The sequence below is a fragment of the Argiope bruennichi genome, chromosome 4 (genome assembly GCF_947563725.1).
Source record: "Argiope bruennichi chromosome 4, qqArgBrue1.1, whole genome shotgun sequence".
In the NCBI taxonomy this organism is placed as follows: domain Eukaryota; kingdom Metazoa; phylum Arthropoda; class Arachnida; order Araneae; family Araneidae; genus Argiope; species Argiope bruennichi.
This window is the reverse complement of record NC_079154.1, coordinates 229,757-373,935: the sequence shown is the minus strand read 5'-3', so window position 1 is coordinate 373,935 and position 144,179 is coordinate 229,757. Positions and strand designations below refer to the sequence as shown.

Sequence of the window (144,179 nt, the reverse complement as noted above, 5' to 3'; positions counted from 1 at the left end):
TAAATCGAGAAACGGCTTTCTTAAACAGAGCGCTAAAAATAGATTTATTCTTCCTGACGGAAGAATTAGGGGTCGAAACTGACCCCTCAAATAAAGTAACAGAACTGATTAGGAACATTAAAGAGCTCCCAGATATTGATCTAGACTTCGTAAAAGACAGATATGAGGTTATAGTGGAAGCACAGAAAAGAGAAGAACGCGTAGAGGCCGAATAAAAGGCAGAATTACAAGCTGAAAAAAAGCGTGAACAGGAATTTGAGTTGGATCTCTTAAGAATATCTAATTCTTCTGAAATTAATAGCTTAACATTCGAAACGAAATTGGAATTCTAGACCGCGAAGAGATATTAAGCACTTAATGCCTAAGTTTGATAGTAACCAAACGGATGCGACAATTTATCTTACGTTATTGGAGAGACAATTAAAAACCTCCGAGATTGATAAGTCAGCCATCTGACTCTCCGACTCGCCACGAAGGCACACGGATTTAAATCATAAAAACTGAATGACCGGACCGCCGCAAAAGCAACATTGGCGGGAACTGTGGTTGAGTCCTAAGGGCCATCACCGGTCACGGTACAACCTTCCCCGAAGGAAGTACGTCCCGTCATCGATGGAAGGAGTCAGATCCCCCACGTATTAGTGTACCCTCCAGAGTGGCGAGATCCAACCACCATGCCGGAAGCATCTCATCCTCATTTCGAGATGCTCCCCCGGGGGTTCTCCGAAATTGATAAGGCCAAATGGGTCTCTCAATTATTGTCAGTATTGCCTTTAGATTTGGCCCAAATCATAGTGAAAGAACCGGAGGATAAGGCCCAGCATTACGAGCATATTAAACAAGTTTTGCTGAAAAGATTTAAGATAAAAACTGATATAGGCAACGTTTCGTGAGCCATCAGAAAAATCCGACCGCATTATGGAAAGAATTAATTTTTGATTTGGAACATTTATTAATTGGTTGTCTTTCGGGGTCGGGCGTGACGGATTTCATCGGGCTAAAAAAGTTGCTAATCACCGACCAGATAAAAAACGCGTCCCGAGTCAGATAAGAGACCATTTTCTTGACGTATGGTCGTTCTTCGTGGATCCTTTTGTTCTAGCCGAGAGATTGAACCATTACGAATCGGTGTGGATGAAATCCAGCTTTGTAAAATTCCCCGAAAAAAGAACTGTTGAGAGAAACCGACCGTTTTCGCCTAAGAAAGATGAGAAGTATATAGCCGCGGAAAGACAGGTAACCGCTAAATCCACTGAGAATAAATCGTGGAGAAATTCAGGCCCACAAAAGAATTGGAGGGAAAACAATTTTGATCAGCGGAAACAATTACAGTGTTATGAATGTCTGTCCACGACGTATTTAAGACCGAATTGCCCGCCATTAAAAATAAATCAACCGACAGAGCAGATGAATCACGTAGGAAGAGCGCACGAAAATGAATTATTTGCTCCGTATATAAGTGAAGGATCCGTTAACGGATCGGAAATCAAATTTCTCCGGGATTCGGGCGCCAGCGTAGATATCGTTACACGAAATTACGTCAGTAATGCGGATTTTACCGGTGTGGTAATTTGGGTCAAACAATCGTTGGACTTAGATTTGACGTGTTTGCCTCTGGTACATACATGTAAAGCTCACTAGCCCAGAGTTTGGGGAGGTCGTCTCAAAGGCCGCTATTGTCGATTCATCGCTCGATCAAGGAATTTACCTTCTTAGTAATGCAACCGCCGAGTTACTTAAGAAACGCATTAGTGTCGCCACTGGGAATACTGTCACTACTCGTTCGCAAGGAAAAGGGGTTGGAAGCGAGAAGGTCTTAGAGCCTGATATGGAACTGAGGGAAGAATCGTAACCACCCATTGAGATAAGGGAAGGAGTTGAAGATTTATTCACTCCGTTCAAGATAACCCAGGCAGAATTTTCGAATGCACAAAGGGACTGCGAAACCTTGAAAGAGTGTAGAGAACGCGTCAAAAAAGCATATGATGGTTTTATAAAGGAAAAGAGATTATTCATCAGGGTAACGAAAGATCATTTAGGGAATCCGAGGTCTCAATTAATTGTACCGAAAAAATTCAGACCGACAATATTGGAGATGTGCCACGAGTCGACGTCGGCACATTTAGGAGTAACTTAAACGAAAGATAGGGCCCTAAAATATTATTTTTGGCCAAATTGCGTAAGGAAATGATTCGTGTGATCCTTGTCAGCGAGTCGGTAAACGAGGGAAAAGACAAAGTCCCCTCTCAAATTAGTTCCCGTTATATCGGAAATTTTTAGCAAATTAAATATCGATTGCGTAGGACCATTACCCATTAGTGAGAAAAGCAGTCGATATTTGTTAACGGCGATGTGTATGCCTTCGAAATATCCGGATGCAATTCCTATAGAAGACCTTACGTGAATAACAGTGATAAACGCTATGTTAAACGTCTTTAGTAGAATGCGGCTTTCCCGTGAGAGACAGTGTGATTGGGGTACGACGTTCACTAACTATTTAACTACGGAATTTTTTGATAAATTCGGAATAAAAGTCACTCATTTATCCGTGCGGCATCCCCAAAGAAACCCGGTCGAGCGTTTTCACAAAACCATTAAGCAACTCCTAAAGGTACTATGTTTAGAGTCCGGAAAGGATTGGGAGAAAAATCTTCTAGCGACTCTGTTAGCTTTGAGAACTGTCACCCACGAGAGCACATGATTTAGCTCCGCTGAGTTGGTTCACGGGAAAAACCTAAGAACACTGGAAGTGCTGTTGTACGAGCACTGGGTAGCACCGAAATAAAACGAAATGGTGGTAGCCAAATACATGTATGACTTAATAAAACGCATGAGACATTGTCAGGATATAGCAGTAGCCAGGATGTTGGGATGAAATATTAGGGAATTGTGAGGAGTACGCAGTGCCTTACTTAGACGATATTACGATCCATTCCGAAACATGGGAAGAACACTTGAAACATGTTGACGAGCTTCTTAAAAGAATAATAGTGGCAAATCTAACCGTGAAACTATCAAAATGTCAGCTCGCGCAGAGTCGGACGAAATATTTAGGACATATGGTAGGGAATGACTTTCGAACGCCAGCTTAAGCAAAAATCAAAGCGGTTATGGATTTTCCTACCCCCCAAAACAAAAACTCAGATACGAGCTTTCCTTGGGCTAGCGGGTTATTACGCCCACTATGTGAAAAAAATTTCTGTCATCGACGCACTTTTAACCGATGCATTGAAAGGTAGGATGACGATAGAGCATATCATATGGACGCCAGAATGCGAACAAGCATTCCAAGAATTAAAAAGGAGTTTGACAAAAAAAATTTCTTTTTGCATACCCCTGATTATTCAAAAAAAAAAAATTATAGTTCAAACTGACGTGTCGGATGTAGGGATGGGAGTTGTAATGTCTCAATTCGATTCCGAAGGCAAGGAACATCCTATTTAATATCTAAGTAAGAAATTTGCAGACGCGGAAAAGAAATACAACAATACTGAAAAAGAGTGTGCCAATATAGTGTACGCCATGAAGAAGCTTCGATTTTACTTGCATGGCTAGGACTTTACAATTTTTACGGACCACAATCAGTTAGTTTAGTTAAAAACCAATGCGTTTGTTTGCGGTTTTATGGAGCAAGAACCACGTTTGGTTATACTGCACCACGCAAACGGTAAAATCAGAGCAGATTATAAAATATAAAATTTATGATATCAACATAAAACTGGTTAAAATATAGCACTTTAAAAAATCAAATTTCTGGTAATATAATATGAACATGGGTATTAACATATGATAATGAAAACTTAATGAGAAGCAATGAGACCATGCAAAACACTAACAAACGGTAAAAGGTGCTAAATGCAAGTATAAAAACGAATGGCTCGTAAAAAGTTAAAAATATTTCGGTGGAATTTTTCTCCCACCAAGTCCTCTAAAGTTGTTGAAGATGTTGAAAAATGGTAAACATGTTCAGGGTTAAAAACAAGGCATTCAATTAAAATATGTTTGATACTAAAATCAACATGACATGTAGGACACACTGGTACCCTCTCACCAAAAATGAAATGCCTATGGGTGTATCGTGTGTGTCCTATACGGAGACGAGTCAGTTTGACATCCATCTCACGTATAGAAAGAACGGGCCAAAAACCAATTGTAGGTTTTATAGAGTGTAGTTTATTATGCGTCTGCCGATCCCATGCTTCTTGCCAAAAAGAAATTATATGGCGGGAAAATGCCATCTTAATGTCACAATACGGTATTCCAGTCCTTAAGTCAGATGTCGCAGATTTTGCAGCCGAGTCGGCCTTTTCATTACCTGATATTCCTACATGACTCGGAACCCAACAAAAAATGATATTAAAACCATTGTTTTTCAGTAAACGAAAAGTGAATAAAATGCGGGTAGCGATAGGATGTATCCGATTATCATAATTACACAGCAATTCCAAATCACTCATGCTATCAGAATAAACAATGAAATTACGCTGAGGAGCAGGTGGAATTCTCTGGGAAGCAGAGAAAATTGCCATCAACTCAGCAGTAAAAACAGAGCAGCAATTATGAAGTCGGTAGCTCAGTGTATCAGATGGCAGTATGACACCACAACCAACATGTCCAGCTGATTTCGAGCCATCCGTGAAAATTGGCACAAACAAAGAATACTGATAACGATGAAATAAAAAGAGCTGTTGGAAGACTACAGAAGCTGTTGACGACTTATCGAAACCAACGAATGGATTCAGAAATGAAAATTGCGGGATATCCCAAGGTGGGAAGATAAAAGGGTTATGAACTTTGACTGTTACATCGTTAAAGTCCGAATCGTGTAATATCATTTTGGCTCTCTCAGAGAATGGCAGAATGCAAGCAGGACGGGCATCGTAAAGTTTACGTAGACCAACTGGAAGTTTGTTGTGATAAATGGGGTGATGAGGTACGGAATGTGTGCGGAAATAAAACAAAACTGATAATTTGGTACGCCTTAAATGAAGAGGTAACTGGGGACATATGACGTATAAGCTCTCTATTGGAGAAGTGCGAAATGCTCCGGAACATATCCTCAGAGCCGTGTGGTGGATGGTGTCCAATCGCCGCAACACTGTAGGACGTGTTGAGCCATACACCATGCAACCATAATCAATTCGGGAAAGGATGAGTGCCTGGTAAATACGGAGTAAGGAGGTTCGATCAGCACCCATGATGTTTTGGAGAGCACCTTCAATATATTTAATGTTTTTTCACACCTTTTCCGCAGATGTAAAATATGCGGAAGGAAAGTCAACTTGCGATCGAAGATCACTCCCAAAAACCGTATTTCCTTCACTGCAGGGATTGGTACATTTCCAATGTTAATAATTGGATCTGGGTGGATGTTTCTCTTACGGCAGAAGTGTACACATCGACTCTTCTCCGGCGAGATACTGTGACCGTTGTTATTACATCAAGTAACCAATTTGTTCACGGTATTTTGCAATTGCCGCTCGATAAGATTCATATTGCTTCCTTGATATGAAATCTGCAAATCATCAACTTAGAGACTCGCATGTACAGATGAAGGCAAATAAGTTAAAATCTGGCTAAGATGAATAATAAAAAGGGTGACACTGAGGACACTTCCTTGTGGAACCCCCTCAGCTTGAATAAGATGATTTGAGTAAAAGTTCCCAAAACGAACTCTGAGGGTCCGATATAATAAAAAGTTCTGTAAAAATATGGGCAGGTTTCCCCTAAAGCCAAAGTTAAAAAGAGTTGAAAGCATGCCAAAGCTCCAAGCACGGTCATATGCTTTTTCTATATCGAAGAAAATGGAGACAAGGTGTTTCCTTCTGACAAATGCGTTGCGTATCTGGGTTTCCAGCAATGCGAGGTTATCGGAAATAGTTCTACTTCTACGGAAAACAATCTGCAACGGAGAGATGCATCCTTGTTTCTCCAATTCATATACGAGTCGAGAATTGACCATTCGCTCAAAGGTCTTGCAAAGACAACTTCTTAGTGCAATTGGTCGGTAGTTCAGAGGATTAGAAGCTTCCTTGTTAAGTTTTAAGATAGAAATCACTATAGCGTCCCGCCATTGTGAAGGATACTTCTGTTCGATTCATATTCTGTTAAATAATAACAATAGGTTCGTAAGGGAAGTTCTATTTAAATGGCGGAGCATATTGTATGTAATCCCATCAGGCCCGGGACTGGTATCATGGGCATGAGATAATGCTGTTTCTAGCTCAAACATCCTAAACTCGCAATTATATGGAGAAGTATTTCGCTCACTAAAATTTAAATGCAACCGTTCCGCGCGATTCTTAATTGCTAGAAAAGCAGGGCTATACGAATTAATTGCGGAGACGTGTGCAAATGATTCGCCCAGAATGTTGGCTACGTCTAATGGGTCATAATACTTCACATTCCCTCTATTTAAAACAGGAATGGAGGATTCATGATATATCCCATTAGCAGCCTTTATCTTTTTCCATAGAACTTTGCTGGAGGTATTGGATGTGATAGAGGATATGAATTGAATCCAGGATTCCCTCTGGCTACGACGGCGTATACGGCGAGCAAGTGCTTTTGCTTTTTTAAAATCGACGAGGTTCTCCGTAGTAGGATACCTTCGAAAGATATTCCATAACTTTTTCTGATGTTTGTGGCGGTCGTGACAGGCGTCATTCCACCATGGTCTGTCGCGGTGAACTTTTTGGAATAGTGGAAGTTGCGGCACATATTATACTTTCAACGACATTTTTAACTGCTTCCGAGATGCCTGATGTATTGACCAATGTCTCTGTGATAGCTGCCATTTGAGAGAAAGCAGTCCATTCTGCCCGCTGAAATAAGAAACGCGGAGGACAATAAGTCTCACCGCCGCTATCAATATGGGAGACGATAATAGGATAATGATCGCTATTATGTAAATCGGTGCTAACAGCAAACGTTAGCAACGGCAGAAGTTCGGGGGAACATATGGCCAAGTCAAGACTGTGGAAGGTACGTGTGGGTTCATAGAAGTACGTCTTTTTATCATTGTTGAGTAAACATAGACAGTTATTAGAAATGAACTGTTCTATTTGCTGCCCACGAGAATTTGTACAATTTGAACTCCACAACGTACTGTGGCCGTTGAAATCGCCAAGCAGGATAAAAGGCGAAGGAAGCTGGCCCACTAACTGGTCAAGATCTTGTTGACGAATGACATCATGAGGCTGTAAGTAAATACAGCAGACTGTGACCAAAGTTTTTACATGAACTTGTACAGCCACAGCCTGTAGAGAGGTGTGTAGGGTGAGAGGATTGCTCGTATATAAATTGGAAGTAAAGATGCAGACCCCTCCAGAACTATGAGCTCCACTGTCTGCATCTTTCCGAAGACAATTGTAACCGCGTAATTTAATTGGGAAATTTGGCTTCAAGAAGGTCTCTTGAAGACCAAAACAAACAATATAAAATCTGTTAATAATAGACTTGATGTCATGAAGTTTGGGCCGAATGCCGCGACAATTCCAAGAGAGGAAGGTACCCATTAAGAGAGTGATTTGGGAGGAGAAAGAGAGGAGGCATCTGTTGGAGTTGCATGATCATCGCAACTCATACCAAGCTCATATTCATCCTCAGATGGATGCAGTTTAATATCGGGGCTATTAAGTGTGTCTCCAAAGATGGACTTCAAGTCCTTATTGACAACACCTTGCATCGCTAACCCCAATGCGACGGAATTTTTTGATACAGAACTTTTTAGTTCCTTTCGTAGATCTTTTGTCGTAAGGCTACGTTTCGCCAAGTTTAATGTCAGCGAAGTCTGCGATTTGGATTTTCTTCTAATAGTTTTTTGAGTATCAGTTTTAGTTTTCAGAGAATGTTCAGTATCGGAATCGGAAGTGTTTTCATTATTTGTTGTTTTCCTGGCATATTTTAAACAGTTCTCACAGGAGCAATTCTCACAGAAAGTTTTCTTAACTGCCGAAGCATAACTGACACCAGGAGTTGGGGTTTGTGCTTTAACCCTGCGTCTGGCTTCGGAATAAGATAAATCTTCCTTGAATTTTATTGTCATAATCTGCTTTTCTAGTGCCCAGCGCGGACAAGATCGAGAATATGAGGGATGATCGCCACCACAGTTTACGCATTTTTCTTCTGCGGTACACTGTTGGCTATCATGCCCTTTTTGTGCACAGCGGGCACAAGTGAGAGACCTGCGGCAATTCATTTTAGAGTGGCCAAAGCGTTGGCACTGAAAGCATCTCAGTGGATTAGGAATATATGGCCTCACCGGTAACTTTATATAGCCTGCATATACGTACTCGGGTAATTTAGGAGTTTTAAAAGTTAACACGTGATGTTTCGTCTCAAGAAGTTGTCCATCACGTCGTATAGAAACTTGACGTACGTGTGTAAAACCTTGAGATTTCATTTCGGAAACAATTAACTCTACGGGAAGATTTAGTATTTCGACGCAGGTAATGACACGTTTAGAGCTATTAAGTGATTGGTGAGGGGTTACAGAAGCTTTTATTGTTGCCAAGGATTTAAGTTTTTGTATCTGTTGTGCTTGCTTTCGAGAAGAAACCTCCACAAGCAAGTCACCAGATCTCATCTTTCGAATCGATGCAACTTCGCCGACTGTAGCATTTATAGCTTTTTGTACAAGAAAGGGGGAGACTGTTTCGAATGTTTCTTTATTTTCGGAAATTCTTTTTAATACAAAATATGAAATGTTCGTTGTTATTGAAGGAAATTGGTGCTTTATGATGCCCACTAAAGGGACCCTTCTTGGGAGGAGCCATGCAATATTCAGGAAGATTCGGGCCCGACGGCACCGCCCACCACGGAGCCCAACAAGGGAAGGCAGCCACCGGCTCTGGCCATTCTCAGCTTCGGCACTCACCTTGGTGCTAGCCGGAACCTATACACTGGGAGTTACCCCCGGGGACAGTGACCACCCTTAACGCCAAGTCCAAGGAGTAACCTCGGGATTGGGACACCCGTACTCACCTATAGTAGGTGAGCCCCTAAGGAGTCTATTTCAATCGGAATTTTTTTTTTTTTTTGAAGATACAAATCTTAACCTAGACTCAGTTTCATCAAACATTTCAGAAATCATATCCAATGATACTAGAAAAATACCTTTGAATAACAAACAATACCCACCCTGGTGGGATAAAACCTGTCACAAACTTTACAACCTTAAAATCATTTATCGGAAGAAAGCATTAAGATGTATTTCAACTAAATTTTGAATTCTTCACAAAAAATTCGCAAGCAGATTCAAATTTTATAGTAAACAAGCAAAACAAAAATTTTGGGATGACTTATGTAATAGTGCAAGAAATCCTCGTTTATTTTATTCTATCTTAAAAAAACTGAATCAGCAATATGAAGATAACAACTCCTTCAACACCATTTCTGTTAACAATTCTTTTATCAAAAACCCATTCGTGCAAAGTAATCTGTTCGCAGAATTTTATGCCAACAATTCCAGTTCTCACGAACCATTACCAATCCAGTTTAAAGACAATCAGGAAAGCGAATTAAACGGAGCACTACAAATGGGAGAATTACAATTCGCAATTAAAAAATCAAAAACAACAACCCTACGTCCAGACAATATTCCCCCATCCTTTTTCAGAAAACTTAACAAAAATGCAATTCGGTTTATATTGACGGATTGATATATAAATGCTTGGAATTGGGCATCTGCGGGAAGATATGCGCTTGGTTGCATCAATTCCTTAGTCACCGTACGTTCCAAGTGCGATGGAGACACACACTCTCCGACGTAAGAATTACAAACAAAGGATTAGCACAAGGTAGTGTCCTCCCGCCAATCTTATGGGCAATTTTTATATCGGATTTTTTTGAAACTCTTGAAAATGAAGTTGATTGTTTTTTGTTCGCACCAGTCTATTGAATTTATTACTAAGAAATTACAAAAAACAATGGAAACCGTACATCAATGGTGTACGTATTGGAAGCTTTCAGTTAATGCAGAGAAAAGTTACATAGCCGATCTTTCAAACAAAATTAATTTTGCCCACCCAAATATCTCACTAGCAGGAACGAACATCCAATGGAAAAACTCAATTACATTCCTCGGAATTCCTTTTTCAAAAAGAAATCAAAACGGATCGAGCTTCAATAAAATTAAAAATAAAGCTTTAAAAAAATCAACGCATTAAAGGGTTTTGCATATAAACATTAGGGCCCAAGAACAAAAGATTTAATCACAATCACAGACAATAGCATTTGCAGCTTATTCTTTTACGCGAGTCAAATTATCAACAAATTTCCAGAAAGTCACATGAAAGCATGTAATATTATTCAGACCAAAGCACTTCGCATTGCACTTGGTGTTCCACAGTACACAAAAAATAAAGCTCTCCTTTACATCTCCAATCAGGAAATTCTCAGTGAAAAAAATCAAACGTTTATCCTTACAATTTCTAATTAAGCAGATTTCTATCAGTTCCTTCTTCGCCATCTACAAATTAGATTTAGAACATTTCAATCTTGCTCTGATTGAACAGGACAAAATTTTTCTGGATAACATTTTTTCTGATCTAAACATTAATTGGAATCGTATTATTTCTGATCAACATTTTTTGCATCTACTAAGAAAAAATTGCAGTATTATAATTTCAAAATACCCTTTTCAAAACAAATCTCTCCCACACTCAGCTATTAATGGCAGTTTTCAAGAAACGCTACAAAAGGACTTCAAACAATGTTTCATAATCGCAACTGATGCATCGAAATCGCAAAACTTAACTTCAATCGCCGGCATTTCGGATCTGTCTCAATTTGCTTTTCGAAACCACAACATCAATTCAATTTTTACAGCTGAAGCTCTTGCAATTTGCCAGACTCTGGACTATCTTTCCGTTCCTGAGAAACATTTACTTCTTCTTACAGATAGTATTTCAGTTCTTACAGCACTTTAAAAATTTTCATACAAATCCCCATCCATTATTCATAAAATTGTGGAAAAATCTCAGATTAACCAACATATTATTTTTCTATGGATCCCAGGGCATTCGACAATATTATGGAATGAAAAAGCGGACTTGATCGGAAAATCAGTTACAGAGATCAGCCCATGCATTGAATGGATCGCATCGGAAGACATCATCTCACGCATCAAACAAATCTCAAAAAGAAAAACAACCGACAGCTATAGACAGAGCAAATATTATGAAATTCTTGGATAAATTCCAGACATAAAAAATATTGCTAGATGGACAAGAAATAGAAGAGAAGACATAATTTGCACTAGAATTTCTACCGAAACACTCATCACACCTAGCCTTCTACATCGTTTTAACCTGTCGAATCAACCAAATTGCGAAACATGGCAATCTTTGAATAATTTGGATCATATCTCATTTGGATCATCGACGTCCACATTTTTTACTGCCAAAACGGCTCTTTCTGCCAGCCACTGTGAAAGATAATTCAGTTGTGACGTTAAATAGTTATTGCTTATACACGAGATACTCACATTACATTTTGTAACAACTCAACTCTCTGTGTATAGCTGGATCAACACAACTTTTCATTTTTTTTTTTTTTTTTAAGTTTGAAGTTTAAAGTACAAAATGTCGTTTTTAACGCGACTTCGTAAGGAACAGTTACGTTTCGTAGCCGAAGAATTATTCGAAGATTTTACATCTAGTGACTGGAAAATTCCAGATTTGAGAAAGTTAATATTAAATAGTAAAAACAATGATGAAGAAATGGTAAGAGGAATTGTTTATATTTTAATTGAAGAAGCTGAACAGGATCGACAAGCCAAGCGAGAAGAAGCCGAGAGACAAGCCAAGCGGAAAGAAGCCGAGAGACAAGCCAAGCGGAAAGAAGCCGAGAGACAAGCCAAGCGGAAAGAAGCCGAGAGACAGGCCAAACGGAAAAAGCGACAACCCAAACGGGAAGAAGCCGAGCGACAAAAAAAGCGGGAAGAAGCAGAAAGAAAACATGCTTTAGAACTTAAAAAGTTAGAGATTGCTGCTGAAACTTCAGATTTCGTTGGCTCAGAATTATTACCATCGGCGCCAAAAGTTGATTGGCAGTCACAATTGAGAAATTTTGCACTAGTAGTGAAGACATCGGTCTTTATTTAGTTCACTTTGAGAGGGACATGAAACGAGTACAAATGCCAAATACGCTTTGGATGGCATGCTTGGTTAATCAGCTACGAACTGAAATTGTGCAAATGATTATGAGAGAACCGGAAGAACAGTCCGAAAATTATGAGTATGTGAAGTCACTTTTACTTAAGCGTTATAAATTAAGTGCTGAAAAATTTAGGCAATTATTTTATTCACATGAGATTACTTGTGGTAAGACATGAAAAGAATATTATCATGATCTGGAAACATTTTTTAATGGGTGGACCGCAGGGCTTAAAATAAACAGTTTTGCGAGTTTGAAGGATTTAATCATCGCAGATAAAATGAAATCCCGCATACCTCCAGAAATTCATGAACATTATTTGGATCAATGGACACAAATAGTTTCCCCATACGTGCTTGCTGAAAATGTTGATGAATTCATTGAACTAAAGGATAATTTCAAGAAAAGTGGTTATTTTAGTAATAAACTCATAGCATTAAGTTTTCCAAAAGAAGAAAATTTCGCCATTAGTAAACAAACTGATTTAAGCCGATTTAAAAACAATCCAACCATCTGCTATAATTGCTTTGAAAGTGGACATTTTGCTCTTGATTGCGCACAGCCCAAGCGACCAAAATTTTGCACTGCATGTAAGAAGGAGGGTCATGGGACAAAAGAATGTCCAAATAAAATACCTTCACCATCAGTCAACGCAATTTCGGCTGCTACTCGCGTTAATAACACAACAAAGAATATCAGTATTGAAGGAGAAAACACAAGTGCTCTTATGGATACCGCAGCTGATATATCTACTTTGAAATATACAGGGTGTTTATAAAGTCCCGGACCCATTTTGATGTTTAATAACTCATAAAATAATAAAGATAGATTTAAATTAATAACATAAATGGTTAAATAGACTCAAAAAGTTTCATGACCCTTGTCAATGAACTTCCACGTGTGCCCCCTTCGTCGCACGGAGAATATCAAGTCGATAGTCAATTTCACGCCAGGTAGCGACAAGCATGTCGGCATCCACAGAGCCATTTCCGCACTTTATGGCGATTAACAATGCCAGAAACATGAAAGGATGCTTCATTTGAGAACATTATGCTCTTCAGAAAATCAGCAGCATCTTCTATCCTCCTTAGCATATCTGTTGCAAAGGCCATCCTCCTAGGTCTATCGTTCGGTTCCAAAACTTGAACAATTTGAACTTTGTATGCATGCAGTCTTAATTTTTTCTTAATAACTTGTACACCGTCGAAATTGGCATATCCAATTCTGTTGCCGCTGATCTCACAGATATTCTAGGATTGAGTAAAAATGTCTCTCTGACACGCTCAACATCAAAATCACTTGTGCAAGGACGTCTGGAACGTTTCTTATCTTCGATACTTCCAATTTCTAGAAAATTCTTTTTCCACCGCAAGGTGCTGTTTTTGGATGGAGGATCTTTTTGGTAAATTCTTCTGAAATTTCTCTGTGCTTGTACTATCGATTTCATTTCTATGAACCACCATAAACTCTGTGCTTTCTCTTGTGGTGTATGCATTCTCCTTAATATCCGCTCGAATAAAACATCACATACAAAAGTACTACATAGAACAAACACATCAAAAGTAAACATAACATTGCAATAGCTGACAAAAACAAAAGAGAGAAAAATGCAATTGATAAGCAGACAATATTTAGAAAAGTACAGATATTTAGACTGGAAAATGAAATTATCTGAAATGAACCACACGCGCAGACGATATTTACAAAAGTAAAAATATTCAAACCTGAAAAGGAAAATATATGAGTTATTCCATCAATAAATGTCATAAGTGTGTTTATATCTTTATTATTTTATGAGTTATTAAACATCAAAATGGGTCCGGGACTTTATAAACACCCTGTAGTTTTGCTCAACGGTAAAATAAAAACAGAAACAGAAAAGTTACTGTTTCACTTAGAGGTATTGGAGGTGTGAAAGAATCACTCGAAATCATTATTGTTAACGTGATTATAGACAAAGTAAAGCTACGTGAAGTGCTATTTTATGTTGTGAATGATGATACTTTTGAGGGTCCTGACGTCCTCATAGGCCAGCGTTTCTCAACATTTCAGTATTCGTGGCCCAGTTTTCAATCATAATTTTCAAATCGCCCCTCTCCCCCCCGCTTACAATAAAAAGTATACAACAATAATGTATATTGAGTATTTTGCATTCTGTTTTTAAATTATTTTTAACTAACTGCCAGAAAAAGAGTAAAAGCGAGCCAACATTAGCGAGAAACCACATGTGGCATTCTGCAAAGCGGGCATTGAACAGATGAAGCGAATGAAGGCGGGGAAATTTTAAATATTATATTTGAAATGAAAGCAAAACAGGTAGATAACGTTAAAAGAATATGAAAATAGAAAAATTCGTTAATGGGAGTTAATCTAGACGGGGTGAGCTAAATTTAGAAACAGGGAATACTATAATAATAAAATAATAAAAGAAATAAAATAGAAGCATGACTAAAAAAAGGAGAAAAAAAATAAGTAATGTTTGGGGAAGAGAATCCACACGACCGATGCCGTCTCAAGAATGCGCAGATGTTTTCTCATAGGAAGAAGGAAAATGTTTGATAACGCAAGTTTCAATTCCAGCCAGTCTATTCCACCTTCTATCGCTATCGAATATATCGTGAATGTGTATGTTATATATGTTTTCGTATTAATTGCAATTCACCACATTAAATATTTACGGAGCAGATTTATGCAGACTCATGGATAAATTTTTAAGCGGAAGTAAGCGAGCAGTAGAAGACAGTCAAGCATCAACAAGTGCACAGACAAGCGTGGTTCCGAAAATAAAATCAAGAAAATATTCTCAAGAATGCTTAAATTTTAGATTTACCAATACTGAAGTAAATGAAGAAGAAAGCCCCTGTGTATCATTTGCTCAAAAATGTTGGCCGCAGACAGCATGAAACTTAAAAAACTTAAACGACATTTGGAAACACTTCATAGTGAGTACGTCAACAAATCCAGAGAATTCTTCGAATTAAAATTAAAATCATATAAAAAGCAAAAATTATTTTTTAAAGAAATTTTGTCTGTGAATAAAAAAGCTTTACTTGCATCTTACAAATTTTCGTATAAAATATCCAGATGTCAAAAACCTCACACCATTGGTGAAGAGCTTATGTAAAAACTATGTTTGGAGATAATTTTTCAAAACAATTGCAGTCTGTGCCTGTTTCCAATGATACTGTTGCCCGTCGAATTGGTGATATAGCTGAAGATGTACAGCGTCAACTTTTCTCGAAGTTTCGTGACAAATGGTTTTCAATACATTTTGATGAAGCAACAGATAGTAATAAAGAGACTCATTTAATTGCCTATGTTCGATTTTGTGATAATATGTCAGTAGTAGAAGAATTACTTTTCTGCAAACCAATAGAACTCAAAACAACAGCCCTAGCATTATTTGCTATTTTAAATGATTATATGAAGGAGGCAAACATAGAACGGAAAAATTGCGTCGGAATATGCACCGATGGTGCTCGTTCAATGTCCGGAAGATTCCAAGGTATACAAGCACTTGTAAAACAAAAATCGCCTCAGTGCGTCTGGACACATTGCAGCACGGCAGAACTGAGAGTGGCTATTTCTAATATTAAGCCTTCCTTCGAAAAACTTTGCTCTACAAGATAGGCACCAGGAAGTCACTAAAAATTATTAAATTAGTTTTAATTTAGTATGTTTTGATTTAGTAAGTTGTTTTACTTTAATAAGTTATTTAATATATCGAAATGTTACCTGTTTTCTATGTGCATGTGTGCTTTCCTTTCAGTAAGTTAATCAATTTTTTTAAATAATATTTTCTCTTGGATATTATCGCGCCCCCCTAGGGGGTGCGACCCACAGGTTGAGAATCGCTGTCATAGGCAATGACATTATTGATTCTCCCAATGTGTTTATGGTTCGAAATCAAGGGAGATCCAAATTAGTTAATATTGATGAGTTGAGCTTTTTACGTGATTTTCAAGTGGATGAACTGCCTGATAGAGCAGTGTTAAGGACTCTTAGTGATTGAACCACGCACAGTTCAATGGGTCACCGTTTTTAGTGAGGGTAAAAAAGGTGATGGATATGTATCCTACAGTACTGAAGTCAATATGTCTAGTGGTGTTACTTTGGGTGTATATGATGGCAAAACACAAGTACCAGTAAGGAATCCAAGCAATTTACATTTACAACTAAAGAAAAATCGTGCAATTTTTAGAGGAAATTGGGTGCCTGAAAACAAATGCAACTTTAATATCGAAGAAAAAAAGACTTCAAGGCCTACTGTACTTTTAACAAAAGAAATTTTGCGAAATCCTATCGATTTAAAGTCTGTTAAATTTGGTTCTTCCATAAATGAAGAACAGCAAAAAATTTTATGCAAGTTATTAAATGAATTTAGACTGTGTTTTGCTCTAAAATCAGATGAACTAGGATGTATTAACAACGCAACAATGCATATAACTGAGACTCCAGGTAGCAAACCTGTATCTCATTCACCATATCGAGCATCTAACTACGAGAGGCAAGTTTTAAGAGAAACAGTTCAAGAACATTTTGATAATTTTTTGAAGCATTTGGATACTATTGCAAACAGTTTGGAATCAAGCATACATTAAATTCTAGTCAAAGACCGCAAGCTAATAGACAAGTTGAACGCATTAATCGAATACTCATTCCAATGATATCACCCAGTGTTCAAACAGAATCTCACAAAGATTGGGATAAGATATTGCCAGAAGTAAACGATGCATTAAGTGGTCCCCGAGTAAGTCGACTGGGAAACCTCCTTTTGAACTTTTGTATGGATACACACCAGTAAAATTGGGATATTTTCCTCAATACGTAAAGCCGACCGAATTGCAAAGAGATGCCCAGGAAAATATTAGGGTTGCGCAAGAAAAGATAAAAAAGAATTATGACAAACCTCGATGTAGAGCACAAAATTACAGTATAGGTGATGTTGTGGTTGTAAGACGACTGCCTGAACAAACTTTATTACCGAATTCTAAAACTCAAGCTAAGTTCAGAGGTCCTTTAACAATTATCATTACCATCGGATACTTATCAATTTACTGACCTACGCATAGTTGGATAAGGGAGAAAAAGACAACCTAATTATACAACTACCGCTCACGCTTCAAAGTTGAAATTGTTTCATCTTATCACAGAAGATGAAGATCTATCTGATGGCGACAGTGAGGACCTAATTACCAGTTACTGCAATAACGGTTCCGATGAAAATTCATGTATAGAGAACACTCGACCAACAAGGGTTGGACGCATACCACACCACTTGAAAGACCATAAGCTGTATTAGAGGGAAGAGGTCGTCCCATAGTCAGGATGGTTGAATGTAAAAGATAATTCAGTTGTGACGTTAAACAGTTATTGCTTACACACGAGATACTCGCATTACATTTTGTAACAACTCAACTCTCTGTGTATAACTGGATCAACTCAACTTTTAATTTTTGTTTTAAGTTTGAAACTGTTGTTACGTTTTTAAGTTTGAATAAAAACAAGAATTCGAATTGCGTTTAGAAGTTTATTACACCACGCATGATTTATGTATTGTGTGCGTACATCGGGAAATATGCGGTCAACGAGAGCATTTTGCGAATCAACGATAGTGCAGAAATTAGTGGGCAATTTTATGCATTAAATATTTTCATAAATAGCAACTTTTCCATCGCCGATATCTAACAATTGGCCCTCGAATGTGTCAGCAGACGGATATTGTAGAATTTGGACGCGCATATTTATTTTTAGCTGGATTTTTTCAACATTAGGCCACAGTGGTGGTGATTTCAAGCAAGCGTTGATCCCATCAGCGTACGTTGAACGTGGAATGACGGGATATGACACCCTAATTACCTAGTGATATGAAATATACTTTACGACCTATTCTCATACCTACCAAGTACACATAACAAATTTCATAAAAATCGGTCGAGCCGTTTAGGAAGAATACGAACACAAACACCGTGGCACGAGATTTTTATATATTAGATATAATATGTGCATATATATATATATAGTACTAGCTATTATGTTAAATACATCATAATCATAAGACATAGAAATTCGGAAAAGCTGTTGCCAGCGATGAGCTAAAACGGCTCAGCTCGATGACCTATTTCTCTCCCATTCAACAACAAAATTCAATTCATTCGAATTTCTACCTGCATTCAAGGAGGACGCACTTAATCACTCCGCAACAGGAATAAACTCTGTGCTTCCCACTAGCTGTACATTGATTACTGTCCTTTCATTTCGAACAGCTTTGCGATCCTATCTGAACCGTGTCTTTCGCCATCTCACGCACTTGACTTGTAGGATCTCTAAATCTTCCGACAAACAGTTAGACGTCCCTATAACATCGCATCACTACATGAGGGCAGTTAAAAAAGATTAGGCGATCCTATTCTTTGATTGATTTAAAAAGTGGACAAGCAATTTTTTTTTTGTTCTTGTTTCGGCTTCAAAATTTCTGTTTTAAGAAGATATTTGAGATTTGACCTAGCTTGCCATTTAGCGTTGAAAGTGAGAACATAATTTTAAAAATAAAAAATAAATTGCCTTATATTTTATCGATATTTTCTAACATTTATAAAAGCGTCCCCAGAATGAATATTTTCAGAGAATCTTCCGATGCATTTAGTGCATTCATTTGTCGGCTGCATAAAAGTATGTTTAGAAGGTATGAAAGTGGATTCTTAGTAATGCACAATACTTATTAAGATGGAGATCCAATAAGCTGTGCGCTGCAGAAGAAGCGGGGTTTTCAGACACCGGCGCATTTCTTTCCGTATGTCGTGCATTCTTAGAACAATAGATTTGACGGACAACAACACAATAGAATAATGTTCGCAAATATCTGCCAAAAAAAAAGATAAATATAAACATAAGAATGGTAAATGGCCTTCCTTCTCTAGATTTTTCTATTCAAATGTAAGACGCTTTTAAAGAATCGAGGGTATTCACTTTTTTAGCGACACGCGCCGGTCGTAAAATTGAAATAAAGACTCGGACGTTTGCTGGTTTTGTTCACTTTTCTTTATTTGTCGCAACACAAGAATAGCCACCTATTTTATGGTTCAATGAGGAGTTTCAGCTCGGAAATGCCTTTGAAGATCATTCAAATCCTCGAGATAAAGAAGTGCTCTGATAACAACGGAATGAATACCGACTCATCAAAAGCGCTTTGACAGGAGCTAGCTGGCGACCAAACATTAAACCTTAGTCGCATTTTGATTTAATATTTAATGCCCTAAAAATAAAACATTAAATCATGAGACTAAGACTTCTTTTTACTTTCTCGTATGCGTAGTGTAGATAAAATAGGGTGACCGCCGAAAAATTCGAACTCGAGATTTTGACGAATTTCCACGTTTCGGACTTACCTGAGTTCGAAAAACACATTTTTGGAAAATGCCAGTTTGTCTGTCTGTGACAAAGATAACTGAAAAACGCTTTGAGATAGATGGAAGAAATTCGGTCATAACATCCAATTTGCAGATTTCTATCAAATCTTGAGCAAAAATTCGCTCCAAGAAAGTCTGTCCGTCCGGCTTTTCAGGTATAAGGTAACACGACCTCTACAAACCCAAGAGAGTTGGATGGATGAAATTCGGTACCTATATTTAACATCATCTATCAAATTTTGAACCAAACACGAGAAGTTGATCGTTTGTCAATCTGTAGTTTCAGAAACATATGAACTGGATAACTGAAAAACGTAACGACTTAAATATATCAAATTTGGTGTGGGATTTTGTGACTGCAACTGCAGCTTTGTATCTTTTTATTTTTTCAGTCAGCGTGAGAAAATGCCTCTAAATCGCAAATTCAATTTTCAAACATCGCATGCCAGGAATGAATCGGCAAAACCTCGCCAAGAGAACGCATCAGTGAAAACGCTAAATTCACGCCAAAGGTTAATATTTCGTGACTATTGTGCGCCAATTCTATGGCAGGCATTTGCCGGGATATGATTTTATGAGAGAAAGTTTTGGGGAGACCACTCCCGCTGGGTCAGAAACGCAAACAAAATGAATAGCATAGCACTGCATAAATTTTTACTTTCTCGTATGCGAACTGTATGGAAAATATTGTAATCGTCAAAAAATTCGAATTTGATATTTTGACGAATTTTTATGTCTTCCTGAGTTTGAAAAACACATTTTTGGAAAATATCTGTTTGTCTGTGGAAAGACAATTCAAAAACGCTCTCAGCTACACGGACGAAATTTAGTATACGGTCCTTACATCACACTTGTAGGTTTTTCTCAAATTTTGAGCAAATTCCTTACAGAAGAAGTCTGTCTGTTCGAATATAAGTTAGCATGATTACCACAAAATGAAAAGAGCTAGATAGATAAAATTCGGCACACAGATTTAACATCTATTGTGTAGACAATTATCAAGTTACATTCAACAAGGAGTTGTCTGTCTTCTGTACTTTCAGATGAATTGTGTTATTGATTAATTCAATAACACGATGATTTAAATATATCCAATTTGATATGGGATTTCGTAACGGCATGCACAGTTTTATGTCAAATTGTGGTTTCCATCGGTTGGAAAGAAAGTGTCTAAGCTCCAAATTCGATTTTCAGATACTTTTAGCAGAATCCCAGGGTTCAATTGCCAAAAACACTCGCCAAGGATCACATGATAGTGTTAGTAAAAACGCTAAATCCATTCCAAAGTTTAATATTTTGCAACTATTGTATGGCGATGCCACATAAAGCATTCTCTGTGATTAGAGAATATCCGAGAAAGTTTTTGGAGGACCCCTCCCACTGATTTGAAAGTAATAGGATGAATATTTAATGAATCGACCGGCATTGTTAAAATATGAACTCGTGATATCTTTATAACTATTATTTATACAATTTTCTTTCACAATTAAAGTTAAATAATATCAATAAAGAAATGAAGAACCGTTCGATATGTCACATTTTACTGTGCCGTTACTTGGGAAATGCGTCAGCACTTACATTGCTCCATTTACTAATTCATGCTTTTGCTATGCAACCGCTCGCTATGTTTTCAACAAAATTTCTGATGATGTAAAACTGCATGCAGACTTTTCCAGAATCAGCTGAATATTAGCCATACTCAATTCTTTGTTATGTTAAGAAAAATAATTCGTAAATTGTATCTTGAACAAAATTTCTATTCATTTTATCTATTAAAATTCCTCATTTAATTACCATAAGTATGATTTCCTATATAATTGAAATTCTTTCTCTCAGTCTCTGTGTAATTTTCTATAATTTAAAAATGATATCTACTATAATTCTATTTTCGAAAGTTTTTTGAAATTGCCCCTTTATATAATTTTTAAAATCCTTTTCTTTTTGTAGTGCCAATATGAATGAATTAAATATTAAGAAAAATTTTAGCTCTGCAAAAATGATTTTATGGGAGTTATTATGATAAATCTTTCCAATACTTTAATTATTTATTATAAGGTGTATAGTCTGTTATTTGCCTTTTAAAATAACTAAGGTTTTTAACACCTGTCTTTCAAATTTTCTTTCATCGTCTTTCAGTAATAGAAGGAAAGAAATAAAGAAAAATTTTTAATCAATATTTAGTATAACTTATATTTTTAAGAGATATCTAAGTACTGCCGGCGTCCTGGCTTAGAGGTAACGCCTCTTCCCCGTGATCTGGACGTCCCGCGTTCGAGTCCTGATTCGGGCATGTTTGTTCTTCCTCTGTCTTCGATCTGTGAGGTGTGTGAAAGAGCCCTCCTGCAAAAAGGGGTTGTTCAAGCGCAAGTGAATGTGTGTGTGTGTCATCTTCGTTTCAGCTAGAAGTCAGACTTCTGCCCTCGGGTGCACAGGGGTCTTTACCATCAGAAGCTACTGCGTACTCTTTCAGTAATGAGGCGGACACGACATCATCATATAAAGTACTAATTTCAGGAAATAAGCATCATTTGACATAACTGTGCTGAAAAAAGATCGATTTTCGTAATGAAATAGTTAATTATAATAATAATAGTTTTATTAACATATATCAGTGAATTCAAACTGTCATTAAAATGCATTGATAAAAAAATTTTAAGAAAAAAAAAAGTGCTTACCTCCACTAGAACTTTCTTACAATATATTTGGGTTTTGTCACATTTATCATCATTTTGAAATATTTTATATTTGATTTCTGTTAATTGCATTTGCTTTTATTTAAGTTATAATTATAGCTTAGGATGAAATGGTACCAGTGGCCACCGAAATTCCCTGACTCCAACACTGGGTTATGAGTCCATTAACAATTTTCTCAAGGGACAAAAAGTCATTCTCCCTTGAAAGAGAACTCTTGCCGATCAGTCAGACTCTTACAAGAACGAGCCGCAGCCGTTCGCCAAGTCTTCTTACTAAAGATAATTAAGATCCAAAGAACCTACAATGTAGACACGTATGCCATCAGTTGATGACGTGCTCAACTGCATCCGCCACACCACAGAATCTCTCATTTATAGTCATGCATGGCGCCAAAGGAAGCTCAGTTGAGGAAGGAAATTCAAAGATTACATATGCTGAATTTTAAAAGTTTTAAAAACTACATTCAGATTTAAAAGTAGTAGTACTTATAATCTTAAAAAAGATTCTAAACAAAACAAAAAATGTATGTTTTTTAAACAAATAGAATGCATACATGTGTATATTCCGGTAGATATCTTAAATTTCAACTTTAGGTCTTTTTTTGTAAAAAAGCTGAATGTTTCAAAAAATATATGTGATTTCAGAAATACCATAGAGCAAGAGACATTAAAAGTTGCGTTATATTCCTATTGGCATGATCATTAATGGTTATGCCTTAAAAGCGGTTTAAATAATTAACGTGAAAAGAGCCAGGATATCTTGCCAACAATTGTGGAATGTTAGAAAATCGTAATATTTAAGAAAAATGGAAAAATTAGGTAAACGAATTACAAAAATAATTTGGTCAAATTATGGAATGTCATTTTTTTAATGATTTAGCAGCTAAAATAAATGTATGCAAGAAACTTATAAGAGCAAATTATTCACGTATTAAAAAAGGAAAAGAGCGATTTTGGCAATCTGTAATCAAAATAGTATATCTATCATTTTCTTTTTATCTTATATTATATGATATACCCGGCGGTGTCCTAGATTAAAAACCTTTCATGTGGGATTTTTCAAACTTAAACCCCCACCTCAGGGGCTCATCTACTATAGGTGGGTCCGGGTGTTCGAATCCCAAGGTACCCAGATATCTTTCCTTTTCTCCGGGGGTTAACCGTCTTTGGTAAATACGGGTGTCGCCCGTCAGTGGCTAAATGGGATCCTGGGGTTCCTTTGCGTTCTCTTTGGCCCACGCTGCTCCGTCAGTCAGGCGGCAGAAGTGAGCCGCTTCTGTCAATCGGCTGGTGATATCTTTCTATGGGAACAAGGAAGTACTGCACTAGGGTTATGTCTGCAGTCTTTGTAGATTTAGATTCCGGTACCACCCCTAAGGTAAGTATCGAGGCTGGAGAAGCCCAGAGCAGGAAACTGCCTTCCTTTTTTGGGCTCCATGGTGGGTGTGGGCGTCCTGGAATGAACATCGCTTAAAAATTATGGGTTCCCGAAACTTTGGTAACGACGGAGACATGCGTCCGTCAAACTCTCCTTTGGAGCACCATTTGCATTTTGATAAATTTTTTGTTATTAGAAAAAAATTGAAGGCAACTTTAAAACTGTTTCTCCTATTTTGATCCCTAAAACCATTTTATAGTGGAATGATTGGTGAAATTGAATCGATTAAAAAAAAATTGGTGACATCCTAATTGAACTTAAATCCTTGGCACAAACACAATTATTAAAATCATTGAAATCAATCGGAGAACATGCAGTCACTGTTAGTCCTCATAAATTCTTAAATAATTCTCGAGGTGTAATATTCGAATCTGAATTTCAATCAGACTCTCGAAGAGAAATTCTTGAATGCTTGCAAAATCAAAATGTAACACCAGTAAAGAGAATATCTATTAAAAATGATAACCAGATCATTCCAACTAAACATCTAATACTGACTTTCAAAATCCCTACACCTCCCAAATCTGTTCGTATAGCCTACACAAACTGCCCCTTAAAGAAATATGTACCCAATCCATTAAGATGCTTTAAGTCCCAAAAATTTGGCCATTCTATGGGAGCCTGTCGTGGAAAGGAAATTTGCGGCAGGTGCTCAGAAATTGGTCACAATAGTAAAACTTGTACCTCTACCATTAAGTGTAGTAACCGTAAAGCAGAACATCCATCATACTCCCGAAAATGCCTTCGTTGGGTTCAAGAGAAAGAAATTCAAACAATAAAAGTCAAACAAAACATTTCCTTTGCTGATGCGCAAAAAAATAGTAGCAGCCAAAACTCCCACTGTTGGAGTATCGTGTTCCTCAATGTTAAACACCTGCCCGAACTGTAAAAATATAACAGCTATACAAACAGAAGTTTCACGTGACAATAGTAGTCCAATCTTATTACCTACAAAGTCTCCAATAGAATACAATAGCAAAACGAATCCTAAAATAAAAACTTTACTCAATCAAAAAAAAACACGCTAAATGCATTCACGGCGAACAATGAAGAATCAAACGAAGAAAATGTTTCAAGTACTATTAAGAAATTGCTAATTAGCTCAATAAAAACAGCCGAGTTCATAAATCCAAACACTATATCTCGTATTCCTACTGCAAGTAATAAAAAAATGGAAACACCAAATAAACCTCCAAAAGGCAGCAAGGAAACAAAAGCCATGAGCAAGACAAGACTCCAAGCAGCGAAAAATAATTTAGATGGAAAAATAAAAGGGTCTATTAAAAAGCGAACCTTAACAAAACAAGACTCGTTGAAGGAATCCAAGTTTGATGAGAATGTCGAAACCGATAGCATTAAAATGCACCCATCTGATGATGAAGCAATGTCCACGGAAGAGAAAGAAAACCCTAAAACCGGGGATAAAGGGAGTTTTTTTTTCAGTATGGTATTTAGTTTTATTTCCTGGAATTTTCACAGTGTTAAAACTCACATTGATTATATCGAATCAGTTCTTAATAAATACCAGCCCGTCTGTCTTGATCTACAGGAGACACATCTTTCTCCTGAAGATTCTATTAAAATAAAATGTTACAATATGATAAGGAACGATTATGTGCAAGGCGCAAGAGTGTCTTGAGGTGTTGTATTGTTGATTTCAAATGTTTTTCCTTTTATTGAGGTCTCTTTAAATAGCGAAATACAAGCTAGAGCAATCCAAATACAAATCGATATCTTAGTAACTGTATGTTTTATATATATCCCTCCTAATACGAAATATCCCCAACACCAATTAGACAATTTAATTCATCAGTTACCAAAGCCATTTTTTTCTCATGGGTGATTTCAATGACCATAATCCAATTTGGGGTAGCCCAGACATCAATGCAAGAGGGCGACAGATCGAGAGACTAATGGATGATCACTGCATCTGTATATTAAACAACAGCAATCCTACTTATTTCCATCAACCGTCATAGTCTTGATCTAGCTTTGTGTTCCCCCTCTCTGATCATCGAATGGAATCTTAAAGGATCAAATGGATCTCTATAACAGCTACCAATTTCCTATCACAGTATCGTACACAGTCGATGATATTAAATATCCGGAAAAACCAAAGAAATACATATTTCAGAGAGCCGATCGGCCGCTTTTCTCACAACTAGCTACAATATCGTCGAATATGGTAGAAGAGTCTAATATCGATGATGCAGTTGATGAAGTGACTAATGCAGCGATTCTCAACCTGTGGGGCGCGCCCCCCCTATGGGGGCGCGAGCACACTAGAGGGGGTCGCGCGAATATCGAAGATAAAATATTATTTAAAAAATTGATCAACTGACTGAAAGGAAAGCTAACATTCACATCTAAAACAAAATACATTTCGACATATTTAATAACTTATGAAAGTAAAACAACTTACTAAATCAAAATTTACTTAATTAAAACATACTAAATTAAAAACAAATTTAATAATTATTAGTGACTATCTTGAACCTGTCTTTCAGAGCAAAAGTTTTCGAAGGAAGGCTTAATATTAGAAATAGCCAATCTCAGTTCTGTTTCTATACCTAGCCGAGATCTGTATTTTGTCTTTAAAGAAGCCACAGCAGAAAATCCAGTTTCACAAAAGTAGGATGTTGAAAATGGTAATAGAATGCGAAATTCCTTTTTTTTTTTAGTGCAGAAAAATCATCCTCTACTCCTGCCCTAAATTCAAATAGTGATTTATTACTAAATTGTCTTTTAGTTTCGCCACTTGTAGTAAAGTCTATGAATTTTTCTTTCTCATGAATTGAGAGTCCTTCGGGTGTCTTATGAAATGAATCCCTAACCCACTCGTAACTTGCTATCCATTTGTCGTCAACAAGAAAATACCTTTTAAAATTCTTTTCCAGCGTGACTAAATGATTTTCAATGGGTACAAAAACAACTTTTACATGTTATTCTTTAGCCTTGTAAGTTTTAGTACAATCATCCACATTTGCAAACATTGTTAGGTTTTTTTGCTTTAAATTTCTGTTAAACAATTCCAATTTTCTACAAAAAGCATTATTTTTATCACTCGTATACAACATATGTCTATTTGCTCCTTGGAGTTGAAGATTCAAGTTATTTAATTTCTCGAATATGTCGATCCAGTAGTTCAATTTCATCACAAATAAAGCAATGCGAAAATTCTCGGCCTCCTGTCTGTTTTCTTCTTCTAGGAAAATGGCGAATTCTTCTATTAATTCATAAACACGTTGCAAAAATTTCCCACGCGATAACCATCTTACCTCGCAATAAAATAGTAACGCTGCATATACTGAACCCATGTCTTTACAAAGTGTTGAAAAGATTCTCGATTTCAGGGGTATCATTTTTATATAATTTACTACGGTTACAACCGTAGTTAACACAATATTCAGACCAGGACTCATTTCTTTCGAAGCCAAAGCTTCTCTATGGATCATGCAATGTGTGCACTGAGGCGATTTTTGTTTAAAAAGTGCTTGTATATCTTGGAATCTTCCAGACATTGAACGAGCACCATCGGTACATATTCCTACGCAATTTTTCCATTCTATGTTTGCCTCATTCATAAAATCATTTAAAATAGCAAATAATGCGAGCGCTGTTGTTTTGAGTTCTATTGGTTTGGAGAAAAATAGTTCTACTACTGACATATTATCACAAAATCGAACATAGGCAATTAAATGAGCATCTTTATTACTATTTGTTGCTTCATCAAGCTGTACTGAAAACAATTTGTTCACGCAACTTCGAGAAAAGCTGATACTGTACATCTTCAGCTATATCACCAAATCGATGAGCAACAGTAACATTTTAAAGAGGTATGGACTGCAATTGTTTTGAAAAATTATCTCCAAACATAGTTTCTGCAATCTCAATTGCTGCTGGCAAAATAAGCTCTTCACCAATGGTGCGAGGGCTTTTACATGTGGTTATTTTATAAGATGCAATTAAAGCTTTTTTATTCGCAAAGTTTCTTTAAAAAGGAATTTTTGCTTTTTATATGATTTTAATTTTAATTCAAAGAATTATCTAGGTTTGTTCACTATGAAGCGTTTCCAAATGTCGTCGTTTAAGTTCATTAGGTTTCATGCTGTCTACGGCCAACATTTTTGAGCAAATTATTCACATGGGTCTTTCTTATTCATTTACTTCAGTACTGATAAACCCAAAATTTAAGTATTCTTGAGAATATTTTCTTGGTTTTATTTTCCATCCTCGTCTGTGTATTTGTTGGTGCTTGACTATCGTCTAATTCTCGCTTACTTTCGCTTAAAAATTTATCCACGAGTCTGCATAAATCTACTGCCGTGAATATTAAATAATGCATTTAACACGAAAACATATATAACATGCACATTCACGATAGATTCGATAGCGATAGGAGGATCGACTCGAATGAGACTCGCAGGAATTGAAACTTGCGTTATCGAACATTTTCCTTCTTTCTGTGAGAAAACATGTGCACTGCGCCTGCTCGAGACGGCATCGGTGGTGTGGATTCCCTTCCACAAACATAACTTTTTGTTTGTTTGTTTAGTCGAGCTTCTGTTTTATTTCTTTTATTATTCGAAAAAATGTATTCCCAGTTTCTAAATTTAGCTCACCAAGTCTAGGTTAACTTTCATTAACGAATTTTTCTACTTTCGTATTCTTTTAACGTTATCTCCCTGTTTGGCTTTCATTTAAAATATAATATTTAAATTTTCTCCGCTTTCATTCGCTTCATCTGTTCACCGCCCGCTTGTCCAAAATGCCACATGTGGTTTCTCGCCAACGTTGGCTCGCCTTTACTCTTGTTTTGGCAGTTAGTTAAAAATAATTTAAAAACATATTACAAAATACATTATTGTTGTATACATTTTATTGTAAGCGGGCGAGATGAAAATTATGATTGAAAACTGGGCCGCTAATACTGAAAGGTTGAGAAACGCTGGACTAATGCAATAATTTTAGAGCAGATGAAACCATTCCCAAAACCAAAAATTTGGAAAGCCTGGCGGAATGCAGAATGGCGAACAAGCGACTGAAAAGATGTCGGAACACATTTCGTCGATGCCCGACCACAGCGGACCGAATCGCTTTTAAATGGGCGACAGCAAACTTCCGAAGAGATGAACGTGCAAAGAGCATCTACGCAGGCATTCTTCACCTCAATAAATAATCCAGCACCTCCAAAGAAAAGTTGTGATAAGATGAAAAGATTTTCTGGTAAATATAATGAAAGCACATCAGTATCATTCTTAAATAAAAGTAGACAAATAATAACTGACGGCGAGGCTATTGCAGATACATTAGGAGAAGCATTTTCTGCAGTCTCCAGTGCAAATTCATATTCACAGGATTTTATTTTATACAAAAAATGAAGAGAACCATAAATTAAATTTTAACATCAAAACAAATGATGAATATAATTCTAATTTTAGTTTCATTTAATTTAAAAGGGCACTATCTAAATCTCATGCGACGTCGGCGGGTCCTGATAATATTCATCTAAACATACTCACTCACCTTACAGAAATTTCATGACTCAATATTTTAAGATGATTCAACAGAATATAGATGGAGCAGAAATTTCTAATTCTTGGCCTAAAATAGAGACCTAATAGTCCCTATTTTGAAACCTGGTACAGATAGCTGAAATCCCAATAACTATCGACCTATAGCCCTTACTAGTTGCCTATGTAAGCTCCTTGAGAGGATGGTCAATGCTAGATTAGTGCATGTTTTAGAGAAAAAGAAATGGTTATCCCCGTTCCAAAGCGGATTCCGATCTGGTAGATGTACAATAAATAATATTCTACGACTAGAAACGGCCATATGTGAGGCCTTCATTGCCAAGAAACTTCTTGTTTCGATCTTATTTGATATGGAGAAAGCTTACGTCAAGACATGGAGATATGGTATTTTAATGAGTCTATATGAAATTGGTTTTAGAGGCAATCTACCGATTTTTATCCTAAGCTTTTAATGGTTCCCTGTTTGTGATTTTGAGATTCACTGCGCCGGGGTGGACATGAGGTTTGTTGAAAGAAAGTTTCAAGAGGCAATTCTTAAGATTAACAGATGGGTAGGGAAAAATGGATTTCAGTTTTCAACGGAAAAAACAGTTGCTTTGCATTATTGTAGATGACGAGGACTTCATTTGGATCTAAAACTCTTTCTTAATGACTCCCCAATTCCTATAGTTCAGGAGGCGGAATATTTAGGAGTGGTTCTTGATTCGAAGCTAAATTTTAAACCTCATGTTAACTACTTAAAAAGAAAATGCACCCAGTCTCTGAATATTGTTAAATTGCTTTCTGGGATATCATATGGAGCTGAAAGTTCTGCTTTACTCAGAGCTTATAAAGCTCTCGTACATTCCAAGCTAGATTACGGTTGCATTCTTTATGGGTCAGCTTCAAAATCTGTTTTAAAAGTTCTCAAAACAATACATGATCAGGGTCTCCGTCGGTCCATAGGAGCTTTTAGAACATCTCCGATTCAGAATATTTATGCATTAACTAATGAATCTTCTTTATAGTTAAGACGAGAGAGGCTTGATCTCAATATGTTTTTTTAAAATAAAAAGTAATTCATCGCCTCCAGTGCATTATAAAATTTAATATCCCATTTATGGTTGGCTTTTTGCATTACGGCTCTCATTCACCCCGATATTTGGTTTTGGATTCGGAGAAATTTTAAGAAAACTTTATTATTGACGAATATTATTGACGTTCCAACCTTGGATAAAGTTGACGAATTCCCACCTTGGGAAGAAATTAAGCTTTGTTTTATTGAGGAATTTGAATATTTACCGAAATCCACAACATCCTGTTTAATATACAAAACTTTATTTTATGATCATCGACAACGCTTTTCTAGATATGAACCCATTTTCACTGATGGCTCTAAAGACACTTTTCATAGTACTTAAGTGTGCAGAGATAGTTAATTATTTAACAAACAAGGGGCAGGCTTATCGCTTTTTGTTGGATTCCTGGACATGCAGTAATATTGGGCAACGAAAAAGCTAACAGAGCTTCAAAAACTGCTTCACTAGTACTGGAAAATTTTGTCCCTTTAAATGACGCTCTACAGATTGTAAGGAATTTAATGGCGAAAAAATAGCAGAGTGTATGGGATGAACAGCAATTTAATAAATTGCATGCGTTTCATCCTTCTGTCATACACTCGAATAAATATAATTTCTATTGGAGAAAAGAGGTTATATTGAAGCGTCTAAGAATTGGTCATACCAGGATGACACATAAGTATCTCTTTTATTCAGAATCCTCACCTAAATGCTTACGTTGCCAATGTATTATTTTGATAAAACAGGTTTTAATTGAATGTCCAAATTTTGACATTAGTTAACTCAACCATTTTTGTAAGAATGATATTACCTTAAAAGACTTGGTGGGAGAAAATCCCCATCAAAACCTCTTTAATTTTCTTAAAGACACAGTTATTGACACCTTTTTAGCATTTCTTTAGAAGTTCATTTGAAGCATATTTCATACAATTCGTTACTCTTTTTAACTGACAGTTAAAGAATGAAGTATTTCTATTATCTTATGTCTGGCGCAGCATGGTCAGATATGGCTCTTGCGCCAGAAAAGACACTTCAACCAACTATTTTTTCAAGCCTATTATTGGTTTATGGCCTGTCCACCCTATACGGCAGATTGATGTCAAATTGACTCGCCTCCGTATAGGACACACTCGTTTTACTCATCGTCATCTCATCTTGGGTGAAAGGGTGCCAATGTGTCCCACTTGTCATATTGCTTTTAGTGCTAAACATATTTTAATTGAATGTCCTGATTTTAATGTTCATCGTAGTAATTTTTTCAATTCGTCTTTTCTTAAGTTGCAGGACTTGGTGGGTGAAAAACACCGCCCCAAATGTTTTTTTTTTGTATTTTTAAAACCTATTTGTTTCATCAACTGCATTCGACACATTTTTTCATCTATTTTTCTTTTTATGTTCTATGTGTCTTCTTTGAGCAATTGTTTTGCATTTGCTCTAATCATTGCTTTAATTTTAAATACATTTTTGATATTTGTATTTGTTTTGTGGTTTTAACTATATACATTTGCTTTTTAAATCGTTTTATCGTTAAAGGTCTTCTCTTATTTTACCGTATATTTGGCGCAGTATAGCCAGCTATGGCTTTTGCGCCAGTAAACCAAACAACAACAATAAACTTAAACCTATTTTTTCATCAAATAATATAATCCTTTTATAGTTTATAGTTCAGTCATTTTCCAGTATTATATTCGTCTATTTGCAGATCTAACGAAACAAAACCCTTTTATTGTCTGAAATGGCTTTTTAAAAATTTAAGTTAGAAGATTAATTGAAGCAGACGATTTCAAAAATTGATGATGGCTGATTTCTGAGAATGTTTGCTATGCTAGTCCTGAAAATTTTGTCCGCAAATGTTCAAGTATAAAAAAAAAGTTTAAAGATCAATTTGAGAGATAATTAATTAAATAATTAATTTTACAATAATAAAAAAAAACCTGAAACTAAATTAAATGAGCAGTTTTCTTGATAGAAATGGCTATTCTTCTCTAAAACTAAAATTTTCTCCAATGATATTACTGATGGGTTCTGGCAATACCTCTTCGTTCGATACTTGCACTTCTATTTTCTTTTGGTCATCATTAAATCAATATTTCATATCAAACAAGAAAGATTGAAAAAAGATATGTATTAATATAAAAGAAAAATTTTAAAAGGTTGGTGGCAGTGATGCCTAAAGTCTTATCGTTGCTTAACAAAGAAGTATTTATAAATTTCCTTATTTCAGAATCATCTGCTCTAAATTTAAAAAAAGAATTAATATCGATAAAAAAGCTTGCACAGAAATAAAATCAATATCGATGAATAGATAAAATTTTGAATTTTATTTTGGTGTAAAAATATATTTTCCAACATATTTTTCTTCAAAATATTATTACTAAAAACAAGCAAAATTTTAGTTATTTATCATGGCCTGAAACCGCTGTCGTTGTTAAATATCTGCTCGTTTGTCTGCAAAAGTTTAACATTTTCCGTTTAAGTTTGTCCGACTTTTGCTTTTAGGTTGACGTTAAATTAGTATTGTTTAAATGTCATTTTAAAAAATTGTCAAAAGCTTTTATAAAATAAAAGAAAAATGTTAAAAAGTAGTGTAAGTGGTAGGGTTGACGTTGCTCAGCGAAGGCGTATCTACCAATCTCATTTCAAGGACATCTTCTTAAATTTTCAAAAGAATTATTAACGATTCGAAGAAAAATAGATCAAAAAGGAAATTGTATCTTTAAAAAGGTAAAAAGTGTTTTTCAATAATTTCTGCGAAAAAAAAAATGCAAAATATGAGTCATTTTCTCATAGTTGGAAACGGCTGCTGTCGGCGTGCATCTGCTTGATTTTTCTTGCCCTCCGTTTGACACATGCCTGTTTTTAAGAGTTATCGAATCATCGCATTCGAGCAAGTCAAAATCCGCTGAAAAGATATGGAATAAAATAAAACAGAAATTTAAAAAAAAAAATAGTGGTAAATAATTCAAAGTTAATTTTATGCTCTTAATTAAAAAATTAATTATGATTGAAAGAAATATTGTGCAGTAATGTATTTGATGTCATTCAATTAGTAAAATTCAATTAGTTGAATTTTGAAAAGGTATTGAAATATTTCTTGTAAGATTATTTGTTCCGAAGTTACTGCAGAAAAACGGCAAAATCTCTGCTCATTTCTAATTAATTGAATGTTTTAATCATTTTTGCACTTTGCGAAGCATCATTTGTCCTGTTTTGAAAAACAAGTGAGCAACATTTGGTTGATATCGATTCAGTCATTTGGGTGGGGATGTGGAACACGCATATATATATACATATGTGCATATATACCCACAACGAGTTTTATTTGTATTGAAAATGATTTTCAAAAAATGCTGGTGCTCTGAAAATTGCAGTACTCCTAAACTTTGTCGCATTGTTTCATAACCTCGATGCATCCGTTTGCTTCATACAAGGCACTGAATAATGATTCCAATCCCTCTTCAATCGAACAGTTTGTGAAACCATTTCTCTTCTTTTAATGACGTAGCGCTATTTGGAGATGTCCTTTTTAACGTAGTGATGATTTTCCATTCTTCCTTACCTTGTTTCCTCGTTCATTATTTCAGTGACCGTCTTCATTTTCTTATTCGGCAGGTCTTGTTGATTTCTTCTTCTTTTTTTATGAACCTTCTTTATTTACGAGTCGGTGAAATTTCCGATCTTTTCCACACTGAAACGCATAACATTTTCGACATTTATTGTACAGAATGACGACTGCTTGAAATAGTAAACCAAACAATTCACATCGGCTTGTAATCAACGGAGATGAGAGCCATTTGTCGAAGCTGATACAAATACAATCGATTGCATAAATTGCACCGTAAATTTTAGCGCTATCGTCGGGCTTTGAAAACTATTTCTGTTATTACCAACAAATAATATTGAATATAAAGCTCTCCCCCTTTTTTTTAAACACTGAATGCTTACAATTAAAAATCATCTTTTTTTTTTCTTTTTTTTAATTGAGGCAAAACATGATGTTTTATTTTTTAGAATATTCTGTTCTTGAATTACTATTAAAATTTGATAGTTTATTTTAGTTAAATATGCATCATCTTTAGAAATTGTCACTACACCATTTTTCCAGGACACATCATTTCCAGCCTTGAGCAGCCAGCCACGCAACACCTGAGACTGTTTCCCAAATTTCCTACTTCTCCACCCTATTTATATACCCTGAAAACAGAAGGATTTACAGAAGAAATCGATAACTGCAAATCTATGACAGAAAATAATTTAAAATTTATAAAAACCGAATTTTTATATCAAATTTTATACGCTGTGGTGCACAGAAGTAGATTCTCTACAGAAAGTTATGACATTTCAAAATTTTTAAACGGTCCTTTGAAAGGAAAAGGCGAAGGATACATTTTACGAACAAAGCACGATCTATTGTAAGCAAATTCATTGGACACACAGCATTTCTGCGAGATTATTTTCCTTTTAACGCTGCAGGTGTCCAACTTCATCTGTGGACGCCGTTATTAACAGCAGAAATCTTCAGAAAGTCCTGCTCGATGCTTGCGTCATGTTTGACTCTTTCCTGCAGGGAAAGGTAAGAAGTAAACAATTAAATTAGCGCATTTGGAAAATCAAATGGAGTCATGTCCCTGTCCGTTTTTTACAGAGCGTAGGTGTGCGAAGGATGCGCTTAGGACACGAGATGATTTCGTTCCCTCCTTGAAGAGGCTACTCAATCGTCGATCTCTACACGCTCTTCCGTGTTCGCCGATAACACGAAAACATTTGACCTATTCGAGTTCCAGGTCAACCACCGGGCATTAATGAAGGAAGCTTCCTCCAGATTATCCGCAGATAAAATCGAGAAGGTGTCTTCTATTTTCTTCCACGGAGACTTCTGCGGCAAAAGCAGAGGGAGAGCACCGAGACAACTCTTTTTTTCCGGTTCACAGAATTCGAATGTTCTTTCGCATCTTGTAAGAAGCGAGTGCTGCCAAACCTGACCGCGAAAGCGAGTGTTCCGCGAGGCGCTCCAGTTCAGTCGGTCGAATGGATCGGTTATGAGCAGGTGGCGGGTCAACGGGTCTGGTCGAGGTAGGAATGTCGCTGATGTGCGTTTTGTTGCTCGGTGCGTGCACAGCGGTGGTGCAGTGCATGATCGCCGAATATGAAACTTACAAACCGAAACCTATCCTGTACTGCGACGGAAAAACTTTGGCGGAAATTGTGCTGGACGAAAACGGGGAGATGACGCACTGCCGTCTTCATGAACTCGAGTAAGTACTTATTTAGTATTGATGGGTTATATTTTTTGGAATACAGGAGTTTCACAGTTTGTAACATAATACGTAGAAAAAAGGTTTCGAAGCATTTAAGTGCTAGAAAATGATGAGTAAATAAAATGGGAAATGTTTCTTGGAAAGAAAAGATTCGAAGACTGGTTGTGTTTGGCGGCTTGTGAACTTTAATCTGTCATAGGGGGGTCAAATATCTTCGTGCGATGTGCACATTTGGGAGAATGATCCGGCGTCGTCCCTGCCATCTGATCTGAACAGAGATCGGTCCCAAAACAGCACCTGTACAAATCTGGAAACAAAACTTCGTAGTAAAATAGTATCGAAAGCTTATCGAAAAATAGGACAACATTAAAACCATATGCTACTCCTTTGTATCGTAATATGAATTAGGTTTGAAACAATAAAAATCAATAAATGGTTTTTCATACCTGTTCAAAATATTTTGTTGTAACAGCTTTCTACGAAAAGTTACAAGTGCTTTGAATGCTAACATAAGAAATTTGAAGGCACAAGTGAATTCAATTTTTAAGCAACCTTGCTTGCTTAGCATTTAGAGCACCGCTTATCAAAATAACGAAGTCGTGTTTTCAGTCTTTACTGTTAAGAAAAATATCTTTCTCCTTATTTCTAAAAGCACTTTCCGATATTTGAGTTCTTTTCATCTGGGGATTTCTTATAACCTTTGGTCTTTCTAGATTCTCAAATTTTAATTCCATCATTAATGCAGTAGCGATAAATCTTAGGGGGGAAATATATAATTTTGATAAGCAGCATTTACGAATCCTGTTCATAATCCGCTCATTCAATGTGATGCGTGGTCGTAAGATTTGCAGATTTCTACCAAAATTTGAATGAAATCCGTAGATGGGAAATCTTTCCTTCTGCATGCACTGGAATGAAACCCAAAGAGCTGTAGGGATGACTTTTGGTGTACGGATTCATCACCAGCATTGTAGGCGAATTTATAATCCGGTTGTAGATGATGATTCAGAAACATAAGAAAAGAAATAAGTTGGCAGAAAGAAAGGCGTCCAATCAGTCAATGCTACTGAATTTTCTTTGATATACATTATGAAGCAGAGCTGTGTCTCGGAACATCCTACTCCCTCCCGAGAAGCTGGTTATAGAGAGAAACCTGCAGATTTAAACTATGAATAATCCAGAAGAGAGTCGTTTTTTCTTCTTACTATCATTAAATACCAGCCACCTCTGCTGATTTGTTAATTCACCGAGATTTAATTCCTTATGCATAATTTTGTGCTAATGACGCTTTTATCAAAACACTTTAAGCATAAAGTGGCAGTAGATTTTAAAGTCGTGTTATTTTAAGTATTACACCTGATCCGTCTGTTACGCACATCAACCTAGCCCCATGACATCACAGTGGCGTTAAGAAAGGAAATTTTCGGATTATTTGCCATCTTGTTGCCCGCCGCCTTTGCCACTTCACTTTCTGATTCTTCGTGTAAATAGCGGAGATAATAACCGGGGTTTCTCTTTCTTAACTCCTGACGATTAAAGAAAATTCCACAGTTGGATGTCCGACGGAACAAGAATTTCATTGCATCTGTTAAAACCACTGGTGTAGACAGGCATGCATTCTGCTTATCACTTGCAGAGATGCATCGCTGTGGTTAGGTCATTTTTTTATTGTTTCATTTAGCACTGGAGGATGCCACAGAAACAGGAATTTTCAAAAAGTTTTCAATCTTTTTCTAATGATTAAAGACCGAATATCAAGTGAATTTGTCACTATTTTTGGGATGAGTAAGAAAGGAAAGACAAAGAATTTTTATTGACTCTATAAAATTATCCACTTTAGGGCTCAGTATGCTCGCTTGAAATATTGGTTTTCGTAGCTGTTAGACAAGTAATATGGAATGCAGTTTTTTTAAAAAAAATTTCCTCTTATTATTTTATAAGACTGAAAGATAGGAATTTAAGAGAACCACTCTCTGAGGGAAATAATAAGTGCATATACTGTGAAATAAAAGCAGAATTGAAAATCGTAGTTAATGTACAAAGAAGGCAATCTGTTCTCTTAATTTTAATGTTTGTAAAAGCGCACGACTGAATAATTTGGTGAAATGATAATATAAGTGGGAACCTCTTCACAAACAAAATATTACTACAAATTGTGAGCGAAATTAAATTTTAAAATTTAGTAAAATAAAAGAAAAAAATATAAAGAAATGGAATTGGTATTTATAATAAGGTAATTTTTTGAGTTTTAAAATAAAGTAAAAATTATTTTTGTGAGGTAATATTTTCGAATGATTTGACTGTTAAAGAAGAAAAAATGTACTTAATTTTTAGTTTGATTGGTGTGTGAAAGTTGACGACTTTGACTTGACCTTGTACTGAATAGCACGCTGGCCGTATTTCATGAAGATCGAAAGAAAACTATTGATTTGTATAAAAAGCGTTCATGCAGAGAGAGTATAATTTTATTATATATTTATAAACTTTCTTTCTTCTCTCTCTGACAAATGGCTTTAAAACTGCCACTGAAGAAACTAAGAGTTTATTTTTATTTTTTCTAAATTTTTAGTATAGTGAATAACTTTTGTAGTAGCCCAAACAAAATATCATCTCTGACCCCTGAGTTTGGAACAATTATGGCTACTGGATGGTTAAATGAAAGCATCATCTTTATTGAAACCTTATTATCTATCATGCAGACAAAAAAAATACAGATTTGCTTACTACACTCTTTAGGAAATCCATAAGAAAACAAAATATTTGAATGGCATAGTGGAAGAAAAAAATCTAAGGCTCGGAAAATTATAAAAGGAGAAAATTAAATACTAGTAGAACAGAAAAACATGAGAACCTTTTGCGTATAAAGTTTTAATAGAAGAAATCAAGATTTCATTCCCATTTTAACATAATCGATGTCAGATAAATCCTGGAGATAAAGATATTGGTTAAACGCTAGGTAGAGAACGTTAATGTAATTAGTTGCATTATGCATGTCGCAAATATAACAGGTCATGGTTTTTATTTATCATATTCTGAGATAAACATGTCCACGCAAATGCGTCACTTACCATTCATTTACGTTTGTCCTATCTCCTCCTTATGCGAGTTTGTGAAAAGCGCAGGAGAGTTGCAAAACGATCCTGTTAGTTTCTGAAATGCGTGATGAAGAAATGAATCTGTTTTTACATTTGAGCACACGAAAGCGATTCCCTAAATTCCTTTAAAATATTGAAAAAGAATAGAAGTAGCCCGCAACAGACACATTTTCAAACTGGAAGGCGTGTTTTGTTTCAGTTCAGCATTAGTAAGTTGGTAAAATAAGTTGGTACTGGAACTGTTTTTGTCTACTGTGCATCAAACACTTTTCATCCCTAAATGTTTTACTTTGGCACGGAACGTCAGTCGCAGCTTTCTTGTCCGCGAACGAAGGATCACCGCACTGGATAATTGCTAAAAGCGTTATCGAAAATTCAATGCAACATCAGCAGGTCACGTGTAATGAATCGATACGCGGAAAGACCCTTTGCTAAATTTGTTTGAACCAACTGCATCTACGAAACTGAGAAGAATGAAACGAAATCATTACTAAAAAAAAATCAACATAATATATACAATCAAAATTATTTACATTTATATCATAAGCAAAAGCTAGAAATCCTAGCCTTCCTTGCGAAACGCTTTCTCCGAAATCAAGGAGTTTATCAGCGTTCGTTCAACTCGCACACAAGAAATGTCCGAGGTTCGTGGCTTTATCTCGCGTTAAGAAAGGGGAGGAATTCTCTTGATTTCGCACAATATATGCACGCAGAAAATAATATCAACCTCGTTTATATCTGACCAGAAAGAAACTCGGTTAAATATCATGAATGTAAGCTGCCGAAAGATTTCCATTTTAGCAGATTCTTTGCAATCGATTCATATAAACCGGGAAGTAAATAAATTTGTGAAAAATATCGTGCACTCATTTTCTTTTGACGAAATAATAATTGAATTAACATATTGCATGAAAAAAAAATTATCGACAAATTGACAAGAGAATAGCAATCAAAATATTGCGTGGCAAGTTTTATGCTTTTCCATTGCGGCAATGAGAACACAACTACTTTAGTGCATGATTATAAAGATGAAATTCGAAATAATTTGTATTGCTGCTTGAAAATAAAAGGCACCTTTGCATTATATCAAATATTTTGATGAATCTTTTAAAATATTTAAGTAGATTTTTAAAATAGGCGGAGAAGCACTTCAAAGAATAAAACATGGGGTGGACTTGATTTCAAAATCTCGTCAAGTCCACATTTTTTAAAAATGCTATTTACTTGGATTACAAATTCTAAAGAAAAAAGAATCTAGAAGTTCTATTTTAAACCTCTCGTAAATTAGTTATTTGAATTTGTGCTTCTAGTGGATAATTTTAACAATTTCTGTCGCCGGAAAAATTTCAGTTCTTCGCCTCGCATGGTTTTCATACCAGGTCAATGCAAAGGAAAATCAGTACGACTAGCACGTAAACTTGAATGAGCGAATCAGCGCGAATTGCGCTAAGAGCTCTCCAAAATCGGAGAGGTTTCGACTGCCTGATGCAGGCTTAAGGAAGTTCCACATTAAAGAGAGTTCGCCCCAGAAAGGAATGGAGCCGTTGCGGGAACCGGTTTACCTCTTAAACGATCTCTCGTCCTTTTGTTGAAGGAGTCCGCGGTGGGATCAACGGCGCCTATATTTGTTTATTAAAATATGAAATTCGTTGCGTTTCAATACGATCCCGATGAACACACGACAGCAAAGCGGATTGCGCTCTTCTGTGAGCCGCACTATTAAAATCTGCTCAAAGAAGGAAAGCACTCAATTCTGTTTTTAACACCTCTCGTGATGTTTACGTCATCTCCCTCTTCGGCGTTCCGGCTGATTAGGAGGAGAATGCTTCTTTGACGCTTTCCTGGGACGAGTGATGAAAACTCAATCTAAAAATGCAAGCACGAAGTTTTTTTTTTTTTTTCTTCTTCATTCAAAAAAATTTTGATCCCTCATACTAAGGATTTCTTCTTCCAATTTAATAAGCACATTTTTTAGAGTGATTATTTTTATTTTTTAAAAGAGAGAGCGAAATCCTAATAAAGCGGCAATTGAAAATGATAGTTATTATTCTATTCACAAAGTAAAACTGGCGTTAAATTAAATCATAATAAAAATTAATTTTAAGAAAATTGACCTCGGGACAAGGGGAACAAAATCCATTTTTGAAATGATGTCTGTCTGTCTACAAATTCCAAAATGCATTGAGTTAGAGAATATTTCATGTAGTATAAAAATTCCGATTTTCTCAATTTCTATCAAATTTAGGAAGAAATTCATCTGTGTGATGCGAATGCATTAACAACAACAAAAGACCATTATTGATGAAATTTGGGATATTAATTTATCATCAGATATGCATGCGTGCACATTTCACCCTGAATGTTTCGCCGAAGTCGTTCTATATATTTAATTATATATCTAACTGTGACGGTAATCCGGTGATCATGTGTAGTTATTCACCATCACCACTAAACTTATCGGTGCTAATAGATAATCGCCGGTCACATTCACCACAGGGCTATAACACGACGACTTCGATAAACGATACATGGCATGTGGTCACATGACCAAAGTTGTAATTTCTTATCATAATTTGGACCGCAAGGAAGACGCTCTAAATTCACACTCGGTTTTCTTCAAATCATATCGGAACACGAAACGAAGCACATCGTATCGTTGCGCTTGGGAGTCCGGCAGAGAGATGCGCCGATGCTTGCGCATTATTCCACTACTTTCGAGGCTTTGCTGCTTTCTTTCTTATATCTTGCAATATCGAAAATACGGCTTTATAGAAACGGGGTTGAAATATACGGAGTGTATATTTATAGAATACATCTTTTCAAATTTTCGATCCAATAATTATTTTTATTATATTATATTTTTTTATATTACGGTATGACTGCAAAACATCTGTATTGCATACAATTCCTTGAGTGGTTGCAAGATACATTTCTCGTCCCCCACGAGGTTGAATACTCGTTTAATGTCATGAGTTAAATGTGACATGGACCAAAATGCTACTGAGCAGTACTGGGCCTACTTACAACACGGTGTAAAAACGTTCCTTGTTAAAAACACATCTGTTTATGTAGGTGCTGTTATTGATAAAATCCAGCTACCTGATATTCAAGTGAATGCCCGACATTAAAATTTAATTTTACGGGTTCAAATAAAGTTGGATTGTTTCCCGTGAAGAGATTTTTAAAAGCTCCTTCAAAAAAGCATCTCTTTTGCTCTTAGCATGCTTATATAATATGAGATAGCATTTTGCTTCTGTTTCGTTCCGAAGAAGTGCTTGTTGCACCCCCGGCGCGCATTATGGGAAGGCGTCAAAACCATAGAGTTGAAATAGTGATAGAGGAACTGCAACCCTATTTTGGTGGGGACAAGATAAAATCACGTGACTTGGGGAGAGAATTTGTACTCGCTGTAACCGCATTTTCCATTCTCCATTATATTTCAATAGCAGAATATTTCTCGCTTTTAACTGCTAAATTTTAAAGCCTATTTAAGCCATGATTAACCCTTACTGTGCAATTGGATGCAAAGAAAAATCTTCTAAGGATTGTCCTGTATCATTTCACAACTAAGTACAATAAACATATTCTATTTATATCCATTTTAAGTCAGTTTAAAATTTCGTAACTAGGATCACTCAATGATTTTGATGTTACAACTGAATAATATTTCATAGTTTGGTTTAGTTATTGTATTTAATTTAGTTAACTTGTTATTAATTTTCATTCAAACTGACATAACTGCATTATATTTTGCTACTCACTTTATTTTAATCACGAATGTGTTGCACGCGCTTGGCTGCAAGCTTGGCATAATTTTTTTCTTCTCGCCAATACAAGTGTATATATAAACATTATTGACCGATTAATAATTGTGTATTTATTTTATGCAAATAAATTTCCTTATTATTTCCGATATGTTGTTTCTTTTTTACCATAAATATTCGAATCGTGTTATACCGTGAACGATATTAAATTATCATTGTGAAGGAAATAGTGAAACTAAAATTTCATAAATGTGCTAGTAATAATTACATGTTTTTTATAAATTTCAATTAAGATCTAAAAAGAAACTAGTGGATATTCTAAAGATAAGAAACTATTAAAGAAAGAAATGCTATCTTTGCATATAAAAATTTTGTCTGAATGTCAACATTTATTAATATCTTGCGATATGTACCTACCCTAAAATCATCGCTTTCGTAAAAATATCGAATTTTTTTATAATTTTATATTACAGTCAACCAGTGGCCGATTTTGACAACATGATACCACAGGCAATAAATTATTTTGAGGCCCCCTTTTAGTAAATTCTATTTACAAAAAGAAAGTATTATGAATTTAAATTTATTTTAGTTTTTAGTTTTTTAACTTTGCGCCTACTTTTTGCAATTCCTGCATTTTATTTATTTATATATCAAATCGATAAAAAAGTGGCACTTTTATTTATATAAAAAATCATTAACATAAAGATAAAACGACAGTTTTATTCAGTAACTATTAGGAGAAATCATAGGGTGGGCAAAAAGTCCGTAAAAACTTTAAAAAGTCATAAAACCCGAAAAAATAACCAAAATAAAATACGGTTTGCAGGTTTAGCATTGATTGGGCACGGGATTTAAAAATAAATAAATAAAAAACAACCGACAGATAGCGCTGATACGAACGACTTAGTTGGAAATATGCAAATGAGACAGATGATTATAAATACTTACTCTCTTAATTTAGAACCAGTTCTCCTTTGCCTGCCATGTAAGTGAACAAGGATGCTGAGTGAGAAAGGTAAAACTTTATTGGCGAAGCTGTTTTGCATGAACCAGGAATCAGGGACTGTTGCACTGCGTAAATTCCGACTTCAGTCAAATGTGAAGACTGGAAAAGGGAATAGTAGCAGGCCTCATAAAGCTTGTTCAGAGGAAACTGCATCACTGGAGGATCGTGTAAGGCTAGGAAGACCAAGTCTAAGGGAGACACGTTTGGCGCACGTTGCAGCCAAAATGGAAACATTAGCCTCACAATCCGCAACAGGGACTAGCAGAGCAGGGAAGCTGGCAAAAGCCAAGTTTCCATGACCTCCTCGGTCTCCAGATCTGACACTAACAAATTTTTGGTTATGGGGAAATTTAAAATTCAGGGTGTATCGATCCCGTCCATCCAATACGTCGGAATTGAAAGATGCAATTAGCCAAGAGCTGTCTTGTACACAGCCGGACATGCTGCACTCTGCCGCTGCTGGATTTGTGATACGCCTGCAATGCGCTATCACCTGTGGTGGTGGACATGTGGGACACATACTGTTGGAATAAATAATTTGGTAACAATATTTTTGTTATTTGCGTGTCTTTTCTTTCACTTATGTACGAAACGCCACCTATCGGCTGTTTTTTGAATTATTACTATTATTTCTTATCTTTAAAAAAAATCTCGTGACTTACCGATACTGAACTTGCAAACCGCTTTTTATTTTGCTTACTTTTTTGGGTTTTATAAAATTTTATCCGGACTTTTTGCCTACCCTATATTCTTATTTACATTCCTTCAAAACTTTGAATTGGTATAAACAATATTAACATCTTTTGACCGAAGGACTGAGTGGTATTTTCTATTAACAATGCAGATAATAAAACAAAAGAATATATATAAAATTATCTCTTTTAAGATGTTTTTAAATAATACTCAGAGAAATTTTTAAATAGCTCTTAAAATATTATCTAGTTGAAACTCTACAAAACAAATAATTAAAAACATTTTTACCTTTTCTTCTAAAAAGTCTTGTTCTTAAAAAGTTATGATATAAATTATAAAAAAAAAAGGCCTTGTGCTCCAAAATAATATAACGAATCAAAAATATAACACAAAATACACTGATAACCTAAATTCAATTTATTTACATATATTCTGATATAGAAAGTAAAATTAGGTTTATATTTTTGGACGGTGACGATAAAAATTATAATGCTAAATAATAAAAAGAAACTATTTTTTTTCTAGGAAGGACAAAAATGTATATTAAGTAGTATTAAAATGATAAATGGTAATAAAAAAACAGACGCCAAAAATAATGGAAAAGAAATTTCTACAAGAACAGAAACAAGCATTGAAAGCCACAAAAAAATGTAAAATATCACTTTTCTTGCTTTTAATTTGGAGAATTTGTCGATAAGTTTTTCATAATCTACTACCTCATTTTCAATGAAAAATAGTGAAAGCTCATTTAAATGCGACTGACTCATTGTTTTTTCATAAATAGTTCTTGACTCGTCTTAAAACCGAAAATGATCTCTCTCCACCTGCATTGCCAATTGTCATGGCAAGGAAAATTCTTAAAATTGTTTCCACGTTAGGAAATGTGGTTTGTAGGCCATCCACAATCATTTTACACATTCCAGTTGGATTTGAAATTTTTTCTTTTTTTGTATATTTAATAAAATTCTGTACGTCATCTTTCAAATAATGCACAGGGTAATTTTTTTTTTTTTTTTTTTTTTTTATTGACGGTATTTAGAGACCTCTGTAGCTTGAACTATCAACGCAAAGCCACCAAATTTTGTACGGGGACTATTATCGACATGGGAATAAGAAATTCGCGAAAAAAAAGAAATGAGTTCCAAAAGTTGCCGATAGGGGGAAATGTGGCACTTTACACTTTAAGACAGCTAACATTTTGCATCAAACACGGGGAAAAATTGCTAAATGTAAAATCCCGATTATGTAGTCGACAGCAGCGCAGTATTTCGAGTTATAAAAAAGAAGCGGGGCATTGAAAATCATTACAAGTATCAGTTGATTTGTAAAATGCGTCTCACTTTAGCACAGCGTGCGTTATTTGTGAAGCTCTTTTATCTTAATCAATCAAATGCAACAGCCGCTCTTCGTGGATTTACAAGTCGAAAAAACTAACGTAAAGGACTTCTATCAATTAATGCAGTGAAAGCAATGATTAAAAAATTTGAAAAAACGGGTTCTCTGGCAACTCGGCCTGGTAGAGGACGGAAACCGGTATCGTAGGATACGATCACAGATGTTGCGACTGCAATCGTTGAAAGAAATCAGACGAGCACTGCTGGTTGGTAATAGCAGCACACGTGGAGTTGCCCGACAACTGGATGTTAGTGCTTCAAAAGTATGGAAACTTTTAAGAAAATTTCTTCAATTTTATCCATATAAAATCAGCCTTTTGCTTGAATTAAAACCTACAGATTATGATCTTCCGTTTACCTTTGCTTTGACATTTCTTGCCATGATGGAGATCGACGAGGCTTAGCCTTCGACAATTCTCTGGAGTGATGAGACCCATTTTTACTTGAATGGAATTGTTAACACTCAGAATTCTAGAATTTTGGCATTGAATAGTCCTATGCATTTCAAGAAATCCCACTCCATTCTCAAAAAGTAACTGTTTGGTGTGGTTTTACAGCAGATTTTATCATCGGACCACACTTTTTTTGAGACTATTGCCCAAGCAGGACCGTAGACCTATTTCGTAAACGCTCGACGATATCATAATATGCTGATAGTCGCTTTGTTATCCCACAACTTCAGCAAAGGCAATGCTTAGATAAAATTGTCTTTATGCAGGTTAGAGCACCACCACAAATTGGTACATCTGTACAGTAACCGTTGCACCTTCACTTTACAGAAGAAAGAGTCATTAGTCGCTGTTTTCGTGTTACATGGCCATCTCGCTCCCCGAATCTAACCCTTTTTGACTTTTTTCTGAGGAATCGAAGGTTTATCTTGGTGGAGTCTCGAACTTATCAGTTTTAAAGGAAAACATAACAACGCACTGTTATGAATATGCCTCCTGAAATGTTGCATTCAGGTGTACAGAATGCAATGCTTAGTCCAAAAAAAAATGAAAGTCATGTTGAAAATAGCCGATGTCTTCCCCGGGAAATCGATTCTATAGAATAAAAACAAAAGAACAAAGATTAAAAAGGAAGTCGGATAGAATCGCCTCTTTTTGTTTTTAATCATTTACAGAAGCTATTTTTTCAAATAAAGCACATTTGTGGAAAAATTAATTCTTTGTTATTCATTTATCTGTTTACTTTAGTTTTTAAAAATTGTATAGTGCAGTTAAACTTAAAATTTAGACCAAAAGCGCCACATTCCCTCTATCGGCAACTTTACGAACAATTTTTTTTTTTTTCGCGGATTCCTTTTTCCCATGTCGTCAATAGTCCCCGTACAAAATTTGGTGGCTTTGCGGCGATAGTTCAAGCTACAGAGATCTCTCAGTTCCGTCAGTTAAAAAAAAAAAAAAAAAAAAAAACTCTGTATTTTCATATCATCACCATATTTTGTTATTAAGTTCGTTATGCAAATGTCAAAAGTTTTTTTTTCCAAGCTGCCGTAAAGAAAGATTTGAAAATCATTTAAAATACTATTATATCTAATGCTTCTTTGAGAAATTTCTGAAATATCACATATTACATTATGAACATTAATTATGAATTATTGTTTTTCGTCGAAGCAAGCTTCTTCACCTTTCGTTTCTTCAGAGTGGTACTTTCTCTTCCTTTTCCTACATTCTTTACATTTCCTGTCATCAGTAATCTGATAGGCTTTAGTTTCAATATCTTGGAAGTTTTTCCTAACTTCCAGTATGAACTTGGATGAGGATTTAAGGGTAGATGAACACCATATAGCATTATATAGCACAATAATATTAAAAATAAAATAGAATGTTCAAAATAAACTACCATTATAATTACGAGGAAAGCTAATAAAAAGCATTAACGTGTTTTTTTTTTTGTGTGTGTGTGTGTGTATGTGTGTGTGTGTGTCTGTGTGTGTGTGTGTGTGTGTGTGTGTGTGTGTGTGTGTGTGTGTGTGTGTGTGTGTGTGTGTGTGTGTTTTGGCAGTAGCTTTAACACCGAAAAATTTGTAAGTTATAGTTATAAACTTAACAAATGGCAAACACAATTTTAAAACTTCAAATTTAAGATAAACTAATAAAGCTTTCAATTATAGAGTTTAAAATGATATAATTGCAAAACACAATATTTCATACCAATGTAAGTCCATTATTGTTATATTAACAATCTGTTTCTGCTCTGGTTATTAAACTTATAACTAAAATAATCGTTTTAAAAGATTCATGGAATTTAACTTATTAAAAAGAGAAAGAGTTAATATGTATCAAATGTACGATTAATGAATAAATATTTCATCGATTTATACCAAAATCGGTGAAATATTTATCGACAATTGTTTTAATGATCGTGCTGGAAAGAGTAAAGTCTTGTTATTTCCGACAGTTAAAATTGTTATATTAGACAAAAAATTATCACGACATATATATTTATAACTGCTCCGATATCCAATTCAAATAGAATTTATATTCATAATTAAAATGTGTACGATATTTAAGTGCATTAAATGCACTTTTCTATTTTATCATGAACATTTATTATTAATTTATGTTTGCACACCTTTCTTAGGAATAGTTTAAAAAATCATATTTTAATAAGAAAATAATTAATAAAACAAATCTGTGTAAAATAATAAGACTTCTTACCTCTTTCAAAGCAACTTCAGTTTTAACTATTTTTCAACGATTTGCATTGCCTTTATTCTTATCGTTTAAATCTTTATTCTTAATTTTTGTTCCTAAATCTTTGTTCTTTTCCTTTAAATTTTTGTTCTTAATCTTTGTTCTTATCCTTTAAATTTTTGTTCTTATCCTTTGAATTTTTGTTTTTAACCTTTGTTCCTAAATCTTTCTTTTATCCCTGCCTTGAACAATTAGCAACTGTTAGAGATATTGGTCCAATGGAAGTTGAAGGGACAGAATGATATAAAGACACCTCATTTCTCTCGGACATAAATTAGGACTTAAACCCTCTTTTTCACAGTTGTGGATGCATCATCAACTTACATGATTCTTCCAGCTAATGATGCCCCTGTGTAAAAAAGAAGAAATGCCCACGTTGCCTCAGCTTCGCTTACTGCCAATGCTTCTGAACATTATTAAAAAGATTTTATTCGGCGAGTGCGACATTTTACTTAGGAGGACGAACACACAAAGGAGTCAGAACTATATATTTTTACTAGCGTTGTATTAAATTAAAAAATTAGCATTGAATTAAAATTAAAAGTTTTCCTATTTAATGCAGTTATTTTGAAAGATTTGGTACGCTTTCAAAATATTTATTGCCGGCAAAAATAAAAAGCATATTTTCAACGACATAAAAAAAAGATTATAAAAATCCCAAGTTTTTTTTTTTTTTTCCCCGAGGAAGAAATTTGTGCATTAAATCATAAGACGGACAGTTCTTAAATTTTCTGAAACAATCTATGATTTGAATATTGTAAATATTAATGTGTCATACATAACACAAACTTGTTATGCGTTATAATCAAACATGTATTTGATTATAACGCATTTAAAGTGACTAATACTTCAAAATTTCCAGAATGAATATGTAGTTAGCTAGATTTAAATACATGTCAAGTCCCCCCCCCCAATAGTATTTGCGGGAAAAAAAGATGAAGTAAAAAATTTCATATGTAAACTATGTTATTCAGTAAAAAGTGTCTAGTATGAGGGGGGGGGGGAGGACTCTAACGAATTTTTTTTAAAAAATGCACAGCGGAGAAAAGGCTAAATCTGACACTTTAATTGCCAACTCTTTGGCTTTAATAAATGTTAACATTTCTATAAATGAGTTCACTCTAATAAAAGCTCCATCATTTAGCTAAGAGTAATTCTTCTTCAATTGAATAATAAATACCATTCATGTGATTTTTGCACCAAAATAATAAAATTTTTGTAGCTATTTTTTGTAATATAAATTTGATGAAACCTATTGCATGAAGTGTATTTTTAATAGCTTTTTTTTTCTTATGTTGGAAATAAATCCTAAGAAAAATGCTTCATTTTTTTTCTTTTTGTTTTTAAGTATGTTTTCAGAAAATTTCAATTGGACGATTTCCAATAGTTATATATTCCTTATATATTATGTAATTTTTTAAATAAGAAGTCATAATTGTTTTCTTTTATTTAAAAATATTAAATTAATAAAAAAAAATGGCAAGTCACAAAATTAAAATTATCATTTCATTTTTTGTTATCAAAACGTTCAACTTTTTAAAAAATTTACACATATAGAAAACAATAGAATAAATTCTCTTTAAATCATTAAAAATGGCAATAAATAAATATTTATAAAAGCTGGGAAAACTATATTTTTAATTAAAAACACAGGCGTTTGTTGTCTCGATACTTGAAGAATGTGTAAAGGAGTTGGCATCTTCAAAAACTGAGAAAAAGAAAATCTCGCTAGAAAAAAATACTTTAATGGAAATGTAGAAGACAGAAAACGAAAATACACAGAAAATTTCTACGAAGCAATATCATCCCCTTGGAATGAGGTCAAGAGTGGGTCAATGTCACACCCTTGTAGGTGCAGGGAATAGCACTGACATTTCTTGTAAAAGTGGAGCTCTTTATTATTTCCCTTTATCTTATGTTATTTGAGAATTATTGACTTGAGAGCCGGTTAGCAAACGAAAGAAAAAAATGGATCCCACGGATCTGCAAACAAATCTATATACATATAAAACGCTTACGTGAACGCAAAATCAGACCGAATTTGTCAATCGACGTTTGGCAACACTTGACATCGCCAAATGAAAAATGCTTCAATTTCCCTCCACGCTAATGAGGTTAGGCTTAACATGGTTCCGACCTATTATTTTAAATGATTCTTTTTATTTTCTTAGTGTTTGATGCATTTAAAATTAAACATTGTTAAATAATAGGTCTTTCAGATTCATTCTGAAATACTTTTGAATTAAAATAAAACAGAATAAAGGAAATTAAAAATTTCTAATCAGCATTGCATTACTCCAACTGAGGTAGAAATATCACGCATTTGCGTTATCCCAACTGTCTTAGAGAATTCACGCATGCGCAGTGTGTTCTGATTGTTGATAACTGTATTTTCATATATATATATAATACTTACGTGGACGCAAAATCAGGTCAAATTTTTTAATTGCCATTTGGCAACACTTCGACCTCTCCCGAGAACATCAACGCGCGATTTGATAAGATTTCAAGGAAACGTTATTCTTGCATCGGTTTGAAAATTTAAAAAAAAAAAAAAATTAACGGTCAACAAAAGGACAAAATATTTTATGGGTTTAATTCGTGCCGTACCGATTTTAAAATGAAATCGTCAAAAAAGAGATGTCAGGTCGAACGAAAATGCTCAAGAATCGTTCATAAGATGATCCAGTCTTAATGAACGAGAACGGGTTAAACGTTTATGTGTGCGGAGCAAAGTTACCGAACTAGAGGAGCGTAGTTGCAGGACTATGCCAGGACTCTGTTCTTTTTGCCAGGACGTTATTGGGAAAAAGAAGCAAATTCAGGTTGCAAATACACGAACAGTCGAAGGAAGAAACTATCGGAAGCATATAAGAGAATATAATTCTGTGTTAGCTTTTGCTTCCAAGGGAGCTCAAATTAAACCTCCTCCTGGAACAAAGCCATATTGTTATAAGATTCATGGTCAGATATACCACATGGTTTCTCCTTTATGCAGTGGTTAGCAAACCAGGCTATAGTTAGTTATATGTGTTTTTACCAGTGAAGCCACTGAAAAACGTATGGAGAGAAATGAAGGGTGTTTGCTCTCTGTGATGGGAAGATTGGAATCTATGTTGAGAACAATCAATCCGTTCATCCATTGTTACCTGCAGATACATGGTATAATTGAAGAAAAACCTGCTACTAATATCAGGATTTGATTTTCATGGAGACTAGAAATTTTGATCTAAGTGGATATAACCAACATATTACAAAAACTGAAATTGGTGCGATAGTTGTTGGAGATAATGGCGAACCACCTACTAATCGAGACATCTGTATTTATCCTGTAGGTGATAGCTGCAAAAATATTTCTCCATTAAACCAATGTTGTGATCCCATGGTCTATCCCTTGCTGTTTAAAAGAGGAGAATTTGGTTCAATTTTCGAGTGTACTTTTTGCCTTACATTTTTTATTTCTTTCATTGTTTTTTTTTTTTTTTTTTTTTTTTTTGTAAATATCATGTTAATATAAATGTTTTATTCTGTTTCTATGGTGTAGTTCCCAAATTTAAAGAATTGTGAGAAAAGGCACTTTTAAAAAAAATTTATTTTTTTGGTGGATGTATATAGCTATTAAAATGAAAGGTTATTTGTGTTTACAAAGAACTATGATGTAGGTGATCTTTGCGAGTGTACATCTTTTTGTTTTACATCTTTTTTATTTATTTCTTTGTTTTATCACATTTTGGAATAAATTGAATCTGAATATATCTGTTGCTAGACTAAAGTGGTTTAGTAGATGTCAAGCGAGGAAAGGCAGCTTGGATCGCGGAGTGATCCGAGAGAAACTGCCTTAGCAGTTCCTGGAGGTTGGAGAGTATAAACGAGCAGGGGGCGGTTCCCCCTAGTATATAGTATCTCGCTTAAAATAAGGGCAAGGATGCTGTCTAAGATATATTTGTTATCAACGTCATCCAGTGACGGTAGTGAGAGTTAATTAAGTGATGCAGGCTTTGAAGCACGAATATACTAGCACAAAGGGAATGAAGATGGTGTAAAAATACATAATCGTAAGTGCAACTAGGGTGATGAGGGCAATTAGCCTGATAACCCTGCCTAATTCCAAAATAAATGGAAATGGAAACTGGGAGCAGATTCCAAATTTTGGCATCATATATTCTATGTTAACAACAATTATATTCCAGGAAATCCTACCTATTGACTTTATTTCGCGTTCAATAAATTGAATTACAATCCTCTTCTATCGGTAATGAAAGTAGAATGAAAAGTTTACGAAGGAAAATGTAATTTGGAAATCGGTATTTTTTTGGTAAATAAAGCAAAAATCTCCTAGTTAAGAAGTTTATCATGCGATGCTTTCAAAATCTTGCAGATAATTTCAGAAATATATTACCAAACTCTTAAACTAAGAAGTAAACGTATTTCTATCTATTCTTTAAATGCTAAATAACACAGAATGTTTAAATTTTTCGCATTTTAAAGAGTTAAGACAATTGAAAAATCTTTTTCGACGAAATTCATAATAAGTTGTTTGAAATTCAATCTTCGGTAAAGTCCTTTAAATATTATAACTTAAACCGAAAAAAATCCGTTATGTTAAATCGACTCAGAACTGGACACACCAGATTGACTCATGAATATTTACTCAACTCAGAGCCCCAACCTACATGTTCACATTGTCATCGCTCTTTATCCAAAACGAGTATACTCGTGGAATGTCCCAGCTTTAACCAATTTAGATGGATCTATTTTGGTAGCAACAATGTAACTTTAAAAGACTTGTTGGGTGAGAAACCCAACCAAAATATTTTTTTATTCTTGCAAGATATTGGAATCGAAAAGCAAATTTGGTAATATATTTCGTTAGACATCGTTTTTGTGCTTTTTTTTTTGTAATAAAATAAATGTTGGAATAAATCTTGTGTTTGGCGCAGCATGGCCAAAAATGGTTTTTGTGCCAAAAAACCAAACCAAGCCTTTTTTCAACGAATAGACTGCTTATTTTGTCACTGGAATTGAACAAGAACATGCCTAGAATTTAAAAATATCAAATTAAAGCAAAAAAAAAATGCATTAAACTTAAATGTAGGAAAATTTGGGTAAGAAGATCTCACTAGAATTTAAAATTAGAACAAATACCATAAATAAACTACAAATACTATTAATAATTAACAAGATACCATTAATAAACTTAAAGTATACTATAAAAATCAATATAATTTTCCAAAGAATGAAATAAATCTTGAATGGTTTTATAAAGATAATTATTCAGAAATCAAGGATATTGACTTAAGTTAACATATTTAAATCTCCTTTTAGCCCCCCTCTCCCTAAAAACAACTTGTTATTGTGAATTTTAAAAATTCACAATAACAAGTTGTTAAAAAAACACAATCACAAACACAAAAACACAATTTGTGTTGTTAAAAATTCACAATCACAAACTTTCAGAAACAATTTGTATGGCTTAATAAAGCAGTGCAAGGTTAGTAAAAAGTTGGTATAAAGTTAGTAGTTATTTTATACTTTTTAGCCCGTTTTAAAAATGTGGTATGTTAAAACATTTTATTTAAATAATGATTTTTAATTTTAGTCTTGTGTGTGTGAAATTTTGCGATCGATTTTAAACTAAATTCTCAATGAGTGAACGACTTAGTACAATCGGCAGTGAAAAGTTTTAATCGATTACAAAATTCGTACCGAACAGACAAACAACATAGAACAAGAAAGCGTATTAATTTTACACTGGCATCCAGTTTTGAACAATGTTTAAATTTTCAAGTCTCTAACTCATCCAGAAGTTAGCTTAAAATCGATTTCAAAATTTGCACCAAGCAGACAGAGCAGAGAGCAAGTTAAGAAAGATGTATTAAAAGTAAATGTTACCTGGATATAACTGTTTGGGAATAAATGCCTTTTCGTTAGGGAATAAAATTATAATATATCGAGAGAAGAAAGAAAATTTTTCAACAATAAAACAAGTTTTATTTAATGTATTATTTCATTATTGTTTGATTTTTGACAGTAAATATATTATTAGAAAATTACCTGCAATTACTAAAAGTCGGAACACCAAAGAAAGAAATGAAACGTTGAAAGCAAATTTTTTATATTTTCAAAATATCTTTAAAGTAGAAGAATTAGAAATCAGTCATTTGTTCAAGACTTGTCTATACCAACAATTGATTATTAACTGCTAAAAACTGATCATTTTGGTATAATTATTCTTTTAAATATATTTTTAAATCGTAGTTCAATATTGTTCACTTCTTTTCGTCTTCATTTTTTAAATCCTTTAACTGTTCCGCTTCTGTTTCGTGGTTGCTTCGGCGCAGCATATTCTATATTAGGATCTTGCGCCAGAAATCTAAATCCAAATCCAAATCTTTTTCGTGGTCTAATTATAATAATTTTATCTTCCATTTCAATCGGACTTACTGATTCAACTAAAAATCCATAGGATGTTTGTGGGTAATGTTTATAACGAATTCATTTCAACTCAAGATTCTGAGAAATGATCATTCGATGCCAGCGTGATGCACAAGAAGGGCGATGAGCGAGAATAAGAGAATGATTTTCATTTTTGACTTCATAATTTAAAGAAATTTCAGTTCTTGGCATTAAAGTGTCGAATTTCTTACGAAAGGGATGCAATGCAAGCAGAGATTAAAATGGATACATTTGGAGGGGGTCTGCCTTCCCCATTCTTTCAGTTTATTTGGCTAAAAAAATCAGTATGTCCTGCGCGCATCAAAATGATTTATCTTCCCCTTTTTTTCCCATTCGGGCAATGCGGATGAAATTCAGATGAAATGTTGGAGAATCGAATGGATATCTGATATTAAGGAGAGCTTATTTCGTGCTTATGAAACTTGTGCTGACAAAAGAAAGAAAAAATGATAATAATAATTTTTAAAAAAACCCACTGTTGTTGAAGCTGCAGATTTAACAGAGAAATAAATTGTGAGTAGCAATCAAGTTCCGTAACACCACCGACTTTCTCTGATCACCTTCATCAGTGTACATAGTATAGAATTCCAATTGACGAGATGCGCCGCCCTCTCTCAGAAAAAATTTATTTATGAAACATTTAATGCGATTTGTGAAAACTTAACAGAAGACCTTCCTAGGAAAAAAACGCAAGCATCGTGGATATAATTTAGAGATTTGAACCTATTTTTTTATTCTATTATATTTGGCGAAGAAATTAAATCAATATCTATCAGCGACTCACTGTGCATTTAGATCTGATTCTTGTCAAATTTCTCATTCAAGTGCAAAAGTTCTCCCTACACCGAAGTTTAGAGGAGGGATTCGCGCTTCATTTGCATAAGGATTCTGTCCTCTTCGAATAAAACAGAACGTTATATATGCTAACTTTAAGACGTTATAAATCTATGTCTATATCTATATCTATACATGTAATAAAACTCAATGTGTGTGTGTGTGTGTGTGTGTGTGTGTGTGTGTGTGTGTGTGTGTGTGTGTGTGTGTGTGTGTGTGTGTGTGTGTGTGTGTGTGTGTTGGCGCTCTACAGGCCAGACCGTTTGACTTACAGCTACCAAATTTGGTACATGTATACCTTGGAGATCGGGAATGTGCACTTGGGGTCCTTTTTTGAATTTTTAATTAGAATTTTAATTACTAATTAAAAACTAACTTTCCTGCCAAAGAATCTTCATTTCCCCATCGCCAAATAAGTAAGGCTTCAGTTTCTTTCCCACGCTAAAGAGGTTAGGCTTAACATGTTTTCGACCAATTATTTCAAATGATTCTGTTTATTTTCTTAATGTTTGATGCATTTAAAATGAAACATTGTTAATGAATCGATCTTTCGGATTCATTCTGAAGTACTTTTGAATTAAAATAAAACAGAATAAAGGAAATTAAAAATTTCTAATCTGCATAGCGTTACCCCAACTGGAGTTGAAAATTCACGCATTCAGATTGTGTTCTGATTGTTGACAACAATTTTCAATGGATTCGGACTTGATTCAAATTATTTTTAGGCTAGTTGTGTGCTTTTGTAATTAAATTGTATTTATGTTAGTCATATATTTTTTGTATATGCTTATAGTTTTAAGTACATCGGTTTTTTTAAGTAGTTTTTTTAAAAATCTGTTTTCGACCGACTATTTTAAACGATTCTGTTTATTTTCTTAGTGTTTGATAAATTTAAAATTAAACATTGTTAATTAATCGATCTGCTGCTGATGAATTGAGAATATTTTGTTGAAAAATTTTTAAGATGTTACATAAGATATTCTTTAGTGCCCATTAGGTTTAAATTCTCAGTGACTCTGTTTTCAGTAATCATATTATTAAAAAAAATGCTTCGTTTCAGTAAAAAATATTATTATATTAATTGCAGTTTAATCATTTCTCTTTAATTTAAAGCATAAATTGTACGGGAGCTGACAGAAAATTAGAGAGATACATATTACGTTATGGCGGAAGGCCTTTATAATATTATGAGTGAATTATATGAATTTCAAAATTTGAAGCTTTAAAATATTTTGATAAAGAACCTATTAAAATAGGAATTACATAAAATATTTAATTATTAAAATTTTAACGAACATTAAGATTGGCGAACCGGCTGGTCGCCAAAGGCGGCTAGTACTTTAATAAAATCATTAAAAAGAAAATAGAAAAACATTAAAAGAAAAGACAAATTAGTTTGAATAGCTGAACAATATAAAACCGGAAAAGTGCTATCGTCTATTCCTGATGCTGCAAACAGTTCTATTCCTATAGAAAAAAAAGAAGAAAAAAAATCTTGATATTTACAAACAAACAGCTTGATTTTACGATTTCATGATCCTCCTTTGTCAAATCACTTGTGCGAGTGAAGCAATAGTTGATTGGGTCTTTTTAACAGCTCGATACGAAGGGAATGAGAGCGTACTCCCGACTCTGCTTCAGTGGTACTCTCAGCCTTCTGTGCATCCTGAAATCCTGGACGCATCGCAATGGTAGACAGATGTTTCTAAAATTCAGGGCCGTTTTCATCTCATCTCCTGTATGAAGGCACATCTCACCCTGGGAGGAGGGGGGGGGGATTTTTGAAGGAATCCAATGGCATATAAACTCGTCGAAGGGGGTTCATTTTGAAAGATGAATTACCACTTTGGGTAGATTCCTATCGACGATAAGCATGCACATGTAAAAAACGGAACATTAAGGGGATACTTCTTTAGATGAATATTGCTTGCATGAAAATATATATATATATATGTTTGTTTGTTTGTTTCTTTTCAAAGCGGATAAAGTTTTCATCTACCGTTTCAACAAATTTCCTTTCGTTTCAGAAATTCTCTCATAGATGCTTCTCGATCATTTAAGCTTGCGTAATTTGCTTTTTATTTTTTTTCTTGCAGAATGAATTTTGCAAGCAAATTGTATTTCGCTTCTGCTTATTACTTTTTTTAGTCCTCCGCAGGGTCTCGAATCCACCTTAGATAAGAAACCGAAAAGCTGTCGCACAAATAAGTATTTCATAAATGATATAATAAAGGTAAAGGTTGGCCCTCCGCCAGTAATGGGACGCACATCCATGCCGGGGTTCTGCTCATGTAGCGGTGCTTACTGTGAGTGGTTCTGCATCGCCTGGTGAGCGTTGTCTAAAGTATTCTGGTCATTCACCTTCACCAAATGTCAGTGGAACTGGGCAGAGAAGTATTTCGGCAAATGTTTCTCCTATCGGAAATGCGCGAAAGGAGAAGAATAAAATCGTCAAATTATCCGAGATTTTGATTGGTCTTCTCTTTCAGACGTCCCTGAGACAAAAAATACAATTTTGATGCACATTAATACGATAATTCAGAAAATCATAAATTTAGAGAGGCGAAAGCAACACCGTATTTGTTGATTCTTGTCCAATTATCTTTCCAAAATATCATAATTTAAAATTTGATTTTTAAAAATTTCTAATAATTTATAATTAGTTTCTTAATTATAATTAAGAAACTAATTATAAATTATTTAATTTCACTCTTATTTTGAATAAAGAAACGAATCTGTTTAATAATTAAAATGTGAGAAAATGCAATTCATCGAAATATTTTTCTAAAATAATTGATACATCTTTCGGATGGATATGTTTAAAAAATGGCTAATAAGCCCAGCTATTTTTGGGATGAAACTGTTTTCATATTTTGCCGTCTAGAAACAAATTTTTTTGATTATTTAATTGCTATAAAACATTTATTAAAATTATTATTATTATATTTCATGACTAGTAAATGAAATTTGAAGTAATTAAAGCATGACAAATATTTATAGCAAACCTGTTATTAAAAAAGAAACTGCTGTTGTCGACTACGTAGTATAAACATCATATAATAAAGAAGACAAATGTAAGATCGCCGTCTAGATGCTCTAAAAATCCAAAATTGTAATTTTGAGATACTTCAGTTTGAGACATTTCAGCATTGAGTCGTCATGAGAAGTAGTGGAAATCGCGTTAGTACATTTCCAACCCTTGTGGCGAGTTTATGAATGATTGGCTCATGCCATCAAACAGTTATTAGAAGTTGCGATAATCCTGCAGAAAGACTCTTATGGATTTAGTTCTGAAATGAGAACTGTTTCTGTAACTTATTTTCAATCGTTAGTAATAGATTTAATGGAGGCCTTTTGTTCATGTCCTCAGTTTCATTCGTTTTCGAGCGTACAAGTTATGCGTTAACAAACTTAGCACAAAAAATACATATTATTAATATATTTTGTACTTTATGTTGCGTTTTTTTAGGTATTTGATTTTAATGTTGCCTTTGGTAATCACCACCTAATCTGTTTACGAGGCTTGTTTAACGAATAACTGTTGGGAAGGTAGACATTTATTTTAGAGACATCTTTATTTGATTTTCGAATTAAATCAGCTGAATTTACCAAATCATTTCCTTATCCCTGCTACGGATTTAGATTCTTACAGTTTTTTGGACTTGTCAAAAATTTAAACCAAGTAATATCGCAGTATTGCTGCCTTTACTTCATTGAATCAGGTCACTATTCATCTGCTCAGAGGCTAGGAGGAAAGAAGAACAGGCCTTTGAAAGTGTATGAGTTTTTAAAAGTCCTTGCCCATTCGCAGAGAATATTGTCTTGTATTTTCGGATATTTGCAAGGTTGTGGATAAAAAAAAAACCCCTTATTTCAGCCTTTTCAAATGAAATGTAATCAATTTAAAAATTATATCATACTTCCTGAAATTATATCATACTTCCTTTAACTGTAAATTGTACAATTTTTAACTTCACTCAATTTTTAAAAAATCAGTTCACATTGCTGTAATGTTTTAAAAGATTTTTTTTTAACAATTCTCCCAAGTTCAATTTCTGCTACTCAGTTTTCCTCATTAAATACAGAGAGCATTCTTGCTTGCGGGTTTTGGCCATAGAGCTGATATATAAATGGAGGGAGCAAGTCGTATGTTTCTTGTCGAAAACAAGTGTACTCAACATGAGTCACGTGACTTAGGAGAATCTGAGAGAAAGAATACATTTTTGGCGACATATCGCAAATCTTGACATACTCAAAATCTGTCGCTCAATATTTTGCTTCCCGGCATTTGGTCCGGTCGATTTTCATTTTCTTCCTTCTTTTCTTGTTTTGAGAGTATCATTCTATTAAGTAAAAACCAAGCAAACTGGTTTCGAAAATAATTTTTCTTTTTCATAACATCAATAGCTGAGTTTGTTGATTTAAATCATGTTTAGTTTTTTACTTTGTTTATTTGCATTAATTAAAAGTGATTATTTTTCTTCTTTAAGTAAACATTTTATTTCTTTTATTTAACTAAAAACATCTTTTAATTTTACATTACATGTTCAAATACTTCTATCATTACCTAAAACATATAAAAAAGCTTTTATAAAAAAAGATTATAAAAGTTACCTAAGTCTTTTTTTTCCTGAATATTTTTTTTAAAAAATGCATTCATATATTCTTTTTAAAATTAAATTATAATCAAAGAATGAGGAAAATAAATATTTATTTTTGCATTAAAAATAAAAAAAGATATTAATTAAAATGTAAAATTATTTTGAAATAATTTAGAAAGAAAACAAAAAAGTACTCGTGACTGCTACGCCAGAGCCCTAACCACCATGTAATCGAGCGCTCTCCCACGGTGACACAGTATTAGTATATAAGGTACCTTGAAAGTTTCAAGGTTGGTTATTGAGCCTTAATATTTTCATGAGTGAACATTCTAAATGTATGCTACCATTATATAAAATCTCGTCCCGAACTGAATTTTAAACCTCGTGTCTTCCCCTTATTAGTATCAGTTTTAAATATTTCATTTCTGGTTTATAAAATTTTGCCTGTAACTTTGCTTCTAACTACCGCAAAAACAAAAGTCAATCATTTTTGGAATCTAAAATGTGCTGACTTCAGTGGCGGATTTCCGGAAAGGTATTCGAGCCGTTCGCCTCGTAACTTGAGACATGGGGGGGGGGGGCTTCAAAACTATATTGTAATGATGAATCGGCAGCATTTTTTTATTGCAGATTTGCTCAGAATTTTCCCTTTTACTCAGAAAAAAAAATGAAAAGAAAAAAGAAAGTAACTAAATGAAAAGGAAAAGTGTAAACCAAATATAGGGGGAAATAATTATGAATGGAAAAACTAAAAATAAATAATTTCAAAAGTAGTGATATTCAAGAAATTTCTAAGATATAAAAAATTATAAAACCTTGGGGAAAAATACCCGAAATATTAAAAACAATTATTCCAAATATATTGTAATATGGTTCGCAAAATCGTATGATGTGAACATTCTTATTAACTGAGGGAGGTATGGCATACCCGGACGAGAGACGATCTAAATGCTTTCTTTTTTTTTCGGGAACAACTGAGCAACTGTGTTTTATTTATTTGATTCACAAGGATAGTGAACTCGAATGCATTATAATAAAAATGAACTTTCTGTCAAATTTCAGATTTGTTTCTCATGATTTATTTCCAACCAGGGGGCCCAGTCCCCTGATCGCTTATGCTCGCCTACCCACAGGAGTTGCTAATGCAGTTCCCTCCTTGCCATCTACTAAACCACTTTAGTCTAGCAACAGATATATTCAGATTCAATTTATTCCAAAATATGACAAAACAATAAAAGAAATAAAAAATGTGAAGCAAACAGTACACTCACAAAGATCACCTGCATCAAAGTTCTTTGTATACACAATTAATCTTTCATTTAAATAACTATATACATTCACCAAAGAAATAAAGTTTTAAAAAAAGTGCTTTTCTCATAATTCTTCAAATTTGGGAACTATACCATACGAAAAAAAATGTGATTTTCTCTCAATTCTTCAAATTTGGAAGTTACACTACAGAAACAGAATAAGAATTTGATATGTACAAAAAAATAAATTATATATAAATTCAATCCATTCCAAAATAAGATAAAACAATGAAAGAAATAAAAAATGTAAGGCAAAAAGTACACTCGAAAATTGAACCAAATTCTCCTCTTTTAAACAGCAAGGGATAGACCATGGGATCACAACATTGGTTTAATGGAGAAATATTTTTGCAGCTATCACCTACAGGATAAATACAGATGTCTCGATTAGTAGGTGGTTCGCCATTATCTCCAACAACTATCGCACCAATTTCAGTTTTTGTAATATGTTGGTTATATCCACTTAGATCAAAATTTCTAGTCTCCATGAAAATCAAATCCTGATATTAGTAGCAGGTTTTTCTTCAATTATACCATGTATCTGCAGGTAACAATGGATGAACGGATTGATTGTTCTCAACATAGATTCCAATCTTCCCATCACAGAGAGCAAACACCCTTCATTTCTCTCCATACGTTTTTCAGTGGCTTCACTGGTAAAAACACATATAACTAACCATAGCCTGGTTTGCTAACCACTGCATAAAGGAGAAACCATGTGGTATATCTGACCATGAATCTTATAACAATATGGCTCTGTTCCAGGTTTTGATTTTGATTTGATTGTTTTTTTAGGGTGCAAGGGCCAATACTGGCCAAGTTGTGCCAAACCCGAGTTAACTTAAAATACAAAAAATATACTCATTAGAGTAAGGGTATGTGAAGTTAAAATAACAAAGTGAAAATAGAATTTTAGATATTATGCATGGAATTGATGTCAACTAAAAATGATAATACATTAATATGGAAAGGTTCGCCAATTATATCTTTCAAATTTGGATAATCACTGCCGAAATATTTTATTTTTAGAAAGTGGTATTAAGCGCATTCACATATGATATGCCGAACTGAAAAATTATAGTACTACATTTTGCACAAATTGGAGCTGTGTCTGAATGAAGTAGATGTTTGTGAGTAAAAGGAGTATGACCTATGTGAAGCCTTGTTAACACAACACTCATTCTACGGCTGAGAGAGTCATTCTTAAACCCAGAAATAAATGGTTGGATGGAAGGCAATTTATTATCAAGTTGCGAGTCCCAAATATTCTGCCATATACGAAGCGAACATTGCTTTAAAATTTGATTTAAGTCTTGAAATGGAACAAAGGTTTCTTCATTTGAATGAGCTGTTTTTGCGGCAACGTCAGCTTGATCGTTCCCAGGGATACCAACGTGTCCTGGAATCCAACAAAATAGAATATTAAAATTACGATCCAGCAATTTAAAATATAGTTTTACTGGATGAGTTCAAAAGGATGGTTTTGTCTGGATGAGTTCAAAATGGCTTCAATTGAACTTTTTGAATTGTATATATGATCTAGTCTTTCTTTGATAATATCGCTCTTAAAGCAATGTAAATGGCAAAAATCCCCGAAGTAAAAACAGAACAATTTTTTTTAGCTTCCTGGAAAGTACAATGTGGTGAAATATTTCAGCTGAGCCAACATGGACACCGATTTTGAAACCATCTGTAAAAGCAGTGCCGTATTTTTCAAACGATTGCCTATGATCACAAAAAGACTGAGCACATTTTTTTTTCTTTAGATGAAGAATATGAGGACGGAAGGTTAGTTTAGAATCAAATAAGAGGCCTAAAAATTTAACGACCGACACAACCGGAAGGGCTGTGCCTTTTAGCTGAATTTCTGGTTCGGGGTGCAAGCAAGCCACAAACTCGACAAAAATGAGTGCATTTTGTTTTTTGAATAGAAAGAACGAAACCATTGTTATCAGACCATTCCATTATAGATTTGACAGCAGCTTGGAATTGTCGTTCGATAAAGGCCTGTGAGTACTTGAAAAATTGATTTGAAAATCGTCGACAAATAATGACCCATCAAGGTTTTAGAATGGGAATAATCTTTGCTCGATTCCAGGACAATAGGAAAACATGCTCATTCCATATTCTTTTTAATAAAATTAGAAGCGAATTTAACGAATAGGAACTCAAATTTTTTATTATGTCATGATGAATGCCATCAGGTCCAAGTGATGTAGAATACGAGTTCTGCAATGCTCGCTTAAGTTCATGAAGCTGAAAATCAGCATTATAAGCATATGATGCTAATGTATTAAAATCGATTTTTCTTTTTTCTTGTTGTTTTTTATAGTAAATAAAACTTTGAGGATACGATTCTTCACTGGCTACATTAGAAAAAGCTGTACCCAATGTATTCGCTATATCTTTTGTATCAGTGATGGAATTTCCATTGCTGTGTAAGAATGCAAATTTCTGATATGATCCATTGTTCCCTAAAATTTTCCTAACTTTTTCCCACATGCGCTTGGAAGACAAATGTCCGTGGATGGAGCTAACATATTTTTGGAAGGAGTTATACTGACTCTGTCGTCTAATTCTTCTAAAAAAATATTTAGATTTTTTAAAGGCAATAAAATTTGTGGTGATAGGATATCTTCTGAATTTATCCCGAGCCTTTCTTTGTGCTTTTTTTAGCAGCAGCGCATTTTTCATTCCACCAGGATTTGTAAAACCTTGGCAAATTTCCAGAGCATTTCGGAATGACTAATTCTGAAGCTTTCATCAAGCATTTTGTTATTGGATCTACTGCATTATCAATATTTGGCTGTTTTACTATATCTTCTGTAAGTTCGGAATGAGACCTAAAAAGTTGCCAGTTGGCTTTATCAAAGATAAAACTTACAGGTCTTCTGGGAAGGCTAATATCAGATTTTGAATATTTTAAAATAATGGGAAAATGGTCACTGTTGAATAGATCATCTGAAACTGAGAAATCCCAATGGGGTACAAGTGAAGGTGAGCAAATCGCAAGATCAATGGTGTGAAAAGTTTTATTTGCTTGATGAAAGTAAGTAACGTTTGAATCACTTAAAAGACAAAGAGAATGGTCATCGATGAGTTTTTCGGTCTGTCGACCTCTTGCATTTGTATTTGTGCTACCCTAAAGCGTATTATGCCCATTAAAATCTCCAAGAATAATAAAGGGAGCTGGTAACTGTTTGATAAGATCCTCAAGATCTTTCTGGTGAATGGTGTCATTAGGCGGAAGGTATACAAAGCAGACGGCAATTACAGATTTGATCTGAATTTGTACAGCTGCAGCCTGTAGTGGAGAAGGAATATCAAGATTCTTGAACGGAAAACAGCTGGGTATGAAAGTAGCCACACCTTCAGAAGTACAAACATTTTGTAAATATTCTTTCCTATTTATTTTATAATTTTTTAATCTCGCATCAGTGATAGGGTTGAGATGTGTTTCTTGGATCCCTAAGCATACTTGTTGATTAGGGATTGCAATACCGGTATACCGTGATACCGAATACCGGTATTTTGAGCCATTTGTACAATTTTGTAATACCGGTATTCACAAGTTTAAATACCGGTTTTTCGGTATTTACTAGAAATTTGTAAAATTTCTCCACTATATGTTCAGGGATCACGAACATAGCAAAATAGTATGCGTTTTTGTTTTTATGTCTCCATAACGGGCGAAATTAATTAGCTAATTAACGACTTAATTAATTGCTTAAATCTAAATTAGCGAAACATGGATTATCCCTGAAAGAAAATATTGCATTTTTAACGACTGATGGAGCAATAGTTATGAAAAAAGTTAGAAAGTTGATTGGTGCAAATCAGCAGTTGTGCTATGCACATGGAATTCAGTTAGGAGTAATAGATGTATTATACCAAAAAAATAAAGAACAGAAGAATCCAAATACTGTGGATATAGAAATTTTGGATTCCAACTTTGAAAAGAGTACGAGTGAGAGTGATATTGACAATGAAGATAATGACAATTTAATTGTTGAAGAAGATATTGTTAATGAGGATGAAATATTAACCTATCAAGAATTGCTTCCTATAATTTATAAAATTCGAAAAATTGTTAAGATATTTAAACGTTCTCCTATAAAAAGGATATTTTACTAAAATCTATACTAACTGAAAATAAAACAGAATATATGTTAATATTAGATTCTAAAACACGTTGGAATAGTTTACTCCTAATGATGGAACGATTTTTGAAACTGAGAAATCCAATCCAATCAATAATCGACTTAAACCTGTAAATTAATTTTTCAGATAGTGAATTCCACTTAATCAGAACTGCATCAGCTCTACTTCCAATAAAACTGACTATTGAGGCATTGTGTCGGAGAGATTCTAATTTATTAACAGCTAATGCAACAATAAATTTCATGTTGCAGTCACTGAAAGAACAGCACACATCACTTCTTCTTCTTGCGTACAGCCGACCACCCCGCCACCACTGAACGTAGCAGTATCGACAGGAGCACACATCACTATCTGAAGAATTATATATTACATTGAAAAATCGCACAGAAGAAAGGCATACCGAAATAGAAAATGTCTTATGGTATTTACATAATTATAATGATTTTAAAAATGAAAAGGGAAAAGAAGAAAAGAAAATAACCAATTCAGATCTGATTAAGTTTACAGTAAATTTTCTTTAAATTTTTTACCCACAAACCTATTCATACTCGGTTTAGTTATCGAAAGATTATGATGACACTAATGTCGATAGTGAAAAGGAATTGTCTCTTGAACAAAAATTAGAATTAGTGATAAATAAAAAAAATTTCAATAAACCAAAATACAATCAGTTATATCCAAAAACTATCCGACGAGAAATTGTTTTATTTGAAGATGAGGGATTTACAGGTAAATACTTGGAAAAAATATATCGCGCATTGCTAACTAGTGTAGATGACGAAAGAGCGTTTCCGAAAGATGGTAATTGTTGCACAAAATTACTTTTCAGGTTTAATTACAGTACAATTGATGCATTATGTTTTTTAAGATGACATTTTAAAAATTTGTAATAGTACCACAGACTAAATAGTGATATTTACACAATTTGCGATTTAAATAAGATGTTTCTTTACTTTTTTGTGATTCTTTATATACTGTTATAATTTATAAGTTACATTTTTTTTTGTGATAGTTACACTCTCTAACAAAACTGGCAAATAAAACAAAGAAACATCTGTGTTTTCTTTCTTTTTCTAAAATTTCTAATACCGGTATTAAGATCCAAAAAATATCGAATACCAGTATTGAAATTTTGTTCCGATATTGCAATCCCTATTGTTGATATTTACTCAAAATAGATTTGATATCATTGGAATGGGTGCGGTAGCCATTACAGTTCCAAGAGATTAAATGGATAGCCATTATTTGGAGGGTTTTTTTTTTTTTTTCTTTTTTTAAAATTTTGATTTAAAAAGTTCGGATGTCATGCGAGTAGAATCAGAATTTAATTTGTTCTCATCCATGCTACTTATAGAATAGTCTGACGGATGAATTTTCAGCGGTTCTTCCTTTTTCTCGATTTGATGTTTTTTATTTTCTTTTTCAAGACGTTGATGAGCTTTTACTTTATTCAAAATCTTTTTCCGCTTAACTTTTTTAGAAGGCTCGGGGGGATTTTCTTCATACGATCTTTTTATCTCAAGAAGTGCGAGCCAATCACTTCTTTTTACTGTTACAGTATCTGGGTTGGTATTTGCAGGTGTGACAAGATTATTAACAGTCGGTTTAGGTATTGGCTGCGAATTTCGTTCAGTTGTTGTGTTTAATGCAGCAGAATACGAGAAACCTGGTTTGGGTGTTCTGTCTGTGACTATTTTTCGAGCTTCTGGAAAAGGTATGTTTTTTGTGATTTTAACTGTTTGTATTTCTTTTTCTTCTTTGTAACGTGGGCGTGATCGGAAGTATGCTGGATGGTCACCGCTACAATTGAAACATTTTGGTGGTGTCGAAGTGCAATTGTTACTATTATGATCAGGAAGGGAGCATCGAACACAAATTTCTTTGTCTCCCCTGCATGCCGTTATGGTGTGTTCAAATTTCTGACATTTGAAACATCGGATGGGATTCGGTATGTATGGTTTTAACAGAACAGTTTATATAGGTTATTTTCACAGATTTTGGTAAAACAGGAGTGTTGAATGTCAAGATAAGGTGCTTTTTAGGAGGATTTGATTGTTTTTTTAATCGTAATTCTACGAACAGCTATTACATTTGGTTCTTTGAGGCAATTTAGGATGTCTTCCTCAAGGTCTGTCTGAAATTCTCGTTCCGATATAACTCCTCTGGAATGATTTAAAGATCGATGGGCTGCAACAGTGACTTGGGTTTCCCCTACATTTTTAGTTTTTCAATGTTTTCTGATTGCTTTTTATTTTTCACTTCTATAAGAAGGTTACCATTAAACAATTTTTTTTTATATTGCTAACTTCTCCAATGAGACAAGTTATACATTTGTGAATAACAATTTGCGAAACAAATTTCAATGAACTTTTCTCAGCACTTATAACAAAAAATTTATAAAAAGTATTACAATGGTTAGAAACAGTAGAAGCCATGCGACTTAGAGAAGGATTCGGGCCGACGGCACCGCCCACCACGGAGCCCAACAAAGGATGGCAGCCACCGGCTCCAGACATTCCCAGCCTCGGCGCTTACCATGGTGCTAGCCGGAACCTATACGCTGAGAGTCACCCCCGGGGACAGTGACCACCCTTAACGCCAAGCCCAAGAAGTGACCCCTACGCTTGATCCCCTTGAGCAGCCTAGTCAAATATCTGGGATACCGGCCGATTGATACATCAGGGACCGAAATGTACCACCCGACTAAAGGATCGCCACGCACGGCGAATACATGGGGTTTTTGGCTGTCCATGAGAAGCAAGAAGCAAACAGAGCGGCGACGACTTCTGATGGAGAGCTCCCTCGCCTACCGTCGAGGGATGGAAGAATGAAGAAAACAGAAGGGGAAGGGTGGATTTAAAGAGAGAAGGGGGAAAAGAAGAGAAAAGGGATAGGGGAGAGTAGGAAGAGAGAAGAAAGAGTAAAAATCCCAGGGTATCTCGGGATTGGCACACCCGTACCCGGTATCGGAACATTTGCGCTCGGTAAATCATTCCCTACCCCTGTTGCTGTCATAGGTTTACTGGGATTTGGACCTTTGGCAAGAAAACTTGGCGCGGGTGACGGTTTTTAGTTTTCCATAGCTGCATTTCCGATCGGGCTTATTGGTGATAATGGAATGGCGATAATTTTTGTAAAATTTTTTTCAAAGGTTAATGTAAAAGGATAAATATGTAAACGGATTACAAAGGGTAATTGAAAGGACCTATGAAAAAATTTAAAATTCTTAATTCATCGGAGCTTTTATTGACTCCAGTAACATAAATTGTAATTGTTTAGTTCATTTAGACCATTTTGTTAGTAGATGCGTGCCCCTGATTAAAATTGACTGATGGGCGCTGATTACAGTGACTATCCAATAGATAAGTAAACCCTGTTTACCTTAAATTTAATTGTTTGATTTAATTAATAATATAGATATTGTAAAAGTTCATAGAAATCTTTTCCTCCATTTACTTTTTAGAAAATATATTTCAAATTTGTTCGCTTCATACAGACACTAGCAGAAATTTACACTTTTATATATTTAATTTACAATAATATTTGATTTATGTTTTTAATTTGAACTTCTTTCAATGTGATGGCAATAGGTGGATAACAGCTAATTTTTTCCCACTGACGTGCTCATGCAGATTAAATTTTATTTTTATTTTGTGCGAAGTACATTGTTGAAAAATATGGTTAAAATGTTTCTTTAAAAACACGTTAAAAACCAAAACTTAATTTGTAGATTAAAGCATTGGTATCATTAAAAAGATAATTTTTTTAGCTTTATCTTGATGCAAAAATCAATTTTGTGTTTTAATATTTTCGGAAGTTATAGCGTTGTAATTTTTAGAAAGTGTATCCATTTTTAAATCTTGTTACTCCTTAATGTAACAAATTATTGTATGTATAAGGGTCAATGTCAGTGAAATGAATTAATATTAGATAAGTATATTATCTGTAATGCTCATAAACAATGCTGATTGAGAAAATTTTCGTATTAGTTGAAATTTAAACACTTTCGTTTTTCAAGTTCCCATTTTTTGTTGAGATTACTGAAAATTAAAAAAGACGCATTGTGCAAAAAGCGGAATAGTATACGGTTTTAAGAACAATAGTAAATGTTACATGTCCAATAGAATTTGAAGTTAAATATGCTCTTGTGAGTAAGCGATCAATGCCAAGTTAAGTAAACTTTAGCAACCATAAATCTGAATTATAAAACTAAGTTGGCCATTGCTTTCATAAAAACTTTTAAAAAAATGCTTTTTAATGTGTATTAGCATTTGTGTAACAATATATTTTGCAGCTATTTTTCTTCAATTCATGGTTATATAGGAGTAATCATAATTTCTATTTTGAAAAAAGCAACATTACTACCAAGTTATTCAATGAATCTCTCAAAACTTTTTTTAAAATTTTAATTACATACAAATGAACAAAAAATGCTGTTAAGCTTTCAGAAATGCGGAACAGTCTTGACTATGCTGAATGTCAGAGAGATAAATGTTTGCAGTTAGTTTATTTTTTTATTTCTTTATTTATTTTTTGTTAAATGTAAGTGACCATATTATGCATATTGTGAATGCATATTAAAAAAAAGAATTATTTAGAAATTATATTCATTTTTTTTAAATTCACCTTTTTATTATTTTCATATTATTTTTTTATGTATAAGTAAAAATTATAACAATTCCTAGATGAATATTCAGTCTGAAATATTCCAGAACTTTAATACGAAATAACGAAATATACAAAAATTCAATTTAATTTTGTTCGTTTCTTTCTCAATTAAACCTATTTAATATTTTTTGAATAAATAATTTACTTATAAAATTCGAAAAAAAATTAGGGACATTTTATTAAAATTCGCTGTTAGTACTAAAACTATTGAGAGAAAGGATTGAGCCATTCTTTTGGGATGAATCCGAGGTCTTACAATTTCATAGGCACATAGATGTTGGCCGATTCTCCTGGATTGAAAAATTAATAAAAGCAATTATTGATAAAAATAAAATCGTGTCAAACGAAATACTACAAACATTGAATTACTCCTTCTAAATTACAGAATTCGGTAATGTTAATTAACAGAATTATAGAGAGCAAGTAAATGTCCCAAAATCGAAGTGCTTCAATAATTAATCAGTGATGAGTTCTATGTTCTAAGAGCCCTTCTAACATTCACGCGGGCCTCAGTATGATTTTCTGTGCAAGCAGAGAAAATCTAAAATATCCAACTCAAAGAGTATTTTTTCCAAACAAGTTTGGGTGACTCATTAACCCCACCAAACCCCTCTCGTGATGTACAAAGACAGTGACCTCTTCAGAGAGTAAGGGAAAGTTTTATTGGTTAATCGTTTTATTGGGGGTGGTTGATGGGTCAGTTGACCGCACAGTTTGGCGTACATTGTAAAATCGCCAAATCTTACATGCAAAGATAAAGTTTATAATTTGGTAGTCTTTCTTGACACTTGAGCGGAAAGGGGGAAATTTATCGAGCGCAAGTGACATAGAAGCCCGTACCCACTTAAAGAAGGTGAACCCCTGAGGGGCCTCTGTTCTAGGAGGAGGTTTCATTTGAACTCCCTTGGAAGCAAAAGCTGAAACAGAATTATATTCTCTTATATGCTTCCGATAGTTTCTTCCTTCGATTGAATCACTGATCAGCAAGTCTTTCAATATTTCTGGGGGATTCAACAGATGTTCCAAAATAATTTTTTGATCATGACAATTTTGTGTATTTTCCACTTGAATTTACTTCTTTTCCCTGTAACATGCCTGGTAAAAAGAAGAGAGTCCTGACATAGTTCCACAATTATGCTTCTGTAGTTCGAAAACTTCGTCTCGTAAACATAAACGTTCAACCCCATCTCGTTCATTACGACTGGATCTGAGCAATTCTGAACGATTCTTGAGCATTTTCTTTCGACCTGTCTTCTCTTTATCGACGATTTCGTTTTAAAATCGATACGGCACGACTTAAACCCATCGTAGAATTTTGTAAGTTTTTGAACTGTTAATTTTTTATTTAAAAAATTTTCAAACCGATGCAGGAATAGCATTCGCTTGAAATCTTAAGAAACCGCGTGTTGATGTTCCCGGGCGAGGTCGAAATGTTGCCAAATGGTGATTAGCAAATTCGGCCTGATTTTGCGTTCACGTAAGCGTTTACATATATATAGAGAGATGAAAAACAGTTGTCAACAATCAGAACACACTGCGCATCCGTGAATTTTCTAGGGGATCACCAGTTGGTCACACATTTGCATTACCCAGTTGGGTAATGCAAATGTGTGAATTTTCTACACTATTTGGGGTAACGCAATGCATATTAGAAATTTTTAATTTCCTTTATTCTGTTTTATTTTAATTCAAAAGTACTTCAGAATGAATCCGAAAGATCGATTAATTAATAATGTTTAGTTTTAAATGCATTAACACTAAGAAAATAAACAGAATTGTTTTAAATAATCGATCGAAAACATGTTAAGAATAACCTCGTTAGCGTAAGGAAAAAAAAAAAAAAAAAAAAAAAAAAACTGAAGCCTTACTCATTTGGAGTGTCAAGTGTTGCCAAGCGGCGATTAACAAATTCGGTCTGATTTTGCTTTCACTTAAGTGTTTTGTATATAGATTGAATGACAAAAAATATTCAGCAAAGGATTTTTTTATCGTTAGAAACTTAAATACTTTGATTTTCTTGGAAAAAAAAACAGTCAAGGTAAAAAATGAATCTTGGGCGAACAGAATTTTACCTTGGTTCCGAAGAAAAACGGATATTACTAACACAGGTTCTTTCTAGTCCGCTAACTATGAAAATAAGTAAATTGGCTCTGTTCTAACAAGAATGAAACAAAGCCGCAAGACTTCTGTTTTTGCTTTTCTTTTTGAAATGATTCATTCTTCATTCACTCGATCAGACTGAAAACACCTTTGCAATTCAAGTTTCCTTCATTTTTTTCAATTAATTTTTTGAAAATCAACTAAATAATAAAATAATTTTTTCATAACCGCAATTATAAGATCTTTCAATTTTCTTGAAGTAGGAACAAGAAATTATTTTCAGTTCAAAATTTAAGTTTAGAAATTTTTAAAGTCATTTGACTTCCTTATGTGCATTTAACAATTTTATCTCTGTTTTTCAACTGAATAACTTTTGTTTCTTGTTGAAAAATCACACCTTTCATCTTTTTCCAGGATTTTTTATATTAACAGCGGCAAAGGTGTTTGAAAATTTTAACTTCCTATCATTTTATTTGATTTCAGCAAATGTTTCCCGCAATTTCGCCAAGAATGGCTTTTGCCCCGAAAAAAAATCAAAAACTAAAAAATACCAAATCAAGATCAAATCTTTTAATAGAAAGCTACCATTTTAGCTTAAAGATCGCATAGCGAATCATTCCTCTGTCTTGTTACAATTTTTAATAGCATTGTTTCTCGAACTCTGCTAAATCTGAAAAGTGGATCTAATTTTTTTTTTTTTTTTTTTTTTTTTTTTGGTGGTTTGGTCGTTTCTTGTACATGGGAATGCAAAAAGTTCGATTTCGAATATTTCTTTGAATGTCTCAAAGTTTTTTATCGAATTAAAAGTCCCGTTGTAAATTTACTTCTGCTTCTGATCCACTGAAAAAACTCTTAACTTGCCAATGCACACCAAGTTGTAAAAATTATTATTCCAGGTGTTTTTTTTTCCTTTTATTCTGGTTTACTATTTTAAATATTTATCCGAAAATATTAGTAAGACAAAACCTTATTGAATTTATGCGCTTTATATTTTCAGGGAGCCATCTGACGCAGAGCCCATCATTAAGGGAAGTGGGCTGCAGGTGAAGTATCCGAATTTCAAAGAGATGCTCCAGCTCATCAACGAATGTACTTTCCTCGAGAAACCAGCAGCGAATTCCACTGACAACACCACGAGCTCCCTGGAGGTGGTATCCACGTGGTCAGCCTGGTCGTTGTGGAATGGAATACTCCCCGGTAGGTAAGAGAACTTTACGGAGTACTCTAGTGCAGTCTTCTTTACGCATCTCTTTTAGGATACTCTAATGAAATGCTTTTAATAACGTTTGTTGGATGTCATCGCTTAACAAGCAACGCCACCTACCTCACTTTCTCAGTGCAAGCAAAAACAGAATTTCTCGCAACCATTGAGGAATACTTTTTTAATTTTTTTTTTTTTTCGCATCTAATGCGAAGATCAAACTATATTTTTTTTACCTGCTATGGAGGAAACAAAATCCAGAAATACTCGTTATGGGTTGTGCAAAAGGCAATTATTTCTTCCTTCCGTAAAACTTGGAAAGTTGAGACAAGTGGCACTGTTTGTTGAGAGACTGTTTTATTTCACACAACATTCATTAAACTTCCTGTCCTTATTTATTTTCAAAATTTTTGAATGGGGCATTTGTTTTCACCTCTTAAAGCAGTTATTAAGCAGTCAATATATCTATTCTTTTGATGGCACTTCGGAACAAAAGTCTGCATGTATATGGCGCACTTTAAAACGGACGGCGAATGTCACTGTCGTCTCGAGGATGCTCTGAACAGGGGGAAAGCATGCTGACTCATATGACGACTCAATTATCCGCCTACGATTCGAAATTACGAAGCATTTTCTAGATAATCAAGTGTTGTTCCTAAAAGCGAAATCTAACAAACTATATTCGCCATAAATTTCCAGAACATGGGGGAAGAAAAGATAATAGATTCTCCGAGTACGAATTTTTGACGGAACAGCGCTAACACAAAATGCTGATGCTTTATTTTTATATTTTAAAAATAAATATAGCAGGGCTGAAAGCAAATAAAATATTTTTCGCAACCTTTTATCCTTACTCTTCTGCGGACCTTGAACAAATTCTGCAGCATGAAAGCAAACTAACTGCAATATTAATCATCGCGTTTGCAAGAAATTTCTTTTTGTCAACAAAACATTAGAAGAGTCCTTCCGACAATGACTTCTTGCCAGATAATTTGCTGATTTTCGACATCAATGCTGAGTTTGTTGTTTTTCATGCGAAAATTGTTGAAGAGTTTAGAGAATTTGTGAAAAACATCAATGATAGGGTAACATTTTGTTCCAATTAAAAAATATGCTCTTATAAGTACTCAAGCACTGTGGCTAATGAGCGTCAGGCGCCACGAGTCAAAACATTTTCATTTTCATTTTTTAATATCGCGATAGACTAAGTCATTTCAGAAATATTTAAAATTCATTATTTACTCTAATTCAAAAGCCAAATTCATATAAAATAATCTTTAATGAATTCTAGATAGACATCATAGGTCCGAGGCAGAAATCCACCTGTTAAAAAAAGCATCTTCGTATGAAAATGTCTTTTCCAATTGCACTGAATAGTAATTTATTTTCAATTTGTACATACTTAAGCAGTTTTTAGCAGCTATCAGTCAATAAAATTTTTCCTTTTCCAGAGAACCATAGGAATTAAGTTAGCTATTTTTAACAATCGTTTCCCATTTTCATGCGATGCACTGCTATGTGGTGAGGAAATTTCGAGAGCTCAGATATCGCCATCCTCATCTGCAAGCGGTCTTAAAGCACCCATGCTCCAAATTGACCATAATTTAACCGAAATCTCCTTTGTTGAGTCACTGAGTAATGTATTTTCAAGTTGTCCGCTTTCGTTTTGTACCTTAAATCTGACGATATGCAGCTATGCTTTGTCCGATGCCATTCATTGCGACGAAACGCAGCCGCTGTGTAGTTGGGTATTGCACACGTGATACCCGACCGCAATGACTGCGAATCCGATTTCCTAGGAAAACGTAGCTGCATTATGAGAAAAAAAAATGTTTTTGGATGTATTATTAAACTGAGATTTTTTCACTGGAGACCGCATTTGTGTCATTATAAATGATGTCTCGAATATCCCCGGCATAACTCTTTTCCTATTTTAGGGAATGCTCAGGGGAAAGCTGTATCTTAGTAATCGTGGCATGCGCCAACAGCAGGGAAGTCGAAACTGGAAAAAATTTAGGGCTATGATTTTATTGATTTAATGACTTCAGTTAGAGTCCAATAAGACTATCCCATGCTTCTGCCTGCGGAACTAAATAGACAGATTTTTAATCGGAAATCCTCTACGAAATTGGATGAGGAAAAGGGAGATCCATAAAAAGCTGAAAGAATAAAAAGTTATCTGACATTACCATTGAACTTTAAATGGTATCATTAGTAATAACAAACAATTTACCAAATACAACTCTTATTTTCTCAGTTTTTCTTATTCTCAATTTTCTCAGATTTGCTTGCTTACTTGGTGCATGTTTAATATGCAGTTATAATTGTACATTTATCTCAAAGTATAAGTTTGCATTTCTGCAATAATTTTCAAATACCACATGCTTTAGGAATGTTGCACGTGGGAGTTTCAACGAATTGTGTGTTCAGTGAAAATTTCAAAGATAAATTAGAAGTTCTTCCACCTGGCAGCAATGACGCAGCTATTCTGGACAAGCCAAGAGTTAAGACTATTGATTTTGGGATTGAATTGTTGCCAGAATCCATTTAATTCGGAACATTTTACTAATTCATCTTGCCTCATCTAAGAAGATTTCTCCAATGTCATTATTGACAGTTTGCATTCTTTAATCGTAAATGTTTTTTGCCCAAGCATTAGCCTAGGAACATTTGATTGCACGTATAACAAAATGAGTAGTGTTGTAGTTTTGTCGATGACGCAATTCTACATCGAACGAAGCAGCAGCAGGTGTATTCGGTGAAAGCACTCCCAACTGATTGAGAATTTTGTTTGTGATTTCTAAGCACATTTCTTCAATCATATTTAACGCTTCTTTGCAGAGTCTTGCTTTGAAACATCCATGTTCATATTTGAATTTTCGAATGTGCGATTTATATTTTCTTCACAACTCTCCAGGTGATGAGGGTGAGCAGACGGCCCACTTGATTGCAAACAGTGCTCGGATGTGACGCGACTTATTGCAAGCGATATTAAGGCATACATTCCATTGTCGGTCGGTCGCCAATAAATTTAAAAACTGACATGCGTTGCGAAAAGTCCATGCGAAGTGGCGTTGACTTTTCTCGGTTGCTGGAAAGACATCGTTGCGTTTATTTGCAACATGCATGGAAAGAAGCCTTCGTCTTGACTTAAATGCAAGGTCTCTAGCAGTTTCTTTGAATAGTAATCACATATAACACTTCAAAACATTAAAAAAGAAAAAAAAACATGAATTAAAAAAAGAAAAATTTCTAATGTAATTAAAAAAATTTTTAAATATTCCACTAAAATACACATTTTCACTCTTCAAATTATATCTCTGCCAAATTTGGTAGCTCAAACGGTGTCTTCAGTAAAGCGCCAATACGTGCGCAAGTTCTCCATTGTCACAAGTAGAGATATTTCAGAACTCTGTCTCCGAGTACAGAGTTTATCTGTACTGTCATCATATCGGAATACCTTCATACTATCAGTGTATCTATATATTACCAGTTTATCTAACAACCTTTGGCAATTATCTGATTCATCAAAATTTTTGCATTGTGAAATTTGAAATGAATTCTTGGTCATTTAATCTGAATGACTTATTCAGCAAAGTGTTTTTAAATTTCAAATTTTCGCATTCGTATAACTTGTAAAATAATTCTATGCAGTTATGTTCATTGTGCAGTACACTTCTGTGATTTTCGGTCATTTATCCTAAAATGTGAAAATAATTTTGAAAGAGGAATGATTAAGCTTCAATTAATCCAACAACGTGCTTGCTGAGTCGTAGAAAACTCATAAAAGAAACGCAAAGACAGAGTGATGAATCGTTCAAAATTATTTTGTGCATACATTACAGATCATAATATATCGGAGAATTCAATAAAATCGGTCTCTGATTCAGTAAAAAAGAAAAGTTGTAGTGGTCTTCCCAAAGCTTTCTCACGTATCTCAAGTAAAGGCCTTCCTCGCATAAAATTGTAGAAAGTCATCGAATACTACTCACGGCGGTTCCAAACAGTAGTTAGTGAATATAGATTTTTGCTGTGAATCAAGAATTTTTACTGAATCTATCGTGCGAATGTGTACCTTGAATACATTTTTTTACCGACCGATTAAAACTAAAATTTGACGCAGAACTAAGGTATTTCACCCACATGTATGTGAAAGTACAGACAATCAACCCTTTGCCAGATTTGATTAAAAATTTGATGTGATTCCACCTTTTAGACGTTGAACTTACGCATCAAATGTCACACATCCATCTCTTTGCTTACTTTTTCATCTTCTTATCAATATGTCTTTTTTTTTTCCTATCTGTTCATCGTTTTATAGTTATCGTGTTCACTTGTGTTTGGACAGGAGGACACTTCTGAAATGATTTGGTTCAAAATTTCGCAGATGTCCATTCATTTGATGTAAATATTATGTATTTAAATTTTATTCATCAACCTCAATGTGATTTTGAGTTACTATGTTCATAGATGATTGACATAGTTCCAAAAATTTGTTTTTCGGACTCGCCGAGGTCTCAAACGTCAAAATCTTGAGTTCGAATTTTTTGAGGATTGCAATACTTTTTTTATACTTCGTATAGAAGATATAAAATCGACGTATTTCCATGAGAAAGCAAAATATTAAGATAAAAAAACATCTATAATATAAAAAAATTGTAAAATGCATGAATCTTTTTTTTAAATAAAAAAAAATCTGAATTTAAACATTCGCTCAATATAGAAAAATAAACCGAATTTTCATAGTTTAATCGTTTACAATGGTAGAAAATTCCCGGGTGAAATATTAGCAGCGACAATGGAAAAAATTTAGGTTTCATTCATAACAGTGAAAATAGTTTTGCAAAATATCCTTGAAAACTATTTAAATCTAAAGTAAGGAATCTCACAGCAACCCAATTGGTGTTATTGAGAAAACACCAAAATGTCGTTTCATTTCTAATGAATTAAACTTTCAAAAAAAGAAATCACCCTGAGCTGAACGTTTTCACGTTCCAAAGTATATATATGCTAAATTTGAAATATCTATGTCTAATGGTATGCCCACAGAGCACAAACTCACCCACATTCTCCACTATTAGTGGTAGTGATTTTAAACTTATGTTGCTTGCATATGAAAATGATTTCGGTTTTTAAATTTATTTCTAATATTTGGTTAGAAATAATTTCTAACTTCGGTTAAAATGTTCTGTAAGGATGGATGCCACCGTAATAAAGTGTTTTAAAGCACCCGAGGGATTCATAACGGTGAAGGTACCAGGCGAATACCAAAATATTGGAATCTTCCATTTTCTGAAAGAAAGTTGAATCGCACAGCGTATCAGAAGAAATGTAGTAAACATGTAAGTATATCGTATTTTTTGATTCCGCCAAACTATTTTATGTTATCGTCAGAAACACGTCAGTGGCGTATTATCATCGATAGCTTCGAGGAAATCCCATAGCAAGCAGTCAGAAGAGGTTTAGGGATAGGGTTGCATATTTCACAAGTACACATTCATTTTGCAAACAGTGGTGATATCCCAAATCTCAACCGATCATGGCTCTATTTTCGTACAAAGGAAAAGCAAGATTGTAAACGAATGTTGCGTTTTAAAATCTTTGCAATGCTTGTTGAATAGCTATTGTCGCTTGATTTTAATTATAAAGTTTTAAAAATGAGTTCCTATATTGAAATTAGGAAAATAATAACAAATTGCATTAACATTAAAGAAAACATTTGACTTCAGTTTTGGCAAAAACATAGAGATTTTCAGATTTTGAGTTTTCCGATTAATTCATTCAAATTTTTGTCCGTATCAAAAAATAAATAAATAAAAGGCAATCTTTCTCTTGATGAGACAATTTAAAAGGGGAATTGTAAATAGCATCCTGAGACCAAAGCGGCCTGTTCTATCTAGTCTGTTCCAGTTTGTATGTTCTACCTTTTTTGAATTGCTATAGAAGACAGAACTTTCTAGAATAGATTCATTAAAATAAATTTAACTTTCAATCAATCTCATATCAATGTCTTATGATAGTTTACAAATATTTCTTATACAGCTTACCTATCCATCCCTTAAAATCATAAAAATACTTTATCACGATTTAAACAGATTTGACTACTCTGTTAAAATGGAAAAGACGATTTAAACCTACATAATGCTCTGTTAGTTAAATCACCGATCCGATGAAACACGGTATCTCAAATGAGACTTCATCGTTGATGATAAAATTGTAATTACATTAATATTGACATTTAATATTGCACACTTTTCTATATTGTGATTGGCTAAAATTGAGAATACCTCCGCCGGATGCAAAATGAATGCGCACTTGTGAAAAAAATATGCTGCCGGATTGGACTTGAAATGTTGTTTGTTTGGCCCATCTGCCAATGTGAGGTGGAGTGCATGAAAATCTTGATGCCTAAAATGCTGAAGATCACGAATACTCCATCTATTCCAAGCTCATAACACCGATCTCGAGCCCGCCCAACTATCGATTTCTCTTCAAGGGAAAATAATTCAGTTGTGACACTATGCGTTATACCAAACGGTGACTAGAGGAGAATGCAACGAAACGGTGCGGAAAGTACGAGAGATTGGCTCGACCCAATCCTGCAGTTACGGGTGTTGATATCCCATTGAGGTAAAAGCGAATTTCAGCCATCCACAAAGGACTCCGTAGTTAATGTTTGTGAACCGTGCAAAGCGAAAGATTCTCTGGTAGAGGATCAGTGCGTTGAAGTTGGTGAATAAATTAGATTCTGCATGAGCACCTAACGAACGATTCTGTAAACCTCATTCAGTGGTAAGCATATTCGACCCTTACGCTGCTTCTCCGCTGTTAATGCAACGACTTCTCCGGTTTCCATTGCTCTTCCAGATGCATCAAATAACGAACACGAAACTGAGGCCTAAGATGCTTTTGCGAAGCACTCCGTCCGTCCACCATGATGCCTAACGGGAGAGGCACGGCCTTGCAACCATTGTCGGATCGTAAAAATGAGAGCTCTGACGTGGAGGCTCCATTTCATTGATGAAAAAGGTGCATTCGCATAATACTAATTTGCATTCCTATTTGCCGTAAGCCATTTACAAGCAGTTTTTTTTTCGCTACCTCACAGTTACGATTTTGAAATGCTTAAAAACATTGAACGATAATGCCTTATTTCATTTACCAATATTGCATATAGCGCCGTTATCCCTTAATGGTACATTTTCGGCGGGGAATAAAATCTCATAACCTCCTGTAAACTATTACCCAATGTGAAAACCTTTTATCGAAGTTTTATTTTTATTTCCATTTAAAAATGGAACTTCAATTTTAAGTCTTCAGGTAGAAAATAAGCGCTAGTCACTATTTGTATTACTTGTACGAAATGCGTTATGCTATGATTAGCGAAAAGAGCAAGCAATACATCATATAATCGCAAATAGTTGTGTCATATTTCGAATAGTTGAGTATCTGGGTATAAAATCATCAAATGTAATCACTGAACGTCCAGATTCTATTGCAGGTACGAAATGGTGTGGAGTGGGTGACATTGCTGATTCTTTCGAAGAGCTGGGATCTCAGACAGAAGTGGACGCATGCTGCAGGGCACATGACCACTGTCCAGTGAAACTGAAAGCCTTCCGTACTGGCTACGGAATGATCAATTTGTCTTTGTACACTAAGTAAGTAACAAGAAAGCAGCGTTTTATAGTAAATAATCACTCAGACAACTACGGTGGAAAAACATTATACCTCCGTCCATGTCACAGATGATTACGGTCAAACTTAAATAAAAGCAGCATAATTCTGCAAGTGATTTCTAAAATAAGAATTCGGTCATCATTTCCGATTTTAAATTTGAAGGTGAAAGAATAAAACTTAACGTCTTTGTATGACTGTCACAAAGATCATAGTTAAATCAAATAATAATAAAAAAATATGATCCATTCAAGTCTTTTAATTTGTTATTTGTGAGGAGTCTGCAATAGTATAGAGTAACGAAATCCATCTGCTCCTTTTCACAATTAAATTAAATTTAAACTAGACTCCCCTGAGTTTGAAAGAAAAAATGGTGTGTCAATCCCCCTCCTTTGAGGTCTGATGCGAGGGGAAGCAGCTGATCGAATGGGTGGAATAATATTGAAAGGATTCGGTCAAGGAAGGTGAGCTCAACAGGAATTCATAACGTATCTCGTTTTCAAAAATTAAAATCATTATGGAAAAATGTTTGCAAAGGGAAGTAAAAGTTTTCAAAAGTAATTTGAAAACTTTTACCGAGAAAAACAGAGGAAAAACTGTATGATCAGTCTTACTTGTTTCCGTTCAATAACTACAAAAGGCAGGTTTTGTTAACTCAGCATTGCCCGCTTTTCTTTATGCAACCGACGTGAATCAGAAGATCACGACCTCTTGTCCTGCCTTCAATTCGAGAAGTATTCCATTTACATTTATCTCTCCAACCGAACTGTGTTTGACAACCGCAAATTCATTTCCGTCTTGAAACAGGTTTGTAAGATTAGAGGCAGTGAAAACTCTGCCAATGTCTTCATTCTCAATCCCTTTTCTGCAATTCTAGACAAAGCGACCGAGAGGCATACCTTCCATTTGCATTTTGCAGCGAGCCCTGCCTCAAAAAGCTAAACGAATCGAACTAAAGCCTAGTTACAAAAAAGATTGGCAATCAGAATTAAAATCAAGACAAAAGACATTGCTTTTGGTCAAAGTTAATCTAATGAAAATTTCAGTTCCAATTCCCAATTGTCGCTATAAATCCAGGTGAACTGTTTCTTTTCTTTTCTTTTTTTTTTTTTTGGAAGAATACATAACAACAACTTTATTTTTTTAAGTGTTGAGTTGGTTATTCAAAACAGGTGTCTAAGTTTGCACTCAGATATGGAGTAGAGGATATGGTGGAAGTTGTAATATCGGTTTTTCATTTTTAAATAATATATATATATATATATATATATCGATTCCAGAAGAAAAGTTTACATATAAAAAATAGTAGGCATTTAAAAGATTTATCTAATGAATTATAAAACGTAATAATAGATTCACTAGATCAGGTATAAATTTTAAAAATATGCTAATTTGTATATATATATATATATATATATATATATATATATATATATATATATATATATATATATATATATATATATATATATATATATATATATATATAATTATGTCTTGCAGGATTGGCGACGGCGGAGTTGAAGTTTTTCTTTTCTCTCCCGATTACGAATGATCATGCCTTTCACTATAGCTACAATTGTTAGGAATCAGAGACTGAAAGATCATTTTCGGCTGCAGGCGTCTCACACGAGGCACCTTGTAGGAATGGCCTCATCAGTTGAATTCTCCCGGTAGCTCCGTACCTAATAAAATTGGAGGAAGGAATGGTGCAAGACGGACATTCCTTCCGGATAAAAGGAATCGCTTTCGCGGTCCGTCTGCTTGACGTTCGCTTAGAATTTTCTTTCTCTCTTTAGTAATCAGCTGAACCATAGCATTCATATACTACGAGCGCTAATAACGGTAGTAAAATTGGATGCTAGCCTGAAATGATTCCATAATATTTTAATAACACTCTTTTAGACAAAATTAATTTTCAGCAGAATTTGGCGAGTAGAAATACAAAAATACTTCGCATCGAGCTGAACTCTATAAATCAGTCTCTTTTTACCACTGACGAGAGAAACAGACCGGCATAAAAGACTGATCTTATTGAAATTCCCATTCAATGAATTGGTAAGGTTAATGAATCTTAATATTAAATTAATTTTTTTAATTTCTTGAGAGTTTTTTTTTTTTTTCCATCTAATTAATCTTGGCAAAGTATCCATTATATCATTTTTAGCTGACAAAGAATGAGCGCTCGTGGAATCCACTACACCATTCATTTAACTAAATCCCATTTCTCAGTTTCTATGACATCTTTGGCATTACCATTCTAACGAGTATTCGTTTATTTTATTTAATTTATTCATTTGAATTTCTGTTTCTTTTCTCGCCAAACTAAAAATATTGAAGAAAAGCGATTTTGAAAACAAATGTAATGCATTCTTTTTTTTTTTTTTTAAGTTATAATTATTTCCTGTTACCGGCTGTTTGTTTAGTTCATCGCGCCAGTCTCTTTTCACCATGATAGACCAATTTGAGGGTAAAAAAGTGAGAAGTTTTTCTACCGACAGAAATCAGTGAAGGAATAGCAATTTCTAAAAAATGATCGTTTTTAGAAAACTTCACATTATGCTTTTTAATTCTTATGCAACAAGGCAACATAAAATAAAGGGTAAGTCTGTAATGTCCGGTATTCGCATTAAATAAATACAAATCTGTAAAAGTTTTTTTTATAATCCACAGGATTCATTATATTTATACATCAACTGTGCACTGACTGATGATTCGTTAACCTCAGTCATCAAAGGTTACCTTTTTAATTTTTTAAAAACATAAATTATAACATTCATTAATTTATTGAAATGTAAATTCTTCTTTCCCAAATATTGTGCATTGATGAATCTTGCATTTATTTTAGATCCCATTGTGACTGTGATAAAGAATTCTATTCTTGTCTGAAGGCCTCCCGAAACAAAGTTGCAGACGTCGTAGGAAACTTGTACTTCAATATAATGAAAATCCAATGCATCAAAGAACACAGGCCTTTCGTCTGCACTGAAAACAGGTAAATAAAACAATAATGATCTATCTTGTGCAATGAACAGCTACAGCTTAAGGCGCGAAATGAGTCCCAGTGCAATTTACAATAAGTAACCTGAAATGCCGTTTTAAAAAGCTATTCATCCCTCCATGCAAATCTCACGAGAGCTTATTAACAACAGGCGACACTCAGAAGATATATCGAGGGCAAACATTTCAACATTCTGTGGATGAAAAGAAAAAAAGGTTTGAGGCCTAAAACGTTTAGACGTGGATGAATCGAGAAACTGCGTTCATTCACAGACAACAGTTGTTGTTAAAGTGACTGACAGCGAAATGCACTGATTCAGCAATAGAAAAAAGTCCAGTTGCACATCTGTAAAACGTAGAGAGCACAAGCACATCCCTCGATATAGTAACGTAGAGTTTCCTCTGGAAAGAAAAAAACTATCTCTATTACACATATTTATTCTCATAGTTACTTTTTCCTCGTTGCAATTGTTTTATTAGCTATTATATTTACTCTAAAAGGCAGTAGCGAATTCAAGCACTTTGCAGATTTAGCCAGCGCTCTCTGTGAGATCCTTCTTGTAATAAACTGACAAAATTGTTTTTTGCGTTTAAGCACGTAGTTTAATGTCATATTTTTATTTTATTTCAGTGACTTCTTGAAAATGTATGTGTAACTATGAATCATGACTGCGTGGAAATAGCGGGCATCTCAATTTAGGGGAGAAAACAAAAATGCTGCCGCTAGAGATGAATGTTGTCAATTCAAAAAGAAAATAACACATGAATATATTTTTATGATGTGTAATTTACAATCACACTCGCGTGCTGTGTGATACAGTATCAGTTTCGACTGACTTTATTTTTAGCTGAAAATTGGAAGAAGACAAAATATGTTTGCTGTATCGCATGCGACCAAAGTACTTAAAAAGCAACGACAGAGTAGTGGTACACAAACCTCGAAAATAATTCAGTAAAATTAATAACTAAAAATAGAAGTTCGTGAATATAATAGGCACAGAAAATTCTATTAAGATAATTTTTTTATGAATAATAAAAAATCCTTTATTTCATTTTCCATTAAAATAACTTTTGATAAGTAGTTTTACATTACGAAAATTTAATTGTTTACAGCATCACGAATGTCGAGTCTCATTTTTCTTTTAAAGAACAAAGCAACATTAATGAATAAAAATGCTCGTTACTTCTGTTCATTTATGAATGTTGAAAAGCAACTTCCACGCATCACATTATATTTCACAGGACTTTGAACTTAAAGATAATGTTGAACAGTTTTAAAATTAGAATATGGAACATTATGTAATTTAAATGCTTTTTATGAAATCTCTATAAAATTTGAGTATTGTTTTATAGAATTTAGAAATATTCTTAATTCTGCATTTAACCATTCTTATTCTTCTGTAAACAATTTTTGAATAATTAATTTTTTAATAATTTATCCTTCTGTAAACAACATTGATTTCACTCTTTCAATCGACATTTTTTGCAAAACGACAAAATATTTTTGAAAAAGTTCAAATACTGAAGGTTCAAAATAAATTTGTTTGAATAGCAACGATAAGTACTATCATTATTTTGATTTCCCATTTATGGATGCATTTTATTCATTTGGATTCAGTGGAGTGACGGATCGTTCAGTGTTGCCACAGCACTCCCCGAATGCCTTTTTATCGAACTGTTCAACTCTGACAATTTGATGAACTTGCTTTATTATCCCAGAAGTTGAATGATCAACTGAAAAAGAAAACAGTGTGAAGGCAGAGAAAGAATCAACAAGCAAAAGAAATGCAGATAGCGCATGAAGTCAATTGAGTGATTTGAAAACTAAAACACAATTTTTCTCATAGAAACGTTTGGCTTATTGGGTATGCATCATTTTTTATTAGAGTTTTTCGAAAAAAAGTTTCGAAAGCAATCTTTTTCAAGCAGAAAAATTCAATACCAGTGAAAATTTCACGATTCAATTTATTCCAAATTTGTTTGATCCAATAGCTGCAATGAAGGAGATGTATTATTAGGTTCCTCGTGTTTCTTTTAAGATGGAGATGGCACACGGACTGTTTACGGATTCCGGGAATGATTCGAGACGTCTTCCTGAAAAAGTAAAAACCACGAAAATTCTGGAAAACATTTAAGGAATATAACAGTTGCAGCGATACTTTGTAATAGCTGATTTCGCATCTGATTTTGAAAATTTAAATAATTAATCTAATGGCAGACAAAAAGCATATTTTAAAAATGCCATTTCTTGACCAGCTCTGGTAATTTCAGGAGCTCCTCACTAATTCATCGCTTAGAGGTAATCAGAAGAGTTTGATTATCCATAATGCTTCTAAAGAGCACGGAAAAAAAAGCATTTTCTCTAATGTAGCAACAAAAAATAAGATTTCATTGACAAGGCGCTTTAAAGTAAAGGCGAAAAAAAAAATTGTATACATTTTGAAATTTTACGGAAATCGGATTTTCAATGACTGAAATTTAATTCACTCCAACGGCTTATAGAGCTTTCTGTCACCCTTAAAATGAGTTTAAAAATTATTCTGTAATGATTATTGATGATTCAGTTAATAGATAAATAATAGAAACAATTTTCAAATGAATGCAAGTTTCAGCTTATATATTCAATTAACCAAAATATAATTGAATTACAGGTAATATTTCATATTTATTTTAAAAGGAAATTCAAGGGAGAAAAAAATTCGAAGAATTTAATTAAAAATTTTTCGAGTTAGTTAAGTATCATATAAATAGAATTCTTTAAACTTATATAAATTGCAAAATATCTAGGAAATTTTTAAGACACTTCAGAAGGCAGTATCGATGATACTTATTTTTTGACATTAAGTAAGCATTTCCCATTTAGGTAACTTCCAAGATAAAAACAACCTTACATTTCTTAAGGTGGTTCCCAAACATCACCAACCAATGTGTAACGGAATGTGCCAATTTAAACTTTTCATTGTGTTAGTTACTTGAATTCTGTGTAACTTAGCTATTTCTATTATTTTCAAAATAAATGGTTGAATGGATTCGTCCGGTTTTCATTATTTGGAAAGGAGGAAAAATCTTTAAAATGCTCAACATTTTTTTTAAATTTAGATAGTAAAAATGGCATTTTTTTAAAAAAAACTAAAGCTTACATATATTTAAAAAAACATCTCAGCTGATATTTTATAAGTGGTGTTTGTTTCCTCATTAAGATTACGCATTTTAATTCAATTGTTCACCATTTAATTGTCAGACTGTAGCATTATCATCCTTTGTCAACTAATCGCATTGATAATGCGAGCCGGTACAAGTCGATTCCAGAAAATGGTTTTATTCTATTTTCCAAAATTCATGCATAGTTTTTAAAATAAGAAGAACAAAAATATCTGAATAAGTATTTGTTAATTTTTTCAAAATAACTTTTGAATAATCGTATGTTGAAGGTGCCAAACATTTCAGTTTATGCCCTCATGCGCAAAATGTCGATTTGAGTGATCAGTCACAGGGTACGTGAACATGAAGTTCTTAATGCTTTTTATTCAGCAACTGAGTAAGGTAGTAACATGGGAATGAAACTACTTAGCTAGTGGTTGCGCTTAAAAGGATTTTTGCTATTTTATTTGTGTCTGTAATGAGATTTACTGAAAAGCACAAAAGGTCGTCTTGAAGGCGAGCGTCGGAACGCGAATAAACATGCTTACTCGACATGAACAGTTCAGACAGGTTTCGTGCAATTCATGCGCGAAGAATCATTGTTAACGATTAAACAGGACGAATGATGGCAATAAGACAGGAATTGGACCCGTCAAAGGGAAGAATCTTTGGAATGCTCGAATCCAGACGATCGCAAATCAAAGTGTCTGGAATTCTGAATGTGCCCCAACGTGTGACCTATTCCAATTGTAGTAAAAGCTTCTAATTGTTAACAGACGACCAACACCAAGTGGAGCGAGAGCCACAGTCGTGCACCGAGACCGACATCCGATGATAATTGCGCAGCGTCAGGGAGATCGAGAAACTGGATTCCGCACTTACAGCCGTCACAGAAGTACGAACTCCCACACAGATTGCTTATAAAAGACTCAGTCACGTTGTTCTATATCAAAGCAACATCTTCGCATGACTCTTGATTTATAAAGACGTCTGGGAGATGCCGTTCATTTCATTCGCCACTGTAGATTTCGATGTCTTCGAGAAGTCAAGAACTGTTTGCAGTGCAAGCCGAGAGTCGTGTGTCGATTCTGTTTTGTTTCGAATGCTCAAAGTATCCCCTTCCCTTCTTTTCAACGCATATTTTTGATCAATAAAAACAATCTACAAAGAAATGCCATGTGTGCTTAGAAAGTAAGAAACGAAATAACCTTGCTTTGTAAAAAAAATGTCTAATTCTCTTGCAAATTCCAGAATGTATTTTCCTTATACTAAGAGAATGAGGTCCAAATTCCTAACAAGGAAAGACATTGTTTTCTATCAAGAAGAGACATGCACGGATAGACATTCTGTTGAGGGACTGCGCTGACTTCTATAACCATGATACGGAGTTTGCGATTGCTAAAAGTTGCCGAAATGAATTTCTCGAGCCTGTTTTGAAGCGCTGTCAGTCCTACTTTATATATATGAATGATAATGCGCCTCGTCTTCGTGTGAACCTGAACGACGATTTTCTTGAAAATGAAATTATTCAAAGCATGGGAAGGCCTGTTCACTCACCTAATTTGAATCTAATCGATAATATATGGGAGACGACTTACCGCCTTTCCGCACCCACCAATCTCCATTCCAGAAGTGAAAAAAAAATGTCTTCTGGGCGTTTGGAGCAATTCTTTGAGCCGATACCTTATCCACAAGCATGGGGATTCGACATTGCAAGAATGGTAATTCGTTGTATAAGGTGCCTGTCTACAATATACTACCCAACTCAGACATTGGACAGATAGGGTGCAAGATCCATAAGATTGGAAGTGAAGGCAGTTTTATCCATAAGCGGAGGTGGAATCTAATAACAATTTTTTTAGAGATCTCAGGAGCTGGAGAGAGAAGACAAACACACTAGCATCAACATGAAAATTTTCACACATACAAAAGCAAATAGCCAATTATTCCCAAAATTAATAATTGAAAAACTACAAAATTAAAATAAAATTTACCAACGATCCCCATTCTAAATACGATTAACAGTAAAAGCATTTCCTCACTGCCGCTGATCACGGCAAAAAGATAACAACTGCATGGAAGGGGGAAGTCCGTCATAAAAGGGCAAAAAACTAATATATACGTCAAAAATTTATTTTTTATATAAAATTCCAAAGTTTGAAATAATCAAGTAGGAATAAAATTCATAGCATGTATTAAAACACTCTAATTTTATATTATTTAAAAACGTAGTAATATAAACCATATTGTGTAAAAATTCAGATTAAAAAATTATATGCGCTCAAATATTGCGCACATTAAAAATTACAAAGGTACGAATGAAAAGGTCCAAAACGCCAATTCCAAAAATTTAAGCCAGAAGGTGAAATACGAAGTTTAAAGTCGAATTAGGTTGAGAGCGAAAGGACCATTCGTCCTTGGTTCTTTCCACTTCTCAAATTTTTACTGTATTCCAGTGCTTCTAATACTAGAAAAAACTTATTTAAAAATAAATTTTTTTAACTATACTAGTTTGACCTTTTCAGAAGATTCCCTTAAGTCTTATAACCGTTAACTGATAATAGAAGTGGTTGCTATCGAACTTTTCTTATTTTGTAACTGTCGCATATCGCGTTTCCCGTCATTCCGAATTCCTTATTAATAATGCTTTCTTTCTGGACACCAGTGTACATTTTAAACAATAATCTCATGAACTGTCTGCTCATTTATATAAAAATCACGTATTTTTAAATTTATGGCGAATACGAATGCTGCATTCACATGAAACAGAATTAACATTATCTCCACACAGCAAAAACTTGCACTGTCGCAGAGGCAATGAATTTCTCTTTCCGTAAATAAATTATTTCAACAAAATTTCAGCAGCTACTTGGCAAAATTAGAGATTTTGGAAATAAAATTTCACCGAAACATACAGAGTGGTTATAACTAAAGTGACCCTATTCTGACTCCTCTAGAAAACGATATTGTTTTGTTGTTGATAAAACATGGTGCACACATTATATTGGTCATGAGGGAACGATTTCTGCAATAAGAATTGATCAAACTTTGACCACCAGATGACACTTTTTAAAAATTCCTTATACAAATTAGTCAAATCTGTAAAGAGACTGGCTGTCAGAGCCCGAAAATCATTCCGCGTTCCTTTATCATACTCTTACAGAAGAAAGATCGATCTTTGCTGGTAAAACTGTTTTATCAAAACGACAGTAATAGCTTACTACACTGCGCGAATATCGTCGTTTAAAAGGATTGCGAAAAGGTCCCGTGTCGAAAAGTGGTTTCAAGAAGATAAAATTGAAAGAGACTGGAGATTTGGATCTGCTTCCAGGAACAGGATGGAAACGGTTGCGAATGAAACTGTAGTAGAATTTGGTGCTGTTGTGGTTGAAAGTTCCTCCAGTTCCAGTTATTTTCAGCAAGTACTCGATTGGTGTCACTTGAGGTTTAAAAGGAATCGCTTCAAGGCCCTAAGAAGTGCTCTGTCACAAGCGCACGGTACAGTGAATTTCTGCTTTGCAAGAGCGGCAAATTCTGCAGACCACAGTCTTCATGCAAGATGGAGCAATTCCCCACGTTGGACGCTAAGTCAAAGAACTGCTTCGTGCAAACTTTGGCGAGGATCATGTGATATCCAAAATTTTTCCGGGTGTCTGGCCTCCTCGTTCACCCAATTTATATCCCTGAGATCTCTGATTGTGGGGATTCCTTAAAAGACCGTGTTTATGGAAGAGGAATTAAGACTTTAACTGAGCTGAAAGGCAGCATTGCACGCCATGTCACTGAAATAACTCGAGACTTTCTTCGCGCTACCATTGAACACGCTATAATGCGCTTTCAACACAATTGATGCCAATGGAGCACATTTTGTAATTGAGCAAATTTTAAAGATTCAGACAGATTTTTTTTTGTCCTTTAGGCATCAAGATTCCCCCTGGTGATCAAAAATGGAGCTATTTTTATTGCAGAAATCTTTTTCCCATGATCCAATAAAGTAAAACACTATGTTTCTTCAAATTCGGAGAGGTAGAACGAGTTTTAGATGGGTCTGAGTAGGATCATTTTAATGATAAACCCCTTTGTATCAAGCCACTTGCTATCCAAGTATATAAAAATAAGACTATGTTCGATTACCTCTTTTAACCCAGGTTGCTGCTTACTCGGATACATAACACTGTTATTTATTAGAAGTATTAGTTAGAATAGTTACGTTTAGAATACATGACTTCCCCCTCCCCCAATAAGTTTTTAAATAGTTGCAAATAATTTAAGAAAAATATTATTATTTTTTTTTCCTTTCTTTATTGGGAAATAAAAAAAATTGAAAATGAAAGCTTAAAAATTGAAATCTGCTATCCCAAATTTCAAGTTATCATGTGAGAATATTTTTTCGATGAATTGCTTAGAGCTAGAAAGCGATATTTGAAACTCAGAATCGAAACGGAGACGTTTTGCGTTGAATGTTGAGATTCAGAATCCTAATGGAGGCGTTCTGTGTTTTTCTTCGTTCCCGTTGTAAAGCTGTTTTTACGTTCATGTTTAATTCAATCAGTTCCTAATTTTAAATTTTCATCATTCGTTTTTGTTGATTGAAGGTTTTATTCCGGCCTCTGCTTGCTCTTTCGTTCCTTTTCTTTTTTTCTTTGCAAGGCTTCACCGGGAGAAAGCCACTCCATTTATGATTTATTCATTGCCTACGCTATTTCGAGCTTCACCCCTCCCCCCCACAACCAAAACAACATCATGTTCTTTTTCCGTTTCTCGGCTTCTAATAACGTAAGCGACATAAATGTGGCATCATTCGATAGAGGACATCGAGTAGATTGTATCGATGCCAGTCGTAAAGACAGTTTTTGCAAAAACAAGGTCGAAAATTCAAATTTTTACAACGTTGAGAGCTCGTATCTCGCGAATCACTCGGAGTAGCAACGTGAAACTCGTATCGTTACGTGCATTTTGACGGGCAGTATCCAATGATATGAGCAAATGACCCGGTCTCGGCCCCTATTGAGACACGAGTGTCGGTAAAAATGTCATTCGACTCATCGAGACGAGTGTTTAGACGGGTCGCACTCGTCTCTACGTTGCATACAAACTGAGATATAACAACTTCCGGTCTGACCAAAAGTTGACGTCATCGACATCCCAAGACCCATAGGAACTCTATGGTGTCGACCCGACATTGATTTGCTTTGCGACATTGATATTAAGCTAAATCCGTACTGCGCATGCGCAATGGATCCAAAATTGGAAGGGGGGTACTTCTAAGTGAAAATCCCATGTCTCTAACATATGTAGTTTACGAAATATGACGAAAACCATCTGCGCTTGCGCAGTAGATGACTCCATGGGGGTCTTCTATAGCCCCATAGAATTACTATTTTGAAAACCCTATGTGTAACATGTGTAGTTTACGAGATATAACGAAAATCATCTGCGCATGCGCAGTAGATGATTTTATGGGGGGGGTCTACTATAGCCCTGTAGGTTTTCTATGGTGAAACCCATTTTCTCTAACAGCAGGTCAACCTCTTAAAAACGCATCTGCTTTCAAAGCATACATAATAATAATAAGGCAATACTGGTAAAAGCAAATGAGGATGAAAATTGCCAATTATGCTTTATTCATTGCCTACGCGATTTCGAGCTTCAATTATTCATTGCCTACGCGAGCTTCAAAACTCCCTGACCAAAACAATATCATGTTCTCACATGATAAAAATAAATAAATGTGCCAAATATTTACATAATGAATTAAACAATATCCCACATTATAACAAATCAGCAATAAATATAATAGACCCTTTCTACCAATATATTTTTCACAATGCGAAAAATTCCACACTACAATAGTAAGGGGATATTTGGCCATAACATGCACCAGGACACCATATACGGTAGGTTTGTAAGTCTTTGATTCTGAAGAAGAATCTCTATAAGAATGGGACTAAAATTTTATTAGGGATGAAAATCATTAATTCTGATTGTAAAATTGATTATATTAATATCTATGTTAGATTACAAACATTTGCCGATTTTTAATAAATAAAATATAAAAAATGTGTATCATTAAAAATGCACTTAATATAATTAGAAATGTAAACCTTCCTCCTTCAATAAAGGCTTTGAGGGAGGAGGGGGGGGGGAATAAAGCAAACAGAAGTTTCATATCTTCAGACCATATTCATTATTAGACTGGGGAAGCTAGAAAACATATTTTGCCTTTTTTTTTTTTTAAAGGAAAATAATGTACATTAGCAGTTTATAAGACAAAATTCTTAACTAATTTAACTAATTAAGAATAGGGGGAAAAAATCCATAATCCAGTATACATTTATTTTACAGGACAGAGACGGATGGAAAAGAAAGATGCATCAAATGGGGAGCGGATCCTAACAGCAAAAAAATGCAAACAAGTGTAGCCCTTCTTAAATACTGACTGGATGAGTGACAATAATATCATTCTCAGCTAAGGAGATTGCAGATAACAATGAGTGAATTCTGTAGAAATACATGGCTTTTAAAAAGTAATGGCGAATGCAACAAACTAAAGTATTATGCAAATTTCCAGTTTTTTTACCATCACTAAATGCAATGTAGCATGTATGAGCTCTATCTTATAAGTAGACACATTTTATGTACTAATTGAAGCATCCCTTTGGTTACACATAATAATAATCAATAATAATGCAAGAAAAAAAAAAAGAGTTATAAAGTATCAAATCAATGATTCTTTGTTCTCAAAGTTTTGCTAAAGCAATTTTTTTCCCCCTGTTTGTATTTCATATTTAAAGAATATACCAAAAGTAAGTAGCATTCTATAAAGTAGTTTCTTTGGCCCATGATACCTAGCTAAACAAGTGTTTGAAATATAGAAATAAATTTGAAAACAATTTTTCTCTTAAGTATATATACTTTGTAACTTGTACATTGTAAAATAAATGCTTAAAAGCATAGATATAATGAAAGTAAAATCAATATTTAAAAATTCTAATTAATCTTAAAAGTAAAATATAGTTTACTTAATATATATTTCTTCCTCTTATTGTTAAGGTAATTTGCACAAATTGGGTATAGGATTTCAAGTGTGAAATGGTAAACATCTGTAATAAAGAAAAATATTCATGTATTTCTTAAAGATTTATTTCACAAATGGATCACATAATCACAAAAATAGGTTTGTGATTTGTCATTCTTTGGAAAATCTCACAATTTACTATAAACAAACCAGACTGCCTTCTTGCCAATCAGAATGCAAATACAATACATTAACAAAATTGTACATGAAAATAAAAGGTACTTGTAACAACCAAAATCATATTATGCAAAAAAGGGGGAATGATTAATGTTTAAACAAGCCAATAAAAGAAATCCATTTTTGATAAAACATGAACACAAGTACTTTAGCCATTTATAAAAATTGCCAAAGAATACAAACATAAATCAGATCTAGGGCTAAAAAAAAATTATAAAATAAGGGGAGGTGGGTGAACCCATCTGAGATTCCATACTGAAAAGTGTTAAAAATACCAATATATCACAGTTGAAACTAAGTTTTAAAAAAAGAATTTAGAGTGACATTTTGAAAATTGGGGAAAAGTTAATTTTTTTATTAAATTTAAATTTTCTAAAAAGGGAATAAGATTTTCTACTATTTTCTTCTAAGTAACATGGGACAAAAATGCATGCAACAAATGAAAAAAAAAAAAAAAAAATACTGACCAACTGTAAATAAGGTCCCTTTCCTCCAGTTTATTACAAAGCATTTTATATAGAAAATAATTTTCTTTGTAAATTTAGCTGCAACTTTTATGAAAATTATTAATTTTTAGAATTAGAAAAATAGACAATTTCACATTATGCTTAAAAATTATGAAAACATTAAACTGAACATCATAGAAAATTTATAAAAGTTATATATTTTTTCTTATGTTGTTTATACATCTATTAAAAAATTGTAAGGCAAAAATGAAAGTTATAAAAATATTTTGGAATTTAATGCTCTGATTTCATTGTGGTGAAATAAGGTAATTTTTCACAGAAAGATGTTACATTTAACAAAAGAAAAACCTAATATTATAAAAATTGTCATTTTAACATATGTATAATATGTTCCCAGAGAACAAATAATAAGCACAGTCATCTAAAATTAATTATGAATACCTATGATAATATGATATGAATGTTTTTTTATTATCTTGGAGATAAATATAAAAAAAAAATGTAAAAATCACTGAGGTTTTGAATGGTGAAATGGGGAGAAAAAATGCAAACTAAAAATTAACAATAAGAAAAAAGGCAGCCATAGGATGGATACTTATGAATCATAACATAATGTTAAATGCAGTTACAGTTCTAATCAGTATCAGATACTATATAATTATGATATAAAACAAAGTAATGAAAAAAAAGATGGTAAACTGGTTTTAACAACAAAAATTTTTATACACAAATATCGTGATAAAAAAAAATTTATCACAGAAAAATGAATTGGGGAATTAAATCATCATATCTGTGAAATTAATAATTTTAAATTCATTAATTAAATTTTTAAATAAAAAATAATACTAATATATCCAAGGAAAATTTTATAAAATAATACTGGTGGAAGAAAAATTTTTTAAAAGCAAAATTTTCATTTTTTTTGGAAAAAATAATTACCTAAACAAATAAAAATCAAGTACACATGCATTTGACAAGGTTATTTTCCATGACAGTACAGCAAAATTTACAAAAACATTACACATCCTTCTAAAAGTTTATACCAATTACCCTTAGAAATACATTTAGTATAAAAGGAAATTAGCAGAACATGTCATTTTTAAAAGCATTAAGGCATTTGATATGGGTGGTATAATCTTTTACAAATGTTTTTAAAGAATTGTCAAAACTTATCAAAGGAAAGTATTCATACAAAATACAATCTACCACAATGAAATAAATTTTTTAAACTTCTTTCTAACAGTGGCATAATTTATTACTTTAAAATTTTAATTTTATTCATAAGGTATTTTCATAATATTAAAAAAAACAAGTATGGTAGCAATGAGTTACTGAAAAATACTGACATGCCTTAAAAAATAATACTAATATAGGGGGGGGGGAAATCCATTACTCAAGTATTAATATTTATCTGTAAGCTTGAAAAGAAATCACAAGGAAGGAACTTGCCAACAATTTTAATATTCTTCACAATTAATTTTAAATACATTTTTTTTTCCATTTTTTCCATTTTTTATAAAATATTAAAAAGTCTAACAGAAACAAAAAACAAATTCTTCAAAATATTTAAAATTCTTTGATTTCTCCTCAAGAAATATTCTTATGTGTATACATTAAAGATAGCTTGCAGAACAAGCAATATTCAGCCTGTTAAAACAAGCTTTATTTAATACTTTTTTAGAAGTCCTGTCTTAAAAAACTTTACAAGGGGAATATAACTTCACTTGTAAAATTTTAATATAACAAAAGAAAACAAATACCAAATATAATATATTATATCAAGTACAAACATGGCATTAACAGTCTCATCCAATCTAAGTACATATACTACACTTAAAACAAAGTCAAATAAATATACAAAGGAACAAACATATATATTTGGTACTAGTCTAGTACAAAACAGTTTTTTAGGTATAACAATAACTATTTAAAAATGTCTAATACATTTGGTATTTCAGATCACAAAAAAAAAAAAAAACTAAAGAAAACAAAATTCAAGTGCAATTGCATTTCCCATCATTTAAATAAAGGTAGTGAAAGAAAAGTCTCTGAAAAAAAATAAATAAAAAGAGCCCACAGAATGACCTATAGAAAAGGAAAATACTAACAGAACATCTTGACACTTCTAGTGTAATTATATTTCTAATTTTTTTCTCGTACTATTCTTTTTTACTTTGCAATCTAGATTCTATTTGAAACCTAAAGCATATAGTATACAATAATGAATTTAATCCCAATTAATCATAAATAACAGTTTTATACAAAACAATTTTATACTTAATAAGTACTTAAAAAAATGTGACTTGATTACCCTAATCTCAAACAAAATTTAAACCTGACCATTTAATTAGGTTTGAATGATGGTTGTGTAAGCTCCATCAACACAGTTATTTTCATTCTTAAACTTGCTGGGCGCCCACTCTTCCTTGAATGACAAGTTAAACATTGAGTAAGCTGGATTCCCAGTAACTTCTTTAATGACATTCAAAAATGCAGGCAAGCGTCCAATCAATTCCCTTCCTTTGAGTGTTGTGTAGGTCTCAAGTAAAATTAAACCTTCACACCTAATAAAAAACATACAAAATCATATGAACAATCAGTACAAGTATTGCAATATTCTTATTATTTTAATATAGCTGAGTACTTTGTTGAAAATTACTAAAATTCTGCATCCTAACATGAAGGATTTTATAAAGAGATTTGCTAACTGCAGAGAAAAGAAATCTCATTGACTGTAATATGACAAACAGCCACAATTTTTTTTCTCAGATAATGATTAAAATTTTGACAAAATGAAACCTTCTTTAAATAATATTAAACAGGGTGCATAGACTAATTATATTTTAAAAATTAAGCACTTTATAAGCTCTTTTAAATAAAAAATAAAAACTAACCATAATGTAGGGATTTTTTTTTATTATAGAACTATGGATTCAATAAGTTGAGTATTAATTAAATAAATGCCCAATTTTATATGAATATAAACATAGAATATTACCAGGAATAATCAAATATATTATTTCACCAACAATGAAACTAAGTTATTTAAAATGTTTTTTATGTAAGCTTCATTTGATAAATCTTATTAAAAGACTTCCAACTCATATCTTAAATTATTTAATTACACTACAATTAACAACACAAGGGGAAAAAAGATGATTTATTAACATGTCAATTCATCAAGGGAAAAAAAAAGATTAAGTAAACAAACTGCAAATTTAAAAACACTAATTTTACTAATGTAAATAAAAGGGTGTTTCCATTTAGAGATTTGCCTAAAATCCTTCGATTGGTTCAATTTTTGCAAAAATAACTTTTCTCTATTCATTATATGATATTGTTAATAGTGAAAAGTTTCTAACTTCACGAACAATTCAGATTAGCTTTATATTCACTTTCAGTAATTTCCTCTTCTAAGAGAAATTTCTTTTTCCGTAAAGAGATCAAATTTAACTTCATGCCAATGATAGCTATTTCTTTTGCCATCTGTTTCCACAAAAATAGACAACATTTTGAATGGGCTAGGGTTTCTCAAATTCTCAATTTGTATGAGCAGAAATTTTTGGCCAGGCAATTGAATCTAAAATTGTAACATACAACGATGTTAGAAACAAGATCACTTAACAAATTTCATTTATCTATGTTGTGGCATTTACTAAACAGATTCTGACAGGCAGCATTGTGTGGTCATAGATGTTATTAGATATGATATTTTGCATTCACATTTCCTACTTCAATGTATTTCTCTTTCATCAGATGCTTGTTCATGAAAATAAATGAAAATAATTTTCAAAACTTTTCACAGTTCATTTATTTAAGCTGTTGCATTTTTCTGTTACGGTATTTATGTGCATGCAGAAATAAATACCAACACATGGTCAATTCATTGATGGATTGTGTTCAAAATTTTGATATGGATGCACACTTTAGATGTTAAAATTCTTTGCCAAATTTCACTGATCTTATCATGTCCACGAGTACTTGCATACACAAATAAAACAAACCCCTTCAAGGCAATGGATTTTGTGATAGAAATCAACAAATTTGGTGTTAAGAAATTCCAAGTCAAAGTTTTTTACGTTATCTTGTTCACATACATACATAATTCCAAAAATGCTTAAATCAAGAAGATTGGGCAGAATTTAAAGTTTGAATTTTTTGGTGATTGCATTTCTTTCTCTTTCAATAGTTTGCAAATAAAAAAGTAAAAAAGGAGTTTTATTGGCATTAATTAATTTTTGGTATATTTTAGCAACAGTAACTAATGACTTGTAGGTAACTCTGGAGTATTAAACACTATGCTTTACTTTCAATTTTGGAACATATTCAATTTGGAAGTCTACAATGAATGAAAACACATTTTTTAGCATATAGTTCAAAAGTTCTAAACTTTAGTAAAAATTAATTGACATAAGAATATTTAAATAATTCACTAATGGCAAGCCACTAAATCATGCTCAAATATAACTAACAATTGCTCTACAAACAAATAATCAAATAGAAAAATACTGAATTACTGTTAAAAAACCTCCAACATTAATGGTTTTATATGAATACATAAAATTATCTGTAAAAAGAAAGGATTTTCCCTGCCTATCTAAACATGTCAAAGGAGGTGAAAGAAGAGTCAGATAAATAAAAAAGATATATTATATTCATTCTATCAGTATTTCCATAAAGTGAGGTAAAACCTTTTCCACTGACCTCTGGATTCATTGAAATCTGTTGAGCATTGAACACATCATAAAGAAAATAAGAGTCTAAATTGGGCAGATCTAGCAAGGTGAAATGGGAACCTCTCGCCATCAAAAGGAAAATTTAAACACTTGCATAAAAAACAAGCATTTTTACAACCTTATCTAAGGACCTTAAAAAATAAGTCCTTATTAAAAGTCCTTTAAAATTGCTTAACTACACAGGCAGTTAATGTTTTCATTTTAAATTTAGCCATTTGAATTCAAAGGAAGAAGATATAAAATTATTATTTTGTGACTAGAAAAAGATTTTAAGACAAATAAAAGTCATAATTAAATTAAATGGTTACATTTTCCATAAAATCAATTTTAAAGGGAGGAAAATAAATATGAAGGAGTGTAATACATATCTGAATAAAGTATCAAATGTTAGTAAACATCTGACTTTTATTAGGATATAGACAACATACCTTGTAAAACTTTTAGCACAAATAATTTTATTTTAAAATCACAAAAGAGGAATCTATATAATAGATAATGATGGTAATAAACACAAAAATACTATTTTTACACAAGGATAATCATTCTTAAAAGATGAATAAATGTAACAAAGGAATTTTGTTTTTGAATAATTTTTATAAATTTTGAAAACAGAAATATATTATATTCACTACCTTAATATTAAAATAATTTTAAAAGTTAAGCAGTTGAAAATAAATAAAGTGCAGATAGTAACAAAAATAACATTTTTCTATTTGTTTAAAAATGAATATACCTTGGATGGCATGGACCCTTGTAAATATCCATTTGCATATACATATTGTCCAACATAAAGCAACGCCTCAGTTTCAGAACCCTATAATGTTTTTCATCTCTCTGACTCAGCATATTCTAAAATTATAACGAAAATAATTTAGAATAAGTATCAGTCTATGACAATCAAAAATAATTTACTTCTCGACAAACAATCTAAGAATTTCAATAACCATACTTATACAAAATTTTTACAGGTCTAAATGCAACCAATATAATAATTCTGCACTGTTATCAGGGGATTTCTCTATGTTATCCATAAAGTATGTAGAGCTAAAATTAGTTAGCTACTTTGGGCTATTTCTTGTGCAATCACAAAATCATGTTAGTGAGCAACAGATTTCAGCTTTGCCTCCCATATCTTCAGACATAACATTATTAATAACTGTCTGCCCAGGGCTTCAATGAAATGAGTAAGCACTATTAAAGAGTTTTGGTTATTAAGATAAAACTGCTTATCTCTACATCAAATAATGTGCAGAGCAAAGAATTGTAGAGACACTAACGGTATTCCCATTAACTTTATTATCTAGTCGAGTAACTAGAGGGGATGACCAGTCCAATTTAACTAAAAATTAAAATAAATAAATAAAAAATAAACCTTATACATTGCTTTCAGAATAAACTATAGCTTTAACATTATATCAGTTTTCTAATACTTTAATCTTCATGATAATTTTAATTTGATGTTTATATAATATTTTCATATTTTTTAAATGCTTTAATGCCTAAAAACTACAAAAATGATCAAATGAAAAAATTTTGATGAATCAAAATTTCTCTTTTAAAATAATAACTGAATTTTCAGAAAAACAATGAGGTAAAAGTTTAAAGAAATTTGTTTCTTACAATATAGTCTCGATGAGTAATTTGTCTCTTCACTTCAATCACTTGAGAATCAACATCCCTGCGCCTTTGAGTATGCATGTAACTCCAATTTCCTGAAATGTATTATATTAATGATTTAAATGCACATGAATAAAATCATGTCATCAACAAACAAACACACACACAAAAAAAAGAATATTACCATTTTGGCCCCGCTTGCGTAACCTGGCTTGAATTTTTGGATTGGATGTGACAAGATAGTCATGCACAACTTCAAAATCTTGAAAAGGTGGGAACATCTGAGGTAAGAAAAATCAAACTATAGAATAACAAAAAGACACAGAATACAAAAATAGTATCTCTATAATTCCTGGAAAAATAATTTTTAAAAAAATCTTGGTATGTTTTAAACAAATCTACCCCCCCCCCGAAAACAAGATTTTAAATAGCAAAATTCTTGTACATTTTTATTCACTTACTATTGAATGGTGAAAATCATACATGCTAAAACTTACAAAAATGTTTTGGATTAAAGGTTTAACATTTAAAAGAATCGGGGGGGGGGGGGGGTCTAAGTTTAAACAAACATGTAATGAAACAAAGACAACATAGACAATTAGTTAAAAAATTAAATTTACAGGCTTAATCATATGATTTTTATTCCTTGTCAATCTTCTGGAAGATAGGCGAGCATCGCTGAGCATGGGGCCACGCTCCCTAGCAATAATAGTAAAATAGAATTATTCTAGTATTGAAAAGTGAGGCAGGTGAAAGATTCACCACATACAATTATGTTCTAGTAATATACATAAAAATTAATGAAGAATTGAATTAATTTGAATTTTCAGAGAAGAAAATATTTAGAAGGAAACACGTTTCAATGAAAAAAAAAAACATTTTCTTTCAAATTAGTTCTTAACTCTGATTAGCTGAATGATACACATTTATGCTGAAGCTTACATATACAGAATGATCAGAAAATGGCTGACCAAATATTAAAGATGGTTGGAAGAGACGAATATAAAAGGATTCTTAGTACAATATGTGCCCAGAAACACAGCACGAATGCAACAGATGAAATTGTATACGGCTATCGAAACAAGTCGGCAGTGCGAGAAATTGTCATTACCCTCTGTGATTTCATATAGTATGCTACACTTCCAAATGCTGTAAAAGCATATATCCTTCTGATATATAAAGCTGCGAATAGAAATGACAGAGCTGTGCTAAGATTGTACAAGCAATGATTTCCTAACAGAGAAATACTGAAGCATCAAACTTTCAAGTAAATGCACAGACCTTTGTGAAAGAGGGTCTTTAATTGTCAGCAGACATGATGAGTGCAAACATCGCTCAGTGAGCACACTGGGATGGAAGATGTTTGATGTTCAGTTGAACACTATCCTTTCACAAGCATAAGAGTAATTCCTTTCAGACTAAGTATAAGACATATATGGGAGATTTTGTATGCTAGACTTATGCAGCCATACCATTTATAGAGGGTGCAGGCATTGATACAAGCAGATAATCCTCAATGTGTAAACTTTTCACGAAGGTACTTGCAATAGGCTGCTGTATAGCCAAATTACCATCAAACGTGTCATTCATGGCAAGGTTCACTAAAAAGAGAGCTAAATTCTTTCTTTAGCCATTAAGAAAAAAAAGAACAAAAATGCTATTTTCAGTTAATTCATAACCTTCCTTTCTCACAGGAATGGATGGATATATATGAGTGTGTGTGAATTTAAGGAAAATTATTAATACCACAAAATGCTCATGGTAGTAGAATTTGATATTTAAAAAAAAAAAAAAAAAAAAAACCAGAAATTAGTCAAAAAAAAAATGTAATTACCCCAGAATTTAAAAAAACGTCATGCTAAAAACTTCAGTAGAAGAAATGAAACAATTTCTGAAACCTCGGTCATTAAATTATAAAAAATTACATGCCAATATGCATTATTAACAATGGATATAACATTCATTTTAAACAATGGTAGAAAAAGTTACTTAAAAAAAAGCAACAAAAAGCTACAGCCATATTGCCTCCGAAGATAATATCTCGTTCTTTGATAGAATAGAATTACCTTTAATATTTTAGATTTTATCCAAAAAAAAAAAAAAAAAAAAAAAAGTTTTACTTTAAGCAATTTATTTCAATTATGAGTTCTTAAAAGATCATTTTCATGTTTTTAATTAATATTAACATTTTATATTATTTTCGTACTAACTATTTGTATAGTAACAACTGTTTGCAAATAAATTCAATGATAATATTTTATAAACAACTAATATTAATAAACATTATTTTCTTTTAAATCACAATCTTTCTTTTTTCATTGCAATTCATAGAAATACTAACTCATGCAGATCTTTCTTTCTTGCTTGCTTTTTATTTTTTATCTACATCATTTCTATGAATGTCAAAAAAAAAAAAAAAAAATGTAGAGAAGAGGAAAAAATTAAAATGAGAATTTCTAATTTCTGTGGAAAGAATATTTAAGGTGCTTATAGGAATAAATTGTCTGGAATATCTCCACTAATTTTGAGTGCAAATTTATTTATTTGCTTTATTTTTTATTTAATTAATTTATTTTTTATTTGTTAACAATCAAGTTTATTCAATGATATATGCACCTTCTTATTTGACAATAATACTTTTTTTTTTTTACAAGTTTCATTATTCTATTCTCATTACATCATACATACTTGATTTTCTGCTAAAAAAACTTCAAGATACAATTTGCAATTCTTCAGAGAAAATAAAATTTAGCAAATTTTGTAAAGAACAGAGTGGATGGAACTTTAAAGGTACCGAATTGAAACATCCCACACAAACAATTTGAAGTCTCCACTAGATGGTCAAAAACACATGCAATCTAGCATTATACAACTGAAAGTTCAGTTCTTTATGCTAGGTCTTTTATGAGTGCTTCTGCTTAAAGTTGTCCAGTTGGCTACTAGTCAAATTAATTATTTCAATGAGTGTCAGCAGCCTGAATATCCAATGCCCTTTCAATCCCGTCAGCAATAGGAATAATAAACAGTCCATTTCATATAGCCACCATCATCTATTTCCAGAATCCATAATTTTTTTTTTTTCGTGTGTGTGTGTGTGTGTGTGTGCATGAGCAATAAACTGTGTATGAAAGTACGATTTAATTCATTTGTATGCTTACTGAAGCCATATCAAACACAAATAAAAGCTAGAATTCAAACCTTTGTATTTCTATGCTATTTTGTCAATGGTGATACACTAATTATTTGTATGCAATGTCTTAACTTGATTGCTATCAATGGTCATGATTGCTATGGTCAATCACAGCAACATTCTTCTTAAATACAAAATTTATCCTTTCTGAATTTCACAAACAATTAGCGCACTATTCATTCACTTATTGTATTATCTTCATAAACAGCATATATCATTTTTGCATCATGAAAAAATATTTTTGACTTTCCAAAATTATTAAAAAAACAATAAATGCCCAGGTTTCAGTTTTCTTGCTCTCTATGTCCATACTAGCATGAAACAATAAAATCAAATGAATATTGACAGCAAATGGTGGCAAAAATTGACAAAAACATTATGTTCTAAAAATTATCTAATTCAAAAGTTCTGTAATAGCAGTACAATGTTCTTACAGTGAACACTGCAAGTTATTGGAAAATAGTGGAAATTTCAAAGAAAAATAATATTATTTAAACTGCTCTGTATGCAATAATGAAAAATGCCTCAAAAGATATAATAGCTTCTTGAACAATAGCAACAATTTAAGCAAATAAAAATTAACTGTTTGATGTGTAGTGAATGCCTATCATAAAACATATATATCTATCATAAATCATATCAGATATCTGTAAACTACAGGCTCCATCAAGGCTGTGTGTGACGTAATTACTGCGCCACTCATCATCAAAAGTAGCTATGCTAAACAGTAAATTGCAACAAAATGATAATTCTTAAAATATAAAAATAACCAGATATGATAGAGTTGTTTCTTTTCTAAATGACTAAGTGAAGAAATTTAAAACACTTTTATAGTTTTTGTTCAATATATTGTTATTCATTTTTCTATTACATTATAACAATTCTTATGAGTGCATTCACTTCCAAGTAATTTTCGTTCTCTTCGTCACTGGGGGATACTTCGTAGTGAATGCCTATCATAAATCATATATATCTATCAGGAATCATATCAGATATCTATAAACTACAAATTCCATCAAGGCTGTGCATGACGTAAATATTGCGCTAATCATCATCCGCGTATTGACGCACCACTCATCATCCGCTTATTGAAACAAAAGGTATTCTCTCCAGAATGCTCTAGCACACTATCTCGGTGAATTTCTTAGTAAAAATCAAATGTTTAATTTTTTTAGTTAAAATGTAAATAAAAATATTTTTCTAAAACGTCACAATAATTGGAGTCACAACAAATACACGCAACCCTAATTCCGATGATGCTTTCGCGATTTTGCAAATGTTAGACTTCACAACTTCACATATTTATTATTACTTCCTTAAACAAATTAAAGAAATGTGAGAACTTTACTTAAAAATAAATTACTATCGAAAAATTCCAGTTATCGAAAAGTTCCAATTCCAGTTATTCTAACTGAAGAAAAAATAATAATTTAAGTGAATATTTTTCCATTTTTAAAAAAGATTCTAAGAGTAGTTATATAATATATGTCTTACTTAATAACTGATAAATAGGGTAAACACTTACATCATCTGGAGCAAGTTTGCTAACAAGGAATTTCAGCTTGTGACTATTTGTTGCAAGCCTATCTCCAGTATCTATTCCAATTCTTCTACAAACACTCTAAACAAACAGAATAAGATGTAATCAGAACATATAAGAATATATGTATACAAAGTTTTTAAAAAATCAGAAATTTCCAGGGTACATTACATAATAATTATTTCTTTAAAAATATATAATAAAATAATCTGAAGATGGCAACTAAAAATAAATATTTAAAAGTACCAAAAACATTTAATAACTTCTTCGATTATGCGGACTATCATATCAACATCATGGTTTATATACATAATGAAACTGTAAATGTAGCAGAATTAGATCAGAACTTCTTACAGAACATTTTTCAGAAAGCAAAAAGCCTTAAGAAAGAAAGGAATTTACTAATAAATTGACTTGGTGATGATTCATTGTCAAACTGTTTCCAATATATATGTAGATATTCTAGCTCTTTTACAAATACTCTAGGAAACACAAATAATTCTTAATTATTCAGCAACATCTTATATATTAAAAGTGACAAAATATTTGTCCCTTTCAAGCATATCATTAATTTCTTTTTAAAAAATTATGAAGATACTTAAAGAACTTAAAAAGAAGTTTTAAAAGCTGAAGTTATATATTATTTTGGAAGTACTTCTCAAAGAATTATTTTTATGAAGTTAATAGAATTCTCAGCTTACATTAGAAATACACTTTAAAATTATAGCTGGGGAAGAAAAGAAAGAAAAAAAGAAAAAAAAAAAGCACAAAACATATACCCAATTAGAATCTGAAACCGATTTTTTTTCTTTTTGTGGCAACATAATAATGGTTTAAAATGATTGGAGAGTTTATTAGGGCTTTAGAAAAAAATTAAGCCTCAAAATCAGAAAAAATAATGGGAAAAAAAAGAAAGAAAAATCTAGTCAGTAAATGAGGCAGAAATAGAGAACAGTTATGAGCAGTGCCCCCACACACACACTTCTCCCTTCTTTCAATGAATAAACATCACAATGATATATTAAGAAGATCTACAAGAATGGCTTTTGGCAAATATTAAATATGATGAATAGTTACAAAATACATTAGCATGCTATTTTATAAATATTTTTGAATGAATTCATCTTAAATATTATTTGTATGAAATTACTTTTCAATCTAAATGGCAAATGATTTTTGTTCATCATATATAGTTAAAAATGTAGGCTGTTTTTCCAAGCTAACACTACATTAATACCAGAAAATCAACCACATCTGACAACCAACTTAATTTTCTAAATGGTTTCTTATGTATGAAAGTGTACAATTTTCATGAAGATTTTAGCAATTATCATAGTCCTTTTTAAGATGTTCAATAATGTAGAAAATGATTGTTGTAAAGCAAATGTAAAATGGCATAATTTGTCTTTTTAATAATATTAAACTAATGTTTGAAAGTATTTATGCATATCAATATATATATATATATATATACGAGGGCAATTCAGAAACTAACCTCCGGTTGATTGAAAAAAATACACCAAGTTAAGTAAAAATATTTTAATATATACATCTTACAACTACATCTTTGCACTATTTTTCGACATAGTCTCCATAACGATTGAGGCACTTATCGTATCTCTTCACAAGCTTTGAAATTCCTTCTGCATAAAAATCACCCGCTTGTGCCTTGAGCCAGCCTGTGACCGCATCTTTGAGCTGTTCGTCGTCATCAAACCGCTGGGACCCGAGCCATTTCTTCATACGCATGAAGAGGTGATAATCGCTTGGCGCCAGATCTGGGCTGTAAGGTGGATGGTTGAAAACGTCCCACTTGAAGGACTCAAGAAGGGCTGTTGTTCTGCGAGCAGAGTGAGGACGGGCGTTATCGTGCAAAAAAACGATACCGGAAGTCAGCATACCACGGCGTTTGTTCTGTATAGCCCGTCGTAATGTTTTTAGTGTTTAACAGTACACGTCTGTATTAATGGTCGTCCCACGTTCCATGAATTCAACCAACAACACCCCTTTGGCATCCCAAAACACCGTTGCCATCAGTTTTCTGGCAGAAAAATCTTGCCGGGCTTTTTTTGGTTTGGTAGGCGAATCTGAATGTGCCCACATCTTTGATTGTTCTTTTGTCTCAGGGTTCACGTACTTAATCCAGGTTTCGTCACCGGTCACGATTCTGTTTAACAATGGTTCTCCTTCGTCCTCATAACGTGACAGAAAGTCTAATGCAGAGGCCATTCTTTGACTTTTGTGGTGGTCGGTAAGAATTTTGGGCACCCACAGAACTTACGGTAACCCAATCTTGCTGTCACTATCTCGTACAAAAGAGTCTTAGAAATCTGTGGAAAATCAGTAGACAACTCCGCCATTGTGAAACGTCGATTTTCACGAACTTTTGCATCAACTGTCTGAACGAGTTCGTCAGTCACCAAGGATGGTCTACCACTCCTCTCTTCATCATGAACGTTTTCTCGTCCACTTTTAAATAAACGTACCCATTCACGGACAACTCCTTCACTCATAACTTTTGGTCCGTACACGGCACAAAGCTCACGATGAATAGCTGCTGCAGAGTATCCTTTGGCTGTAAAAAACCTTATAACAGCACGCACTTCACATTTGGCGGGATTTTCTATTGCAGCACACATTTCAAACTGCCACAAAAACTAAACTAGCGCAGGTACGATGTTCACTCGACTACGGCTTGATGCCGACTGACCTGCTGAGCGTGTGAATGCACAGATGGCGCGCTACTCCCCCCACTACCCGCACTGTGACCAATCGGAGGTTAGTTTCTGAATTGCCCTCGTATATATATATATATAAGAGTTTTAATTATGTTCTTTTAATTTGTTATCAGATCTGTTCAATCCTTGTTTCATCTTGTTCCTTTTAAGGCAATATAACTTGAAAACATATATTTATTATTTAATTTAAAGAATATCTGTAATTATTTCATATTCTATTTAGAGAAATAAAAGCATATTTATCCAAACAAGTTAAAGAATATTCAACACATACCAAACATCAGACACAGAAATATAAAAAATAACATTAAACTGAAATAAGGATTAAAATAAGTTAATAAAATATAAATGAATCTATTAAAAATTTTGAAATCGAACTGAAGAATATACACACTAAAATCAATATGTTTGCTAGTCAGATATAATCATCATTTTCGTATATCTTTTTTAAAATGTAAACAATACATACTGCAATTAGTCTTCTAAGTTTTGTATCAAAATCTGTAGAATTGTCAATCACATCAATATATGGATGTCCAACCCAAGCCTGTAATATACATTTTTTTAAAATCTGGAAATATATAGACTTTAAAACAATTTAAACTAAAAGTTTACTTAAAAATTATATAAAGATCTTATGTACTTCAGCTGCTCTACGATCTCTTTCTCTAGCTAAGTCTAAGCCTTCTGTTCGACAGCTATTATCTTCGACGTTATAAAACTCTTCTGCTCCATTGGCAGCAGTAATCTGCAACAAAATATAAAATTCAACAAATCTTCAATTTTTCAAAAAAAAAAAAAAGACCCTTTTAAAAAAAGAGAAATTTTATTATGAAATAAATGCATATAGTTCATAAGAATTAATGAAATGAAATCAATAATAAGCATCATGAGATTGAAGAAAAATGAGAAAAGAAGTAAAAATCCAAAAATGTGACACTAAACAGTGTGTAAAAGAAAAATATGTAAAAAGTACAAACTAAACCATCAATGTAAGGAGAAAAAATCATCACAAATACAACCCTTTTTATATTCATTTAAAAATATTTATATAAGTAAGGTATCAATAGCATCCGATTTTCTCAAGGGCACTTAAAGAAATATATCATACAGGACAAACTTAATTCAATTCTTTAGAAGACAAATATTAGATATTGTAAATCTACCTCATTAGTATATTTTCAGGGTGATTAGCATTTCTGCTGTTTGAATTTCTCCAACTTTTCCAGATATTTTTAGAAATTTTCGTGAAATTTTTCATATGCTTTTAGTATCTTCAGAACAATGCTGCTTTATTTTATTCTTAATTATTGCACAATATTCTTTCAATATATATATGGAAATTATTTACACATCCAATCTTGACTTCTGGGTTGAAATGGTAAGTATTCTAATACTGGAATAAATACAAATCATATTACAAATTTTGGGGAAAAGATTATTCTTTTTTGTGGTTAATTGCAGAAAAATTGTTTGGCTAAAAAAGAGGGAAAATATAAGATAAAATAAAAAGAGGATAACCACAAATACATAGAAAAATAACATCCCAATAAAAACATATATAAGTCACGGTTCTCACTCTGATTGAAAGGGGGGAAAAAAATCAAGCATTTTCAAGAACTTCAAAAAAGAAAAAAAAATTCTAAGACCATAAAATTAAGTACATTAATACAGAAATACAAACAATAAATTCAAATAAAATATTTTTGCTATCAACGCACAAATGTATGATTACTTTCTTGCTTACTACTTTTAAATGCTTGAAGAACACTAAAAGTCATTCATTACGCTCATTTTCAGATAATAAATTAAAATTTATGGCTTAAACAGGTTTTGTAGATCATAAGTGCTCTTATTGCACACACAGTAAAAAGTAGATGCTAATTTTACACAAACCAAAAACAAGGGTACTCAGTTCACAAACACATTCACACTTTAATTGAAATGCATTTCACTAAGAATTTTCATTCCATAAATATCTCTTAACCTTACTTTTGATTGTTTCACAGAATGAAGGGAAAAAGTTAAGAAACAAATAAAAATTAAGAAATTTTTATTTATATTAAAACAAACTAACATGAAACAGTGTGCTTTAAAATATTTTACCTTTTAAATTATTTTATTCAATTTTTAATTCTTAAAACTATTTGATTCTGCTAGGCATTGAAAATTTCAATATCTTTTGCCTTTTTAGTAATTTGTTCAGATTTTTGCAGTATCAAAATCCTTTATTCGATGTTCACTTTTTTTAAAAAAAAAATTGTTTTAATCATTTAATTTATCTAATGTCTTTTCTTATGTATTTTACTATTTTGAAATTATAATCTTTTGATTGTCTATTTTTTCAACAAATTTAGAATGGCTATTTTTCTGCATATTTAATTTTGTTTGTGGTTAAAAAATGTTCTACCCCACCACTCTTTTTTTTTTTTTTTCCAATTCAGCTGAAAACCTAATTGTGCAACATTATTCATTCTGTTAAGTTTTTAAATCCCAATATTCTTATTTAAGAAGAATTCTTTCTCAATAAATTGGGGTCTGACAATGAGAATATATCATCATAATTTTAATTATTTCTCATATTTTCTGATAAGACTTTTGACCTTTTCAATGTTTTGATAAAAACTTGTCAATTCAATTTATGGATAATTCCAACTCTTTGAATTCTAATGAATTATAAGCCCATCATTAAAAAGTTGCTCGATTCGATGAAAATAGAAAAAATTTGTTTTCTTGTAGGCAGCCAACTGTACAATAAAAACAGAAATAATGGCTTTCAACTAATTATAGCAAGGATTGTTTGGATATTCTCCATGAATCAAGACACTCAAACTTTTAGCAAGTAAACAGTTGAGAAGAAATTTATACAAAACTTAAGGAAAGTATACTAAATCCTGACATTTATGACAAAAAAATTGGATTAGTAAGATAAAAAAAAAAATTGGATTAGTAAGCATTTTGTACCCCAAAGAATCCAGTCTTAACTCTCTGGCATATTCAAACAAATTGTGTATATGAGTACTAACCCAGTAAAATGTAATTTGCAGTTTTCAGACATTTAAAAACATCATTTTCCATGGCATTGAAAGTTTTCATCATCCAGTGACCATCTTTTTCATAATCAAAGTGAAAAGTAGCAAAAGCAGACATTCTATATAGAAGAATGCAAAAAATGGTTAAATAATCTTAATCTCTAGTAAGAAAAACCTTTGAGAGACAGGATTTTTGTTGCATTTAGCAACAAATTTTTATGTTTTACACCTCAGTGTTATAAATGTGAACTTTTCAACATATAATACCAACTCAATCCCCATTTCAACTGCTTACTTAGCAATGGCTGCATTCTCTAGACATTTGATCTCCAAAAATACTTAGGAAGTTTAACTTTCCCTTTGAAATATGATGTGTAATCCTGTTTTCTCACAATCGAACATTTAAAAGAATCATACATAATAGATAAAAAACAGCTAAAAATTCCATACAGGCTATTTTAATATTAAATGAGTTGAAAACTTCGAATATGTCGATGAGCTATCCAACAAAATATATAAATAAATCCTTTCTCAAATCTATATTTTCCTCATAGTACTTAAAAGGAGAATATCTTGGGCAATGCAATAGCTCATTAAAGTTGAAGCTACATACCTAACTTTCTTTCTTTCTATTTTGCTTCCCTATTTTAAAACAGAAAGCATAAATTCATTTGCTTTGGTTTCAAAGATTGATTGAATGCTCATCAAATATTAGACTACCTGCATTATGATCAGACATACCCTAAATAGAACACTTAGAATGAATGGAACAATGCTAAATAAAAATCCACCATTACATGAGTTATACAAATAATACTTCAAAGACTATTTTAGTTCTGTATTTAAGCATTGTCAAAACCATTGAATGACATAATTATCTCCAGCTGCTTCTCTGCTTAAGATTCCTTCCTTGTGTGGTAATCCTAGTTGCTGCATAACCTTTACTTACACAAACAGAAAAGATTAGAGATTGTACATTCTCCCATATAAACAAACCTTTTCTCTGTTGGTGGAATACACAAGGCAAAACCAAGAATCCCATTGGAAAGTTAAGAAAAATGCCTATATAACAGCCCTTTAATTTGCTTAGATTGTTAAGGTGGTTCTTGAAAATAGGCCTCTAACACTGCACTTGAATTAGGGATGCGGAAGACAAGATAAGAAAGATCAAACTTTGATTATCCATGCTTAAATAAAAGGCTATTAATTTGAGAAGAAAATTTTAAATAGGCTAGATATTAAAAAGATCTTTATAATGAGCTGTTGAATGTTAAGAAAGCTAACTAATATATAAAAAAAAAAAAATTAACTTAAATTTGGAAGATTTTTTGTTGTTGTTTTCAATTTGAGCAAAATTTTTGCAAATTTATTTAAGGATGTTTTAAGCAGAAGGATATGACTAATAAAAATTTTAGATTGATAATAATAACTTAAGTTCTTTCCTATATTCCCACATTCACAAATCAAAAACTATCTTCTTAAAAATATGCTGTTCAATGATTTCAGATGGTATAACAATGATTGATTATGAGAAAAAGAAATTGGAAATAAAAAAAAAAGAAAGAGTAGTATTTTCAAGCATAACGATCATCAGAAAGTGTGTTCAAGCTAAAAATTACGACAAACTGTTTATTTCAAATTTAATTTTCACTTTCTTTTTTTTTTCAGAGAACTGACTATAATAAGACCATCTGAAAATGCAGAGCAACATTTTTAGAACTTATAATAACTAAATGTAAATTTTGCTTGTGTTTCAAAGGGCTAACAGAAAATCCAGAATTTTTCTGGGATACCAAATACAGAAAAATAAAATTCAAGGAGTTTTCAGGCATTTTCAAAGATTGGAGAATCTTGTAAGTATATATTTTACCAATAATATCTGGCCACTAACAATAAAAGTAATCACATTATTGCACTATTGAAAATTAAATTAAACAAGATAACTCATCTATGAAAAAAATTAACAGACATTTTTTACAGCTTAACAAAAAAAAAAAAAAAAAAAATTATAAATTTCACTACAAGATAATACTTCAGTATTTATTTTCTTAGCTGTTTTTTCATGCACATAATTTACCAAGATTGTATAACCCACAATACTGACCAAATGTACGACTTGATTGTATCGGTTATCTCTTAACTGCACTGCATTCCACCCATTAGCTGCTAGCATGTTTTCCCACACATCCTTAGGAATAACTAAAAAGGAAGCAAATTAATTAGTATGCTTTTAGTTTTACAGAAAATTAAAGAAAAACATGATTATATATTTTATGAAAAATATGAAAATTATTAATTTCTAGCTTTCATACATCATAGAAATAAACTCACAAAATTAAAAATATACCAGCTCTGCAGTTAAAAGAAAAATGAAAATAAAAAATGGCAATTGACACATTCTTTAAAAAGTATTTTTTAAAGCAACTGCAAGACAATGAATTGTGTTACCTCAAAATTTAACAACACTCATCAAGTGAAAAATCTTATTCACTGAAGTTTAAATTAAAGCAACATTTTTTTTAACCCAATGTAAATAGTGTCAAGAGGTTAATAAGTTTAACATGATTCAAGATTTGATGAAGCAATTACACTATTTTAAATTTCATTATATGAAAATCGAATTAAAAAATTCGTTTTTCAAAAACTACTTTAAATAAAAATGCATCCATTTAAACAAAAGTAGTATAACAGAAAAGTCATCGTTTTTTAAACCTTTAAAAGGATGTAAAAATAATTTTTGTTGTGATAATGCTTTGATGTTATGTGAAAATATATTAAAAATCTCTTTTATTCTTTGATTAATCTTCTAATTGAAATTTTGAAAAATCCATTCTTAACAGACCTCTAGTGCCTAAGAAGAAACTTTTTGCCAAATTCTGTTCCTAATTTTGACGGTTTATATTCTGCATTGTTCTATCAATCAGGACAAATTTTTAAATGCATACATTTCAATAAGAAACAAAAACAAATAAATGTAGTAATTACAAACAGAGAAAAAGCAAAAATTGTTTTAAAAAAAAAAGTGATTGAATCTGAACCTTAAAGAATAAAATTGTGAAAAACTTTATTTCTTAAAAAATTTTAAATATCAGATCCAGCAGGCATTTTTCATAAAAACTAAAGTTTGGTGATTTTGATTTACTAAATAATGATTTTCAAATGAATAAGAAATAAATAATAATAAAAAGATCGCAAAAAAATCAAGAATGACTGAAAACCATAGCTCCAAGTTAATACTAAAACTACTGCAAGCAGCCAAATGACTGTTTTAGATTTATTGATGAAATAGTTTAGTGTTCAAATTTCATCACACTATATTTTATGGTATTGACTAACATAATTACACATCACATACACAATGAATACACAATAAATACACAATGAAATTAATAAGTATTTGTAAATAAATTACAAATCCTTATTACAAGAAATTTCTTTTCCATTCACTATATACCACTTAAAATCTTCTATTATTGCATGAATGATTTTAAGTTATATGGAGAATGAGTCGAAGAGATGAGACTGGCATCAGCATCTGAATCTACTATAAAAAAATGCCTTTTAAATAAACAAAACTTGTAACTTTCATTAATTTTAGCATTAGCAGTAGCCACTAGTGCTGTTGCACTACAGAATTTTCCTACTTATTTTGTGAAAGTGAATAGCATTTCAAAGTTACATAACTGTCACCAAATTTATAAAGAATAAAACAAATCCCTTTGAATTAAATTACTTATTTGAATGGCTACGATTACGAGATGTACTTCAATATTCATATCTAAATCTTTATCAGGAACATTCAGGTATTTGCAGAGAATGAACTTTTTCTCTAAGACCAATATTCTCAAAAATGAAACATCATTACATTTAATGTCCATCTTTTATTTGGCAATTCTTTTTATTTCGAATTTCATTTTCCTTTCCACTTGTTTTAATTTTAACACTTTCAACAATGTAAAAGAAATTTACTGATATCTGTACTTTAAATTAAATTCGACAATTATCAATTAATACAATCTGGTTTGACCAATTTCCTTACTAAAAAATGCAATTAATATATTAAACAAGATAAACTGACAGATATTGACATCATTTGATACCAACATAAAGACATATTAGGTAGAGGAAGACAGTGCTTATAAATTTTTTTATAACTTTTGATATGTTTAAACATTTTCAATACATTCAATAATAGCATACTGAATAATAAAATAACATAAAATAAGCAACATACAAGCTGCAGCATCCATTGTTCCACGATCACATATGACTAAACAATTTCGATTACAAGTTGAAGCTAAAGAGAAATATGTCTCCTCCATAGCCATCATAGTTTTCAGAAGATTTTCTTGGAACTTTTCAGCTGAAAATGTAAAATAATTTTTTTCAATTTAAAAATATACATTTCACATTTATTTTAATTAATTCACAGTTATACAAAAATACATTCAGTAATTCAATTTGTATTAATAACACTATAACTTGTTACTTTTTTTTAAGATGATTTACTAATAATAAAACAAAATTGACTTTTGAAAAAAAATGCTTCTAAAAAATTTATCATTAAAATTTCTCAGGAGCAAATTAACAAATTTATAAATCACAATATTTCATTCTGAAAAGAAACGATAAAATTCAAGTAGTAATAATTAACAAAGTAAAAATTAGCAAAGGCAAAACTCAAGTTGGGGGGGGGGGGGGGGAATGAGGATGGAACATCTTTTGTGATTTATAAATTAACAAATTTATAAATCACAATATTTCATTCTGAAAAGCAACGATAAAATTCAAGTAGTAATAATTAACAAAGTAAAGAATTAGCAAAGGCAAAACTCAAGTTGGGGGGGGGGGGGGGAGATGAGGATGGAACATCTTTAATTCTAGAATATATTTATTGCACGGTAATATACGGAGGTAAATAGCATTTAGTATAGTGACACTAGATTATTACGAAATGTAGCGACATACAGACAAAACCCATAAGATGTGTAATAAATACTAAACCAAATTAAAAATTTTCATTTTAAAATTATTTAAATATTCCATGCAAATCATGCAGAATGAAGTGGAATTGTAAATTAAAATACACACTTTTTTTTTTGTATATTTATATTAGAGCATGCTGAATAATTAAATCACCTGGCAAAAGTAGCATTTTAGAACGGTTTTGAGTTCTAACTAAAAGAACAAAAAAAAATATGTGAAATAAATTGCAATATAACAAAATATCATAAATGCATTACTAATTAAGAAAAGCTATAAACAAATTCATAATTTGAATATAATTAGAGTTATATTGGAAAATTTTTTTTAATAATTCAGTGTTTATGCTAACAAAAGCTATTCAATTTCAAATAATAATTATACATAATATTTTATTAATGTCTTAAATGCAATTCAGTACAGATACAATAGCATAACAGCATTGGAAATACATTTTTAATAAAGAAATAACATTCTGCTACTAGATATTAAAAAAAAATCAATTTATGGCAAGTAATGTTTTACATTTTATTTCAAATAACTAATATCTATTTTTAATAGTCTAAATTATCCCTTGAAATACTTATTCTAATCGTTCTACACAAAAATATTCCAAAATAAAACTGTAGTTTAAGTGAAGGAGGAAAAGTTTATTGTATTTTCTTTAGAAATTATTTGATTACAAAATATCTTCCAAAATTAAAAAAATAATAATAATTCAATAATAAGAAAACAATAAATAAATTAATCCCACCCTCCTTTTTTTTTTTTTTTTTAACTATGGCTATTTAGTGTTAAGTCCTCGTTGAATCTTTTACCTACCAGACAGGATCTTTCAACTTTTACCCTGAGAATTCTTCCTTTATTATTATTATTCCCACATATGGAAGGATTATTAAAAATGTCTAAATCTTATGACATATATTTCAAATTAATAATTTCAATATTGATAGTTCATTATCAAGAGCTTTGGAATACAAATAAAACCAATATAATTAAGAATTATGGAATCAATCCACACTTAGAACTATTATACTGTACAAACAGATATGACTGAAATTAAGCAAATAGTTCAAAATTAACACTTTAAACTTGCTTTTTTAATGCATGATATTTTCTTTAAAAAGGAACATTGTATTTCAACAATAACTATTTCTATAAAATTATAATTTTCAAGCTTTTGTTTTTACACACTTAAGAAGAGTTTTGTGAAGGAAGGGGGAACTTCTTAACAAATAAATTTTAAAAATATGGATCTCTTTTAATTTCTTACCATTCAAATAAACTTATTAATTATTAATTACCTGCAATGAAATAGTGCATTTGTAAAAAGTATGGAATGATTTTTATTTACATTTCAGTAGGTAAATTTTTAGTGCATGGCAAATTTAAAATAACGTCTTTAAGAAAAATCTTTAGACCAACCTTCACTTGGAGTCAAATCTGGAAAACGAACACCTCCACTGCAAGAGGGAAATAAATTTTTTTAAAGTTATAAATTAATAAAAGCAAAAAAAGCAAAGTATTAAAACTTAATGGAAACAGTAAATTTGATAGAACTGAAAAGCTATAAAGATACTGTTAATAACTTTATAACAGTGGGTGAAAGTTCATGAGCTACTCTGAATAAAGATTAATTTTTCATTACTAATCAGCAATTTCCTAAAAATTTTCATGAGAATTTCATAAATCTATTCTAGAGATTAACTAAATAAATAAATTAACATGCAATTTCGAATAATATTTGCTTATATGCAACACCAATAATACATCCGGTGTGGTTATTATGGTGAGCACAATATTTAACTCTCAATTTTCTTCACCCCATATTATCGCCAGGTCTTTTCTTTCTCTTATTTTTAATAATAAGTCCTAAGATGCATTTACAAAATTCTAAGAGCATCCAAGAACATGTATGTGAATATTTCTTTATAAAATTGTACACACACATTTCAAAAATCATTTAGACATTTTTACAATTAATACTTCCTATTTTTGATTTTGGTTATTATTTATAATCGGCTTAGCCTTAACATATTTATAAAAATTTCTGGCAACCCTCTAAATCCCATTTTGTTAATCCATTTAAATAGAGGCATTGTTAACAGACGACAGCAACAAGAAATTCTACTCATCTTGCACAAAGTGTACTAATTTATTGCAGCTTTTGTAAGGTCTTTGTTATATATATATGAGAATACAGTTTTAACAATGGAAAGCATGTGCTGCTAAATTTGTTTGCAATCTTAACTGACAATTAACTCATCACCCACTATATATAGTAACAAAATACTCTACTTAGCATATAAAATATTCATAGTTATTTTTCATTCTACTTACTTCAATAACACTGTTGCAGCTTCCGGTACTCGATAAACCTATAGAGGAGAAAACAGAAAAATGCATAACTAAAAACTTTTATTAAGGAACAAATTAGTTCAATTTTACACAAAGAAACATACTTTGTTATAATATTTTAATAATATTGATAGGATATTGATGAGATTGTAATAGACAAGATGAAAAGCATGTATCAAATATATATAAACATTATTACAAAGAAGCAATATATGATTAAAGAAAGATAGTCCAATAATTATATTTTCAAATTATAGCTATCTAATAAAGTTATTTTCATTTGCAGTTTCTGAACATAATTATTATTTCGACAATATATAAGATAGGGCATTCAAACAAATAACCTACTACTACTACAAATAAACTACTTCAACTTTAACCTATGAACCAGCAACTGAATCTCTTTCAAACAGAAATGCTTGAATGTAGAAAGAACAACTTTCTATATTCAAGCCCTTATTGGCAAAACCTTCTGAGATGACTTTCTACATTTCCAGCCAGTTGAAGGGTTAATGTTGGACAATTGGTAAATTAAATCTGTTGATGCTGGAGTAAAGTAATCTACTATCACTTCTCAAATATTCAATGAAGCAATTTAAAATGCAACTTGATTTCAAGTAAAACAGTCATAAACATGAAAATAGTGGTATTATTTGAAATTAGCCACCTTTGGCAACCAGCAGCTTATTCACCAAAATTTTTGATATTAGTTTAAGCAGTAAAACGATAAATATGGAATGCATTAAAAAAACATTAGCAAGTTATTTGATACAACTGAAAGGCATGAATTTAAATGGATCAGTCTACTACAAATTATTAAAGTATAAATTAAAATGCCCAAAGACAATTTTTTAAGCCTCAATTTTAATAATGGAAATATATGATTGAACATTTTGATGGATCAGTTTGAATTTCATCATAACATTTTTCAAAGTTAATTTATAAAAGCACTGAAAAGAAAAAGAAAGTATTTAAAAATGAAATTGATGTCATTAAGAAGGCAATTGTTTGAATTTTAAGATAATTCAAAACTCATTTTCGTGAGATAATAGTTTAAAGAAATATGAATATCAATTTCCATAGATAAGCCACTGTGATTATTCATCTAGCAATAGATATATCTCTTTCTGTGCTCAATGAAACTTTGTTTGGTTCTTTTTTCTACTATCTTGACTTCTTCCTTTGAATGAATAGTTTTCAGCCCCCAACTGAGAAATTCTAATAATATTTTGCAGTTCTATTAATTAGTAAAGTTAAAGAGTTAAATTAAGTGCAGTTGTAAAAATATTCATTTAAGCAGTCTGAAACTTTTGTATGAAGCCTTGTTTACATTTGACTATTGCCATTCGAGAAAAAGTAATAAGTGATTTCTATGTCATGTATATTAGTATTTTATATATACAGAATTTTAAAAAAATGCAATAATTCTTATAAGTTCAAATCTCATAAAAAGATAATCTTTATATTATTATGTTCATATATTTATACACTTAGAAAATAAAAATTATTCAAATATTATTTTAACTATTAAGTGGAAAAACACTCACTATATATTATCTAATCTTTAATTATACTAATTAGAAGTTTCATCCATCAATAAAATCAAAAAATATCTAATTTAAAAATATGTTTTGACAAAAAAAAAGTATGATAGAATGGTTTTACATGAAAATAAAGAGTTCTGTTATTTTTTTAAGTGAACATTATTTAAATAGAGTGTATTGAAAATTTAGCATCTGCAAAAACGGTAATCTGATTTAAATTTTGAACAAAATGAGGGATAAGTTAAAAACTGAGAGAACTGTCATCGGTAATGCATTTTCAAGTCAGTGCAAACAAGTGAGATTTTAATGGCAGCTGATAGCTACTATAAAAATTAGGCAAACGCTCAATTTTCAATGATTGGAAATTAAATTCAAAGACTCAAGGAATTGTATGACAATATTTGTAATATGCTTTTGGATATAACTAATAAAATAGATTTAACAAGAGAATTAATTGTATTTGATAAATATCAACTAAATTTTTGAAACTGTAATCATTTGTTATTAAAAATAATCATGGCCAAGACAACAATTCTCAGACCATTAATGATCTGCCAATATGGTAGAAATTAATGAAAGTTGAACTCAAGAAATTTAATGGAATGTCTTGGTTTTTGAAGTTAGTTCTCTAATATATACAATGATCAAAGTCTGGCTCTTAAGAACATATTTCACTCTTAATTCTGTTTATTCAGGAAGGATCTAAGGCTAAAGAATTTCTAATGAAGTTTCCAACGATTACTCCAAATTGCCAAAAGATTATTGAAAATATTAAAGACAGATATGATCCAAAAGATAGTTAATTGAAATGTATTGTTATGTTAGAGGTTAAATGAAATGCAGAGAACTTCTTCATTTGGTTATTAAGAATATAGTCAAGTACTTGTCGATTCTTGCTGTCAAAGGAAAATTAGAAAGCAATCAAAGCTTGGCTATCACTTGGTATTACTCCTGAAAAATGCTCTCCTTTGTTGTACCCCTTCGTAGAAAGCAGTTCATCACAAGATATTTTACAAATATATAGAACAATTATCAACATAGATTGAACTCTTCGAGCATGGAAAAACCTATGAGGTTAATTAAACTGAAGTAAAAGTTGAAGAATTTCTACAACTATCAATGGTTTTGGGCTTTCAAAAAACACTTTCAAAATAAAGTACAAAAATAAATAAACAAAACTTATGATTGCATCAAACTTTTTAGTTCAAGGAGTCAAGCTCTCTTTTTAGCTTGAAATCTCATAATTTCAAAAGTTTTAGTGCAATAAAAATGCCTTTAGTAGATTTGAAAGTTTAAAAAATGTGCTTTTCTTGTTTATATATAGGACACAATTCTGAAAGGTATAAAGCAATACTAATAAGCATCATATGTAATATAATATATATATGTAATATATCCTGTACTGTGTCCAGTTTATATACATTTTCAGAAAAAAAAAAAATGAAATGAAAAGAATTTCTCAATAAAGAAAGCTAAATAAGGAAGCTTCTTTCTCCAACTTTTCAAAATCACTTAAAGTATTCCTACAAACTTTAATTGTTAAAGCCATGGGATTGTATAAATGTCTTACAGTTCTGGCTCTTGATACACAATGCCAAATATCTTACATTCTAAAAGAAACAACTGTAAAATTAAGTTGTAGGGCTGCAAAACATGAACAAATTATTCATTTTCTTTTTAGTCGGAAGAAAACCAATGATAAGGAAAATACCTGCTGCATCGATTCATAAAATCTTAACAGAAGTTGTATCAAGTAATTTGAAGTATTAGATCAGTCAGTAATATTTTATAATATTAATCCTGTGCCTGGAGATCCATGGGTGGCAGATTAAGAATATTGTAACTACAGATACTAATGATTCTATGAGGCCTATATCAGTGTTGATTGGAGACAACATTGCCAAATTATTTATACTGATAGACAAGAAAATCTGTTTACAGTAATTTTGCTGTAAAAATTCTTTTAAGCTGGACTATAATAGAAAAGTCAACATTTGATGAAAAATACAAAAAATGTTACTATACTTGTAACATCATTGCTTATTCAAGAAACATCTATACAGATTTCGTGAATTTAGAGGGAAAAGACATAATAGATTGAATGACTAAGATATCTAAAGAAGAAGAGAATTTGAATACCAAAATATTTTTTTAAAAAATAATTTCTACAAATAATGAAAAATGTTTTGAAATTGTCTTGCCATGGCAGGAAGACCATACTCTTGTATTTTCTCACAAAGATTTGGCCTTAAAATGTCTTCAAAAAATAGCAAATTTGAAATCAGACAAAATAAACTTGCTGGAAATATGTACTAAGAGCCAGAAATAAAACAAATCCCCCATCGGGGGGATGTTACATAAATCATTAAATTGCTTCTAAATGGTGGGAAGGTCCAAATTAGTTACATGAAAATTTTTATCCAACCTGAAATATTCATTCCAGAGGAAACAAAATTTTCTGAGCAAGAGTAATGCCTTTTAAACATGAACTTACAAAATATTAATACTTAACTTTCTCATATTTTAAATCCTATTGCATTCATCCTCAATAGTATTGAAAAATCATAATAATAATAATAAAAAGCATGTTGACACATCCCAATTTAAAATTATGTACTAAGTAAGGTATTACTAAGTTCTGGTATTTATCTTGGGGATCCCCGACTTTGGATTCAAAGGGCTCTCAGATTGAAAACCTGCTCAGTGACAATTTCTCCATCCCTAATAATAAGGAAAATAAATTTCTTTCGAAGACATGTGATCTAGTATCACCATTAACCATCAACCAGCTGGTTATAGTGATACTAGGTGATACCAGCTCAAATATTATTGATAATAATTGATATTACCACTATTTAGTTTTGAGTGGTAAAATTGGTATTACCACTCAAAACAAAATATATTATGGCATTTTCAGAAAGCTAATTGGAACAAATTCACTTTAGAACTTGAAAAACTACTCACTTGATTTACCACACACAGTCAATGATGAATTACAGACCTTTGCCTCAAGTATCAATTAGGTTGTAAAAGGCTCCTTTGTAGGATCAAAAAAATAAATGATTGGGTTCCCTTTTGATTGACGAGAGTAACAACCTTTGTGAAAACCTTAAGATAAATTAACGGAATGAGATTCACCGAAATTTGTCATAGAGTTGAAGAGGGAATCTCTTCCAACTCTGGACAGAATTCTGCAAAAAGTTAGACTCCTGAATAATATCACATTACTCGAAAGTTATCAAAACTTTAAATAATTTAATAACATTTGATGACAAGATATAAATAGTCCGTCAAACATCATTCCATTATTTAAAAAAAAGTGCCACCACAAATAAAAAGAAACTGTATTAACATTTGGCAAACACTATGAAAATAAAAACAAATTAAACTTCAATTCAATGATAAAAAACTGCTAAAAGCCTACAGGAGATCCATAAAAAAAACTCAAAAGACAAACAGCATAAAGACATTTTCACAGAGTGGATATCACTGAAAGACTTGGAATTTGCCAATGACAAAATAAATCACAGCTGAGCTCCCAATAGCGACTTAATCTTCAGTTCCTTGGTGAAACATTTTGGAGTGAGTACAAGAAATGGGTTTTTAGAACTATAAAATGTCTGTTGGACTTGTGGCAAATTGCCAAAAATCTGAAATGTTATTCCAATTAAAGAATCAAACAAAAACACATTAGAATGCAACAATTATTTCACTCACCAGCACTCTATACAAGTTTATGAAACATGTAGTCTACAGAAAACTTATGCATTGGCTCATAGGGAATAATAAACTCTATTTCTATCAAATAGCATATCGAGCCCATCACAGCAGTGTGCATCAACTTTTCTATTTGAATTGTTGATAATGGATGATTTTCAGGAAAAGCTTCATCATAAAATATTAGCAATGTTATAGCATAGCAATACAACTCTTCTATTTCACGTTTCAACAGCATTTGACCAAGCATGGTGTCAAAACTTCATCCACATTATTCACAGTATCAGAACCAAAGGAATGGACTAATGCATATAAACAATTTTCTTAAGATCAGAAAATTCTTAGTAAAATTTAATGGAGAGTTCTCCAAGTCACACAGATTGAGGCAGGAGTACCACAGTACTCAGTCTTAAGTCACATTTCTTATTTATATGAAAATCATTCACTCCCATATTCTTCCTTTACACAAAAACTGCATGTTATGCCGATGATTTAGTAGTTTAATGCTTACACAGAGAAATTGCAGTGCCTTAGGAGATTCTTAACACAATTCTTAAGGGAACTGTTATATGGGCAAATAATCTTAAATTGATTATCAATGCAGACAAGACAAATTATTGCATCTTCCCTAATGACAGAAGACAACATAGCACTTTCAACATGAACATCAGAATAAAGGATTCTTGGATAGAGGAGATTGACTTTCCTAAATATTATATTATTACCTTAGATCTTGAACTTTGGTTTACAAAGCATGTTAAACATACTGCAATCAAAGTGCTCAGAAAGTTAAATATTCTTAGAAAACTGTGTAGTACCACATAGGGATCAAGATCACAAACTCTGAAAAGCATGTAGAGCATGCTAATTATTAGATCCATATTTGAATATCATGCACCAATTTGGAACCCAGCTTCTACCTCTGTCACGCTAAAACTGGATTCCATCCAAGATAGAGCCTCAAAAGTTATACATGGAGCAGACTCTAAAATCAACAATGAAAAAACTGAACAGGAATGTGACCTGCCTTCCTTAAGAGAGCAAGCACAATCTTGCCACCATCAAGTTCACTAACAATTTCTATTGTAACACCACAATTCACATCTCCACTAGGGATTTCAATAAATGGAACAATACAAATAGGCTCAAAATATTCTTGATTCTCCGGGTTGATAAAGATATAAAAAGAAATGTAAAAATGGAACATTCTTCCCGAGATTTTATTCTAGACTCTTCATTCCAAGAACACCAAGTCTTGCTTGAATTTGCTGCAACCCACCTCTAAAAAAAGAAGACCCTAGGTCATTTAAAAAAAAAAAAAAAGAATCTTGATACAATAGAAAAGCGCTTGCAAAAGAATTTAGCATTGCCTACACTGATGGCTCTTCAGACAAATCCCTTAACAAAGTAGATGTTTGTGTACTCTCCCTCCTTTCAGAGAATAACAAAAAACGCACAAAATCAATAAAGTTATGACTGTCTCTAACTTCACCATTGAGCTTATAATAATTAGGGAGGTTCTCATTTTATATCTAATTGATTTACAAGCCAGGAATTCTATGGAGGGTTTGGTTATCTTTTCAGATTCTAAATTGATTTTGGAAACTATCAGAAACAAAAATCCCAGCATCATCTTCACTATAACTGTCCTTCTAGAACAGCTGCACAGAAAGGAAAAGTCCTGTGCACTACAATGGATACCTGGACATGTAAACAGGAAACAAGTATGCTGATTCTTTGGCTAAAGAAGTTAGATCTTGACCAATACCCCCATCATGTTTGCATGTGAGGTATCCAAACACAGTGGCCAGATGTTGACTTTTGACACACACCTTCAAGAAGCCACTTATAACAGACATCAACTGCCCCAGAAACATAACATTCACAACTAATAGAATAAGAACAAATCACTACATCACATTCATCCAGATAAAACAAGATAATATATTCATTGTAAAAATCTCACAAAGTCCAGCTCACACCAAAACATAACTTTGAATGCCAGGCTTTTGCTGCATATATTAACTCGGAACAGTACCTACTACTCACTGTCCCATTGGGGAAATCTTGTATAGCCCTGAAGCATCGGAATTGACAGCCACAATTCTTCAAGAAGGAGTCTGATGTTGAAATTGTCTTTTAAAGTTTTAAAGTACAGTATGTTTTTAAGGATTTAATGTATTGAGTTACTTTGAAGTGTACTGGAGTATTTTTAATTATTAACTGCTTTTTTTTTTTTTTTTTTTTTTGCTAATCTATGGGCACAAGAGCAAAATTAAAATACAATCAGTTTTTAGGTGCTTGTAATTTCTAAACTTTTCCTGATATAAATAATTCACGTTACTGATGAAGGAAATGTCTACCTCAATAAAAATTATATATATATATATATATTAAAGATAATAAATGATATACTAATGTTCAAATTTAAATTAAAAAAGAATTTTTTATTGATTAATTCTTCTCACTCACTTTGAGAATAATGTCTAAATAATCTTTTATGATTTATTTAACCCAACATAGGTTTCAGATAATTCTAAAAATAACATAAAATAAAGTGAAACATTTTATCTTGAGAAATAAACATGAAATATAAAAAAAAAGATTAAAAAATGTTGCTTCATAAAATAAATAAATAAGATAATAAATCTGAATACAGATAAATAATGTAAACTTAATTAAAACTATCTTACTATACAGGCAACTGTAAGCTTATGTAAATAAAGTTTTAACTAACAATCATTATTCATTGCTTAAATAATGAAAGCAAATATTTTTCATCAAACATTCAAATGAACATGATTATTAAAAACTACGAATAATAGAGGAATCAGTTATAATAAGTTGCATATTGATTATTTCAATTTTCTAATCTAATTAATAAACAATTACTAATTTTTATTAAACAATTTAATACGGCATAAAATTTTGAATTTAAAAAGTCTCAATGAATAGGACATTACAAAAACCATCTATAATAATTTTGAAAAAGCTCATTTTAATAGTTTACCCCAAAATCAAAACTTTACACATAACTTGTAATAATTTATTTATTTATTTTGCGTACAATTTTTTGTTTAACAAAAGTTTAGCATTGTTTCTTAATCTGTAATATGATAACAAAATAAAAGCATTTGCTCCCAACAACTTTGTTCCATTTTTTTTTCAAGGAAGAATATTCATAATTAATGATCTTCAAATCAAGAGTATATTGAATGCATTGCTTCTATAATTATTTTAAACATATAAAAACAAAAAGATTGTGAATCTAACTGCACAATTTTAATATTCTTATAAAATTAACTTTGATCCATTCCTAAAAATCAAGTTATAATTAATGTCTGATATTTCATTGCTCCTTTAATATTCCTTCTAAGCCATTATGATTAATTTCTTTTCCCACATGAATATTTTTTTTAATACTTAACTGCACGGATTTTCTCCATAGTTCTATTTTAACAATTATTCTTAGCAGGAGCCTCCTTTCAGGCAGAGAAGTGGTATAAGTGATAATGTCAAACACAAGAATACAGAAAGTTATCAAATCAAGAGAATTAAAAAAAAATTTTTTGAACAAGAACACTTTTATAACATAACTATCACTGATTCATATTCAGTAAGATTGTCTATCAAATGAGAATAAAGGGAGAAGGGAGGAAGAGAGCATGCATCTTTCAATGTGTTGGTAAGAGATAGTTTATTAAGCATAATCTGAAAATATAATAAAATGATTTACTTTAAAACTTTTTTTTTCATTTATAAAATTTGAAGATAAAAAAAATCTGATTTTGAATTTAGTTCATTTAAATTTTTCATTTAGACATACATGAGAAGGATAGTAAATTGACACATCTGTTAAATTTAATAAAGTAAATAAATTGTTTCCTCTTTTTTTTAAATGGTCATTGTGCAGTCAGAAAATGCAGACTTTCAAAGAATAGAAGATCAAAAATAATAAATTCCAGGAGGAAGGAAATGTAATAGCTAAATTGCTAGAATGAGGACAGATAGAATGATTAATTCAAAACAATTAAAGAAAGCTTACATTAGAACATTTTCAATATTTTCTTTGATATCTGAGCATCATTTGAAAGCTTCATATGTTCAACAATTAATACAAATAATTATTTTAATTGCAAGATATTCAAATTTAGCTTTTTAGAAATTATGATTTAAAACATTACCTTCCATCCTAAATTTTCAAAAAATGTACATAATCTTGCTTGTCCAGTTGTTTTGCCACTACATGGACCTGAAATTTTAAAATGTTATATGTTAAAGAATAAACAATAACAATTAGGAAACAATTTATTTTATCAGAGGGAATGAGAATTATTCTGAAAGATTTAAACACAAAACTCAACCCATATATATATTTTTTAAAGTTACGCTGTCAAAAAATAGTTTATAAATGAAAATTAGCAAAAACTAATATATATTAAAAAGATTACAATAGATCATTAAATTTCTCTAATTTAGAAAATTCCATTAAATAAAAGAGCCTGCTCAAATGCAACACTATCTTTACAACTTGTATTAAGAATTAGGGCTAAGTATGAGCTATATTTCTTTAAAACAATTTCTTTCAAAACTAAGTCAAGTAAAACAAAAGAGTAGTGCTATCATCAGTTCACAATGCTTCTAACAAGTGAATATTACAATTGATTTTTTAAAATAAATTTTGACCTACTACTTAAAAAAAAAAAAAAAAAAATTAATTTTTCTTTCTTATTGTTCACAAAATTTATAGAAATCTGACAAGGAAAAAAAATTTTCATTAAAAAGATGGAAGTGGAGTACATTTAAATTTGACCAAAGTTAGTCACTGTAGACATGATGTAAGAATTTGAAAATAATGATTGTTTTCTATATATTGCTTCCTTTGTTAGGGCCTAAAATCAAAGTATAAGCATTATAAAAGAATTGTCAAGAAATGATTTTTTTTTTTTTTTTTTTTTTTTTTTTTTTTTGCATGTTTGGTTTAGTGAAGGAAAATATGTTTTAAAGATTTCATTCTGTTTATAGATGTTCCAAAATACTAAAAATTTTAATTGGAATTCAAACAGCTTACCATTAGTTGCATACAGTTTAGCTTGAAATCATATAAAAGGACATTGACATTATTATTCTACTTACTTATGTTTTCCCGTTGGATATTACTGAAATGTTTAATTTTTCTGACTGCTGAACTGCCTGGATTTGTATTATCTGTTGACTTTAGGACATTTGCTGCTCCAAATGAGGGTGAAAATAGTAGACACAGTGGTTTTTGAGGATAAGATCAATAATTTGTATTGAATGACATTCTAATCAGGAGTTTAGTTTTTAAAAAGTTGCTGATTCTAAACTATTCAACAAACAGGAATGTCTATTTTAAAACAACAATACAATATACATACAAGCACCAATGTATACACACACACCAAGAAAATGTTTATAAGAATTTAAATGTTGCTATTTTTCCTTTTGTGTGTGTGTGTACTTTTTAATAAGGACAGATTGCATTTTTAAATATGTTGTGGTTTGAATAACTTAGAATCCAACACCTGATCAAGGTCCGAAAAAAAATTTGAATATTGATATTCTCAACATTAACTAAAAAAATTATTAAGTGCAACATTTTTTGCTCATCATAAGCTTTACTGTCCTATTTTGTTTCAGAATGCAAGTAATAGAAATAGAATAGAATCTGATAACATTTTTTTCCACTATTCATTTATTATAATTTGCATTAATTAAAGTAAGAGATATTAAAAGCAAAAATACTTAAGAGAAATTTAAATTTCTAAGAAACTCTTTGCTATAGTTGGATTTATCAAAAATTTTATAATAATCACAAACGTCATTTTTGCACTTTATGGAAAATTAAAGCATATTTAAAGAAAAAATGTTTACTCCAGAAAATAAGATTTAAAAAATAATTTATATAAAAAAAATTAATGTAATATAATATGATTTTTTAGCCGATTGGACTTGGTTGATCATTTCAAAATATTAAAAAAGGGTATTGACTGTAATGGTGATTAAAAAGTGTCTAGAAATTTTTTTTGCCAATCTGGCAATTTCAGTTGTCAAACTACATGGTACGAGATTTGCAAATTCAAAAATTTTCATACTAAATAATAATGTACTTGAATATATTTTTATAATTTGGCAAAAAAATTTCTTTTCACTTTTTGGTCAACATTAAAACTGAAATGCACAAAAAAGTGACAAATCATGGATATTTTTATCTGAGAATCCTGAAGTGATGAAGTGTACTTTGATGCCCTTGATGTTGATACACTATTTTGATATTTTTATAAATTATGAATTAATTAATTAGCATGGTTAAATTTTAATTCCATATGCATGATGTTCTTTGTCTGTGAAATTGAAAAAACAATTCCATAAGGCCTACACTAAAATGAAAACCTTTAACTTTCTCCATGAATTTGTTTAACATCAATCTTGTCAAGATTGCAACAATCTTAATTCTTACTTTTTAACTATATTGTTGTTCTCAATGCCAACTCACCATTTTTATAGAGAATTTCTTTAATAGAAAACACATATGAATTTGAAGAACTTTGGTAACTGCAAAAATACTTGCCAAACAATCCCTATATTGAATGAGGTATGATTATTGCTTGAAAAAATTCAAACAATACTGAAATTTGATATAACTGACTACTATAACATTAAAGAAAATGAGAGAAAGAAACCACAAAGTGACAAGAGATAAAATTTCAATTATGAAATTTTCTGCCTTTCTAGGTTTTTACTTCACATTTCAAAAAAATATAAAATTATAAAGACAATAAGATATGAAATGATATAAAAAGTGAATTATTTCTCTTTTGTTATAAATTCTTAAGGATAAAAATTCAACAAAAAATAGGCAAATAAATTTTGAAAGATTCTTATTTTTATTGAGATAAACTTTCAATATATGAAAGAAAATTTTTTGCAGAAATAGAGAAATTGAGTTTAATAATTTAACCTTATAAAAGAAGCGTATTAAGACTTAAGAAGTAATTAGCACACTTTGATTTATTTAGAATTGTTCTGGTTAATAAGCTGCAAAGAATACTGAAAGATAGCAGTTCTCACTGGAGAGTCAAAATATAGCAGGATTCATTTAAGCATGCATTTACCTCTAGCAATCAATTAGCATGGTTAATTATTTAAAAATAAATAAGTCGCACCGTTTTGCCCATCTAGTGGTCTATATCTTTATTTAAAGTCAAGCATAGATGCAGGTACTTAGGGTTTATTTTAATGAAAATAATTTTATCATAAAATTATCATATTTGCCTGTAGAAGCTGATAAAGCGCATGTCAAAACAAAATTTCGATGCGGTTTAGTTCAGTCTATAACAGAAAGAAGCTCTATGTAGAAACATGAAATGATTAAAAATTAAACATAAATTATGCAGAATCGCTTAATTCAAAAATAACCAAAATCTATAGTGCACAAAAATATCCTCTATTTTTCCATGTAGTTACATTTTATCGTTAAAAATATAAAGTAAAGTAGGCACAGAGAATATTATTTTTTTTTTGGAGGGAATATAAAAATTAATTAATGAAGCTACTACTTTATTCAAACTTGTACTATTTTGTTCAAACTTGTAACGAGTAAAATGCATATCAAAATTAAATATATAATTTTCAAAGTAATGTCGGGAAGAAGTAATAAAAGGAAGGAACGATAATCACTGCCCCTAAAAGTGCGCAATACTAGAAACATTCCTTATCTAAATAGTATAAATAAATAAATTCCCTACCTCCAGTTAAGACTAGCCGATACACCGTCTTATCTTTTTTTTCTGGATCTAAAGTCATTATCATAAAATATTTATAACGATATTAGTAAACAACATTTACGATAACACACGTTTATGATATCTTATCGCAAAACGTGCCTGCATGAGTTTTTGAGATGGAGCGTAAACATTTGAAACGATTACAGTTAATAGCTAATATGATCAGTAATATAATTTTAATATTATGAGCTACATTTTCAAAGAATAAATAATATTAATAAGAATTTTAAAGTTCAATTTGGATGGATTGAAAAAATAAGAATCCCTGAAAGATAGTTGAAAATGCATATCGATCTCGTTGTAGAAACTGTCGCACCAAAAATTAGTAACTCTATCAATTAGTAGTAGAGATGCATAATCCACGATTTTTTGAATAACAAATAATTTTGCTATTGTTATTTTTAAATATTTGTTCCAAGTATCTGTTATTTCAATCATATTATTAAATTAATTAAAAATTATTACTTAATATTAAATATAAAATTTATTAATTGTAATTAATATTTAATTTACTAATTTAAGTAACGTGTGATTGAATTAATTTATCTATTTCAGCTTACTTGATTAACAATTTGATTTTTTTCAAAACTATTTTATTCCTTTATTGAAATAAACCATTTTCTGAAAAATTTGAATTAAATATGTCATTTCTTTAACTTCTATATTCTACCAATAGATGGCGCCAGCAGTAAAAGGAATGTATGCAAAGTCAAGTCACAAGCAATAAAAAAGGATTTGTATGGAATAGTGCATCATCAAATGCGTATATCGGAAAGTCAAGTTTACTCTCATGAAGTGGAGCGGCGACTTCACACTTTCCAAAACCAAACTCCGATTTCACTTTACCTCAAAATTTCCGTCTCATCTCTCTACTTAGTCGCTTGAGCGAATCTGTGTACGAATCTGTGCTTCTCAAAGGCCTGAATCAATTCCTCAGCGACAATAATATTTTAATATCCGAACAATTCGGTTTTCGTAAAAATCTGTCGACGAATCACCAGCTAATTCGTGTTACAGAATTGATTCACAGTGGCTTTGTGAAGTCTCAAACCAGAGGTGCACTTTTTCTTTAGTCATAGCCTTTGATAAAATTTGGCACGAAGAGCTTTTATTCAAGTGCAGGCGACTTGGATTTTCGGCCCAATTTGTCAAAATTTTACGCTCGTACCTACTTTCTCGCAATTTTCGGGTGCGAGTTAATGATGTAATTTCTTTCCCCAGACCAATCCTGAGCGGTTGTGGGCAAGGGAGTTTACTCTGTCCAACTCTTTTTAACATTTATGTTTACGATCTACCTAGAGCTAGTAATTGTCACTTAGCAATATTTGCAGACGATACCGCCATTTTCACACAGCATAGGGATCCAAACATAGTCATAGCAAACATACAACAGTACATGACCGTTTTACAGTGCTGGCTCATCAGCTGGAAAATAAAAGTCAACCCAAGTAAATGCGCGTGCCTTCTGTTTACTAAAAAACTGGTAATGCCTGACTTAGCCCCTATCCAAATTTTCGGCCAACCCTATTTTAAGACCAATTTTAATGTATGGCTCCCAGATTTGGGGGGCGACTTCCGCCACTAACATTAAGCGGTTGCAAGTTTTCCAAAATAGGCACATGATGAAGATTGTAGACGCCCTATGGTATATCAGAAGAAAAATTTTACATGACGATCTCAAAATTGAATCTGTTTCGGACTTTATTAGAAAAACATCAATCAAATTCTTCGAAAAACTACCCCAGATTCGTAACAAGTTACTTAACCTACCTGCTTATGATCCAGCAGTATCCAGCTCGAGGAAGAGACCGACAGCTGCGATAGACAATGTCTACGTTAATTTTCCCTCAGTCAAAAAACTGAGAATTAATTAACTCTGTAACCAATCTGGTGGATTAAATTTATCAAAATTATTTGTTTTGGCCTTAGATAGCTACGATGAGCTGAACGCGTGAAATTTCTTTAATTTTTTTCTTTCAGTAAATTTATTTTTTAAAAAATCAGTCCCAATAGTTAAGGCACGTGCAACGTAATTCCATTAAATTTTTCTGTATTCTACCCCATAAATAATCTGAATATTATTTTTAATTAATTAATTATATCATAAATAATAATAAAATGAATTAAATACCAAATTTCATGACGTTACAGCTTTACTGCGCTCGTCTAAACTAGCTCAATTAAATTTAACTTTTCCCTAAACTAACAAATTAAAGTAACTATTCCAAATTATGATGTGGAGGTGCTCGTGACCACTTTGTCACTTCGCGGAACTCCGAAACATCACAACGTTGCCCGTTGCCCACATATGAAATTTGTTAGGAGCATTGAATATCTTCAGAAACTTGTTTAAAAACACAAATAAATATTTTTCTGTGCATACTTGAGAGCAAAAAAAGTCTTATTTTCGTAGAATGAGACACGCCGCGTATATCTTCCAGCGGTGGTCGTTATCATGTAATAGGGAGAGTTGGAACCTGACTCTTTGTAAAATATGAAGCTCTCTGCATCTGATTAATAGGTCCCACCGCCCGGAACAACTATTTGTGGAAACTCTGTTCCTGGAAAGTGCATCAGTGGGTAAGGGACTTCCCCTATGCAAGATTGAACTCTTGTCCGATAGCTTCCATTGGACAAATCGTATCGATTGTTACTTTCTATCGTGATCTATAATCGAAATATCACCAGTAAGATTATGTCAAGGATTTGAATCACATCCCTCTTTGAAAAGTATTGATCACTGGTATTTGGCACTTTTTGATATTGGTGGCGTAATAACCGCTCGTAAAATATTCGTCGTCCTTATTTTCTTGTGAACACTTCAATTTCCATCATACGCAAATCAATGATATTGTAATTCGAAGAATAACTGTTCCGTTCGCTTATCAAGCCATTCACAAATTTCTGCTTTACTCTTTATGACTTCAGTTAAGGGGATGGGGCAATTCCTCAGTGCACAAGAGAAGAATGTTTTGTGTTTCTGTTATTTCCTTTCCTCTACCTGGGGGTCGGGAAACAGCCGATACCCCTTCCTTTCTTTCAGAAGGGTCGACTGAAGCCGCGAAATGTCAATACGGGGAGTTATTCCTTTGCGGCTTTAGGTTGAAGAGAATCCACGAATCTTTTTATTCCTTTTCCACTAACAACATATTCGCCTATTGCAGACTTTAAGATTTTACATTAATATCGTACATAAAATTGAAATCGGCTGACTCCTTCGATGTCTTTTTGGTACATTCACCTAAGAATGATCGATCGTGTATTAATTGTTAGGCATTATAAATAAAATATTTTTTCAAAACATTTTTTAATATTTCAAGGTAAAAATATCAATACTGAGGAAACTTGAGATTCATTTTATTTCAATTTGTAGTAGCAGTTTTTGATAATTCTATCTCATTTCTGCTGTTTTTGATAACGAAGCATTTTCTCGTAATTATTACGAGGTTTCATGGCACAATAACCAGAGAATCATAAACTTTATAATAATAAAATAAAAAGGAAATTTCTTTTTTTTAAAGTGGATTATTTTCCACGTATTATACAACAAAGAGATCTTATATTCTCTTCTGTTAAATACATTTTGAAAATAAGTTTTTAAAAATTTTCTCCTACATATATTTCTTATAAAAAATACATACTTTTATGGATGTGATTTCATACATATGTTTGTAAAAGAAACCTTCATTTCTTTTATGCAATTAGAAATAATCATTAAAAGAAAATGAATGCATTAGAAAAATCATCATCATATATATATATATATATATATATATATATATATATATATATATATATATATATATATATATATATATATATATATATATATATATATATATATATCGTTTACTACTTTTAAGTGTCACAAATTGGGCAAAGATATTGCTTTCCCTTTTTGTAGATTTTCCTTCCAGTTGAAATGCTAATTAATTCCCAGCCACCGAAAGCAGTGTCAGGACACCGGTTGCTTATAGTGTCTAATTTTCGATTCGTGAGAAGAATAGATCCTTCTTTTTCTCGATTTCTAAGAAAAAATTTAAATGTTTTGTAGTTTCAAAACGCAGCAATTGGTGATTGTTTCATATAACACTGTATGCTCAGTTGTTTCATATAACACTGCGAAAAACTTAAGTAAAAAAACAAAGATTTGCATTTCTTGCTTTGATAAGGGTCTAAGTGTTACGACTTCGTACCAATTATTTCTCGAAGTTAGGGAGAAAGATTTAATTCTTGAAATTAAAAAAAATATATATATGTATACATTTATATATGGGGTGAATTTATTTCTTGTTGTGTTATTAAAATATTTGCATCTGGTTTTCTGTGTGTGTGCATTTTTAAGAATAAGTACAACTGATTTGATTTCATAATGAATTAATGAATTAAAATATTAATTATTTACTCTGAATTTTTATTAATTTTTATTATATCACATTTCTTCATAGTATTCACTAAAATGTTGCAAATACTATATTTGCTTTTCGAAACCTCCAGAAAAATAGGATTTTTACTGTATTAAAATTGTTCAATTTTTTTCATTAAGAGTTTTATTTTACCACACTATTCTATAAGTTTACCGTAGAAGAACTTAGGGTTTGAACTTTTTTCACCATTTTTGTATGGGTTAAATTTACTGCTGCATTGCCATTAAAGGAATGCATATATTCTTTTATGTACATAAAAATAAAAGAGAGACTAATTTGATTTTACAATAAAATAATAATTAAATAAGAATCTTAAACGATGCACAACTGCATTAAAATACAAATTATAACAAATGGTATTATAAAATAGGAAACAAATTTAATAATATTTTCTATATCACTACTTGGAATAAAGTTTTGAAAAAAATAAAATTTTCCTAGTGTAAAACTAAATGTCATTTAAACAAATTTTTTTAAGCATGCCTTATTAACTTTCTTTTTTGCATAAAATCGTGTAGTCTCCGGCGATCTTTCATTTTAGCTTTATTTTTTTACATTAAGTCAGCTAAATTATATTTTGAGAATACTTTAAATTCAATTTACAATAATCGCAATCAAGATTAGTGAATCAAATATATTCGTCAGCGGTTTTCAAAAGAGATTCTTATAAAATATTTAAAATTTAATTTAAAATTTAAAATTTGGTGAATTAAATTTTGGTCAATTTAAAATTTGATGAACAATAAAATAAAATTACTCTGATTACAATTTTTTATTTAAAACAAAAACTTGAAAAGATGTAAGAACCCGAAAACAAATTGAAACTGCAAATATCAGAAAGAGTGGTGAAGAAAAGACATATTCACATCAGAACACGTGTTTAGTAATTGCCTATTTAAATGAAAGATATTGATCCTCTTTTTCAGATAGTGTTTTTTCTCAGAAGGTGACTCATGAAACCTGGTAAACGGCCGAGTAATCAGAGGAAGAGGAAGAATAATGGACGGACCTCACAAGCGCAAATCATCTGCTGATTTTTCGTAAATCTTTTACCCACGCGCCGTTTCATATTTAACACACTTCGAAAAACAGAGTGAAAAGTGTTGAGATTTGCAGAAACAAGCTGTTTCCCTTTCTCCTAATAAAGCTTTCAAAAATGTAAAAATAATCTGACATTTAAATTGAGAGCAACTTCGTTCTATCCTTTACTTTTGACTCTGATTTTTACATATTGCCATTTTCAAAAAGTGAAAGTACTACAAGAAAGTAAGACAATATTTCAGGCCTGCTTTTATCAGTCCAGTCTCTTTTTACAATCCTCCCACCTTTTGATTAATGGCACATAAATTAATCAAAACACTAATGAAACAATTATGAAGCTAACTAAAGTTACATAGTTAAAAATCCAATTCTTAGTATTTAAACTTTAAATTTACTTAGTTAGAGTTCAAGTAATAAATCTGGATGGGAGTTTAATTTGTCTTCCAGGTCTAGTCACGATAGTTCTGAACTTCTGGGACAACTCTGGAACAGAATTGTTCATCGGTGATTCAGAAATTATATTTTCCTTTTCAAGTGTTTCATTTTTCTTATCTGACTCCATATATGAAGGTATTTCGAGGGAGAATATTTTCTTTATTATTCGAACTAATTATCCGGAAGCGGTTTTCACACGAACAACACGAATGTTGCCGTCTTTTTCTGGATATACCTTTGGCTAGAGGCCATAGCACTTTGCGCTTGTTGTCACACTCGACGAGAACTATATCCCCAATTTTAATCTGTCTAGAAATTAACATCGTTGATGGACGTTGAACCAATAAGCTGAGATATTCCAATCTAAATATTCTTCTCAGAAGTTCTCGCACACTTTGAAGATGTCTAAGTCTCTTGTTCAAATCAATTCGATCTAGGTGATCAAAGTCTGGTGCACCAAACTCTGGAGTTTCGCCTAAAAACAAGGACGATGTCAAAGGAATGAGATCGTCAGAGTCCTCTGTCACATGTATAAGGGGTCTGGAATTCACAGTTGATTCGCAGTCGCACAATATACTCATTAACTCTTCGTAGCTTAAAGACGCCTGGCCCAAGATACGACGTAAAAATTTCTTAATCATTTGCACAAGTCGTTCCCAAAAACCGCCCCACCATGGTGTTGCTGGTGAACTAAATTTCCAGTCTATCTTAAGTATGGCAGATTCCCTTCCAACAATATTTCAATCAATTGACTCAAAGAGATTGTTGGATCCGACAAAATTACTACCATTGTCGCTGTAAATTATGGATGGCCGCCCTCTACGAGCAATAAATCTTCTAAAACCAAGTAAAAATCCCTGAGTAGAGAGGGTCAAAATTAGTTCCAAATCAACCGCTCTGAAAACAGCACAGGTGAAAAATATGATCCAGGCTTTGCTTTTGTTCTTCAAAACTAGTGGACCGGCTAAATCTACTCCCACAATTTCGAAAATCTTAGCATCTCTAACTCTATTTTCGGGCAGAGTAGTTGGCCCTGTCTGCAGTCCCTTAGCTTCATGCTTTCTGCATCTAACACATCGAGATAAAGCTCCTCGGATAGTTGATCTGCTTTTGATAATCCAAACGGTTTCCCGAAGTTTGGAGATTAATGTATGTATCCCGGCATGAGACAAAGATAGATGTTTATGAAGTATCAACTTCTCCACAACTGCATGCTTCTTCGGAAGCAACATGGGGAAAATAAAATTGTGATGGTCCTTTCTTTCAATTAACCTGGTCTTAACACGTAAACTGTCCTCCTCATCTTTGAACACACTAAGTGACTTCAGCTTCTTTATGTCTTCTGAAGAAAATGAATCATGTTGAATAATCTTTACGATAGATTTCTCTGCCATTTTTAGCTCATTGGCCTTTAATTCGCTGTCTACTCTTTCTACTTTTGTCTTCTGGCAATTTCCTATAAATCTGTGTATCCAAGTATGTGTATCATTCTTAGTATTTTCGTGTATTTTGAAAAGTAGTTGAAAACTCGTGAAGAAAAATCATCAACATGGTTTAATGACGTCATTATTTCTCCACATTTTTCTTTGTTAGCCTCCACTTTGTCATCGATTGGCGCAGAACGAGGCCATTCTTCTTCCGACATTTCCAGCCAATGAGGTCCCTCCCACCATCGGGATTCAATAAATTTCTTCACTGAGCCTCTTCTTGATGGCATGTCGGCTGGATTTTCTGTACCAGGTATATGGAGCTAATTTCTAAAGTCTGTCAGGTTCCTAATTTCTGAATCTCTGTTATTCACAAACGTTCCCCAAGCTTCTACATTTTTTATCCAGAAGAGTGCTGTCGAAGAGTCGGTCCAGTAATACTCTTTTGAAATTACGACCTTGAGGTTCTTCTTAATGAATGAAGCCAATCTTGCTCCAACAAGACAAGCAAGCAATTCAAGTCTTGGTATAGTTGTTTTCTTCAACGGAGCTACTCTGGCTTTAGCTTGCAATAATGTCACTTCGACTTAATCTGATTTTTGGCTTCTTAAAAATACTACACTCGCATAAGATCCCTGTGAAGCATCGGAAAATGTATGGAGGCCAAAAGACTGCCCACCGGTCAGAAAAACTCACCCTAAGAATCTTTACTGATGCTAACAAGGGCAATTCCTTAACCCATTTCAAGAATTTTCTTTTGATTTCCTCAGGCAGCTCTGCATTCCAGCTTAATTTAGTTTCCCAACTATTTTGCAAGTATATCTTTGGTCGAAGCGTGAAAGGGCAGCTAAAACCGATTGGGTCGAAGATTCTCTGTGCAATTGATAACACGTTTCGTTTTGTCACTATGATGTCATCTAAGTCGACATTAGGTATGTCACAAAACAGTGAATCTTCAAACTTATCCCACATAAAACCAAGAACCTTTAGTGGTTCACTTATTGTCGATTTCACATTCTATTCTCTGTCTGCTCCCACCCTCTCATGTCGAAGTTACCACTTGCCATCAATCGAGTTGACTTTGTAATAAAATCTTCTGTTTCTTCATTCGAATTGACTGAAGTGACACAGTTATCAACATAAAATGAAGATTTCAATTTTGAAGCTGTTTCTTTTAGAGAAATGTCACACTGATCCAAATGCGAATTAATCACTGCACCTAATAAAAATGGACTGCATTTTAGCCCAAAAACTATCCTGCAGTGTCGAAATTCTCTTATTTCCTTTTGTTCAGAGTTTTTCTACCACAGAAATCTCAAAAAATCACGATCATTTTTTTGAATAGATATCTGAAGAAAAACTTTTTTTGATCTCTATTTTTCCTCGTCTGAAATCAAGAAACAAGCTTGGTATTAATTCAATTAAATTTTCACCTTTTGTGAGACAGTCGGTAAGGAAAGAAAATCTTTCTGCTTACATGAAGCGTCAAAAACTGGTCTTATGGATGTTGCAGAGTTCTCTTTGAATATCGGCCTGTGTGGAAGGTAATGGCTGTGCACACTTTTCTCCTCTTCTGGTACTTCTTCGATTATTCCGGATTTAACCCATTCTTCGAACACTGCATTGTAAACTTCTGTTTTATCTTTCAACATGAGTTTCTTTGTTGTGGAAATTAGTCTTTTTTTTTTTTTCGCTATTTCTCTATTTCTGGGTAATTTGTCTTTCTCCTTGATCCAAGGTAAAGAGACTTCATATCTATCCTCTGTCCTTTTTAGGGTCTTGTGAAATTGATCCCATACTGCTTCTTGTAATTCGACATCACTTCTATTTTCTTTGGAATCTATAATTCCCAATGCCTCTAGTTTCCACAAGTTTTCTAAGTCGCTACTGTGAACCAACATGGACGTTATCAGGGAGGACATAGACACATTACTTTCTGAAGTGTAATAATTTATTCTACCTATAACTGTCCATCCGAGCAAAGATTCCACAGCAACCAATCCGTTTTCTAATTTGTGAACTTTTCCCGTTAATAATGCACCTGCGACGTCTGCTCCAATAAGGATTTCTATTTTCAAATCTTTTCTTCCAACATCAGAGACAGTGATAACTTTTTGTTTCATTTCTTCTATTCATGGTCTAGGCTGCAAACTGGTAACTGGTCAAACTGGTTCACAAATCTTTAATTGTTCCAACAGGTTTAATATTCTAGAATGATTGTCATATAGGCTACTAAGAGACACTTCATAACGTTTGTGGGTTTCTCTCTTTGTTGTGGCTCCTCCAAAAAGAGCATGAATCAAAGTTTCTGTTCCATTTGAATGGCGCCCAATTTCTTCAGCCGTTCCTTTTAATATATATGAACGCTGTGATCCAGTGTCAATGAGTGCCCTTACCGTTTTCTGCATTTTATTAGATTCGATATTCACTAATACACTTCATCTGGATAACTAAAACTGGTACTTATTAAAGATACCTCCTTACCTTAAAGATACCTCCTTAATTTTATCATCATCTTTCTTTTTACATATTTGTAAGTTTGGACACATTACAGCCCAATGTCTTTTTAAGCATATCAAGCATCGAACAGTTGACCTACATTGCTTGGTCCTATGTCCAATTTTTAGGCAGATGAAACATCCATTTCTCTTCTTAATTTCATCATTCCTTTGAGTTAAAGTCATTTTTTGAGCCACAAAACAATTTTGGCTTTCATGTTGTTTCTCAAAAAATATGCAAGAGTTATTTCCCCCAAGGTTAAATGTTTTCTTATGGCCTGAGAATAATTCATTCGCAGTAGGCATGGAATCTTCATTTTGGAACCTTTTATCCCTTCTAACTTCGTTTCGTGCACCAAAATCAAATTTAAACCCAGCTTTTGCCAGAGAAATTCTCTGCTCTCCTCAACTTCATTTCTAAATAAAAAATAACAATAATTGTTTTAATTTTTTGGAATAAGTATTTTCTTCTGTAATTATTGATGCATGATTTCTCAACCAAATTCTTAATAACTCCTCGGGAATACACGATTCAACGAGTGGAAATAACATGGCAGCGTATTTGTCGCTTGTCATTCCAATTGATTCCAACGAACATAAATAGGATTCTAATTTGTCGCACAGCTCGGACACACTGCACCTTTTTCTTTGCTTAGTTACATTTTTAATAATTAGACTTAACAATTCGCGGATATAAAATTCCACTAAAAGCTCTTCCCGCCCGAATCCATTTTTCAAGCTTTCTATTTCTTTGTGATAATTTTCCGCGGTTGCCGGGAAGCTATTTACAATGTCACGCGGTCTAGTACCAGGTATGGTAGCTTAGATCAAATAGTGAAATTTATCTTCGTTCTGAATTTCTTTATCATCACGAATTCGTTGGAATTGCCCCCAAAATGGCAACCAATCTTTAATGTCCCCACCGAATTATTTTAATACTATTTCAGGCAGCTTGAGTTTTCGTTTGTTTAAGTTTGGAGACACACTGGCGACGGATTGTGCGATTTGGCGGGAAAAGAACATTTCAACTTTAACTTTAATTATATCTAATTTTTCTTTGTATTCTTCGACGCTTTCCTACTCACTGTTAAATTGCTCTTCAGAAGAATATTCTGAATCTAAAATTTGAATATCATAAGAACGAAGTTCTTCCGACAAACGTTCTAAAGTTGTCAATTTTGATCTTACAAATTCTTCGTCCGGGTTTTCTTTATCTATTTCAAGTTTAATTCCATTACATATTCTCGTAAAAGATGCTCTAAAGGGTTTTCGTCTCTGAATTAGTGCTTCCATTTCCATAAACTTAGACAAAACACGAAAGCAAAATGTAATAGATCGTCTGACCTTGGACGCTCAAAGCATCCGTTACTAAAAGATAAATAAATTGCCTGACCTGTATTTTTCTTGCTTATTTTCATAAATCACGTACCGAGGTCACCAAATGTTGATATTTGCAGAAACAAACTGTTTCTCTTTCTCCTAATAAAGCTTTTAAAAAGTAAAAATGATCAGACATCTAAATTCAGAGCAACTTCGTTCTATCCTTTTATTTTGATTCTGATTTTTACATATTGCCATTTTCAAAAAGTGAAAGTACTACAAGAAAGTAAGACAATGTTTCAGGCCTGCTTTTACCAGTCCAGTCTCTTTTAACAAAAAGTATCTGGATGAAATTTCATTTGAAATAATACTTTTCTAATGCTTTCACGTTTTAAGTCTGAATTCTTATAGAAAAATTGGCATGTTATGAAGAAAATTGATTTAAAAAAGTTTTTTTATTCTATGTCATTTACGTAGGCATCAGTTTTGCAAAGAAGAAATTCATTTAATTTAAAAATTAATTTCACTTTTTCTCCAAAACAATCTGATATGCAAACCATAATTTAGTGAGGAAATGTTTTTACACATAAAAAAACTAAGAATTACTCACGCATACGTGCGTGCTCAAACAAAAGGGTTGTCATATTTAAATTAGTATTTTTGATTCCGATTATAATTATATTTATACATTGTATCA

General features: G+C 32.5%; 4 protein-coding genes across 8 annotated transcripts; 1 reads left to right on the top strand and 3 right to left on the bottom strand.

Moving 5' to 3' along the window:
• Nucleotides 1-7,516: 7,516 nt before the first annotated feature.
• LOC129965607 (uncharacterized) lies at nucleotides 7,517-8,587 on the bottom strand. The gene has a single exon (XM_056079647.1). It carries the CDS (start codon nucleotides 8,585-8,587, stop codon nucleotides 7,517-7,519), a length of 1,071 nt encoding a protein of 356 aa, XP_055935622.1.
• A 26,542-nt stretch (nucleotides 8,588-35,129) lies between these two features.
• LOC129965445 (phospholipase A2-like) lies at nucleotides 35,130-94,439 on the top strand. Of its 2 annotated transcripts, none has more exons than XM_056079313.1 (5): nucleotides 35,130-35,546; nucleotides 73,328-73,527; nucleotides 81,033-81,192; nucleotides 84,057-84,203; nucleotides 84,840-85,222. In XM_056079313.1, the coding sequence occupies exons 1-5, from the start codon at nucleotides 35,371-35,373 to the stop codon at nucleotides 84,862-84,864; spliced, it is 708 nt and encodes a 235-aa protein (XP_055935288.1). In that variant the 5' UTR covers nucleotides 35,130-35,370; the 3' UTR covers nucleotides 84,865-85,222. The 2 variants fall into 2 exon arrangements, with proteins under 2 accessions (XP_055935288.1, XP_055935287.1); XM_056079312.1 differs by lacking the exon at nucleotides 84,840-85,222 and adding an exon at nucleotides 93,695-94,439 and having other exon boundaries at nucleotides 35,133-35,546.
• A 35-nt stretch (nucleotides 94,440-94,474) lies between these two features.
• Nucleotides 94,475-132,450, bottom strand: LOC129965442 (TRPL translocation defect protein 14-like). 4 transcript variants are annotated; one of them, XM_056079308.1, is made up of 15 exons: nucleotides 132,107-132,215; nucleotides 131,044-131,128; nucleotides 128,711-128,778; nucleotides 119,248-119,285; nucleotides 118,333-118,370; nucleotides 117,064-117,102; nucleotides 116,159-116,287; nucleotides 114,029-114,123; nucleotides 109,536-109,640; nucleotides 109,362-109,439; nucleotides 106,140-106,235; nucleotides 101,609-101,705; nucleotides 101,428-101,519; nucleotides 100,541-100,656; nucleotides 94,475-97,635 (listed from the first exon to the last, which is right to left on the bottom strand). In XM_056079308.1, exons 1-15 carry the CDS (start codon nucleotides 132,155-132,157, stop codon nucleotides 97,419-97,421), a joined length of 1,344 nt encoding a protein of 447 aa, XP_055935283.1. In that variant the 5' UTR covers nucleotides 132,158-132,215; the 3' UTR covers nucleotides 94,475-97,418. The 4 variants fall into 4 exon arrangements, with proteins under 4 accessions (XP_055935283.1, XP_055935285.1, XP_055935284.1 ...); XM_056079310.1 differs by lacking the exons at nucleotides 131,044-131,128; nucleotides 132,107-132,215 and adding an exon at nucleotides 132,296-132,450; XM_056079309.1 differs by lacking the exon at nucleotides 117,064-117,102 and having other exon boundaries at nucleotides 132,107-132,212.
• A 6,527-nt stretch (nucleotides 132,451-138,977) lies between these two features.
• LOC129965604 (uncharacterized) lies at nucleotides 138,978-139,631 on the bottom strand. Its single transcript, XM_056079644.1, has one exon. It carries the CDS (start codon nucleotides 139,629-139,631, stop codon nucleotides 138,978-138,980), a length of 654 nt encoding a protein of 217 aa, XP_055935619.1.
• Nucleotides 139,632-144,179: the final 4,548 nt, after the last annotated feature.

Bases quoted from the DNA above. Each gene is read 5' to 3' on its own strand.
- LOC129965604 (XM_056079644.1), bottom strand. From the start codon at position 139,631: ATGGCAGAGAAATCTATCGTAAAGATTATTCAACATGATTCATTTTCT.
- LOC129965442 (XM_056079308.1), bottom strand. From the start codon at position 132,157: ATGCATTTTACTCGTTACAAGTTTGAACAAAATAGTACAAGTTTGAAT. The intron at 128,779-131,043 runs GTGAGTTGGCAT...TTAAAATTTCAG, and splicing joins AGAAATTCTCTATAAAAATG to GTCCATGTAGTGGCAAAACA. The intron at 109,641-114,028 runs GTCAGTATTGTG...ATTTTGTTGCAG, and splicing joins ACAATCAAGTCGTACATTTG to ATTACTGCTGCCAATGGAGC.
- LOC129965445 (XM_056079312.1), top strand. From the start codon at position 35,371: ATGTCGCTGATGTGCGTTTTGTTGCTCGGTGCGTGCACAGCGGTGGTG. The intron at 73,528-81,032 runs GTAGGTAAGAGA...ATTCTATTGCAG, and splicing joins GTGGAATGGAATACTCCCCG to GTACGAAATGGTGTGGAGTG. The intron at 84,204-93,694 runs GTAAATAAAACA...TTTATTTTACAG, and splicing joins TTCGTCTGCACTGAAAACAG to GACAGAGACGGATGGAAAAG.
- LOC129965607 (XM_056079647.1), bottom strand. From the start codon at position 8,587: ATGAGATCTGGTGACTTGCTTGTGGAGGTTTCTTCTCGAAAGCAAGCA.